Source organism: Ptychodera flava, chromosome 15 (assembly GCF_041260155.1).
Source record: "Ptychodera flava strain L36383 chromosome 15, AS_Pfla_20210202, whole genome shotgun sequence".
Classification (NCBI taxonomy): domain Eukaryota; kingdom Metazoa; phylum Hemichordata; class Enteropneusta; family Ptychoderidae; genus Ptychodera; species Ptychodera flava.
The window spans coordinates 29,645,614-29,759,070 of record NC_091942.1 but is presented as its reverse complement, the minus strand read 5'-3'; the positions used below and the strand labels follow the sequence as shown (position 1 = coordinate 29,759,070).

Here is a 113,457-nt window from a genome sequence, read left to right as displayed (position 1 = left end):
CTTTGTCCAGCACCAAATCTGCATGGTATTAATCCTTGATGTGATTTTGAAAGAGGATGGTTCGAGAACAAGTTTTTAAGTTTCAAATTTGAGGCGCATATTCCGACTATAGGAACTATGGATGTAACAAAGCTATGTGACGTGTTGCTGTGGATGTTTTAAGGTAGTATGCACCTTGAAATTGACAGACGTGACATGAAATGATTGTTTTGGTATCTGTTGTTGAGCATTAACCTTGTAAGCCCAGGCTTCTCATATTCCCAAGAGATGACATCTTTGCCCCTCCTAACCTCCTAAATTATAACCCTGAATTTTTTCCTGCAGAAAAATATGTTACGTGCAGAGAAAACGAACAAAAGGTGAACTCAGCAGTTTCCGTTTAAACAAAATTTATTACGAAAACAAAACTAATTGCTAAGTCAGGGATAGAGTACAAGCTTTAAAATTGTACAGACTACTTATCTCAGCTGGGACGGCAAAGCTCCAGTCTCAGAGTTGTAACAGTCAGTCGGATGAATGAACAGTCCTTCGGCTTGCAGGCTTGTAGTTGCACAAAGTCCACAGTATAAATCCAGCGTTGGCAGTGAAGGTCTTGAAAAGTCTTGAGAATGACTACTGCTGGAGTTTAGTAACACACAAGAGACACGATCCCAAAGTCTGACTGGAAGCTGAGCACGTCCCTTTTATAAAGGCATATAAGAACAATCTAGAACTTTTATTGACATCTAATTACTGTTCTAAAATTATCTCCCTTACACAACTAATCAACTTTCCAGAACATTCCAAACATGACTAATTGAATTCAAGGTTGTGAGGTCATTGAGGGTAGTGACCTTGAGAATGTTCTAGACTAATTGAACTCAGGTCATGATGAGTGTGGGGGGAAATGACCTACATAACACACCCCCTCTTCAAAAAAAAGAAAATTTTTCAAAGAAAAATCTTTCTTTTACAAATGTAATCTTGAAAAGATTTAAGTACTCAAAATTTTTTTACTCTAAAGTAAAATTTTTTGAAAGTGAACAACAATAAACTCTAAATACGAGAGAGACAGTCTGCAATTAAATTGTCTCTGCCTTTGATATGTCTAATGTCAAGATTAAACTCCTGTAACATAAACTCCATCTTAGCAATCTCTGATTTTTGCCTTTAAATTTCTGCAGAAAAACAAGAGGGTTGTGATCAATATAAACCACTATTGGCTGATTTGAAGAAGTAACATAAACTTCAAAATGCTGTAAAGCTAATATCAAAGATAAACACTCTTTTTCAATTGTAGAGTAGTTTCTCTGGGATTTGTTAAATTTGCGTGAAAAATAGCAAACAGGATGATCTACACCATGACTATCCTCTTGCAATAAAACAGCACCAGCAGCCGTATCACTAGCATCCACAGCTAATTTGAATGGCAAAGTGAAATCTGGTGCAGACAACACTGGAGCACTTTGAAGTATGGCTTTAAGTGTATCAAATGCCTGTTGGCATTGCTCTGACCAAACAAACTTTACTTTCTTTTTAAGTAAGTTAGTCAAAGGCTCAGTAATTGTGGAGAAATTTGGACAGAATTTTCTGTAGTAACCAGCCATACCGAGAAAGCGCATCAGTTGTCGTTTGCAGTTTGGTATGGGAAAACTTGAAATGGCACTGATTTTAGCATCAACAGGTTTTACCTCACCCTGTCCTACAGTATGTCCGAGGTAAGTTACCCTTGCCCAACCAAACTCAGATTTGGCAAGGTTGACAGTCAACATTGCTTTACTCAGTCTCTCAAAGAACTTCCGCATGAGCTTGATGTGTTCCTCCCAGGTGTCACTATACAGGACGACGTCGTCAACGTAAGCTGCACATCCGTCTAGCCCGGATATGACGTCGTTGATCATCCGTTGGAACGTTGCCGGAGAGTTCTTCATTCCGAATGGCATCACCTTGTACTGGAACAATCCGTCTGGTGTAACAAAGGCGGATATTTCACGAGCACGATCCGTCAGAGGGACTTGCCAAAATCCCTTCAGTAGGTCAAATTTCGTCACGTACTTGGCTTTTCCCACTCGGTCGACGCAGTCATCAATCCTCGGGATTGGGAAAGTGTCTGTCTTTGTTAAAGTGTTGACCTTCCTAAAGTCCGTGCACATACGATAACTGTGATCTGATTTGGGAACAAGTATGCACGGCGAACTCCAGTTACTTTTACTGGGTTCAATAAAGTCATTGTCCAGCAGGTATTTGACTTCTTCCTGGAGATATTTTGCTTTTGTTGGATTCAGTCTGTATGGATGTTGTTTTACAGGCTTACTGTCCCCAACATCAACGTCGTGATAGATGACGTTTGTCCTCGTTGGAACATCTTGAAACAGGTGTTTATATTCATGGAGCAGTTCTTTCACCTGTTGTTGTTGTTCTGGCTGGAGTGTGCCAACTTTGTAGACTCCAGCTTCTCCAGGATTTCTGAGTTCTGAAGCTTGACCGAGCCCAGCTTTGAGTTTAGAGTATTTTCACTCAAGTCAGTTTCAGTATCACTATCTCATAATGGTTTGAACTGACTGCACTGACAGGCTGAGTTATAGTAGGATTATCCCTATCCAAATATGGCTTAAGCATATTTATGTGACATAGCTGTTTTTGTTTTCGCCTGTCAGGTGTTATTATGATGTAATTTAAATCACTCAATTTCTTATCAATTAGGTATGGCCCAAAGTAACGAGCATGGAGTGGTTTGCCAGGAACCGGAAGTAGAACAAGAACTTTTTGACCTGGTTCAAACTTCCGTTTTGAGGTGTTTTTATCATATTTGGTTTTCATTGACTGCTGAGATGACTCAAGATTTTCTCTGGCTAATTCACATGCTTTAGAGAGCTTTGTACGAAAATCTGAGACATATTGCAAAATATTCAGACAATCATCATCGTCTGATAGGAATTTCTCTTTAACGAGCTTAAGTGGGCCACGGACTGTATGTCCAAATACAAGCTCAAATGGGCTAAAACCAAGAGACTCCTGAATTGACTCTCTAACAGCAAAGAGCAAAAAATGAATTCCTTCATCCCACTGTTTCTCTGTGTCAAAACAGTAGGTCCTAATCATGTTTTTCAAAGTTTGATGAAATCGCTCAAGAGCACCCTGACTTTCTGGATGATAGGCGGATGACCTATACTGTTTAATGCCTAGCTGATCCATTACTTGTTGAAAAATACCAGACATAAAGTTGGAGCCTTGATCGGACTGGACACATTTAGGGAGGCCAAATAAAGTGAAAAATTTGACTAAAGCTCTCACTATAGTCTTTGTCTTTATATTTCTCAGTGGTATGGCTTCTGGGAACCGAGTTGATGTACACATAATTGTCAACATGTACTCATTTCCTGATCTTGTTTTTGGTAGGGGCCCAACACAGTCTATTAGTATCCTACTAAATGGTTCTTGAAATGCAGGAATTGGCTGTAAAGGGGCCTTTGGAATGGTTTGATTCGGCTTTCCTACCATTTGACATGTGTGACAAGTTTTACAGAAATGTGCTACATCCTGCCTGAGATTAGGCCAATAAAAGTGACTGAGAATTTTATGATAAGTTTTCCTGACTCCTAAGTGACCAGCCCAGGGAGTTTCATGGGCCAGGCGCAATATTTCAGCACGGTAGGGCTTTGGAACCACAATTTGATGTTTTATAGCCCAATCGTCATCAACCAAAACATCTGGAGGTCTCCATTTACGCATGAGAATACCAGATTTTGTATAATAGGAAACAGAGCTATCTGAAGTTTTACCTTCATCATCTACCCTGTCAAACAAAGACAAAATATCTGGGTCTTTGTGTTGTTCTGCAATGAGATTTGATCTAGAAAATGTCTGACTTTGGTCAGCAGAAGTTTTACTGGAAGTTTCAAATCCACGAGGGATAACGGAATGATCCGTGTCAAACACCTGACTGAGAAAGGTGTCATTTAAGTCAACATCTGTGACATTATTTTTGAGAGTATTTTGATTCTCGGAAGTTTTCTTTGACATGCTCGAGTAATGGCACATGAAGGAAATAAATCGGGTATCTCTTGTTCAATTGGCTCTGGATCCTGATCTAAACTAGGATTATCAGTCACAAGTGGATTAGTAATGACCTTGTCCCCAGCAAGGTCGTTTCCAAGAAGAAGGTGAATCCCTTCAAAAGGCAAAAAAGGCCTAATACCTAAAGCACAGGTCCAGAAACAAAGTCCGAAGACAAATAGACATTATGGAGAGGAACAGGAATGTAGTCATTACAATCTACCCCCTTAATAAGAACTTTAGAACCTGAAAATGATTTTCAGAAAACGGCAGGGTATCTGCCAACAAAAGAGACTGGGAAGCCCCGGTATCTCTTAAAATTTTGACAGGGGTAGCGGAAGAGAAATCACTAGAAAGTGATATAAAACCATTATGAATAAATGGTTCGAAAATACCCATAATGCTATCTTGAGAAGAATTGACCTTGACCTCATTAATTGGGGATGAGAGGGGTTTAACCTCAGAAAATGTGTTGCACACATTATTAGACTCTAATTGAGTTGATGAAGTAATAAAGCGGTGGGCTTAGATCCACTTTGACCACTTTGACCTTCACGTTTTCTTTTCAATTTGAAACACTCTGACATTAAATGGCCGTCTTTCTTACAATAATTACAAGAAAGTGTACCAAACTGTTTTTCAGAAGGAGATTGAGACTTGGGATCTGATGATGTGGGAGTGTACTTGAACTCTGTGAACTGTTGTCATTTGATTTTCTACTGTCCTTTGAAAAATTCTTGGATGAAAAGGAGGAGTTAAATTTACCTGCATTGTTTCTGTAGGAAAAGGACTGGGATGGTTTGCTGGGAAATGAAGATTTGTGGGTCAATGAATAATCATCGGCCAAACGTGCAGCAACCTCCAATGTATCTGCCTTTTGTTCATTGATAAACGTCTTGATGTCACTCCGGATGCACCTTTTAAATTCCTCAATCAAAACAAGTTGTCGTAATTTGTCATAATTCTGACTGACCTTTTCAGAAGAACACCAACGATCAAACAGTTGTTCTTTTGTTCGAGCAAATTCAACATAAGTTTGATCCTTCACCTTCTCACAATCCCTAAATTTCTGACGGTAAGCTTCAGGCACCAACTCATAGCCCTTGAGAATTAATTCCTTCACAGAATCATAATTTGAAGCCTGCTCTACTGACAACTGAATGTAAATTTCTCTGGCTTTACCCACCAAAGCACTCTGCAAAAGCATAGACCAGGACTCCTTAGGCCAATTCAGACTCTGAGCAATTTTCTCAAAATGGAGAAAATATTTGTCAACATCCTTTTCTTGGAAAGGGGGAACTAACCTGAAATGCTTAGTGATGTCAAACTTGTCTGAAGGGAAGAATTTTCCTGACTGTCCAAGCTCTAAACGTTTTATTTCTACCTGTAATCGCTGTTCTTCTAATCGCAATTCCTTTTTCTCTCTGTCTTTCTTCCATTTCTAATCTTTCCTGCCTTTCTTTTTCTTTCTGTCTTTCTTCCATTTGCAATTCTTTTTCTTTCATTTCCTTTTCTAATTCCAATTTCTTAAGCTCCAAATCTGCCTGTATTTCTAATTCTAATTTTTTGAGTTCGAAGGAAGACTCAGGCTCATAATCTTTTAAGGCAGACTCCTCAAAATGGCCAGAATTAACTAGATGTTTGGCAATACGGTACTGTATTTCCCTCTTGCGCATAGACCTTTTAACTTCTACTTTAAGGAAATTTGCCAGTGCTATGAGGTTGTCTTTTCTGAGGGAATTAAATGTGTCCTGACCAAGGTCATCCATAAATTCGTCTGGCTTGAATTCCGCCATGATTGAATTTCGCTGAGTTCACAGTGTAAAGTAGTTTTGAAAAGGTAGGCAAAATGTTGTCAAACGGCTCAAAATATTCGTATCCCGGACAAGCCCCCAATTTTGTTACGTGCAGAGAAAACGAACAAAAGGGTGAACTCAGCAGTTTCCGTTTAAACAAAATTTATTACGAAAACAAAACTAATTGCTAAGTCAGGGATAGAGTACAAGCTTTAAAATTGTACAGACTACTTATCTCAGCTGGGACGGCAAAGCTCCAGTCTCAGAGTTGTAACAGTCAGTCGGATGAATGAACAGTCCTTCGGCTTGCAGGCTTGTAGTTGCACAAAGTCCACAGTATAAATCCAGCGTTGGCAGTGAAGGTCTTGAAAAGTCTTGAGAATGACTACTGCTGGAGTTTAGTAACACACAAGAGACACGATCCCAAAAGTCTGACTGGAAGCTGAGCACGTCCCTTTTATAAAGGCATATAAGAACAATCTAGAACTTTTATTGACATGCTAATTACTGTTCTAAAATTATCTCCCTTACACAACTAATCAACTTTCCAGAACATTCCAAACATGACTAATTGAATTCAAGGTTGTGAGGTCATTGAGGGTAGTGACCTTGAGAATGTTCTAGACTAATTGAACTCAGGTCATGATGAGTGTGGGGGGAAATGACCTACATAACAAATATCGCTCAAACAATAGACAATACAGTAAAATGTTTTCATTATCAAATTATGAAAGGCAAATTTGTGCTTTATGTACTTCCTGACAAAAAAACAACAAAATATACTCTGAACAAATCCCGTTACCTGTAGGTTGCTACTATACAAATGTCTGTATCTTTCAAACAGCCCATTTGCAATATTTTGTTGTACATTTGAACATTTAAACAATTTTTAAAAGAAGATCATAGCTGGCACCCAGTTTCTTATAAATGATTCACACAGTCACCCGTTTATTACTTTACAATCATGACATGACACCAAAATGAGTCCAGTATATTTCTCTTCCTCTATACCTAGAAACGACACTATTTAGTATCTGTCTCGGTATTTTAGGACTACAGGTATGGCAAAGGTGGGAACCGGAAATAGTGTTGGTCTATCAGAGTGTAAATTCCGCGCCGGCGTCGGCGGAGGAAATATTTGAGATGGGGGCTACGCAGAATGTAGGTGTACGTCGCCGTCCGTAATCTGACAGTACCGAATTTTGGCTGCGTGAACTGTATATCCATTTTCTGCATCTGTACATGCATGCATGAGCAATGAGCGTGAACAGTGCGTGTCGCTGCGCATGGCATTGTGCCACAGGTTCATCCGTGGCTGACCAATGTGACACTGATACCCAGCGAGGTGCAGTATAGATCGAGAGAGTTTCATGCGGGAGTAGGTGCTGAACGCTTGACTTGAGCTTTGTGGATGCCTGCCCACTTTCAGACGTCGACAGGATCAGCAGAAACGGATATTTCGGAAAGTCGTGACTGAAGGGCATTGTTTGCAGTCATCTGCACAATAAAACAGGAAATGTATCACATATTGTGAGAGTAGGAGCTTTAATTTGTACCAGTTCCGCCATGAGCCAGCTTTGCTTAAAAGTAGACCGTTTTCCTGAACGAATGAATGACTAAAGACATTAACATTTTATTTTAAACTTGAAAAGAGCGAAGTATGCATGCTTAAAGGGGACTTGCACCGTGCACCCAGTGAAAATGTACCGGACATTACCCGAGTGGGCCGTAAAAACAAAAGTCAGGCAGTAACTGACAAAATGCTTGATGGCGCGCTTTCATCTAATGTCAATGACCTAGCAGCTATCACCTCGGGATCGCGAGGCTGTCATTTAGCTCAAGCACCCGTGGCTTGACTTCAAAACCCCTGGAGGTGATGAGAATGATATCATGAGTTAGGGTGAAATGTGCAGTCCTTAAGATAATTGTACATGTAATGTTTTAGTAATGTTGAGTGTAATATACAATAAAAATTTAAATTAACCTGACCTTATCATTAGGCCTATATCCATCTACCCACTCTTATGCGTGTGTGTGTGTGTGAATACATATGTGTGTGTGTATATATATATATATATATATATATATATATATATATATATATATATATATATATATATATAATATATATATATATATACATACATACAATCTGATGACTTATAGAACTGGGTTGTTCAAAGTCCGTCTTGCTTCCAATCCCGAGTAGCAATAAAATAGCGACGTTTCGGTGCGACTAGCGAACCTTCATCAAGCTATATATACAAACGATATATATATATATATATATATATATATATATATATATATATATATATATATATATATATATATATAATATATATATATTTATATCGTCTGTCATGTTCTCTTTTGCATACATGTATTACTTTTTTAATCATCTACTATGGATTCATTAATGTTAGGATTTTCTAGTGAAGCTTGTCTTCAAAATTCAAGTTTCCCTGGCAGAACTTTTCGGGTTTTCAGGTGATTGCAAAATGTCTCGTCAAACCACATTTCGGAAACAAAATGGCATATTTCATCACGTAATTTGAAACATAGCTATACTTCTGATTTTGATATTGACTGCATGACACTGACGCACCTTCCATCTTCTTCATTTTTTCCGCGGATGTACCTGGCCTTGGCGGTAATAGATGGACTGCCTCCATGATCTAGCCGCACACCTGTGACTTGGTCGATACACTTGGTCGATACAAAGAATCAAGTACCTTAGGATTAATTGTCGGGAACTTTTCATTGTACTTTAGTTTCGATAACTAACTTACTACCTAGAAAAAGTGCAAAATCGGCAAATTTATGGCTGTATTTACTCGTTGACGAACACATACTATACCCAGTGGTGCTTAAAGTAGGTCGGGATGGGGGCACCGGAAATACATTCTTGTTATTGTATTTATGCATTTGCCGTCAGAGTGTCAGTTCTGGCAGAGTGTGCGTGCTGTTCTGGCTTTCATTTTACATTTTATTATATTTTATTTATTGCTTCATTTAAAACAAACATCTTCATTTTCAGCTGTTTGTATTTACTCTATGTAATAATTATGTATTCGTAAACAAGCAAACAGAGAACATCGGAAAGTGAGTTCCAGGTGCTCCCGGTCTGTACTACATTCCAAAATGTGCACTCATGTTGGTAGACCTGTACAAAACCTGTTCAAGCAAAGTTATGTCAGGTGCACGGTGTTGCACACACCTGTGGGCGTTTATAGATGCAGACTTGTATCAATAAAACTACACCGTATAGTAAGCTTGTCTTTAGACACACTAGCTCCCTCGTGTTTACAATTATATTTCAAATCCCAGCCCTTCAATTTCTGTAGGTCCCTTCTCTGTCGGTTCACTCCGAACACCACGCCCATCCAAGGAACATAACAACTAAAATGCATGGCTTCATCAACATAATTCATGGCTCGACCTATCCGATAAATTGAAACGTCTCGCCGATCGGATAATGGCGCGTGGCGGTGTTAAATAATTAATGTGACTTTCAGACCAACTCTATCATGATCTGGTCTGCAATGGTAAGCTTACTAATGGAGGGGTTTTCTGTCCCAGTAACCCGTTTTTAAATCTGTTTACAAACAGTATTAATGTCAATAAATAATTCACACATAATCCATCTTTCCTACGAACCCAAGGATCCTTTTTTAAACAAGAGGCGGTTTTGGTTTTAACCATATATGGGTGTCGAGTATTCCCGCGGGGTTTTGTTTTGGGCATTAGCCTTTGAATGGTCCTAATTTTGTCCACCAACACGAGTTTATCGTAAGACTGGGGAATGACTCAGTATGAGTCATCACTGAATGCATTACCGGTACTGTCAGCATGCTGAATGAGTCGAATGGAATCAACTACGACTTCGACCTTTGACCCCTGACGTTCTTACGATAAGGTCGTTCATGTGATACCACCTAGGCTATATCAAACAGGTGCTACTGGAAGTCAGGCACTGTAGTATTACCCAGACAGTGCAACGGAGCGATAGGGATGCCGCCAATAGCGCTGATCATTAGATTTGTGACGTGCGGTAAACGATAAAAGCAGCGACAAGCAATTCTGCACACCAGCCACTTAAGACTAGACAATCTTTCACTCTTATATTACTGTTTTTATTTATTTAATTTTTATTTATTTATTTATTGTATTTGTTCACAGGGGACCCAGAACTCTGGTGGTTGTTGTTGTTTGTATCATATCGTTGTTTGGAGAAAGTTGCATCGGGTCAAATAATGATAGCGTCCTTGTAGTATTTCTTATGACATCTACATTACGTTGGAAACAACAACAACAACACAATATTTATGTTCGTTGAATTTGGCATGGAGGTAGGAAGCACAGGCGCTCCTTAGCTGGGTCTTCTGCTAAGTAGATCGATTTTCGGATCGATCAATTGATCCCGTAGTCGATATGCCAGCCACTGCAACCTAAATCGGGCATATCGACTACGCGATCAATAGATCGATCCGAAAATCGATCTACTTAGCAGACGACCCAGCTTAGGAACGCCTGAGGTAGGAAGAGATTGGTAAGCAACAACAACAACACGACGTAACATAAACAACAATACAAACAACAACAACAAGACTTCTGGATCCCCTGTGATTAGTTCGGCACTATCAATACCAAAATTTTCAAATTTAATTGGTCGCTTCCCTTCAGAATTCACAGTTCGCCATATGTGTACAACAGTTTCTTCACAACTGCTAGGAGGTTGTACTTAGGTTCATTGCAACGGAATTCAATCGTTCAGAGATGGTAGGTGATAGCGAAGATATTTAACGATGACAAATATGGCTGCAAAGTCACCATTAATTTACGATCGAAGAAACCAAACAGATTTCAAAATAATTCAAATACCTGGTATTTTGCATCTACAGTGTGTAACTGATGACCTACATCATTGCCCTCCAATGTTAAAGCAGAATATATGACTTCCTTAGCAACAAAGCCTGTTTTGAATGGGTACTTTCCTTGACTAGATCTATTAATTACACATTTCAAATCATCTAAAAAGTGGGATACATATTTGAAATGAAAGGAAACACAGGACGTGTGACAACTTTTGGTAACGCTTTCTAGCACCGAATACGTTATGAACTTCGTATCATAAGCATACATCATGCGTTCAGCGCATGTATGTCATGAGACTACCGTGTATGATCAGACACATGACCAACTTGCACATACAGTGAGTATGCAGAAAGGTTCGTGGAGTGACCGTGATTTAGATCATGAAGCCGATAACACAAAATGCATTTTAATTTCATCAATTGATACAGTGATTTCTCTGTAACCTGCATTCGCGTACCTCCATACCACATTGATTGACCCAAACGCATCGGTCTGAACAGATCGACTCGAAAACGCGTACGGCATGTTTTTTTGGAAGTGCGCCTTTACAGTTCTAGGTGTGTGGCGCGAAGTTAAAATGACGTCACCAGAATTGTTTCCAGTATGATGTCATTCGGAAGACAAGCTTGTACTTCAGTGAGCATGATTAACAGCGGTCTGGCCCTCTTTATCAATGTGGTTTTTGCGGTCCGGGAAACGTCAGAGCTTTACTTTAGATTCATGATGTTGGAAGAAAGATTTCCTAGTTCAGAGGAGTTAGAAATGCATCACATGGACTCATGCTTTGTATTACACCATTTGTTTTATCAGTTTTGAATGCGAGGGGGTATATCGGACAGTACAGTTTACACGGTGGTTAGCTTTCATCGCATTTCGAAAATCAAAGCAATATGTTCGTTCGTTTCCCGACGATCATGTATGTAATTCTTTTTGCACCAAAAAGCTCGAGAAACCATATTGCTTGATTCTATTGCACGGCAGCATATATTTTTATGGTCGAAATAAAAAAAACTCATGCAAAGTCTTTGCATGTTTAATAACTTTTGATGTGTTTTCCAATATTGGTGTTAAAATACAGCTTCCTGTTCTACTCCTAAAAGCAAGTTTGCAATGTTTGGCATTCAGTTTTTCAACCCAGACTGTGTGATGTCAAATGAATTTGTCAACAATTTTTATCTGGACTGGAATTCATTCATAAATTATTGACACGGAATATTTTACATACTGCATTGTGTTAGCAGGGTAAAAACTGTGTATTTCACCATACTTTAGGGAAAAGAATAAGAATGTATATTTTGTTTAATAGTACCAAAAGTAACAGTCATTGTCGCTTGAAATGAAATAGTCTGGTACACTAGGATCTCAGCTTGCACACATACAGATAGTTACACGTTACAAGTACACTACGTACGTATTGTGTCTTGAAGAAGAAACGCGATTCAGATGACCTAATTTCTTCGTAGAATGGTTCAGATACAGAGATGACGCAGGAGTTGCGTCGTGCATATCTCTAGTAGTGCATTTATTGCCAGGTACCGACACGGGCGTGAAACATATCTCATTGACATCTGGTTGTTTCCATCCAACATCGAAATGTACATTTGCAAGGAGATACACAGTACCTATCGGTGACAGAATCTATTAGATATCTCGCTCCTGACGAAGGCACAAGAGAATACAATCCGACAATTACGTGACATTACATTGACAGATGTCTGGGCTTGCAGGGTGTGGTCCCTACCCCTGTCAAGGGCACTTCTCACGATAACAAGCACCACGTCACTCTATGATCTATGTAATTGCAAGCAATCCCCATTCAAAGCACGTGTATTCTTTCAAGAAAAGAATAAAACTCGCATGCACCGTCTCGCTTTGTTAACATTTCCCATGTAATATGTATACCTGGAATCGGCCACGTCACAAGTGTGGGTGCCAATGCCATGTGACTTATGACTCACTTTTGTCAGGGTCGTTAAAACTTGCACCCGAGACCCGGATTGATTTGCAGCCAACGCCCAGTCTGACAGTGGTTAATACAAAGCCCCCAGAGTACAAAGAAAACTTGATAATGAAAGAGATAGTTTGGCTTACTAACTTTTAAATAATGTATGATCCTGTGAATGCTGCTGGAAATATAAATTTTATATTTCCCATATTCTCCATGTGAGGTATCGGATGCCGGTCGATACCGCAAAAAGTACAAATAAAGCCATCTGTCAAACTCGACAGAAAGTGTACTGGATCAAGAAAATAGATATTCGAATTCCGATCCAAGGGAACCTTTCAAAATCAGGGTATGTGTATATTCGGTGTTTCGGTGTAAATGAACACGTTCTGTCATCGGTACCTGCACCACGTACTATACGATGATGCAAGCTGACAGGAATCCAATCGAAACAGAGGGGTCGATCGGGTTATCAAAGTCGATCAACGCTGATATTCACCTGGCCTGATTTTATGATCATATTTCAAGTGTGACCTCATCACATGCGAATTCATCACGTGAAGTTTTTCTTTAAGTTGATGAAGGATTTATATTCTGTGAATATTCAAGAATTAGAGGCCATGAAATTTAAATCTTTTTAACCTGTACGCCGAAAATGAATGACTTTGTAACTTTTCTTTTGTTAATTTAAAGGTGTGCTTACTTTTTTCAACAAAAATATCGCTGAAGATAGCAAGCGTCCGGATATCAACCTTGAACATCATGAATGGCTATCTCCAAAGATCTGAATTTATAACTACATTCTTAAAAAAGCGTAATTAAAATTAATGGTTTGAACAAGAAGTGTTCTTCAAAGAATATTAACTTTTGAATCAATGATCGTAAAATTGAAAAACGGTGTTTTCAGAAACGTACAAACCTGTAAAACACACATTTAAAGATAATTTTCGATTTCCGTTAATATAGTACTCTTTGCCATGCAGTTGGCAGTTTCCTTTCATTATGGCAAAAGGTTTAATTGTGTCAAGGGGAATACAGATTTTTATCATGAGATGAATATTGGAACACACCATGGGCACGGATTTCATACTTGATCCAGGATGACTGCATCGCTTGTGTTTCACTTCACGCCAAAATCCTGTTATACGAGACATAATTTGTGACAGCAACGGCCCAACCTCGCCAGTGAATGTGGGGAAGTGCCCTCTGTCGGCCACCTTGCTATGCGTATAGAAAATTAGACGCGTGTTCAGCAACGGAAAGACTGTGACGAGAACAAGCTCAAAGATTCATCGTTAGGCGTGACACTGACACTTAAATACACCCTCCTCACTGAGGTCCATTTAAGTCTCTCTGTACAAGGCAATTTCGCGCCATGTTTGTCCGTCTAACACAATGTAGTTCATCTTCTTTTCAGGTCAGAAAGCACAGTTTGGCGATAGTATGGTTGGAAGGTCCGGACGTCGGAATAAATCGAGAAAGATTCAAGACGAATGGTCCTGCAATAGCAAATATTAAACTCAACAAATTTTATGAAATATGATTTACTTTCATTGTTAAAATACATTTCGTGACGGAAATGTAACGGGATGATAATTGAAAGTAATAATCGAAAGTTAATAGGAATAAACTGGGAATGTATGATTTGCTAGACGGAGTAGCACTAGTGTTTTGACGAAATTGCTTGGTATAAAGTGGTACATTTCGACGGTTGTAGGACGATGTGATGCTAACAAAGTAGTTTTGTTCAGAATTAAAAGTGCCCCGGGAAGAGAAGCATGGAATAAAAACGCTTTTTGACACAAAAACTACCTCACCTCAAATCGAGACTGGAAAGGAGACCAACAATAAAGGAACAACACTGAGTCTTAAATAAAAGAACAAAATATCATCTTGTTATTATTTCGGGAAATGAAAACAGAGAAATATAAGGGGAAGGTCTTTCTTTTTGTTTTTTATTGTAAATCATATTGCATGGTGAAGAATAGGAAATACAGAATGTGGGAATATACATAAACGTTACAGTATTGTGGTTTCACCGTGCTATGGCCATGTAGAGAACTCTCTCTTTGGTTTAAGCTTCATCATACTTTGACATGGCTCTAATTTTGTGTCCCTGACCTCGACACCCAATTCTCTTTGCTTCTCCTTTTCCTAAGCCCGGGTACCTACTAGTATGCTTGTGCAAGGCTTCATTCACAATTACTGGGGGGGGGGGGGTGGGGGGCTGGAGGAATTCGGAGAGGGAGTTGAAAGTTCTTGGGTAGAAGGAGGAGATTTGAGCTGTTTGCACTTAGCATGGGACGGGGTGGGATCTGAAAATAGTGTTGTTCCCTATCTATTTACATTTTCAGATTTCACAGTTTTGTCATTCTCGCGAGCCAGAGCAATAATTTCCGCTCCGCTGACCTACGCAAAAATCATGTAACGGGTAGCGCTGAGCTGTTGCCGTAAAGAGGCGCGTAGTTTACGACGATGAGTTTTGTAGGTAATTCAATAAAAAATGAATGAATAATATTTTAATGTCACCCAACGGCTCGAATGTTAATAATGATCAAAACAAATTCTGGAATCATTTCATAGCATTTCATGACTTTTATTTTGGAAAAAATCTAAATAGTGTAAACGCTATTGAATTTTCATAAGAAAAACATCAAGTAGACCTTGTAACGGAACAGATGCTGCGACTGTTGATAATTATTTTGCAATTTTTCTGTTACAGTAAATGTATCAACAACAGTTTCTTGCTATCTTCCTAAAGCATGCTAGCTGAAAGGCATAATGTTCAATTTGTCAACAAAATCTGTATATGTATACACTATTGTTAATGATAGAGTCCAGACTGACAGTCATTTATCAATGACACAAATGCACAGTACACATGAACAGGATGTATTCTTAACTATGCAAGCTGAACACTGATATTTCAATATGATAGAGTGTAAAATGAGAGATTTGAGTTGATACACAGAACAAAAATTCCGATAAAAAAGATATCAATTTTAGATTGATAGCTTTGGCCTGATAAATGCATAGCCATATAATAGTTTGGGAATTGAACATGTTTGATCATATAGAGGGGTGGGATTTGAAATGTTTTTGAGGATATCGAGGGGGATCTAAGACAAATTAAGATTTCAATCACGTTTCCTCCGGCGTCCCCCCCCCCTCAGTATTTGTGAATGCAGCCTATTTCGCCATTTCCTTTACCCTACTGACCTTACATTCTGCAGCGAGTATGGTGGTATGACGGTGTTCAAAATACTTTTTTTTCCTGCGGGGAAAAAGACTTTTATGTGAAAATGTAAAGTTTTGTTAGAAAGTGAGCCTGAGTGGCAATTTCGTGAAGAATAAAGTAAATATGTTCGGTTGGGAGCCTGTACAACTTAAAAGTTAACGTTTTCAGAGGTGTGTATCAATCACCTTCACAGTCAGTGCTCCATCAACCAGGGACATTCTTTGCCATAAAAAGTCACATTTCGTGATCATCATGTGTTTGCAAAAGGACTGCTTTATCTTGAAGGCTTGTTCAGTGCGAAAAAAGTAACTCTACCCATGGATATTGCAATTGATGGACAGATCCAGTGTCTGGCAGAGCCAGGCTCTCTCATCAACTGAAGACCAAAAATAAATAAAAATCGTCGCCTGTCTGAAAGACTTGTTCAAACCTGTCAATTTTACGTACGTGACGGTGTCAACAAGGTTCAAGCGTTTTCTATATTAATTTTATCACACCAGGGAAATTTAAGTCGGGTATTCAAGTAGATAAACAGCTTTATCTTCACAAGTTGTTAGGAAATTTAAGCGGGAATTGCTAACAATCCTTTCTGTGCATGTGTGGCAAACTTTCCGACTCTAAAAATCGTGTGCAATCATTCCGAGTTTAGTGTCACCGCCTTGATTTCATGTTATGCAATTACCATTACTTTTTAGACGATTTATCTCTTTATTTTTGATAACAGCACGGCGACCTCCGATTTATATCCCGCGCATAATGCCTGTATTTCGAATAAATAATAAAAATCAATTTCAAAAGTACCAAAACGTGCGTATTTGAATGCTAAATAACATTTATGTGGTACAAAATGATATATGTACGATCACTTTGTCGGCGTTCCAGTGGCCAATTAGGCATGCAAAGCCTGAGAAAATGACACTGATATCATAGTTACCCAATCTGAATATTACTGATAAAATAATTTGGTATTTCATCAGGGATGAGCTTCCGGGCCGACGCACTATTTGGAAAAATCATTGAACGGGTGCGATTCGCACTGGACAAAACCCACTACGGCTTGCAAAATGGTAATATATTTTTATGTAAAGGGAAGAATATTCATATTTTATAATTATGATATTAATTTCATCTTCCCTGGACTCTGCCTTAGCCTGTGGCAAAACTAGTGAACACACAAATATGGGTGTGCAAAAGTGTACGTATTAGACTTAGTTAGGGGGTCTTACCCAAAATCACGAGACAGCTATCTACACATGCGCACAAAAAAATTTTTGACGTCACAAAATTCTCTTTTCAGGGGTATTCCCAATGTTGATCTACCTCGATTGTGCCTCCGATTGATTTCTTTTCATCGCAAAATATAGATATCGGTTGAAGCAAAAAATAGACGGAAGGACGATCGCAAGAAGCTCCTGATACCGTGTCTTCAGTGAATAGGTTTCAAGAGCATTGTGACGCAACGTCGCTGTGGAGAAGAGAGTTTTCCTTGCGGGAGAGAGGTCCCCTTGTCACAATGGCTACACCGCCGCAAACAGGTACGACTTACGATGAGCCAGGTAAAACTTGTTTCACTGAACTAATGCGTGTCAGGTAGATTATGTATTCGTAAGCTTTCCCTTTGTAATCCTTGTCACTGGAACCATTTATCCGATCGTGTAGACAACACACGGAGTGTCATGTTTGTGATGGGGTATGTACGTCATGTTAGAAAGAACTTGGTTTGCAATTTTTATTTAGGATCAAGCAGTGTGTCATCTTCGGTGTTCTGACTCAAAAATGGCAGTGCGATTTCGTAGCTGATGGTCGTTTAGACGGAAATCCTTCCGCTGTCGATCGCCGGTTCTGCGACGACAAGGCCGTGTGGCTCTTGCATAGTCATATCTGCGTAGCTTGGGTACCATATTGGACATCATTGACACACTGACAGTAGCGCAGCTGAAGCTATGCGATTGACATCGACCATAATAAAACACATACACGCAAGAAAACTGCATCCAATCGTCACCGCGTCAACAACTCGGGCAGCTTAGTTCGTTTGTTTAATTTTAATGCGCAGAAAACATCTCAAGATCCGCCTTGTTTTGATAGCAGTAGCTCGCGTTATGCCACCCACGGGCACAGCAATGGGTCAACCTGCAAAACGGCAGTGAATGTGTGCCACAGTGAGGCTAGCCTGCTGCATGTGCCTGCCAAGTGAGGGTCACCTTGTCTGAAATAGATTATGTCATCGCGTCGAGTTGTCGCTCACTATATTTTGCCATCGCCGTCATCAATGACTCATAACATATGCATTTTCCATGTGTACGTTTTTACCTGCTTATGTGCATAATCCAATCATTAGCCTACCATCCAAGAAAAGCAATGATGTCATGTTTTCCCTCGATTGCCTACAAATATGGGTGGGGCAGTTTGTTTACAAACAAGAATTAATCCATCAAGGAGAGATGTCATCAAGTTTATTCAAGAAAGAAAAAGAATCATCCTGAACAATGGAAACTAGAGAAACATGCATCCAGTGTATGGATGTGGGTTTTTTTGTGTACTAACTACTTTGATTTTTGGAAAGAAATGAGGTATTGCAAGTAGCTTTCTGAACATCACATCTTCATGAGCTGCAGAATGTTTGCCAGCGTATAGCTGATCCCTATCCCAGGTCACTCCTATCAGTAATCACAGTTCCTCTGCAAAGCATGGTGATTGCACATTCTGCTGGGTATCTGGGTATTGAAAATAAACTCCGATGAATAATTTTGTTTGTATGAAGTGCTCATGGTAACATCATCATGGTCGCATTGTTTTTACCCATCATAAAGTCACAAAACAGTGAAAACTGCATCTCAAAAATGCTGTCTCCCAGCATACTAGCTTTCACAAACAGGTTTTACATGCATGGGTTGTCAGGGATTGATTTACAGCCATGTATTTGAAAAATGTGGTCTTCCGGTGGTCACTTCCTGTGGTGCCCTTTTGTTATAGAAACCATTTTATGGCCGCAGTGTGGGCTGAGTGACAGCAAGTTCAATTAACAAAGGGAAGTTTACACCATGTGTTGCTTAGCATTGACAAACAGGCCCCAGGAAGGATAACAGGCTTTGATGGCCGGGCCACTTGTTGGGCATTGTAAATCCTACAGATTACTTAGCACTTGTGTACAACTGCACTTCCTGTATTAGTCATAGTGCTTCACAAGGAAGATTTAATAAACCCAGAAAAAGTGTGAAGCCATGCATATCCAGGACAAGTGGAAAGGGGTCACAAGGTCGCAGGAGCAGTGGATGCTATTTTCAACTAAATTTAGTGAGCCTGTTATCACCAGCATTGTACAGTATTAATTAGATTCATAAGCAGAAAAGGAGATGCTTTTGTCATGATAAGAACAGTGTATAAGTGTTTTGTAGCAGTGCTGAGGAGCTACTAGCAGTTTTGAGGAGTTAGTCATTCATCTGGTAATCTTGCTGCCACTTTTGATGTAGTACATTCTGTTCACTTATGGGTGAATCCCACCATTAAAGATTGCATAATGATGAAGTAATGGAACTTGCTCATGGGTGTTGAACACTGATAGAATTTTCGGCATGTGAAAAAATTGTATGGCTTCTCTCAAAGATAGTGTAGTGCCTGCAGGTACTTGTCATTTATTTAATTGTGCAAAAAACAAAAAAAAACCTATGGATGAAGACATTGTGTCTTTACAGATCTCACTGTTGTTGGCTGAGGTTAACCAATGTATAGTTGTTTGACAGATGTCATGGTAGGTAATCAAAGGTGGAATATGGTGTAATGAAACTGGTATGCAGAGTCAGGTTGCTCATAAACTAAGTTAGTATTTACACAACTAACACTCAGCAGTGAATTCAGATTTGTGGTAAATCTGAGAGGATAACTGGGGTCAAGCTGAATCCAAATGTTGTCACAGTTCTATCATCCATGTAGAAAGAGAACTCACAAGTTGTTGCAAAACGTTCGGAAAAGAGGTAGACAAGCTGTACAAAATTTATGCTATTCTAACACTGATGTTATGATGAACACAGTCATGTGTCACAAGCTCTGACAGCAAGATGAAGTAGTAAATATGTGTGAGATTTCCCTGCATTTCCACCAGTTGCTTCCAGTGTTGTGTGCACAATGCCATATTGAGTGAAAAAACCTGATTGTGATCACTACACATGCAAAACCTGCTGTCCTGAAATTCATCAACCCTTTAGTATGCTGTGCAGCTATATTCAATCTGCCAACTGTTTAGAGAAGCAAACATATGTGTATTGTGACCTGCAGTCATTTCTTATACCATACTGACTTAAAAAGCATTCACATCTATGCTGTTCACTCAGATCTTAAAATACACACCCTGAAAATTCAGAAATTTATCTGATTGTGCACCTCCAATAAAATGTATATTAACTCTGAAGTATGGATCAGGGAATGGTTAACCATTTTGTCTGACGCCTTGAAGGTAAACAGTCTGCTTGGTAAGCTGCTAAGTACCAGTAAAGTGTGCAAGCTGTCATTTTTGTGGAGTGCATTTCCCCTTCATGTCAACTTATCTAATATACTGCAGGCTGAAATCCAGTGAGAGTCTACTACTGCTACTACTACTACACCTGTTGTTTTAAGATGCACTTGCTCTAATGGTTGGTGGGATGGAAACTTCATTTGTTTATGCTCTCTGCCTTACATCTTATCACCCAGATATATTTTGTGTCCCGCACCACGGTTTTATGTTAGAGTTCAGGGCATGCAATGTCAAACTATATTGGTTTCCTCTAACTTCAAATTTACCTGGATGTCCTCTACAAATCTGAGCATTGATTTATCGTCAATAATATGTCAATATGTAATGAAATGTGCCCCTTTGAAATGTATAGTAGAACTGTCAAACAGGTGCACAGCGACTAGATTCATTTCTAAAGTAAAACAATGTGCTGGTGATATTGTTAGTGACAGACAATAACAGCATATTGTTGTTATAATGCTGCAGTATGTTTAATAGCATGCTTTTGTTTGGTCAACTTATGTTCTTTGGCAGAGTATCAAGCCATACATCTGTGTTCAAAATTACAGCGCATCAATTTCAGATTTAAATCATTTACCCAAGTAAACATTCATAACTGATTTAGTTTGGTGTACAACAGTCGTTTCAGTTATTTTGTAGGATGTGTGCTAAGGCAGTGAAACCATCATGTTCACATCATTACATGTTAATATTTAACCTGTTGACTACTGCAGGGAATTCATCAACCGGCTTCAAGGGAATCTTTACATTTCTTCGAAAATGAGACAAAATCGAGACACGCTGTTCCGTGTCATGTATCTATTATCATCAGAGAATGATACCTCTAATGTAATTACCCAGACAAAAGTAAAGGTCAAAGTGTTATCTGTTTTGATGCTGTACATATGGACATGTATGTATACGATATCATGTGCTGCATGATATATGGCAGAGTAAAAGTAATAATATGTTTTACTGTATATCAAATCAAGATCAATATGTTAAACATTACACTACTTTTGACTTATGCAAAAGACACTGTCATTTTCATGTGTCTTGTCCTTTGCAGGCAAAAGACGCAACCTGAAGTTGAACTTTGACTCAGTGAAGTTTACTGCCAAGTCACCAACAGAATGTTTCACCGCAGGTCGCCCAACACAGATGTAAGTGGCAAGTTCATATACAGTCTCTTCAAATGGAACTACCAATGGTAGTTTTATCGTTTCCACTACTCTGAGTTTTAGCGTTTTGGTGATTGACGATGCATCAGTTGTGTAGCAATAGTCAAAAAGTTAAACAGATGGAAAAACAAGAAAGAGTTGTAGTTCTGTGATGAATCTTTCCTTCTTTCTATATAATAATGCTCCAAGGAAGACAATGAAAATACCAATAATGTAGACTGTAGTTTTGGACCATGCTATAAATGTACTACCACACGTATTGTAATCTGCAATTTTTTAACCCAGCTGAATGGAATCAATGGCATCACAATGAATCGGAGAAGTTCAAGTTCATAGCTTGTGTAACTTTGATACTTCAAAACTAAACATCCATGTTCAAACTATTGATTGGCATTGAACAGATGATATGTCAAAGCTGCTCAAACTTATTGCAAGGTAGTCTGAGGTAATAATTTATCCAAAATGGAACGTACTTCATGATAAATGCAGTGTGAAATTTTCAAATGTTTCCCCAGGGAGAAGGATTCATCTATTCAACACGTCCTTAGTGTCTGGTTCAGCTTCTCACTATCATAATAATTTATTTTTCCTTTTCTTTCATGAAAACAGCGAAAGACTGAGATCCCACAGTTTAGAGTCAACTGGCAAGCTAAACATTTCACCAGAAGAGGTAGGTGGATTTTTGTCACACAAACTGATGTGACAAAAGAAATGTTATACATTATTCAGAAAACTCAGTGAGGTGGAAAGTTTCTCTATCAGCTGTGAGTCAGAAAATAGAATAGTGAAGAGGTCATTGAACTTATTTTCTATGTAAGTATAATGTGAAGCGGTCTAGTCGCAAACATGATCAAAGTCTGCATATTATGATAGTTCAATTCTGGTGGTATTTAGGTATTTAAGTCACTTGAAAATAGTTGATCTATTAAGTTTGGCCCTTTTTAAAATAATGTTTCAAACAAGGTATTACAGCGAACCTAATCGCTCTAAACATTTGTAAAGGAGTGCCCAATGAGTTCAACTTTTGCACTTCATCATCATAGTGCTTTTATCAGCTCTTCATTATCAGCTGAACACTAAACTAGTTTCACTTTGAGTCGGATCAGGTCATCGTAAAAGTCAGTCCAACTTAGTATTGTTATCATTGCTCAGGCGTTAAGTCATTTTTGTCGTAATAATAGGATAATTTCAACCTGGCTGATGACTGTCGGCGGTGTGACCTTTGTCCGACAATTGAGGTCAAGATACCAACTATGGCTTACCACATGTGTGGTAAATTTTTAGTGTGAAAATTTCACAGATTTTTTTATAAAGGGCAAACATTTTGATATCTAATCAACTTTTAAAAAAGAGACTCTCAGCTTGAAATGTCGTGAAGTACCACTGTAAGTACATGTAGTGCAAAGACTTCCTAGATAATGGCGGTCAAACTATTTGATAAATTCAATTTTGTGAGAATTTTCTCTCTTCAAAATGTATTTTCTGTCATGTTTTCATATCCAAATGTAAAATTTATTTGACGAGTTGTTGAAATAGAGCATTTATGCTGGTAAATTTCAGTCAAGTTTTTCCAATAATTTTACAAAGTTGACAATTCATCATCAGTATATCATTCTCAAATGATGCTTTGTTTGACCAAAGATCCTCGTTTTTCTGGAGGGTCTATGGTTTGACAGCTGTGCAATCATTCTTATGAAATTAATTTCAATCTCAATATTTCTTCAGTCAGCAAGAAGACAAATTAACCATATTATCAGGTCATTAGATAAATTTAGAAGTTCTATTGCTTCCATCTTCATGAACTTTAAACAAATTAGCTCTTCAGCAAAATTTAATTCGTGATACCGTTTTCATGGTTGATTTGAAATACCACTAACAATATGTGCTCATTTTACTGTAAAAATTTTTATTTGTTTCAGAGTTTTTGCTCTCATTAGATTACAACATTGAATATTTATAATATCTTGTAAGTTTCTTTATCACAGTGAATGTACTCTGTTCAAATAACCCATAGTGAGTCTGGTGCAACACTTAGGTCTTACAGAAATATTGTAGAGCGACTTTGTAATCATACAACAATGTTAAACTCATCATTTCTTCCCAAATCTTTTCAATGATTTCCTGGTTAAGGAATGTTCCAGAATTTTATTACTATTTTCTGTGGGTAAATGTATGTGATATTTTACATGTGATGTACTGCTTAAGTAAATCACGACATTTTCTTGAAAATTGCTAGTTCCTGTTCAAACCATAAATCATAGGAGACCTGTGCTGTTGACAGAGTACAAAGACTGGTGTAGGTCCTGTCCCTGGAGATAACCTTGTTTGACGTCATTACAAGGATGTGATTTGATTCATGCATTGTCACTGCTTTGATCAGTTTATTATCAAATTCACAGGGGACCAATTAGACAGAATCACTTTGCAGACTTTTAGATTATTGATGGAAAAGAAGTTTTACCACAAAATCATGTAAAGGTCAGACCCATTTTATGCAAGCAGTATATATTTCAAAAACGTTTCTAGTTAAAGAATTTCCTGTCAGTGTGGAATACAAGAGCACCAGTCTGTCTTGGAGAGGGTTTCATGGATAAGCCATATAGCTGACTATGTGGGTCAGTCGCTTATATTTTTGACCCATTTTCCAATATACTGGTACGCATGTACCAAGGCTAACTTTGTCAGTGGCAAATAATGGATTAGATCACAGCGTAATGGCAGCTGGAAAATTGAAAAATGTCTGTCTCTCACACATCAAATTTATTTACTGTCTTAACTAATCAGAAAGGCACCAAGGGAGTGATTATAAATTCATCAGAATGATATTAAAAATAAGATAAAACCAGCTTTCCCCAATTTTCTAGATTATACGTTAACCCTACCACAAATAACATTAGGGCTGCACCAAACCGGTATTTGTTGAAGGGTTCAAACAGGTTCAGTATGTCAGAGTACAGAACATTTTATGGCCTTTTGAGAGTCTGCTATTGAAAAAACACTCAATTATGTGACTATGAATTTCTGTATGCCTTGGAAACATGCAGTGGTGGCTTTTATGGAGAGATATACAATATACGCATATTTGGTATGCAATGGTAGTTCACCCTCTCATTGTGTGCATACTCAGCAGTCACTTTCTGTCCAGAATTGTCAGATGCTGCAGTAGTGTAAAACATTCATGACATACTGTCACTACAAGTGAGAATCTCAAACTGACTATCAAGTGTATAAAATCTGTGACATAGATTACATGTCTTTACCAATGGGCTTACTCACTCCTTTGTTTGGAAGGCAGGTGTTGTTTTAAGAGGCTATGAAATGAATGTATTAATTCCATTCTGTGTGTAATGTTTTTATTTAATGGCCGTAAAAGAGGTAACAAAAATGAACCTTACTAATACCGCACAGTCACTTTGTGACGTATTTGTCTTACTGTATAATAATAATAATAATAATAATAATAATAATAACAAGGCAGTATTGCTGAAGGCAATGAGTACTTGGGCCGTGATAGAGTAATTTTGAGGACAATATATACTACTATTCAAATATGGTCTTGAATTTCCTCCTGTCAATTAGGCATTTGATTAACTGGTTATTAAACGAAGCAATGGCATGACAACGGCAAAATATGTCTAGCAACTTTTGTGGAGTTTGAGGCAGGGGTTCTTTATTTATAGTGAAAATTGCTTAAACTCCTTAAATATTCAAATTACAGCAAATTTCTTTTGTTCTCGATGGTAGATGTCTAATATTTAGATGGGCATATTTAGATTTCTACCCTATAGTTATTCCTATATACCAAAAATCGGACATCCAGCTCTATTGGCTTGCTCAGAATTAGATATGCGCATAATTAATGAGGTACAATATGTGGTGTCATAAGGTGTCCCATCATACCAAATATGAAGGGTGTAGCACTTGTGGTTACTGAGTTGTGGACAAATATATCTATTTGAGGTCAAAGGTCATTGAGGTCACGTGACATTTGTCAAAATAATTGTATTGCTAAGTTATTCCTATATACCAAAAATCAGACCTCTAGCTCTATTGGCTCGCTCGCTTGAAAACAATCTCATAAACCTGGCCATATGGGCAACTGTGTATGGGCACTGGATACTGACTTCCCGGAGAAGGCGAGCTGTCACGTTCAAGCTCAGGATTATTTGTCGATCAAATTTCAGTAAATTTACCTTACCTAGATGAAATTTTGTCTATAGGCTGAAATTTCGCCGAATTTTGACGAAATTGCATCGATTTTTCAGGTTCATATCCGACATTTTTGAGTTTTGAGTGCAGACAGAAATAAGTTTTGAGGCAACATGGCTGCGACCCCATGTTGACCCCGGTATCTGCTAAAGTGCGGGTTGCGGGCTGCGGGCTGGGTTTTAGAATTATGGCTAGATTTCTAATATATGTAATATGGCATATAGTATATAAGAAATAAAACCTTTAGAATGTGTCTATTATCAATAATGATGATCAGGTCTATCGTACAGTATCCCTTTTCCTGCGAAGTCCATATTTCACCATCAGGTCAAGATGGTTAAAACCCGGGGTTAAAATTAATGAAACACTACTATATGGTGTATTTTAACGTAATACTGTATATTTGAAGGCTGTTGAAAACATCAATGCTGTAAACTTGATTTTTTGGACTAAAGATGCTATAACAGACCAAACCAAATGGGTGAAAATACGTCATGTTTCTGAAAAAATCAAAATCTGCTAAACTAAAAGCGGCGATTCGAGGACCAATTTATTTATTCCGAGCTGCCTGGCCATTACAAATAATTAGGGATCTGAATCACTTTTCTTTCTTGCCATGGATGTGAGTGAGAAATATACGTAATACCAGACTGACAAAAAAAAATCGCGCCTCGGAAATGTCGCCACTTATCGCGGAATGAAATTGTTACATTTCTAGTATCAGGCCATAGGAAGTAAATTCTCTGTAATGCATCCATTCACAATTCGGTTCCAGGGCAACTCATACAGAAAATTAAACAATGCCTAGTTAAATGCAATGCATAAGGAAAGATTTGACTTAAAAAAGCGTAGAAGTGATGTGTATTGTAAATGCCGTGTATTTTTCATGAAATCTTTAAAAAGAAAAAGACGTACAACAAAGGACTTAGTTTACTTTGCCGTTTCGGTTCAAGCGAGGTCGCGACCTCAGAGAACGACATTCTGCTAACATTTTACGCGAGAATTTCAGTGGGAAAAACACGCCGGTGCGTTGCCTTATTTTCAGGAATCGATCTAATAGGAATATTTTTGGATGAGTTTGTGTTCTGCAGCTCTCAATAATTTGTCTCCTAATATCATGAACGTATGACTTGCACCTGCAGTATGATAGTCGCTCCATGCCGGTATGCCCCCTTCAAGCATTTGATCCAGCGTGACTTTGAAAAGTTTCCTAGGACTATAATCGTGTTCACCACAACGATTTTGAAAATTGTGCCTTTATCGGCGGTTGAACTAATCTGAAGTGTGAGAAGGGCGAAAATGATATAAAAAAACACACATTTTTTCATGCCCGCAACCCGCAACCCGCAAAATAGCGCATCCGGTTGACCCTGCCTAGCCCTGCGTACGATGCTATGTGCTACAGCTAACACGCATCGTACGCAGGGCTACCGAGAGAGTTGCCGACATCGACGGTTATTTACGAGAAGTGAATAAAAGACTGTCATTTTTGGAAGCGATCGAGTAGCTGAGGTAGGCTGGGATACGACTTGGGCCCAAGAACGCTGAATTTCGGCAGTAATTTGGCTTTTTACGTGAAGTCCCAAAATGGATTTGAAGTCACCGACCCTACGTACGGGTCTTTGCAGGACTGTGGTGCGGGGCGATTAGCTGTAGCGGAACACACAGCATCGTACGCAGGGCTAGTTGACCCCAAGTGAAAATGTGTTCGCGATCAAATCTTCCTATATTTTTTTCAGAATTTTCGACAAAATCATTGCTTCTTAAATCTTTTGTAAAATATAAATACTAAAATAAAAATGCGATGTGCCATGTCTCCAGATTTCTAAAAACATCGTTCGTTGACCGTTCGACGGAATACTCATTTTGCAAACTTGTGACGCAGTTGAAATTCAATACTGACCGCCAAGCAATCTTAATGAGACGAGATCATTCTAGACCCCGCTTCTAGACATCCTCCAAATAATCCAACCATTCGCGTTAGAGTTCAGCTCGCTTAGAGTATCATAACATTCTTCGGCCTTCGTTTAGATCGACCCTAATCTCTCCCATTTAGGAAATAAATACACAAGCTACCTCGACAAAACTTCGTGCACCATCCAGGACCAAACGCACTACAAATCTGTCTTGACGTCATCATCTCCTTACATGGTAATCGGCATACCGTATTTTTAGCAAAGGAGACACAGAATACGTCGGAGTATTCAGTTTCAAAACGTATTACATTGTGTGATGTTGTCAAAAAAAGGTAATGTTACTGCAGTGGTATAAATTACAAAACACAAAAGTTCAAATCAGTTTATTTTGGACTGGCTTTACCCAACATTTCATATTGTTTCTTATGCCAGATTTGACCACGTACTTACTGGCGACCCCTTTACATGCAAATTTTGTGTCAAATGGTGTGTTCTCCTGGAAAAACAAACGTACGATTTCTATATGAAGGAGGCGAAATTTGCCCTCAAAACTCGAAACCACCCCTTTATGGGGTGTACCTAGCTATTTTGAACGAGCTTCTCGAATCTGCAGCTCTATTTCGAAATGATGGTCTGGTTTTCTCAGCTCAAGGATAAGTGTTCTCCATCGCTGTGGGCATTACTATTCTCAACTGGGGGTACAGTTTCCAGTCGTAATGTTTTTCATTGTGTCCGGGATATAAAACCTTTCCTTTTCAAACTTTCACTGTGATTAACACTAGTCCACATCTTGTCAGTGATTAAACATGTTTCAAGTTTAAATGTTAAATTCTGGTCTCGAGCCCTCCTGTTCGACCAAACTGAAATTACCCCTCCCACTTTGGCTCGTCCAGTGGGTGTAGCAAGGGTCGTGCCATCGCTTAGGAAACGGAGGGTGCATTAATTGTTGCATTTCGATGCACATTTTGATTATATTCAGAAGATTTTGTGGCAAAAACTCAGATAGAGAAGCATTTATATTCACATCTCACTTATTCATGACTGGCTGAGAGCAGCACTTCCATTAAGTTAGCATCATTACGCCATTTATTATGCCAAGAAAGATGAAGCCAAGACATTTTGCCCTCCCTGGTCTCAGCAAGAAATGGTTATACCTTACAGAGTTTTTTCCCACGGAATGAAAACAAATGTACTTGGGCTGAGGCCCAAGTACAATAATAATAACCTTTATTACCCTTAATCATGTTAATATTATAATTCAATAATGAATGTACATCTGAGTTGTGCTGTGATAAAGGGTAAACAGAAACGGAAAATAGCAAATGCTAGTCTAGTCCGTTCCCAAAGCCATTTGATGTTAAAGCAAGAAAAAGAAGAAGAAAAAAAACTGATATAAATCAAGGGTAGTGTAACACGAAAGTAGCTGGACTGCAAAGTAACCTAATTGTAACAAAGTAACTAAGTGAATAAAAGAACAACTACATAAATAAATATATAACTAAATAGATACATTACGAGTAAGTAGAAATACATAAAAAAGAAAACCATAAAAAAACGTATATAAAATATATATATTTAAATATGATATACATATATGTAAAGTTGAATACAACTCTTCATCACTTAAAACACTAATCGTGTAAGAGTAGACTTGAAAGTGCTAAGTAACAAACTAAGTGAATAAGAACAACTACATAAATAAATAAATAAATATATAACTAAATAAATACATTACGAGTAAGTAGAAAATATGTAAAATAAAACAAAAAAACAAAATGTATAGAGAAATATATATATGTATATATGATATACATATTTGTAAAGTTGAATATAACTCTTCATCATGTAAAACACTAACCGTGTATGAGGAGACTTGAAAGGGAGTGTCTGAACGAACTTCTACTAGTTTTTGATTTAATTTGTTTAGGTACCAGAATATGTACTGAGCGTCTCACTCCTAACAGTAGCAGTGTACATTGAGATTGCCAGACTGCTCTTTGAAACACTTCACAGTTCAAGCAAGTTTGACTGTAATTCTGTTTTGTAATTCATTTTCAGACATATGAATTCACAGCGGATGATCTCGAAGACTGTGGTGAGATAGGACGTGGTGCCTTCGGTACAGTCAACAAAATGTACCATTCAAAGAGTGGACAGGTCATGGCAGTCAAGGTAGATAGCACTTACTTTGTACACATGATTGACATGACAGGTACTTGCCAATTATGCTGTGATTTTAGGATACCCTCAAGAAACAGACCTGGGATACCAGGCTTGCTTTGCTTGTACACCAAGACAAATGCTTACAGAGCAGTGAAATTCAGGTGCTAATCTGCCCTTGAGACCTACTTTGCAACTCAAATCCTCGCACCTAAGTATCGCTGAACTGAAGTCCAGCATTTTCCAGCAACCATGCTTTCAATGCTAAAAGTTCTGAATTATAATTTTCACAGCGAATCAGATCCACAGTGGATGAAAAAGAACAGAAGCAACTGTTGATGGATCTGGATGTAGTTGTCCGAAGCAGTGACTGTCAGTATATTGTACGTTTCTATGGTGCTCTATTCAAGGAGGTAAGCTGGTGTCGTGAAGTATTTCTCTCCAGTTACAATTTGTTTATCTGTTCAGTTTGTGATGCAGATATTTTTTACTCTGATTGAGGTCCAAAGGGGTCCATGTTAACAATGTACTAGTTGTAAGACATTTCTGTGTGTGAACATGTGGTTATGGCTTAATCCGAAAGATTTGGGATTGAAGGAATAGGATGGGTATGTTTTTTCAGTTTTTCATGAAAAGAAAGACATCTTGCTGACAATATTTTGCAGATTGTAATTTATAATAGGTCATGTTTAGAGATGGTTCTTTGGTAGTGTGCAACTTAACTTTAGAAGTGTAGTTGATCCTTGAAAATATCTGCAGAAACAGCCCATTTTGTGACACGAAAATTGAAAATCTCCCCAGACTGTTTTGAATACTTTATTTGTAATCCTTGGCTTCTTGTCCATCAGAAGTTTTTGCAGTATCACTAGAATATGATATTTTCCTGTAGGGTGATTGTTGGATTTGCATGGAACTCATGGCGACCTCATTTGATAAATTCTACAAATTTGTATACGCACAAGATGAGACAATTCCAGAAGACCTGCTGGGCAAAGTTACAGTAGCGGTAAGTACGGACATTGATATTTCATAAAGGTGCGTTTGTACAACTCAAGCTTTAAGCTTTTAAGACAATTATGACAAGACATCAGATATTTAAAGAAGTGGGTCACACGAATCCATATTGCAAATCAATATTATCCTAGGGGTATATTCCTACAGACTTTATACAAGGCTCCCTAGCACAAGAAGGCTTTATACAAGACTCCCTAGCACAAGAAGATCACTACTCTAGGAAAGGCATGGTGTAGTATTGATGAGATACACTAAGAGATACTGCAGTGTTCTGCAGCCACAAAAGACTGTTCAGACAAAGATGAAACACACAGCTATGGTATCACTGTCTGAAAGGGACATGGTGATATCTTTTATGCTGACTCTTACATTCTTTTTTTTATTCCCGACAGACTGTTCATGCACTCAATTACCTCAAAGAATCACTTAAAATCATCCACAGAGGTTAGTACTATCTGATCATTGTCTTTACATCTTTCATAGGACAGCTCTTTTTTTGCAGTATTCATGACTAATCTCAAAGATTTCTGTTGAAAAGAAAGCTTTTTTATTTGAACCTTTTGGTGCATTTTCAGTTGATTTGAAATCAATATTCAGAAACACTGTTTGTGATCAATGTATTCTTTGCAGTTTCATCAAATGAATAAGTGTGTTTCAGAAACAAGAGTGTATTATAAATCGAGACAACTCAATAATAGAATCTGAATGAAGTTAAATTTCTTTTCTGTCACATTGCCACAGTGATGCATATCTACTTGAGAAAATGTGGTTGCTAGGAAACAAAGTAACTGTTTGTGCTCACATGACTGTGTTTGTTTCCAATTTCAGATGTGAAACCATCAAATATACTTTTAGATCGCAAAGGCAATATCAAATTATGTGATTTCGGTATCAGTGGTCAGCTAGTTGACTCGATAGCGAAGACCAGGGACGCTGGTTGCAGACCATACATGGCAGTAAGTAGAGTGTTTTCCATTGGCCAACTCAGCAAAGAGCGCCCTCTCTGACTGAATCATGTCACTTAAATGAACACAAATTCAGAATTCGCTGCCAAAATTGCAAAACCTGGACAGCGATGTGGTTTTTCCTATTTTTCTGTGCAATATGCATCTACTAGAAAATATACCCATCAGATTTTGATGATAATTCATTCTACATTTACAGCTTTTCATGTTAATGTTCAGGATTATCGACAACGGGATTTTTAGAGGCGGGCCACCCCTCTGCTTTGCCAATAATCACTTCATATATTAATAACCATCCAAAAGAATACAACTTTACAAAAAGAATATGCAAATTATCAGTGGCCGTCCCCACTGTTTTTTTTGTGTAGTTGAGCACACTGATGTTTGTGAGACATTAACGCAAACCTCAATAACCTTCATTCCATTCCTGTACCTGTAAATACAGATTTACAGTTTGAATAGTGTGATACTACAATCATGGTTGATTTCATCAGAGTCCGTCATCGTACATTTACCGTTGAATAGAAACTCACAAGGGACTTCCCTCCCGTCAAATTGAATTAAAATGTTCTCGCCATGCCCTGGGGCTGACAATAATTAAATTGATTTGGGAAGGTTAAAAGTGAAATTCGTTCATTCTCTTGAAGTGGTAGTTCTGAAATGTTGTAAGTTGAAGAAATGCCCCAGGCTGTATCAGAGATGTCCAGCTTTTTCCTCAAGACTTCATGTCATGGTTGGAAGTGTTTAATTGCTTTAATTGGATACTTCCATCCATCAGCGCGTGATGCTATAACATCTGCGTATATTCAAAAAGAATTCTCTTGCCAGAAGGAACGCAAAATTGACTGTAAGCCTTTGGAAAAACCAAAGTTTTCACAACCTCAAGGAATTCAACATGAATTTGCATTCATGTACATGAAACCATGACACAACTGAACAAACATTGACAGGATTTCATAGTGATCATCCTGGAAAAAATTATTGATGTCTTTAGTTTGGCCTGTGTATATTCCTTGTGACACTGTAATGACCCTAACACTGTAACCTTGACATTAGAAATGGAACAAGAATTCAAAGCAAGAATGAATGTCAACAAAGAAAAAGTCCAGTGAAACAGGTAGCATTTTGACAGTATTAATTTAAATAAAAAATATTATGAATGCATGGTAATGATATATATTACAGTCTTTGTCAAAAGAATGGCTGACAGTAGTTTGTCAAAATTCAAAACCTGAGTATGATTACATCGTTTCACACATTAGACATCATCAATATTGACTGGTGAATTTCTATCTTTTTGCAGCCTGAAAGGATAGACCTGACAGCGACAAGGCATGGATATGATGTAAGATCAGATGTGTGGAGTCTAGGTATTACACTGGTAAGTGCTGTCATGGGTAACAGGGAAACCGTGAATAACTATTGCTGTATAAGCAAACATATTGATCCAAGTGTTTGCTGTAAATGATCAGAAGATTACTGAGATAGTTCTGTCCTTGGTTTTCTGTTGAAAGTGGTCTTTGGGTGAATAAAGTTGCAGAAGGATAAATATGATAAAAAATAAGTTGGCAATTTTTTAGTTTTAATAGAAGGCGAAGTATAGATATGTGTTTTCAGAACATCTGGTGATGTGTAGTGATTGTAATATCACAGTTTTTGTCATCCATCCTACCATCAGCATTACAAGCAGGATCAATTTCACATGATGTCAGATTAATCTAATTATTATGTAAAAATGGCTCTCCAACATTTTTGACAACAAATTTTTCAGTAGAGTTAAAAATTATCCTGTAGTAGTTCCAATAATTTGATGAAAATCACAAAAACCTCAAGCCAGGGACTCCAACCATGATCTGCAGCAGTGAATAATACAACATTTCTGCAAAATGCTGCAAATGAAATCCATATTTGCATTGTTCAAATAGGTAAAAATTGTGTCTGTGACATGGAAGTTGTCTGTTATTTTCAGTAACTAGAATGAAAATAGATAACTCATGGCTTTTATATCATTGACATTTGATCTCCAATCTATCTTGCAGATAGAACTAGCCACTGGTAAATTCCCCTATAGGAAATGGAACAGCGTCTTTGATCAGCTTACAGAAGTTGTCAAAGGAGATGCCCCACGGCTTATCAATGATGATAGGCAGTTTTCTCCAGAATTTAGCAATTTTGTCAATAGTTGGTAAGTTCCCTTGCTATCTTAGCTACATTCACTCTTTTGTAATCGAAGAAGGTTTACAAATTAGCAATGCTTTGCAAATCTTAGTTGTGGAATGTATGCAAATTGGTTACTATCATAATTCATTGAAAGATGCGTATGATAACATCGCTACACGATTTAGCTTATTTCAGCTTTGCTGAGGCAGTGTATGTCGTGCACTGTAGATGAGGCTTTCTAAACCAACAAATTCCACATCAGGAATCTGTTTAAACTGCTCTTCTGCAAAATACGAATGATACCATACTGTGAAACATATGCAGAAAGTAATGTTTTATAATGCAGAATCTCATATTATCCCTTTCAGTGCCAAAGTCAAGTTTTGTTGTCTGTATAAGATATGACACAGACAATTTTTTTTTTAGATCCAGACAATATTCTTCAATTATTCCGAAATTTTTGTCAAAAACTGTAGCAAATGAATAGTAATGTCAATTTGGTCCCAAATTATCAAAATATGACAGAAAAATTCATGAAAATGGGTAAGATGTTGCGGTAGAATTTTTGTGGGATAAATGAAAGCATTCAACGGGTTACTGATAGGAATGTCTGAAGTTGTCAGCAATTTCCAGACATTTTCTAGTCGCCAAGACCAGCATGTAATGCCTCCACACCAAAGGTGCATCTAATCTGTTGTCTATCTCCGACACCAATTTCAATAGACACTGATTTATGATAATTAAGTTCACATGTTAATCCCACATTTTCATCAATATTGATAGTATTTTTAAATTATTCTCCCCTCCATTATTTCTTTATCACTTCAGTCTTACGAAAGACGAAACAATGAGGCCGAAATACAAGGAGCTGTTGGTAAGACATGTCATGCTTCTTTCTCTATTTACATCATTCAAGTGCTACTTAATGCACAGAATAGACAAGAGCTGTAATCTTACTTTTCTGTGGATTTTTTTTTGGAAGTTTTCTGGAGCCTGATAAAAATTTCCACGTTCCGAAGCCAACAACTGTAGTTTGTATTCTCCCATGTCAGTCAGATGTATTTTTTCTCTCAGACAAATTTTCCGATCATCCTTGCCTGAACAAGAGAAGTGTAACAAATAACAGTATTTTATTATAGTCAGTTTGATTTGCCAGAATGCATTTACTCTCAAAACTCATAAAAACATTGGTCTGTGAATGAGAAATGAGATGAAAGCATGTAAATGCAATCGGATGTATACCAAGGAATGTATGATGAAGTTTCTTAACCTTTTCATCAGCACATAGTGGTACAATGGTACATTTTCTACCGACAAGTTTGCCCTCAGTAGAGGGGCATAGGTGAAATGATGAAATACTCATTTAGGTTTTGAATTTTGTAAATTTTATGGCTTGCGGCAGATTTGATTGTCCACATTCCTGTATTGTGAAGTGTTGATGTTTGAGTCAAAGTGCAGTCCACTCCCATATGTGAGAAACTCCATGTACCAAAGATTGATTGACATACAGTGACATGCAAACTCTCACGTCTTTTCTCACAGAAACACCCATTCATCAAGAGATATGAAGAGACAGAAGTAGACGTTGCCACACCATTTTGTGAGGTCTTAGACAGAATGCCTCAAAGTCCTCAGTTTGACTGAGGTTTCGTCAATTGAACTGTATATATATATATTTTAAATTTTGATGCACAGGGACTGCCCCTTATCACAAGTCATGTAGCATGAGACCAAATTCACCCTTCTCCCTTGGCATTCTGTCTTCCCCTTTCTGCCTTTACACAAGGCATTTGAATAGCGCCCTCTAGTAGTGTTGATACAAAATTACAGTTGTGGCTTGTCATCTTCATATTTGCTAATGTTAATTTTTGAATAATTCGTTCTGTTTTAAAAGATGTAAATTTTGTCTGCAACCTTTGTATTTCTATTCATTGCACATGTTGCAAGTTTAGCATCCAGTTTTGTTTCCAGGGCATACTGACTCCGTGATAATATCACAGATGTCATCAACTCGTTGTTTACAAACAATGCTTGTCTTAAGAACTGCATAGCCATTAAATACATTCATAAGATTCAACATTTTTTAAAAGGTGCTGCAAAAAAAAATTTCCAGAAAAAAAATTAATTTGCATTGCCAAAAATCCTCTGAAGAGTTCAAATCTTCAGTATGCCAGAACCAGTAGGACTGGCACAGACCATTGCATTTTCTTCAGAATTAGTTATCACAGAAAATTGTAAGTTTGTGCATACAAAATCAATTTTAATATTCGCCAATTCTGTCATGCTTTACATGCAGTGATGGAGGGCAGTCTCTGTATAAGAAGTTCAAGTGGCTGTATACTCAGTATTTCCCCACAACTCCCTTCTGTAACTTCCAACATAAGCCTAGCATTTTGAGGTGCTACACCCATGTAAAATGCCACAAATAGCCAGAAAGCCATGACGTGTGTGTTATATTTGATTAAAATATCAATTTCACTCTACCTGTGGTGCAACATTGGTAGAAAAAAATGCCTTCACACTTTGTTTTAAAGTTTATTAAAAACATCAGAAGCACCACCGTTTTATAAGAGTAGCTGAATAGTGTAAACTGGTTGGCTTGTTTTATTTAGAATCCTTCTCTCCCTTGGCCCCCACGATAGTTTGGTTTAAGCCTATTACATACATCAGTGTGGCCATAGAGAAACTGTGGTAAAGAGATTTTAGCACCCGCCCTTCCCAGATGTTCCCAGGAAGAGGGCCCCTTCTTACAGTATTACCATATATTTTTGTTCATTACCCCTGTTGAAATACTGAATACATGCCATTAAGTAGTTGTGAGTGAGTGAAGCAAGGTATGTTAGTCAAGAAAATGTGAGTTTTTTGCATGAAGATTATTTAACTGCGCTTTGCAGGTGATTTTTTCAGTGTTTTGAATTGAGAAGATATATGCAAGTTTCAAACAAATGAGAACCATATGGTGGTGTACTGATATACTGTTGTAAAAAATCAGGGTTTTGTTGCACCAATAGCTGCCTTCCTGTTTCAAAATCTATGTTACTGTGTTTGATCTCAACAAGTAGCATAGGACCACTCACCCACTGCTGTGTGTGAGGAGAGCTGTTCATGAAAACAAGAATTGATTGTCCAAGACAGGTTTGACTGAAAACCTTCTCATCTGATACTGAGAAGGGAAGGGAATTCACACTCTATAAACATTTCATATGTAGTGTAAGTATCAAACTGGACAGTAGTGCAGAGCAGTGCCACCTAGTGGTCAGTGTTTGAAACCTGCCCGTATATCTTTTACACATGATGATAGTATGTATAGACAGTATGTATAGAAGGCATTGTTGCAAATACTTGTAGAAAAAGCTGAAGAATGAATTAAAGTAGTACTACTGCTGTGCAGTTTGTCAGATTTACCGTTAAGTCAACTATTTTTGTTTTCTCCTCTGTGAGAGGTTTTGTCAGGTCAAAATGTCCCTGAACATTGGTGTCCATAAAAAAGAGTGAAATTTTAGTGATTGAATCGTTGATTATTTTTGAATATTCATGTTTCTACAGATGCAGACGATCACTTTTGAAAATGATATTATAGGCCAAGTCTCCTTCTAAACCGCCATTGTAACTGTAGACTAAACAAAATATCCAGCACAGGACAAAGCATGTCAATTTCATATCCCACAATGCTTAATTTTCGGCAAAGCTTCCCCCTCAAGAAAGTAACCCTGTCCTTTTTAATATTTTCAATCATATTAGAATGTAATTGTTATGTTTTTGCCCCCAAAATTTTAAAAACGCAGATTAGAGTCTAGATGTTTTATTTCAAATATCAAAAGAACAGATTCTCAGGTGAAAGGTCATTTCTGCCCCCGAGTGTCTACAGTTCTTTCAAAAACAGGTCGACAACCATTCTGTTATGAAGTGAATATATGTCAAAGAGTTCCAGAAAATCATTATGCAATGTACATATATGTATACAATACACAAGTAATTGTATGTCTGTATAAGTTCGGATAGATTCTTTTAAACTGTACTCTCTTCATCATACAAATCTCTGAATTGTGGAAATTTGCTCCGGATATTATCCTTTGTGCATGTGTATGTAGGCGGGCAGTTTATAGGTTTGCTGATGTCAGCCAAGATGCGAGTCTCTTTGTCCCATTATGGGAATTTAGCAGGACAGTCAACATTATGCTAAATATACCCAGAGAAGTTAAGCCGAAGTGTGTTGCTTGGAGCTGCAGGGATTTTAGCGTCTAAGTCACCAGTAGGCCGATGTAAACATTTCTAGGTGCTGGCAGTTTCTCTATCAGGGCACGATCCCTCTATCACAGGGTTACAGTCAGTGAGAGAAGTTTATCATTTCATTGACTGGACATGTGTGTGTACACATGTCATAGATTAAATTGACAATGCCAAAGTAGTCAGCTAATATCTCTACATTGTGTTAGTAAGACCTGTTTCACAATTCAGGTAATGTGGAATGTTTACAGTGTAATCTTTGGTGATCTCCAGTTGCTCTACATCAGTCTTTTGAAATGTGATGATTCGGTGCAAAGATATTTGAGTAAACACGGCAATACAGGCATTCTTTTACTACAGTTCAACCGAGTTAAGGTAGAACACGCCTCGGGGACAGATAGTCGACTCAAATTTCTGCAATTCGTTTCTGATCTACCACATGTGGGGACTCATTTTAAAGCTCTTGGAGAAACAGAAACTTTCACAATCTTAGTTTTTCAAAAATCCAAAATTTAATTTTTCTCCCATAGAGTTTACACAGGAATGGTAGCCATTTTGAAATTAAAAATATCGAAAAATGTTGGGTAATTTGTTTTGCTAGTTCCAAACTTTGCACAGTGACCCCCGATTTTTATTGTTGATTTAGTAAGAGAATGGTTGAAATTTTAATTCAGGAAAGTTTGAGCAAAAGTTTAAGTCTTTCACTTTCAAGCCACATACTACCTTAAGAGCAACCTCTCTGTCTTTCTACTAGATTACTAGATTTGTACATGATGCAGTTGTGTGGTCTCTAGAACATCTCCCAATTTTATAGATTTCTCAATCACAGTGTAAAATCCCAATTCAGAACAGATTTGTATGATGGACATGGTACAAATCTCATTGAGTAATTCCGTCTTTGTAAAAAAAGAAAATAAAAAAAAAAAGAGTCAAAGCATGATTGTGGAAATTTATCTGGCAAAGCTCACATCATAAAAGCTATTGGATCCAAAGCTTTCCTTCCCTTATTCATCTGTCTTCATTCAACTATTCCATTTAGAAAACTTTTGTTGTTATTCCACAGCTGTAAATAATGGGTGCTGGGATCATCGCGGCCAAGCAGTGTATAGTTAAAATTTGTGAATATATATATACGTGTGTGAATGTCAGCAGATGTGATTTTTTTTCGATTACTTTGCACATTTTGGTGTTTCTATTTCTGTGCACTGTATCTGTCATTGTATATTTTCTCACACATCTTATTCTAACATGTGCTTGTCTTCAAATATCGTGGAATGGTTTGCTCCACAGTATGGCAACAGTGAATTCATGAGGTAAAGACATCACGCCTTTTGATACATTTGCCCATGAAGTGATAGAAGTCCTCCAAATGTATCATATTTTCCATAGTGACCCCTTTCACCAATGGTAAAACCCTATAGTGTTCTCTACATGACTTGGACTAGAGTGTGGTAGTATGGGATGGAAGGAGTCACAAATCTTACGAGAGTCCTTTAAAAAACTGAAAAACAAGTCATTGAAGCTTTCCAGCTTGATATGTACTGTATTCGCTGCCATTTTTCATGTCAAAACGTTTATGTTGTCAACATAAAGAATAGTGAATGTGAGGGTGTTTGCAAAAGTTACTGTCAGGGATTTTATCGAGCGAAACTGGAATTTTTCTTTAATTCAGAGGTTGAAAGAATATTTGGGTGCACTTTTGAAATTTTTTTCATGTTGAAACTGACAAGGGTATGTATGCACCTGTGCTGTAGTGTATGATTTCAGCACGCAAATCGCAGCCAACATTCTATATGAAAGAATGTATTTGAGGATTTATCGTTGAAGTAAACAAAGTTTTCTGTGACACTGAAGGTGTAATGAAGAGTGGCATGCACAGGTGCTGTATCATGAAATGAATGAGGCTCACTGTTTATTTGCTGACATCGGTCAGAAAGTATAATTGATGTGTCAAACGGAAGTAAACATTCAAGTTTGCACGGTATGTCAGTTTGTTACTTATAGTCTCACATACCATTTTCAGGTAAACTATTTCCAAGTGATCCTCCAATATAAGCAGACAACATAACATTAACAGTGTGCTCTCAAAGCCGATGTTTGTTGTCTTTGATGCGATTTATGAATTATGGTAGATATATCAGTGAAGGGTTGACACAAAGAAAGTAAAATACCATCTCAAAGAATGGAGAAATATTGTTAAAGCAGGCTTATGGCAGATTCATGTATTTCCAAGTTACCTCCATTGCCTTTATTCTTGATTTCGTTATCTTCCCTTGACCATAGAGTTCATAGACATTGTCAGCTGGTAGTCTTTCAAAGAAAGCTAAATCACAATTGGTTACCATTTTAGTCATCATTTCATATTGTAGTATCTTGGCCAATCAGGAAGCAGATTGCATCTATCATCAGCAAAATCTGTCAAATTAGTTTCATCTTCAAAAAATGGTGTTCTCTATGTCAATATTTGAAGTAGTGTGAATCTTTCATATTTTTTTCAGTCTTTCTCATATTTAATATTTAATTATCAAACAATCATACATTGTAATCAAGTTTTCATTCTTTGGGTTTTGTCCGACCATTACTTTGTAAAATTGTCATCAGGAGTTTGCAAGAAAAGTGTTTTTTTTTCACAAACCAACTCTTCACATGTAAAAAAGATAAGAAATTGAACTTTGAAAATAAAATTTCTTCCCACAATAACACTTTCTTCACTGTGTATGTGAAGTTTAGACAAGTATGTGTCTGTAGGCATCCATATCCAATTAACCAGCATACAGATCAGCACAAGCACATCATTTAACACACACACTTATATATATATATATATATATCAATCAAATTTATTTCACCAGAAAGAAAAAATAACTACAACACAAAAACAAATGTCAAAGTATACCTCGTTACAATGTTTCTGGTGAGGACCATGGAAATAGTCCATAGAGACTAATCTAGTCCATGGCCCCAATCTCAAAGGAAAAAGTATAACAAAGCAATCATACGTACGTATATGAGACAAGACGGGTGTCAGCAAATGAGTGGTAATTGTAATAAAAAAAATAAAGTGTCAATCAGCAACAACAAATATATAATATAACACTAAAATAAAATTGACACTAGAGTTTGTAAAATTAATTTAATAAATGAGAATGCAATTCGGTTTTGAATAACTTCTGGATTCTAGTTTCTTTAATGAAAGTGGTAAAAGAGTTCAATGTTTGGTAACTGCATACGTCATGTTATGTTGAATAATTCTAAGTCTTGTATGTGGGGCTCGAATATTATTGTCGGTAATTGAACGTGTTAGATAATCATGAGAGACAAGGTCAAAATAACGATCAATTCTATGGGGTAAATTGTTATGCTTTAAGTCAAAAATAAACATACATGAGTAATATTTACTTAACTTATATATATATATATATATATATATATATATATATATATATATATATATATATATATATATATATATATATATTATATATATATATATATATATATATATATATATATATACACATACACACGCGATATGAATGATTGTAGAAATAAAACTATGAAACTATTTGATTAATGTATGTATTTATGCATGCATACAGTAATGAGAAATATTTTACCTTAACCACTAAATCATTTTCAGACAATGCAATGATGAGAGCAAATGGTGCACACGAAACCGTAATTAAACTCAGGCAAGTGAACATAGCTAACCATCTCTGTAGATCAAACACTGCAAAGCAGAAAGGTAAACCCAGTCTTCAGAACAACAAGGGACTATGATGTTTCTGTTTATAGCGTATCGCCGTGTCAAACTATATACTGCCCTCAACGGTCAGTATACGTGTAATCAAATGATGTATGAGGAGCTGATATTTGAGTTGTCTTACTCGGCCAAGGGTATTCCTTTCATTGTAGCAGCCGCTTTACCCACTTCTCTTCAGTTAAATCATTTACTCTCTTATTAATTTTACTGTCGTAATATTTTCATATATTTTCATACTCAACGCCATTCTAGCCATCTGCCTTTACTATTCAGACATTGAAGAAGACCTCTATACGTTCAAATTGCTGCATGTATGCAAGGCTCCGATGTTTGCAACAGAGGTTACTTTAGCTCTGCACAAATATAATTATTTGCTTAATTTGTCTCATATCCTTCCTCTTCTTAAAAGTAATATGAATTATTGCATAGTAAGGTAACTGAACACTGCAAGCCTAGATTTTGATATAATCTCATATAGGTGTATATATATATATATATATATATATATATATATATATATATATATATATATATATATATATATTCTGTTTCGTCTGCCATTTATGTGCAATCATGCCCAGTAGCCACAAATGACGTTAGCTGTGGCACAGATCTTCTATTTTAATGATCTGAAAAGAGCGCGTCCTGCAGGCATAAATTGCTTTTTTATATGCATAGGCCTATACTGTAATCGTAGTTTCGAAAAGATCAAAAACCAGTAAACATCACATGGTCTCGCATTTAGATTTCATTTACATATTTGACTTTGAATTATAGCTTAAATGTGTTGATTAACACACTGGGTTTTACATGTTTCACTTCGCGATTGTATTCTTCGAAATGTAAACATCCATACTTTTCTCACGGTCATATCTATTCTGTGAGTAATTACAGGTCCCCTCGAAATCTAAAGCGAATCTGAATCAAAATATGACTTTGCCCTTCCGAGTCCAAATTGGTGAGTGTTCGCAGGCTTAAAGATCTTTCTACATCGACAGTCTGTACCGGAAATACATTGATTGCTCGTAAGAACAGTTTTCTACTCGTTTACATGATTGTTGGTCTTTCTGTTTAAGGATTTACACCAATTAAAATTATGGCTCGTACAATACAAAGTGATGATTTCCATGGCGAATGTGATGTTTTTATCGAGCCACAAAGGAGGCCTTAATTTTGATATCTAACAATGATCACTGATTTTGACAGGTATATTTTATCATTCTGGCAAATCTTGAGAAGGGTCACTGAGAAATTCGAGGGTCTTATGGCTCCTCGGAGGGAGAGGGCACTCCAATTGAAAGTGTTACCATAGAAATATTTCAACCAATGGCAACGAACGCACAACTTAGATTCTACCGACTAACTTTCCGAGTGGCAACTCAAATATGGCCGCCATAACGTAAGTGTAAAGGCCTGAATTTAATCAAGCAAATTAATTCATGATTAATTAGGATTGAAATAGTGACAATTTCAGAGAAAAGCAATTAAAAAACAAACCTAAAAACCCGAAGATACTCCCGAATAATTAACGACACAAGACTATATCGTGTTCAGAAAGGATTGCATAGTAAATTACATTGACTTTGTGCCATCCTAATTCATTACCATTCACGTAGTACTAGCCCTGCGTACGATGCTGTGTGTTCCAGGCGTAATTATTATGAGGCCGTATAACTCCAAGAACAGACAGCATCGTGAACAGGGCTTGGCTAAGGGACTGGTCAGTTTCTTCGGCCTGGGGGGCCGGTGGATTATTTTTTGCCGACGTGAAAAAGTGGCTGACCCCCCTATTCCAAATTTTGAAAACAGGGTGACCCCCCCTATTCCAAATTTTGAAAACAGGGTGACCCCCCGCACGCGACAACTGTAATATGTAATAATATAATACTGTAATATATATATATATATATATATATATATATTATATATATATATATATATATATTATATATATATATATATATATATATATATATATATATATATATATATATCAGGGCTCGAAATTAGCGGTAGTCCCGCGTCCACAGACTACCAACTTTTCCCTGGGGCTACCAAAACCCATGAAATGGTAGCCCACACGGACTACCAAAGCCCGGGACATGAAATTACTTAGTGGACGACATGTTGATCGCTGTGAGATGACCGATGCTCATACAGTCAACCCAGCTAGACATAAAAAGGCCATACTATGACTTTATTATGCAAATTTAGAGGCGACAGTGCAGTCGACTTTTTTGCGACAAACTTTCAATAAAATATCATTATCTGAACTGATGTACCAGGATAACAGGCTCGGGAAATGATGGCCAATGAAAATTCATTTTCATAGTTATTTAATCACAATGCAACAATCACAATTAAACACAAAATTATTCAAACTGCAAAGAAAAAGCTGTCGGGCCATCCACAAATTACGCTTTCCGAAATGTACAAGATCATCCCATGATAGTCTACTATCGTGGAGAAATATATACAAAATTGCCTTTTCATAAAAATAAATGACTACAGACTACTTTGCAGACTTGGGGCCGTATTCGGGCCTGGTTTTCGCCTTGCTCTGTCTTTGGAAGCTTGTACATGTAGAGGTGGGCCAAGTGTCTCTCAAGGTGGGCCTGTGCGGGCATTGAACTCTATTCATTCGGCCTGAGTTCTAGTGACCATGGATCTAAAGGCTTGGACTCTACCACTGCGCCACGATGGTTCAGCCCACCCCCACCCTTGATCATTCACAATTTAACAAATTTTGACAAATTAATGCTTACCAACAATACGGTATGATGATGATTTATCGCAATTCAAGTTGAACACATTGAGCCTTAGAGAAATTGTTGCACAAAATGTAATGTATTATTGCTTTCATGAATATATCAGGCGCCTTCGCAACTGTTGGTGTCGGTACTGCAAGACAGTAGCCGCCGTTTTGATCTTCAATGGTAAACATTACAGCAATAGATTGTATTCCTAAATTCGATCAGTGGTACATAGTATCAGCTTTCGAACACTAGAAATCTAAGCAAAGACCATCTTGCTTGTATTCCCATGCATGTTTGGGTAGAGTAACCGTGCTCCGTGCAAAAACTGAATCACAACACTGTGGCCCAAAACAAAGTTACCCAGAAAATTATTCACTGTGAAAACATATGTACACAGGAGAACAAAAGGTGCAGGAGGTGTGAAACACAACAAAGGAAGTGTTAAAATGAGCACAACAACGACAACAAGTGAAACTGCCAACCAGAAAATACAGTAATCTCGTCGCTTGTACCTCTATATCTTTGTAGTTTGCAAGAAAGATAAATATAAATCCTTGTATAGACTAGATTCTTAGTTCTTAAATTTTCATATCGTTGGTAAATTCAGTTTCTTGTCTTTCCATCCGACCAGTGCCGAAGAGCTATCTCTCATCATACAGTCAAACAAGCTGTCTTGATCCCCTTCCCACAGCCTTGCTGAAGAAATGCTTGAATAATTTAATTCTGTACACAAACCATTAATCGCTCCCTACAGTCTTGAAAAGTACCTTTATTACGTTATTCAAGTAAGCAATAGCCTAAAAAGCTATCGTATGAGATTTGTCATTTTTCATAAAATAATGGCAAACACTGTCACTCCTCACTTTCAAGTTGCTACTGGAAACTTTGTAATCTAAACATAGAAAGTTTCACAGTATAGAGACTGCTCTACTTAAAGTTACTTAAAAGTTCAAGAAAAGTCGTTGTCATTACGAACATCAAAATTTGCATATAAGCTCTGCGTATGTGTGAGTAACTCGTGAAACTTTGAGGCGTCACCGTTGTCCACTGCACATGGTATACCATTCTCCTAAGGCTATGATCTGCAGGTATTGATGTCAAATGACTAGAAAATTCACTTCCTGGATAGAATCATGCAAAATAAATCGTTCATTGTCTAGATATAAATAAAAATATCCTTTACAAAAAGAAACCTCTTCATTCATGCATGGGCTACCTGGCCTTGTCGCTGGGCTACCAACTTCAAAAAATGGTAGCCCAATCGGACTACCAGGGAAAAAAGTTAATTTCGAGCCCTGTATATATATATATATATATATATATATATATATATATATATATATATATATATATATATATATATTATTTTACATACATTTCTATTCTAGTCATTCTGTGTTTTAATGAAATTGTTGGCATGTCAGTTGTAAGATAGGAATTTCAAAGTGTCAATCTTAAAGTTTGAATACAGTACATTTTGAATGAACTGTGAATGTATTTCACACTTTCTATGCTTAACCAGATGTCCTGAACTGTTGTACAGAAATGGATGTCAATCATTAATATCAAACAGGAAAAAGCAGTAAATCAAAAACTTTGATGGGTGTTAAGACTTGCCAGCCATCCAATTAAATCTCCTGAGGAACCATAGAGAGGCATTTTAGCCAAATCTGATGTGTGCAGAGTCTGAGATGACCTTTTCTTGTAACATTGATAATTGTGCATGTTGCTTTCTCATACTGAATTCTCATAGAGAGAACAGAAAATATCAGGAATTTGTCATGCTTTTCATATGAAATGCAGATTTCATAATAGTACACTTTCACTTAGCATATATCTCTGATTTATTAAAGTATGGCCCCGAAGGGCGCGGAGAAAAATATGAAACATCCTGATATCTCTGATATATATGTCTTGTATATTAAAGTCATGCACAGGAAGGGTGTGCTGAAAAATTTCTGATATATTAAAGTAATGGGCTTGAAGAGCACGCTGAAAATATATCTCTGATATATGTATGCCTGACATGTTAAAGTTGGGCGTGCTGAAAAATAAGTCTGATTATTAAAGTTACGCGCCGAAGGGCGCGCCGAAAAATGCAACTGGATGAAATTTGTGGCTGACACGATGCATTTTAGGCAATGATGAGCCTGTGTCGAAATTCAAAAACACACTGACCCCCCCTATTGGGCATTTCAAAAACATGGTGACCCCCCCCCCATCACCAAAGTCAAAAACAGGGTGACCCCCCCCCATGAATCCACCGCGGCCCCCCAGGCCGAAGAAACTGACCAGTCCCTAACATATAAATAAAAGTGACTCATTTCTATTTCCCATCGAGATTATTTACAAAATTGTTGAAAGTATCAATCATTTCGAAAATAAATAACAGCAGTGTCAATTTCTGCCGGCTTATTGGGATTTTTTCCCGAAAAACTTCACATAGTGTGACAACCCCTGAAATACATCATATGAAGCTTCAGATGTGAATAACCAATCAGAAGTATTCCTTCCAGGTCACTACTGGTTATTGTCTGGTGAGTGGTGACGAGGTATGGAATCCTTCGAAAAACTCGCTTTTTCGTGGTTTTAAGGGTGAGATTCGGGGCATCTGTGAAGTATGGTTATTTTGCCGTTCAACAACCCGATTCATTTGACTGATGCATGGATTTTTAAGCGCGAAACTGTCAGTTGAAATTTGTTTGCGAACATTCATGGCTGCAACACTTCGTTGGCGTCGCCAAGCGATGATTATAGAGCCTGTGTACACATGTGTACGGGCGGGAGCAGGCTGCATCTATGCGGGTCATCAAAAGGTCAACCCCGCCACGGACAAGGTGTCGACCTTTTGATGACCTGCAGACAGCTACGTTTTCATGGCTATACGGGTACAAGGCCAAGCGCCGGGAGGGGAGGTTGCTCTGGGAAGGGTATGCACATATGTCGCCTTTGTCGCCTGTACGAAATGTTGATGAAGTGTCGACTTCGACCCCTGTTTTGACTCGGGCACAACTTTTGAACCTAATTAAGCATTTGCTCTATCATTTTGTAGACCTCCGACCCAAAGATTTGCTCAAACATGTAGACTTTTGACCGCAAATGATCATGAACGGAAAATTGTAGAGTTTATGTAAGTTGTAACTGTTCTTGCTCTCATATTCGGGATGAAAGCCCCCTCCCGGGTAAGTACTCCCTGCTCGCTAAAACGCTGAATGCTCTGAGCTCTGTTGAACTGAAAAGCTAAAACGTTAAACGGAACCTTATTTTCAAGTTGCTTGCGAAAAGTTCGAAGATTGTGAGTACACGTATATGTCACATCAAAATCCGAAAACAGGCAAACGTTTCACTGGCCCATGATTTTTATTTCCTAGCTTTCAATACGCCTTCTCGGTGAAAAAAGCACACGAATAAGCCATGACAATTTTCTTGAAATTGCTTTAATAACTGTTCTTTTGCACAATATGTAGTCGCAAAATTTTATCTGTTCCATTAACAAACCATTGAAACCTATAGTGTTCGCCGTTCACTTTTTGTCATGATGAAGTCACGTGTCCAATCCTGCTGAAGTGACCTTGAGCATTAAATACAGAGGAGTTAGTTGGCTGTTTCCGTGGTGGTTCTAATCGTACAATCTACTGTTTCTATGCCAGACATCAATAAGGGAGTAAAGTTTACTTGCTATCGAGATGGACGGGAAAGTGGCTATAATTACCGGCGGCGCTGAAGGGATCGGCCGGGCCCTGGCTGAGAGATTTCTCGACGAACATGCAACGGTATGTAAAAACCTGAAGTCTGAGAGCCTAAAGTTCTGTAGAGTCCCGGAGAAAGTTTTTTGGGCTTCCCCTGATTTGCAGTCTATGTAAACGGTCCCTTAGGAACAACGTCTCAGGGGAGTATTAACAGACAAACCCAAGAACAGATTAACAGGTTAAAACGCAACATTGAGAAACACTACATACATCAAGTTTGGAATTCTACCATACAAAAGGTCAAATGGTCGCCGTACATCACAAAAACAGATTTGAAGTATTTTATTGTATACAGTTCATTCAAGCTTACAGAGTAGAAACATAAGTGAAGTTGACGAAAATAATTTGGCGTATGTCTAACATCAAGGAGTATATCAATACCGTTTTAATACTCAGGTCACTTGACTCCTTAGGTATGAACAGTCGCAGCTTCCTCAGTCCGTAACACATCATTTTATTTACTGGTTTCACCATCTGCTCTTGTTGACAAGTACACTGTTGCTTATGGCATTTACATTGCAGGGAGTTGCCATACTTGATGTCAATGAACCAAAAGGGCGAGAGGCAGAGAACCAACTGAAGACAAAATACAAAAATGGCGATGTGAGAGTGCTCTTCGTTCTCTGTGACGTGTCGTGTAAAGAAAGCCTTGAAAGTAAGAGTTAGGCACGATAGTCAATGTCTCAATTGTTTGCATTTCTAAGGCATGTAACAGCATTTTATTCGTGTACTTACTTACTGATAGTTTGTCAAAAATGTCATGCAGTACATCACGTGACCTTTGAAAACACTTGACAAAAATTTAAGTGTAAATTCACTATCCTTCGATTGTTTTAATTTACTGTCATATTCAATGTCATTCTATTCATCTGCTTTTAACTGTTTAGACATTGAGCTTGAAGAAGACCTGCATATATTATTGTAAAAACTGCGCGGATGCTTGCAATGCAGAGATAACTTTAGCCCTGGAAAATGAGCATATAATATGCCAGGAATATCGAACGTCGCGCGCTCCATAGGATTTTATTACACCTCACTCATTCAGCGTGCACTGCCATTGGTTAAAACACGACTCACGTGACATGTAAAAGTATACACATATTGACTGGCCATGAGGGCAACAGCATACGTCTGTACCCCGAGGGACTGTGAGTCACCCCCAAAAACAGACAGGCCCGAGGGGTTAAAGACGTATGGTGTTGCCCTAATGGCCAGTCAATATGTGTTTTGTAACACACCTCATCCGTAGTCATACATAAGAACGTACCATACACAAAAGTTGTCGCATGTAATTGTAAGCTATATGATGTAATATGTTGGAGTGGTTCAGCAAGAAAAAGTTTTTGCCGACAGGGTCGCAATACTTCTGCAAAACGTTCAATGCACCTTTGATTATCGTCTTCGTTCGTTTCGAGTCCTTGTTTGAAACCAGAGCATTCAGTTCTTCTTCAGAAAGTAGGATAAACCGAGAAATTTCTCGACTATCGTTTCGCTCGTCCGCAGACGGCATCTTTGTTTACATTCCAGTTCGCGCATGCGCCAATGTTTTTTTGACGTCAGCGGGCATCATTTTTCGGAACTGATGCCTGGCAGGCAACAGTTCCGACAAATGATGCCTGATGACGTCATTTACGTGGATCAGCACAAAAAGAACGCATCCCACGTGACTGTCAATTGGCGAATTAGAACACAGACTGCGGATGAGGTGTGTTACCACAGGGAACTTAGTAATCTTGTTGTTGTTGTTGTTGTTGTTGTTGTTGTTGTTGATGGTGATGATGATGACGATAATAAAAAATATTAAAAAACAATGTCTCATTCCTTGCTGTTGTCTGTCGATGTTGTAGATAATTGTAAAAGAAAACTGTAATCGTGATCAAAAAACGACGTAGGTCGCCCAACGTCACTCCCGTCCTATTATACAACCTTAGTAATCTTGTTGTTGTTGTTGTTGTTGTTGTTGTTGTTGTTGTTGTTGATGGTGATGATGATGACGATAATAAAAAATATTAAAAAACAATGTCTCATTCCTTGCTGTTGTCTGTCGATGTTGTAGATAATTGTAAAAGAAAACTGTAATCGTGATCAAAAAACGACGTAGGTCGCCCAACGTCACTCCCGTCCTATTATACAACCTTAGTAATCTTGTTGTTGTTGTTGTTGTTGTTGTTGTTGTTGTTGTTGTTGTTGATGGTGATGATGATGACGATAATAAAAAATATTAAAAAACAATGTCTCATTCCTTGCTGTTGTCTGTCGATGTTGTAGATAATTGTAAAAGAAAACTGTAATCGTGATCAAAAAACGACGTAGGTCGCCCAACGTCACTCCCGTCCTATTATACAACCAAGGGTGGAATCGAGATGCCCCTGATCAAGGCTCATCAGCCACCTTCAAGGCCCAGAAAAAACACCCCATTCACGAGCGATCGATTGAAATGTGCTATCATAGGCACTGAAATTTATCTCACTGACCTAATTTGGGCTTCACTTGAACTACCGACCTGCAAAAGAGTGGAAAAACGGCGATTTCCAAGTCGTACCCGGTCAAAATCGATCACATTTGAACTTCCCGGTCGATGGTGATGGGCTGGGCATTTAAATTGACCAATTGGGGGCCCTGTAAAGGTTGCTTCGGCCAGCTGCCATTACTAATACATGAGGAGGCTTGTCCCAACGCAAAATTTCACTACAGTTTAAACTTCGCCGTCTCAACTTCATTCAATTTCCATTCTTGTAGAATAATACTTATATGGATACCAATGACAAATCAACCCGTCATTTACTGTAAACTATCACCTGGAATACTCATTCACAACGACAATGTACACTCGCTCAAGTACGAGCCCGGATGTTGATTACGCTTGTACCTTGTAACGGGGGAAAGTCAAATACCCGGAAGTGTACGCTCTAACTATCGACAGTATATCCTGACGTAAAATGGCAGATTTCCTGACAAAGAGTTGGAAAGTCTCCGTTTATCTGCATGACTATGAAGGTTTTTCTACTTTTTCGCGTACTTTTGAACGTTACACGTACGCGTACGAGCAGGGAGCATTGAATCATAACAATCGGCTGGCCGAAGCAGCCTTTACAGTGCCCCCAATTGGTCAATTTAAATGCCCAGTGATGACAGACCCATCACCATCGACCGGGAAGTTCAAATGTGATCGATTTTGACCGGGTACGACTTGGAAATTGCCGTTTTTCCACTCTTTTGCAGGTCGGTAGTTCAAGTGAAGCCAAAATTAGGTCAGTGAGATAAATTTCAGTGCCTATGATAGCACATTTCAATCGATCGCTCGTGAATGGGGTGTTTTTTCTGGGCCTTGAAGGTGGCTGATGAGCCTTGATCAGGGGCATCTCGATTCCACCCTTGGTTGTATAATAGGACGGGAGTGACGTTGGGCGACCTACGTCGTTTTTTGATCACGATTACAGTTTTCTTTTACAATTATCTACAACATCGACAGACAACAGCAAGGAATGAGACATTGTTTTTTAATATTTTTTATTATCGTCATCATCATCATCACCACCATCAACAACAACAACAATAACAACAACAACAACAACAACAATAACAACAAGATTACTAAGTTCCCTGTGGTGTTACAAAACGTAATGATGCCCTCTGCGAATGTGATGATGCCCTCTGCGAACTTGATGATGCCCTCTGCATTTGATATTACATGGATGACGTCATTTTACTTACTGCGCATCCTTTCTGCGCAAAACAAATTGTCGTTCGCTTGTTGTACTTTGCAGTTGGCAACTTATGGCTGCGAAACGTCATGCAGAGCTGTCACCGGCACAGTTAGACGATATTTTGATGCAAGTAAACAGCAAACGAACGAAAATGGCAACAAGGAATGCAATTTCTGTGTTCAGCGACTATGCAAGCAACAAATTTGGATACGCCACCGAGGAGATCGGCAAACTTTAGCGGCAACCCTAGACTCGGCACTGACGACATTTTACGCTGAGGTCCGGACTCAGAAGGTGAACTGTACTCGAAGAAGTCTTTGTTTGTTTGCATGTTTGCTTGTTCGGTGTAATAAAAATAATAACACATGAGAGCGAGGGCAATATCACGATTTATTGCCTGCCCAAGGGATGGTGGTCATGATCGAAATACTGATGATGCCCTCGCCTACGGCTCGGGCATCATCAGTATTTCGATCATGACCACCAGCCCGAGCCTACGGCTCGGGCATCATCAGTATTTCGATCATGACCACCAGCCCGAGGGCAGGCAAAAAATCGTGATATTGCCCTCGCTCTCATGTGTTATTATTTAACTATGTAACTTGTTGATGACGTCGCGGGCCGCATATTCATCATTTGACTGAAAGGGAACCGGAACTATTTTCCACTTGATAACTTGGGAATTTAAAAGCGAAAAATTTGCATATTTTACATTTGTAATTCTGTTTTGACAACATTATGCGAAACAATTATGCGAAAAAATCGATAAACCCAATGACAGTGATTTAAATATATCAATGCGCCGTTCGATCCTGAAAATACATCATTCTATTTTTTCAACAGATTTACGTCTAACAGGGAACTAAAGGATATAATTATCATTTGTACGTAGATCCAAAAATTTTGAGAGAAAATTATGTAAGGGAGGCTTGTAATAAAAACATAACCAAAACAAGGGACTATGTACCCTCGGGGTAGGAGACTATTTGCCCGACGTCACCTACCTTCGGGCATATAGTCCCATGTTTGGGCTATAATGTATATTACCGAAAATCGATTTTGTATTTTTCATATTTAAAGTTTGTGTCAACCGTGCCCTGATTTGTGTCCTTTGTAGTTTGACCAAGATTAATTTTGTCTACATGCTTACAATCATTGATGTATGACGTCATATTTCTTGATGATATGAATATCTACATTGACATAGGGCATGGATTGTTACACTTTTGCAACTGATGAATAACGTTACCATTAAATGTCTGCTTTGGATCAATTTATTAGGTGCCTTTCAAGAAGTGAAGAGAAAGTTTGGTGATTTTCACGTGGTTTGCAATAATGCTGGTATTGCGGACGAAATTGATTTTGAATCGACAGTTGACGTTAATATAGTGAGTGAATGTGACTTTAGATCGTTGTTCTAGATCTGCAAAATTTACACGTTGCATTCGAACATTTCAAAATATGAGTCTTTCCCGTGAAGAAAACGATTCTAGCTGCGATTTCATGAAACTCTACCCGAGAGGGATCCTGAACCAAAGTTATAAAGTTTTGAGTTAAGGGGCGAGGGCGAAAAAGCGCCACCAATCGTCGTCGCCAGTGTCAGTGGAACCTTTGACACCTGTAGCAACTATAATCAGATAATGGAAGGACGACAACATAATGAATTAACTTGTCTAGCTTTATGTCCATAAGGACAAACTTATAAATACTACTCATTCTATCATTCTTGACGTAAACGACTTACATTGCACATGCTATATCTCCCGGTCATAGAAAGGTGTAATTCGGGGAACATACCTGGCTGTCAAGTACATGGGAACTGAGAACGGCGGATCCGGTGGGGTGGTGATCAACACTGCATCAGCCGCTGGTAAGGCTTCTACATGTTTTCCGCTTCTCCACGTTGACCAAACTTTGGCATTTTGTGGAGAGACAGTGATTTCTTGCGCAATCGCACGAGCGAGAACTAGAACGATCACCATTGTCGTTCTTCTCATATTTTATGTACAATATGTCAAAACTTTAACGTCTACTAGTTAAGTCGTATTCAAGTAAGCGAACCTAAATAAATTATACGGTTTTTTTTTAATATTTGGAGCAGGATTCACAATAGATCCAAAGTTTGCTGTTTACGCTGCGACCAAAAAAGCAATAATTGGTTTTACAAGAAACGTTGCTGTAAGTATAAAACAGTTTCATATGAAGTGCATCGGGGTACCCATATAAACTGTTCGCGAAAAAAAGTATTCACATGTACGGGTATATTATGTACAGTTCGAAGTACAAGGCACATACTCATATTTTTCCGTAAAATCACAGGCGACCCAAGTATTACTGAGTTTTTCACATTGTTTTCTCTATCATTTTCTCTTCTTTCTTCATGCTCTGAATGATCGAAATAAATAAAATAAATGGTTTATATAACCTAACCTAACCTCACCTGTGACTCTTTATTTATTTTACACTCCATTACAAGGACGTATATCTCTCATACACACATGCTGTAATTAATTAGTCAACACAACTAATTATGCTAATCCGTGGACTTATCAGAGGTTGGTCAACATCGGAAAGATAGTGATGTTAATGAAAAATCATTCCTATCTTTCGCGATGTTGACCAACCCGTAAAATCCCTGATAAGTCCACGGATTAGCATAATAGTTGTGTTGACTAATTAATTACAGCATGTGTGTATGAGAGATATACGTCCTTGTAATGGAGTGTAAAATAAATAAAGAGTCACAGGTTAGGTTAGGTTAGGTTATATAAACCATTTATTTTATTTATTCCGATCATTCAGAGCATGAAGAAAGAAGAGAAAATGATAGAGAAAACAATGTGAAAAACTCAGTAATACTTGGGTCGCCTGTGGTAAAATCAGGGGTCAAGGGTCTCTCTTTTGAGCAAAATTGGGCGTCAAAATTACTTTTTCTACAAAATAATTCGTAATAAACGTGCTGGAGGCAAAACCAAGGGGCTAAAAGTCCTCATTTTCTCAACATTTCTTTTGGCCAAAATCTACACAAGGGGGTACGGGTGTCAATTAAAACAGCGGTACATTTGTGTTACCCCTTTCCATGGCAATGGAAAGGGAGGGGGCCTTTAGGGAGCGTTCAGTTATTATGGCCGGGGGTGGGCCGGCAAATTCTTCCTGCGCATCAGTCAAAATAAGTGAACCCCCTTACCCATTGCACCAAAAAATTGATGACCTCCCTTTTAAGATGACAAAAATTTAATGACCCCCCCCCCCCCACACACACACACACACACATTGCTTGAGTAAAGTTGCACATACAAACACCTGGGGGCGCGAGAGAATAAAAAAAAGATTCTCAGATTTTTTCAAATTGCACTCCTTAACAAGCCCATAAGGTGTTAATGTTCAAACTTCCTCTTATGACTTTCTATAATTTTGAAATTACCCCTCAAAGGAATTGGACAGAAATTACAGGTGGATCGCAATATTTGCGCAAGCATGTGTTTACAAACTTGTGATATTTGGATTTTATTGATAATCAGCTGATAATGTTGATTCACTATACATGGTAGTGTATGAGAAAACTTATGTACTACTTTTTCAATACAAACTATATCTATGCATTTATAGATATTTGATAATTGACATAAATGTATTTAATTGGAATAGGGTTGTTACAAATTAATGATACCAGTATGTGGACAAAAAATTTGACGTTAGGATTTCACCAAAACTGTTCATTTATTATAGATGGGAGTCTATGATAAAATTGTGAATATTTTTTTCCAATGAAAAACTTGCTATACTTGAGCATATACAGACGTTGAATAATTAACATAATTGTACTTGATTAGAATATGATGGTTAAAGGTGCATATTATGTGTAAAAGAAATCTAATTTTGGAATTTCACTGAAAATGTTCATCAACTATACATGGGAGTCTACGAGGAAACTATGAATAATTTTTCCCGATACAAAAATAGATGAAACTGTGTATTTATGTACTCTCGATTATTAATATTAATGTACTTGATTAGACTAGGGTGGTTACAAATGGATATGTGTGCAACAATTTGGATTTTAGAATTTCACCGAAATGTTCATTCACTGTTCATGCATGCAGTCTATGCAGAGACTATGAATAATATTTTTCCAATACAAAACTATCTAAATCTGTGTATTTATAGACATTTGATAATTCATTTTAAAGTAATTAGTTAGACTAGGATAGTTAAAGATTGATATGTGTGCAAGAAATTGGATAATGGTATGAATATTTTTTTTTACAATGCTAAACTAAATTAATTTGTGCTTTTAAAGGTGTTTGATAATTTATACAAATGTACTTGATTCAAATAGGGTATTTAAAAGTTCAGATGTTGACAACAATTATGATATTGGAATTTCACCTAAAAGTATTATTTAATTTTTCATGGTACTAGTAGCCTATAGGTAACTGTTAAATAATTTCCCTGACAAAACTTGCTATATCTCTAATATGTAAGTAATAGGAATTCTTCATTACCCTCAGTGAGCTCGATTTACAATAAGACAAGCCTCGGAGTTGCCAAGTCAAGATATTCATGTGACAGATAATTATACTTTTGTTCAGATTTACAATTAAATGACTTCAGAGAATGAAATCATGCAGCGAATCATTTTTATCTCCCAGAATATTTCTGAACAGTGAAACTACTTTTTGACGGGATTGATACTTATGGAAACAAAGTGACCCCCCCCCCCTCTTAGCCGTTTGAAAAAAACATGACCCCCCCCCTTTGCAGTTTTCAAATTTGAGGTGACCCCCCTGGATTTTGCCGGCCCACCCCCGGTCGTAATAACTGAACGCTCCCTTAGCTTGCGCGTTCACCATACCGCCGTCGTCACTTTTTGTCGTCTGCGTAACTGCCTTGGTAGAGTACGCGTGCTATGTATCCGTCTCGAGATCTCATCAGCAATGTTAACGTTTTGTCCCATAGACCCTGAATGTACATTCTTCTTATACAATTTCTACAATAGAAATAACTCCAACCAACTCCAAATAGCACTAACTTAGCGCCTCATGCTATGTGCCGCGCATTGTGCCCAAGGTTCGTGTATACCAACCTGTCACGGGGAATATTGCTTTTAATGACTAGTATTTATTAGAGCTATAGGGTGTGGCCTCGGGAAATAGCCGATGTGTTTCTGGTAAAGCACGGTCCCATGGGGTAAAAAAGGAGCGCTATAGCCCTCATAGGCGTTCAATATCCAAACTCAAGCTTAGTGAGTTTCGCTTATTGGCCAATGTTTGATTTACAGAGGCTGTGTGATCCCGCATATTCAACGTCGCCTACATCAGCTCAATTATCAAGAGAAACGATTATACCGTTAGAATACCTCTTTTATCCCGTACCACATTCGAATCATATAACTTTGAAAAGATGTTCCTAAGTTTAAATAAAAAAATCAGCTAAATTTAGGGACGGACTGTTCGATCTTTTGAAGGGGTGATCAGGTTTCCGACATGAATTTATTTCGCGTTCTAAAATTTGAAAAAAAAAATTTTGATTTTACATGGCATTAAAGCACACACCCTTCCCATGTCCGCTTTTGTGCCGATCTTATCTGAATATTTGTTTCTTGAAGAGGCACAAAACACATTGTATAATCCATATACAAAACACAGTCGACATTTATTTCTCTGCGGATATTGTTCCATAGAAAAGAGAGATTACAGTAACATGTGACTTATTCGAATCCAACAGGCCCATAGAATGTTCATCAGAAACAACGTCAACGTAGCAGCGGTGTGTCCTGGAATAGTCACTACTCCATTAATACAGAAAAGCAAATTGACATTTCCCAAACAGGAGAGGCCTGAAGGAATAATTGGAAGGGCGCGTGGATTATTCAATCAAATACCGTAAGTACACCTTTACAACCGTAGAAACCAACAAACTTGTACGTTTTTGGAACAATCTTCGGGAAAAGAAAGCTGTATAGGGAACGATAGAAATTATGAGATATGATTTCTATGAGATTGAATCTTACGAACTACACAAAAAGAAGAGGAAAATATGGATGTTCTCACGTATACATCTCGATACATCATGTAGAAATACGTCGTACCCTTGGAATTTATCCAGCTGACGTTGCTTTATGGCAAATTTTAACCTTCAAATATCGACGGACTTGATAAAGAGTGAAGCATTGTCATTTCCTTTCAGTGCAGGTTTCCAAACATTCCTTTACAATACAACTTGTGTATCATTTACAAGATGTCTTACACCACAAACGCTGTGATATATGACGTCACAAACACTGTGATAGCTGACGTCACATAATTTGTGTATCGTTTACAGGATATCTTACGTCACAAACGCTGTGATGAGACTGATAGAAAATTCCGTGAAGATGAACGGTGCTATAGTTGCTGTGATTGCTACAGACCCGATGAAGATCATCAGCCTGCCCAGCAATTTGTGACTGTGTTCCAATGGATGAAATGATATCAAGCTATCGGAAAATACAAAGATCTTATAAAGTTAGCAGAAAAATGTATTTTACGTCCTTCTCGTCCATCATCATAGGGAGGGAGCTTTTTCTTGATTGTAACACTGGGTGAATACCTTCGACATGAACAACGAGTAGATGCGCTCTGATGCCTTCCAACATGTTCGTATTCACTTACATTATATGTTTTACTGATTGATGCTACTCTTCGCCATTTGCTTTTGCCGGAGAAACTGTATTCCTTGCATGCTTGAAATTAACACAAGATACTCATGTTGAAAATAAATATCGTGCTGTTATAATGAAACGGAACCACACATGTCTACGTCTAATGTAAGGTCACAATGTTCTGAAATATTATGTCTTTATCCATACTGTTCTGAAAGAATGTGAAAGATCATTCATTCAAAATTTTCTTTTAAATTCACAGAACTTTTATGATTTGAAGAAATATCTTGATTCACATTGTAATATGTTTCCAACTATTCTGCTTTTTGCCATTATTCTTCTGAAAAAATGCAAATTGTTATTCTTCGCAGTATTTCTGTTACAAAGCCACGAAAATTTATGGCGATGTGGGACGATGGTGTAGAGCATCTTTTCAAGGGGTTATTTGAAAAGTGGTCAAAACGGACAAAACAAGAGTAGAGTAGTCTGAAAACATGTAGCCATGATCCTTCTGCACAAATATTCACAGGACATTTATGCCAACACATTCTTTTTACTAATTAATTGACACGAAATGTTTCGATGTGGCATAGTCGGTCATGTGTAGACCTGTGATAAGACATTACACAATTCTAGCATGGTTATTACACATACCATATAACACTCTCTTGGTCAAATAGATTATACTTTGTCTAAGTGTTATTGGGTACAAGACCCATAATTTTGGTTCTCGTACGCCTGTGATACAGAAGAAAAAACTTTATGTGTGTGTTGTCTCAATAGCACTGGCTTTAGCATTTTCAGCTACACCATTTCTGAATCATATGGTAGACAAGTAATTCTTTGGTATTAGTGTACGTACAATAAGAAATGTTCGTAAGGCGTTCAACAGTTTTTTGTCAATAATTCCGTAAAGTTTTCATGTATTGTCTTGTTGACCGAGGGCGCTGTTGTAAAAGAAACTTATGACGGCACCGGTGCCGATAATTATTCGAAATGGAATATAACGAAATTACGTCCCACCTTTCCACATAACATATTTCTCTCTCCCTCCTGCGCTGATAAGCGTTGTTGGCTGACATTAAGAATTTGAAAACTCTTTTCCCGATGACAGTGGCCGCTTAGACAAGTACACCTTGGCAGGCCTCGCTTTCACATCAAGAATGCGGGAAGATGTCAGGTACAATGTTCAGCTCGCTTGTAAACTCGTAAAACATGTCACGTGGTTCAGGGAAGGCAGCCTGTATGGGAAGGTTAAGACAGCATATATATATATATATATATATATATATATATATATATATATATATATATATATATATATATATATATATATATATATATATATGAGAATGTTTCTTGGGATAAATATCTGACTTCTATCTACAACTGTTCTTGAGCTTATTGCATGTAATATAAGTTTTCACATTTCATGGTACATAACGATCCTGAATTCGACGCTGTATCTTTCATGGATCATGTATCACCAATACCTGATGGATCTGATGGCTCAGCGGAGAGGGGCACTCCAATTGGAAGTGCTACCGTACAAAGATTTTTTTCAAAGAATGGCGCACAACTTAGATTTTAACAGCTAAATTTTCGAGTTGCGCACAAAATATTGCTACCGTAATATAAGGCTTTATAAGCGTATAAGCGCCTGAATTTAATCAACCAAATGAATCCATAATTAAGGATTGAAATAGTGACATTTTCAGAGACAAAAAATTAAAAAACAAATCTAAACATCCGAAGATGTCCCTGTATAATTAGAGTAAACAAGACTAATCGTGTGTTCATAAAGGATTGCAAAGTAAATATCATTGACTTGGTGCCGTTTTAATTCATTATCATTCATAGTAAGTGATGAGACCGTGATCCGACAACACCGCCAAATGCTATGCTATCTCTGGGATAACATATAAATAGAATTTTATTCCGATCGAGATTATTGACAAAGTTGTTAAAAGACTCGATCATTTTGAAAATAAATCACAGCAGCGTCGATTTCTGTCAGTTATTGGGATTGTTTCCGACTTTCCCTAAGTGTTTTTTTTTTAAATTCATATAGTGTGACACCCCCTGAAATACATGATGTAAAGTTTCAGAAGTGGTAACCAATCAGAAGTATTCCTTCCAGGTCACCACTGGTTGTTGTCTGATGAGTAGTGAGTTTGCTGGGAACTCTTTGAAAAACTCGATTTTTGTGGTTTTAACGGTGAGATGCTAGTTATTGGTGTAACCAATGGCGAAGTATGTTTACAAATGTATTTGGCCGTTGATCAACTATTTAGTTGGCTGCTGCGTGGATTTTTGAGCTCGAAACTGTCGGTTAAAATTTGTTGGTGAGTATTCATGGCCGCCACACTTAGTTGTTTTAACGTAGTGGCTTTACGAAGCGACGATGGAAGCGCCTGTGTACACATGTGTACCCTGTAAGCTGAGGAAACGCAGCTGTCTCTTATCTGGCGGAGTAAGCTGCATCTATGCGGGTCATCTAAGGTCAACCCCGCCACGGACAAGGGGTTGACCTTTTGATGACCAGCATAAGACGCAGCCAAATACCCTGCCACAGACAGCTGGTTTTCACAGCTCGTACCGGGTACAAGGCCAAGTGCCGGGAGGGAGGTTGGGGTGCTCTGGGAAGGGTATGCACATATATACCGCGATCATAACCCCCTTTGTCGCCTGGGACATATTATCTTGACAAAATGCCGACTTCGATCCCTGTTTTGACTCGGGCACATTTTTGACCCCAATTAAGCATTTGATGTATCACTTTGTAGACTTGATCCAAAGATTTGCTCAAACACGGTCCCTGGCCGTGGCTCAAACAAGTAGATATGTAGACTTTTAACCGCAAATGAACGGAAAATTTTAGAGTTTATGTAAGTTGTATCTGTTCTTACTCTCCTAGTCAGGATGAAAGCCTCTCCCTCCCGGGTAAGTACTCGCTGCCCGCGAAAACGCTGAATGCTCTGAGTTCTTTGGACCTTTATAGCTAACTCTACCTCAAATCAAATATATGACACGGAACATTATTTTCAAGTGGCATGCGAAAAGCTGAAAGATTGTATGTACACGTTTATGTCACATAAATATGAAACAGGGATTGATGATTTTTATTTCCTAGCTTTCAATACACCTCAGTGTAAAAGCACGCGTATGACTAAACCATGACAAGTGTTTGAATGGGGTTATAAATGTTCTTTTGCACAATTTAGTTGCAAAATGTTACCCCTTCCATTACCAAACCATTGAAGCCTTATGTAATAGTGTTCCCCGTTCACTTTTGTGTTGTGATGAAGTCACGTGTCCAATCCTGCTGAAGTGGCCGTGAACATTAAATGCAGACGAGTTAGTTGGCTGTTTCCGTGGTGGTTCTAATCGTACAATCGACTATTTCTATGTCGGACATGAATAAGGAAGCAAAGTCTCCTTGATATCGAGATGGACGGGAAAGTGGCTATAATTACCGGCGGCGCTGAAGGGATCGGCCGGGCTCTGGCTGAGAGATTTCTCGACGAACATGCTACGGTATGTAAAAACCTGAAGTCTGAGAGTTGAAAGTTCTTTTGAGTCCCGGAGAAAGTTTTTTTGGTTTCCCCTGATTTGCAGGCTACGTAAACGGTCCCTTAGGAACAACGTCTCAGGGGATTATTAACAGACAAACCTAAGAACAGATTAACAGGTTAAAACGCAACATTGAGAAACACTATATACATACCTCAAGTTTGGAATTCTACCATACAAAAGGTCAAATGGTCGCCGTACATAACAAAAACAGATTTGAAGTATTTTACTGTATACAGTTCATTCAAGCTTACAGAGTAGAAACATTAGTGAAGTTGACGAAAATAATTTGGCGCATATCTAACATCAAGGAGTATATCAATACCGTTTTAATACTCAGGTCACTTGACTCTTTAGGTTTGAACAGTCACTGCTTCCCCAGTCCGTAACACATTATTTTATTTACTGGTTTCACCAGCTTCTCTTGTTGAAAAGTACACTGTTTTTATGGCGTTTACATTCAATTTTTGCAGGGAGTTGCTATACTTGATGTCAATGAACCAAAAGGGCGAGAGACAGAGAACCAACTGAAGACAAAATACAAAAATGGCGACGCCAGAGTGCTCTTCGTTCTCTGTGACGTGTCGTGTAAAGAAAGCCTTGAAAGTAAGAGTTAGCCACGATAGTCAATGTCACAATTGTTTGCATTTCTAAAGCATGTAACAGCATTTTATTCGTGTACTTATTTACCGGTCGTATTTCAAAAATGTACAGTACACCACGTGACTATTGAAAAACAACAAAAATTTAAGTGTAAATTCACTATCCTTCGATTGTTAGTCACCACGGACGAAGTCCGGGGGGACTTATAGATTGGGTCATGTCCATCCGTCCGTGCGTCTGTCCGTGCGTCCGTTCGTTCAAGCAGATATCTCAGACATGCCCTCGTCAATTTCTTTCAAACTTTGCACAAGGATAGTACCCTACCCCATACAGATGCACGTCGATTTGTTTCACAATGCGATCAAATTTGGCCGTTTTAAAGGACTTTTTAGTTTACATCTCCATAGACTCCCATGTATAAGGCCAAGAAAAATAAAAATTTAGTTTCTCATCGTATTCATATTGCAAAAAGGATGCAGTGACACAGTTTTTAGTCCCCACGGATGAAGTCCAGGGGGCTTATAGATTGGGCCATGTCCGTCCGTTCGTCCATCCGTTCGTCCATCCGTTCACGCAGGTATCTCAGATATTTTGACAAAATGTCACGTGACCCCGGTGACCTTTGACCTCAAATATACATATTTGTCCATAACTCAGTAACCACAAGTGGTACACCCTTCATATATGGTATGATGGGACACCTTATGACGCCACATATTGTACCTCATTAATTATGTGCATATCTAGTTTTGAGCGAGCCAATAGAGCTAGAGGGCTGATTTTTGGTATATATGGATAATTTAGCAATACAATTTTTTTGACAAAATGTCACGTGACCTTGGTGACCTTTGACCTGAAACATACATATTTGTCCATAACTCAGTAACCACAAGTGGTACACCCTTCATATTTGGTATGATAGGAGACCTTATGACGCCACATACTGTACCTCATTAATTATGCGCATATCTTATTCTGAGCAAGCCAATAGAGCTGGATGTCTGATTTTTGGTTTATAGGGATAACTATAGGATAGAAATTTTTTGACAAAATGTCATGTGACCTCGATAACCTTTTACCTAAAATATACGTTTATGTCAATAAATAAGTAACCACAAGTGCTATGTCCTGTATATTTAGTAGGATGGGAGACCTTATGACAACACAAGCTTTACCTCATTAATTATGCACATATCTAATTCTGGGCAAGCGAATAGAGCTAGAGGTCTGATTTTTGGCATATAGGGATTAATTAGCAATGCATTTTTTTTCAAAATGTCACGTGACCTCGATGACCTTTGACCTTGATTATACATATGTATGCATAACTCAGTAACCGCAAAATCTATACCCTCCAATTTTGATAGGATATTAGACCTTAAGATGTCACATCTTGTACATCATTTATTATGCGCATATGTATTTCTTGGCTGGCCAATACTGCTAGAGGTCTGATCTTTTTTCCCGATTTAGAACCATAACTTAGACATGCCTCATGTGTTTCAAATTGGGAACAACGACATAGACCCGAGATCTCAACATATACACTCCAGTGATACTTCTTAATGACCACATTTCCCTGCCCCATCAAGACTAATACTCCTATTACAAGTGGGGACTATGTCATTGTCAATGACTTGTTTTCACCCAGTGTCATATTCAATGTCATTCTATTCATCTGCTTTTAACTGTTTAGACATTGACCTTGAAGAAGACCTGCATATATTACTGTAAGACTCCGATATTTGTAATGAAAAGATTACTTTAGCCCTTCAAAATGAGCTTATTACATGCCTCGAATATCGAACGTCCCGCGCTCCATAGGATTAAATGGTAACTCGTTGATGACGTCGCGGGCCGCATAGTCATCATTTGACTGAAATGGAACCGGAACTATTTTCAACTTGACAACTTTGGGATTTAAAAGCGATAAAATTACATATTTTACAGTGGAAATACTGTTTTGACAAAATTATGCGAAAAAAAACTCGATAAACCGAATGACAGGATCAATGCGTCGCTTGATCCTGAAAATACATCATTCTTCGTATAAAAGGGAAATAAAGTATATAATTATCATTTGGATGTAGATCCAAAAATTTTGAGAGAAAATTATGTAAGGGAGGCACGTTATAACCAAAACAAGGAACTATGTACCCTCGGGGCAGGAGACGATTTGCCCGACGTCACCTCGGGCACATAGTCCCATGTTTGGGCTATTATATATATTACCGAAAATCGATTTTGTATTCTTCGTATTTAAAGTTTGTGTCAACCATGCCCTGATTTGTGTACTTTGTAATTTGACCAAGATCTTTTTTTTTGCTACATTCTTACATTCATTGATGTACAACATGTCATATTTCTGGATGATAATAATATTGCGATTGGAACTAATTTGGAAGTAATGGATCTTCATCCAAATTTCTCAAAAGTGTTAGGTGCCCTATAACTAAATGTTCAATATTACAAATTACTCATAAAAACAAGTGTGTAACTTAAAAAGGAAAGCAGATGAGCTTACAATTGCAGATTAAACTGACATTACTACACCATCCAATTATCCAAAATTAGAATCGTGTTATTGCCATTAAATGATTGACATAAGGCTTGGATTGTTACAGTTTTCCATCTGATGACTAACGTTACCATTAAATATCTGCTTTGCTTCAATTGTTTAGATGCCTTTCAAGAAGTGAAGAGAAAGTTTGGTGATTTTCACGTGGTTTGCAACAATGCTGGTATTGTGGACGAAATCGATTTTGAATCGACAGTTGACGTTAATATAGTGAGTGAATGTGACTTTAGATCGTTGTTCTAGATCTGCAAAATTTATGTTGTTTTCGAACATTTTAAAATATGAGTCTTTCCCGCCGAGAAAACGATTCTACAATTTCATATAACTCTACCCGAGAGGGATACTGAACCAAAGTTAGAGTTTTGAGTTCAAGGGGAGAGGGCGAAAAAGCGCCACCAATCGTCGTCGCCTGTCTGAATACAATCCTTGGACACAACTATAATCAGATAAAGGATGGACGACAGCATAAGCTTAATGAATTCGCGGCTTGTCTATAGCTTTATGCGTATAAGGGCAAACTTACAATTACTACTCATTCTATCATTCTTGACGTAAACAACTTACATGTATTTTGCACATGCTACAATATCTCCCGGTCATAGAAAGGTGTAATTCGGGGAACATACCTGGCTGTCAAGTACATGGGAACTGAGAACGGCGGATCTGGTGGGGTGGTGATCAACACTGCATCAGCGGTCGGTAAGGCTTCTCCATGTTGTCCAATTTACTACAATGACCAACGGTCCAAGAACCTTGCTATTTTCTAGAGAGACAGTAATTTCTCGCGCAATCGCACGGGCGAGAACTAGAACGATCACTATCTTTCTCCTCACATTTTATGCACCATATGTCAAAACGTTGTCAAATCATATCCAAGTTAGCTACCCCGTATAGATGATATCGGTTTTTTTATATATTTGATGCAGGATTCGGTGTAGATCCAAAGTTTGCTGTTTACGTTGCGACCAAACAAGCAGTCATTGGTTTTACAAGGAACGTTGCTGTAAGTATAAAACAGTTTCACATGAAGTAAATCGGGGTAACCGCCAAAACTGTTCGCGAAAAAAGCGTTCACAAGGAGCGTCTTGTTAGACAGACATTCTTTTTGCCCGTTTCAGCTGGCGGGGTTTTTTTCTTTCACTGAATGGGCAATCTACCCTGATTTGGGAACGGGTATAGTATTTACAGAGCACAAACTCAACATTTTCGTAAAATCAGGAGTCAAGGGTCTACGTTTTGAGCTAAAGTAGGGCGTCAAAATTACTTTTCCTACAGATTGATTAGTAATAATGGTGCTGGAGGCAAAACCAGGGGGTCAAAATTCTTCATTTTCTCAACGTTGTTTTGGCCAAAGTCTACACAAATGGGGGGGGGGGGGGTCAATTAAAATCGCGGTACATGTGTGTATACCCTTTCTATGGAGGGCGGGCCGCTTACACTTCGCCATACCGCCGTTGTCACTTTTTGTCGTCCGCGTCACTGCCATGGTATAGTATGCATGCTATGTATCCGTCTCGAGATCTCATCAGCATTTTTTGTCCCAGACGCTGACTTTGCATTGCACTTCTCGTCTTTGGGTGGTAAAATTTCTTAACAATCTGATAGCAATAACCTCCACCAGCTCCAAATATAGAGCTAACTTAGGCGCTCTTGCTATGCGACGCTAATTGTACTCACAGTTCGTGTATACCAACCTGTCGCGGGGAATATTGCTTTTAATGACTGGCACCTATAGGGTGTGGCCTCGGAAAATGGCCGATGTGTTGCTGGTAAAGCACGGTCCCACGAGGTAAAAAAGGAGTGCTATAGTCCTCATAGGTGTTCAATATCCAGACTCAAGCTCCTTGAGTTCCGGTTATTGGCTATTGTTCAATAAATGTTTAATATACAGAGGCTGTGTAATTCAACGTCGCCTATCAACTCAATAATCAAGAGAAGCGATTTTGTTGGCTATTGTTCAATAAATGTTTAATATACAGAGGCTGTGTAATTCAACGTCGCCTATCAACTCAATAATCAAGAGAAGCGATTTTATGCCTTTATTATACCTCTTTTATCCCGCACCACATTTGAATCATAACACTTTTAAAAAGTTTCTAAGTTTAAATTTTAAAAAATCAGCCCTACTTTATGGATTGTCTATTAGATCTTGGGAAGGGGTGACCAGGTTTCCGACATGATTTTTTTTCCTGTTCGATAATACGAAAATGTTTTATTTCAGATTTTGCATGGCATTAACCCTTTCACCCCCAGTTCCCTGTATACAGGTCCAAAATTTTACCGTAGAAAACAATGGATTTGGGACTAACCATGGTGGTGAAAGGGTTAATGCATACAGCCTCCCAATTTCCACTTTTTTGCTGATCTTATCTAAATATTTGTTTCTGGGAGCAGCAGAGCTACGAACAATGTCGACATTTTATTTCCCAGCGGATATTTTCCCATTTTTGACCAACCCCTCTCAAACTTATGGTCCTTCCCTTTCATCTCTAGAGTCATAGAAGAGCGAGATTACGGTAACATGTGACTTATTCAAATCCAACCACAGGGGCACAAAAGTGGCAATTGAAGAATAAAGAATACTGCTTTGAAACATTGGTTTCTGTACGAGCCTTTTTCCGCGTTCTCTTCTTTCTTGCCCTATGTTTCCTTGCTGTGTGCATTGAGTCCTTGCGGTTTGGTGTTAGCATAATGTATGCAGTATGTAATGCCCCCACTCTTGGTGACCATTTGACACGCTATAACAATGCCTTATAGCCCTATAAGCTTAGTACGGCAACAGTATATGGAGGTCATGGCAGAAATCGAAAAGTTAATCAAGAGAGGGCGCACAGCGCACTACTGCATATATTATGCTAACACCGAACCGTCTGGACTCAATGCACAAGGCAGGAAACAAAGAAGCAAACAAGGAAAAAAAGGCTCGTATACAAAAACAAGGTTTAAAAGCAGTATTCTTTATTCTTTCTCATGTTTCGATTGCCACTTATGTGCCCCCATGATCCAACAGGCCCATAGAATGTTCATCAGAAACAACGTCCACGTCGCCGCGGTGTGTCCAGGAGTTGTCAAAACTGCATTGTTACAGAAAAGCAGAGTAAACTTTCCCCTGAAGGAGAGGTCTCATGGAATAATTGGAAGGGCACGTGGATTATACAATGAAATACCGTGAGTATAACCGTGGAAACCGACAAACTTGCACATTTTTGGATCAATCTTCGAGAAGAGGAAGCTGTGTAGGGAACGATACAAATTATGAGATATGACATTATGAGATATGATTTCTATGAGGTAAAAATCTTAGGAAATACAAAATAAGAAGGGGAAAATATGGGTGTTCCCTCATATACATCTCCACAAATGTTGTAGAAATACGTCGTACCCTTGGAATTTATCCAGCTGACGTTGCTTTATGGCAAATATTAACCTTCAAATAACGACGGACTTGATAAAGAGTGAAGCATTGTCATTTTGTTTCAGAGATTTCCAAACATACCTTTACAAATGATTTTCAGATGTGTAGGAAAAACAAGTATGTTGCTGGCCTAGCAATGAAGATGCACAATAAAAAGTACTCCAAAAAACTATTAAGTCAGCGTTTTTAATACGTTCCTATGTGAAGACACAAATACTTTTAGCAACGATGGTGACACCACGTTTTTGAAAATTGTTGAAATGGTACCTTGAACCAAGACTTATTCACAAATCCAAATACAACTTGTGTACCATTTTACGTCATATACAGCTTGTGTATCATTTACAAGATATCTTACACCACAAACACTGTGATATATGACGTCACAAACACTGTGTATCTGACGCCACATGTGATATCTGATGTCACAAACACTGTGATATGTTACACCACAAACACTGACATCTGACGTCACATACAATTTGTGTATCATTTACAAGATATCTTACACCACAAACACTGTGATATATGACGTCACAAACACTGTGTATCTGACGCCACATGTGATATCTGATGTCACAAACACTGTGATATATTACACCACAAACACTGACATCTGACGTCACATACAATTTGTGTATCATTTACAAGATATCTTACACCACAAACACTGTGATATATGACGTCACAAACACTGTGTATCTGACGCCACATGTGATATCTGATGTCACAAACACTGTGATATGTTACACCACAAACACTGACATCTAACGTCACATACAATTTGTGTATCATTTACAAGATATCTTACACCACAAACACTGTGATATATGACGTCACAAACACTGTGATAGCTGACGTCACATAATTTGTGTCACATTTACAGGATATCTTACGTCACAAACGCTGTGATGAGACTGATAGAAAATTCCGAGAAGATGAGCGGTGCTATAGTTGCTGTGATTGCTAAAGACCGGATGAAGATCATCAGCCCGCCCAGCAATTTGTGAAAAAGAGCTCCGTCAACTGTATTCCACCGGATGAGAAAATACAAAGCTATCGGAAAATACAAAGATCTGATAAAGTTAGCAGAAAAATGCATTTTACCTCCATCTCGTCCATCATCATAGGAGGGAGCTTTTTCTTGATTGTAACACTGGGTGAATACCGTCCACATGAACCACGAGTAGATGCGCTCTGTCTTCCATCATGTTCGTATTCACTTACATTATATGTTTTACTGATTGATGCTACATTAACGACATTGCCTTCGCCATTTGCTTTTGCCAGAGAAACTGTGTTCCATATATACATGCTTGAAATTTTAACGCGAGATACTTACGATGTAAATAGATATCGTATTGTTATAATATAACGGAACTACAGATGTCTTACGTAAGGCTACAGTGTTCTCAAATATTATGTCTTTACCCTTACTGTTCTTAAAGAATGTTAAAGATCATTAATTTTGAATTTCGTTTATAAATTCACAGAATTTTGATTACTAAAAGAAATATATCGATTCACGTTGTAATGTATTCCCAAATATTCTGCTTTTGCCGTTATTCTTCTGAAAGAATGCAAATTGTTATTCATTACAATTTTTCTGTTACAAATCCATGAAAATTTATGGCGATTTGGAACGATGGTGTAAAGCATCTCTCTCTCTCTCTCTCTCTCTCTCTCTCTCTCTCTCTCTCTCTCTCTCTCTCTCTCTCTCTCTCTCAAACACACACATACATACATACGTACATATATACAAACACAAATATTACAAGCTTTCAATTCTCACATCTTTTTAAGATTCGACCTTATTGAGTGGTGACATTAAGAGCCAACTATAATATGCAAATATTTTAATAGCGTACAACATTTGAATTTTTCTTACATTGGTGATGTGTTCGTTTCATCAAAGCAATTTCTCTAATAGCTATAGTAAGTAGGCGACTGTTCATACGATCTCGATCGTCGAATTCTAGACCATTGTCAAAGACAGATTTTTAAGTTTTATGAAATGTTATTTTGAAAGTGCTGACAGGCATTGTTTGCTGACAGTAAGAATTTGAAAGCTTGTTTTCCAATGACAGTGGCCGCTTAGACAAGTATACCCTGGCATGCCTCGCCTTCACATCGAGGGTAGGGGAAGGTGTCCGGAACTATGTTCACCTCGGAAGTAAATTCGTAAAGCGTGCCACGTGGTCCAGGGAAGGCAGCCTATATGAGAAGGTCCAGACAAATTATAAATATATATATATATATATATATATATATTATATATATATATATATATATATATATATATATATATATATATATATAATATATATATATATATATATATATATATATATATATATATATATAATTAAGGGTAACTCATTCGAAGGTTTCTGACTTCTGAAGGTTTCTGATATTTGACTGTTATATCTGTTCTTGAGCTTATTTATTTAAGTTTTCAAATTTATGGTATAATAACGACCCTGAGATTGTCTCTTTCATGGATTATGTAATACATTTTACATTGTATCAAGATCTTATTAACTATTCTAAATAAAAAGGGAAAAAGTCAAAGCGGGTTGTAAATGCAGGAAACCCTTTCTATCAAATTATTTTTCTTACCTGAATAAAAACAGCGGACCACCCGGTCGCTGGTTTCGAAATTTCTGCCAAGTACTCGTAGTCATTCTGTTAGAGAGCCAGAGAAAGTACATATTTTTGGTCTACATTTAAGATGCTACACTAATAAAATGATTTGTAGAGGTAACTTTCCACAGAAAGTATTCATTTCTAAAGTAAAGGGAGTTGTTCTTCATATTGATAATAGTAAAGACATGCAGAATTACGAACATTGCACAACGGATCCTTTCTTGGTAGAAAGAGGACCCATCTACGAATATATTTTGAACTATGCACAATACTATCCAATGCAGAAAATTTTTTTCCCAATATTGAAATGAAACACAGAACAAACTGTCAGAATATGTGAAAAATGGTCCAACGTTTACAGGCTGAAAACTTTTTTTCAAAAACGAACCGTCACCCAGAAGTTAGACTGACTGAGCAATCGAACGGATTGTCTTGTCTAAGCTAAAAATTATTCGTAGATGCCGGAAAATGTTAGACTTTTTCAATTATTGTGACACATACCCGGAAAATGTTAGACTTTTTCAATTATTGTGACACATACCCGGTTTTTACATTTATGATTTGTGACCTTTAGTTTCATAGGAGAAAGCCATTGCTATGATCATATCATAGCCATATGCGTTTACACGTTGTTTTATCCTTTGATATTTCATACTTTATTTATGACATGTACGTCGACTTCTTATTTTCAATGGACTTTATTGCTGCTGCTTGATAGCTTTGGTTAATTCCAATATTTGGAAACAAAATAAAGTAAAATAAAATGAAATAAACAGTGAGTAAATAAGTATATAATTCTGAGTGGTTGCCTTACCAGTCTCCTAACACTGGTTGGATACCACATCACAACCTGTGGCACTGGTGACGGGTAACCCGATGGCAGTGATAGAAGGCGGAAGTCTCTCCTACCGTTAAAGGGAAGGAAAATGTCGTATGTTTATCGAACATCCTTTCATATAATTAATCCGTGTGATGTCAAAGAGAGAGAGAGAGAGAGAGAGAGAGAGAGAGAGAGAGAGAGAGAGAGAGAGAGAGAGAGAGAGAGAGAGAGAGAGAGAGAGACCCACCGAGTAGCTGTCCCGGGTCAATTAAAGTTTTGGCTTTCCGGGTGACATTTTACAGTTACCAGCTCGATGGATTGCTCGAAATAATTAATTTCCGATTTTTTTTGCTGCGATCGGAGGCGGGTTTCACAAAGTACACAGAAGGCGAGACATTATGTAATCAGAGCAGGTAATGCCCAAAGTTACTAGTTGCTCGGATGTTTGTCGACATTTTCCACTAATGCCCTATATACACTTGAGGCAGGCGAACAGATGGGCACGTGGACAAACATCAATGACGACAGGCAGAAATACATGGTGTACACTAGGGATGGGAGTGCCAAGGCAAAGAATTTTAAAGGATTCTAAGTATTGTATGGGGAATAAGATAAGAGAATGGATTAGATAAAAGCTTTTTTGTGATAATTCTTACGGAAGCTGGAGGACTATGTCCTTTTTCAAGCAGGGCGAGAACTTTGTGTTTAAATTGACCAAGAGATTTTATGTGTTGGCTTTCATTTGAGACTTGGTTGTTGTCAGTCTGTTTTGTAGGTTCTACTAAGGGGTCAATTAAGTTGTCCACTCTTCGTTGTACTTAGTAACGCTCATCGTCTCTAAAGGTCCTCACCGCCTTAAGTCGCAAACCCTGGCTAATCATCACGGCATTTACTTAAATCTTTTTGTAAGTAATGTCATGAATGTTTCTCCTACTTTTGCAAACGTTAATTGTAATATTCCGATTTCTCTGATATGCTTTATGCAAATGTTACAGGACGACGTCGATATTTAACGGATCCACGTCCTTTTTAAAAGTATTTTCTTTGTCCTCTGTTTAGGAAACTCTCGTTCATCTATTTTACGTTTTCAACATTATGATTTTACTGAGTCATTTATCGCTTAGAGTTCTATAAAAGGAAAACTAATAGAAAACAATTTAACGCTATAAATACTATTATGTACTTTCGTCAACGGCAGATAAGCCAGCAAAGCAGTATTTTTTTTATTTTCTACTCTTTATTTAATCAAAATTTGTCAATGATGACTCAGTAAAACCAAATTGAGCAATGATATTGATAAACTAAATCAAAGTGTAAATACAACCAGTCAAGTTCACCTACCTGGTAGCAATGGGTCCGCTCGCTACAAACGCATTGATGGAAACAGGGGGAGTATCTGTAATTAAGGTTATGCTTCCTCCGCTAGCGGTCTACAGAGGAAGGAAAATCGTCGGCAAAGGTTAACTTATCAAAAATACCAAACAGACAAAAAGACATAATTATTGTATATTTAGAAATGCAAATTGCGCGTAATATTAACCTTAAGATATACGCGGCTCGAAATTTAAAACCTACAATTTTGCTAAAACGTTTCTAAATGAATTTTCCAAGCATTTTCTCGACTAAATAAGCATAAAAATGCATTTTTTTTGTATTAGAGAAGAAAAATAAATATGAGATTTATCGATCATTGAAATTCAAAATGTCCGCCATCCCTCTATCAGGAAAATAATTTTTTGATTATCACAAAACTAAGACTCTAAAAACATAACTCACTTCAAGAGCTTCAAAATGAATCCAATAAGCGGTATACCTGAACTGAGTCTGAATATCGGATTCCAAGGCGCATTCTACCGTGATGAGGGCAAAAATTGTACAAGCCTTATAGTGTTCCTTGGCAATAATGAGCTTTGATTTTTGCAAATGTACTTACCTGGTTTCTGGTCCAAGATATCGTTGGACGGGTGTGGCACTGAGTGCGAAGCGAAGACAAGTGCTTTGTTACAAAATGATTTCAGGTTTAATTAATATGGACACAAGAAAAAGGCAACATCTAGCTGCTGTTGAAGAAACTGCAAAATGAATACGTTTAATTTTCACAAAAGCATTAAGCATGCGCGCCGTTGCAAATGTTTTAACAACATGTCTCTTGTCGCTAGCGAGAAAGCCGTTAATATAAGCATTGCTTGCTCTAGTTACTTTGGTCCTTGCGCTTTTCCACGGTGTAGATGTTGTCTCTCTGCGATTTCAATATTTCTTCTACCACATTAGCGGTAAAATTTCAACTTGATAACTTTACGGTACACATCCATAAGTGACATCCATAAATTCAGTTTATATGCATATACACTTACTTCTAAGACGCTGAGGAAAAACGACTGCAGACCATGAAAAGTATTTTCGCGTTGTCCCAGCATACTGTGTTCAGCATTTGGCAGTAATCTGTCAAGAAATATGTACAGATATTCTCAAATGTACAATAGCCATAACCCTTTCGAACATTTTCATTATCTTTGTTCCATGAAACTAGTACATTTTCTCACTCTTCTACCTACAGCGTGTTGTAATGCAAACTATTAGCCTTGCAAATACACACACTGTACAAAATATGGAAAGTCGTTTCGCGACAGGCTCGCTCTCGTAAGTTTTGAGTCGATCTTTATCGTCGATGACGTCGATCTTGACAACTGCTGCAGCAGTTGTCAAGATTGTTGTCATTTAAGACAGAGTGCGCCTCGGGGACAGATATTTGGACCCTCGAACTTTTAAAACTCTTTTCTGATGTTTAACTTACGGGGGTTCATTTTAAATCTCTTGGCGTGAGAAGACTTTTCACCGTCTTAGTTTTTCCATAGAGAAAGATAGATTGTCTATATGTTTCTCTGTGGTTTTTCCAATATCGAAAATTTTATTTTTCTCCTTAGAGTTAACACAGGGATGGCGGCCATTTTGAATTTCAAATATTGGTAAATCTCTGGTAATTTGTTTCTCCAGTACCAAAATTTGCACTGTGACCCCCCGATTTTTATTCTTGATCTTGAAAGAGAATGGATGAAAGATTCCTCAATGAAAAGTTTGAGTAAAAGTGTGTCATTTACTTTCGAGGCGCATACTACCTTAATACTACACATTAACTGTATCAGTCGGTGAATACTCGTCGGGGACAGTTTTTTGTAAAGTACTTAATATATGATTACGATGGTCTACTGCTAGTTCAGACTTGTGTTAAACTCTGTTAGGCAAATTATGCTTTCACCGTGTGGACTTCATCATTTTTTTCACGTGTAGTTAACAAATAGAATGGCGACCATTTCGGCTTTTGCGTAAAGTTAAGGTAATTTGTCGCACACGTTTTCATGACGTCCCGAGATTCTTATTCTTCATTACGAAAGGGCGTCTATGGTTGAAGGTTCCGTTTTGAGGCTCACAATACCTTAACATTGGAGTACTGCTTACCTAAGATACGTCTCGCCCTTCATGCCTTCAAAGTAGTAATGAGAATCGTCCGGTAGGAAAAACGGATCCCCGGATGAAGTGATGACGTATTTGGGCATGGTCAGTCTGTCACGGTAAGCTGTGATAGGAAGCAAGTTAAAAGAAAGGTCAGTTATGCACTAGTTAAACAATATTATAAACAAAAAATAGGGGAAAAATGCTGTATGGTCATTAGGTGCAGTATACCTATGATAGGCAACTCCAGTGTGTGCGAAAAACCTTGACATCATGCAATGGCCTACACAGTTGATCACAAACAATTTATTTTCTTTCATAATCAAATATGACTTTTATTCGTTCTATCTCTTTTCACTGTTAAAACTGTTCGCGTTGTTCATTTGCATTCTGATATGCACAAATACACACTTTTGCAAACTGCTGAAGCGAATACTTCATCTTTAAATTCAAAACTTCTTGTGACGCTGTTTGCATATCATGAAGGAAAAGTCAACCAATCAAAAACAAAACCAAAAGGAAAATTTGCCCCGTGGCACAAAAACGCAATGTCCATCTCTCGCATCTTACCGTACGGATCAATGATACTGGATAAATTCGCCACAACAGGATGTTCGATGTCTCGCATGATGTACTCCTTATGGTATGGATAAAACGGGAATGGCCATCCACCGAGAGATTGGTAAAAATGATGGAAATTCTAGGCAAATAAAATGGGAATAGGAAAAATTCGGAAAGGCACGTAAGTTATTTTTCTCTGATACTATAGCACATGAATTTTTTTTCTATTGCAGCGATAATTAATCATTCTTTATCTATGTCCTGACCAGTGGCCACCCACTCCAGAGTACGAATTGCAATGCTTGGGTGATAATTAGTTTTACGACAAACGCACTTTGGGCTATAACCCCTTCCTTTAGGCCTAATGCCTATTGTTTGAAGATAGACAGCTTAGTTGAGGAACGGAAAATTTGGGGGGTTTTTTGTTATGAGTAATAGACATACATGTATGACATGACAGCCAAATCCAAATAAAGTCGTGTTACTCTCGGAATTTAAAAGCGGGGATAAACTTTATCTGTTGCTGAAAGGAAGCCGAAATGACACAGCGCTGAATATTGCGTTGGAATATATCTTTCGATGCAAGAAGGCTGATGTTTCACTGAGTAGCTAATTTTACTCTAACTTATCATGAGCATCATATTATAATTCCTGATATGATTCCATTGTGTTGGCAAACTATCCCTAGATTTCAGGAAGGGCTAATTTAAACTTTCGAAGAGTTTTCCATCATTGGCTGTTGATTATAGGAAATGAGGATTCTATATCTGAATTAAAACATTTTCGGAGACCTACAATTTCTTCTTGATAAGAAGAATGTTAAATACTAAGTATATGTACTTGAGGTAGAATGCGCCTCGGGGACTGATATTGGGACTATCTAACTTTTACAATTCTTTTCTGATATACCACATGTGGGAGATCACTTTAATGCTCTTGGTGTGAGAAAACTTGTCACCGTCTTAGTTTTTTCGAAAATTGATTTTTTTTTATTTTTCTCCGTGGGGTTAACACAGGGATGTCGGCCATTTTGAATGTCAAGTATCGGTAAATCTTGATTAATTTGTTTCTGTAGTATCAATATTTGCACGGTGACCCCTGTTTTTATTCTTGATTTTGAAAGACAATGGTTGTAAGATTCCTTGAGAAAAGTTTGAGCAAAAGTTTAAGTCTTTCACTTTCGAGGCGCATACCACCTTAATAGAACTAAAAAAGCACATTTTTTCCTTTAATTGTTTGATTGATTGATTGATTGATTGATTGCTTGATTGATTGATTGACTCGTAGAGAAAATGACAACTAATCCTTTTGTTTTGGTGATTTATCTTTGAACTGTTCTCCTTACAAACTTATCAAGTGATATCATAAATTATTATAGTCTTCTAAATTATCAGCTATGATGTTCAAAACAATTAGATGTAGGTCGGCGCGTGTGGCTAAGACTGGTCATGTGATGTTGTCATAAATAACTCACCTCAATCATATTCAGGCAATCTAAGACGAGGGGACCAACGGCTATTACACGGCTGTCAACAGCGGCAGTCAACCATGCTGTCCAACCTCTCTGCAAGATGGCGGGAATATTGGTAAAATATATGCACACCGCAGAAAAATAACCTTAAACGTTGTCAGCATTGATACAAATTTGGGCGGGAAAAATGTATTTTCCATAATGACTTCATTGCTGCTGTAGGAAGCAAATTTATGACAAAGGACAATAATATGTATTTTGAAATAAAAATTTATTCATCGATCCTTAAGTGTATCGTGAAAATAAAAGGCATTACCTTTGAGGCCCCAGACACCATGAATTTATCAATGTTCGCGACTGGTACTTTCTCGTTAACAAAGCTGGCTACCGCATCCATGGCTCGGACAGCCGACTAGAAAAAACAACAACCAAAAACAGAACAAAGAATAAAACCGACTTTATCTCACCTGTTATAGTAAAATAAAAAAAAATTTATAGTCTTTTTTTAAGAAAATGGGAATGGTCAAATGGCAAAGAAAAACTAAGATAAGTATATTAGATGCATTACTTTTGTCATAGGTAACTGAGCTATCCACTCTGTGTCGTTTGGATTGTCGATGTAGTGCCGCCACGTAAAGGCGATGATGTCATCCTCGCGTCTAGATTCGTTATTCGGATCACTCTGCAATGTAAATTGACAAGCATTTGTGTTTTTAGTTTGATTCCGTGGCGCAGGGACCTTGACTGTAAATATTCATCGGTCATTAATCTGGACCATCACATGGAAGATTTGCAAATGGTAGAGAGAATTCGCAAAAATTTAACTCTTCGTACTAGCACCGTGTATGCAAAGACGACTTACAAATACAGATTCGACATGATATACCAGGTTGTATTAGAAAGTGTTTAATTCTTAATTTAAACCGAAGTATATTTATTAATTACATTAATGAACCGGGACATAACATATTAGGGCTTGTGTGCAAGAAAACTTGGCAAAAATCATTTTGGTTTTCAATGAATTTAGAAGCTAGAGAAGTGTGAAAATGTGATACACTCTCTGCCATCCCTGTTCAAAAGAAAAATACTTTAACTGACGCTAAAAAAGTTCGCCCATGGACAAGTAAGTGAGGGCGCTACCTACCGGAAATACCAATGGTTGGTTGGGCACATGAAACAGAGTAGCGCCGATACTGCGAAAGAAAGAATTAGAATGATCAGTTGCAAATCATCATATCATACAGAGAGTTAACAGTGATGTCACCTGATTTCACTTGGGATTTGCGTGAATTTTTCAGAACAATTTGATACATTGATTCAAAATTTTAAAAGCTGATTTCATAAACATGATAACTGTATATTACGATGCAAACAGGATGACTATCACAATTATGAATATTTAAAATAGACTAGCAGATACATTGCGGGCACTTAGATGTAACCATCAAATCTACACACAATGTACTAACTGAATGTACCATCAATCTGTCTAATTATTACGTCATCTATAGACCCATCCATCTCTACATTTATCTCACTTGTCTGTTTATCCATTGATATGCATATTAGATATTCATGCATCAGATAACACAGTACCATGACAAACTTTGATGCTGTAAAATATTCGGTCACATTTGCACCCCACAAAAATTTCAGTGTGGCTGACTCAATAGTTCTGAACAGACTTTGCTTATATCTTAATCCTTCCCACAATTCAATTGTGCATCGATGGGCACCCTAAACGTGCTTCTTACACAAGTCCTACTTCTGCGCAGCCGCAGCTCACCAATCAAGAAACCCTCTTGCCTAAGCACCCCAACGCGTCCAATACTCACGTCCCAGTGGAAGCTGCCAGTTCCGATGACGTCAAAATATCTTCGGTGTTTGGAGAGGGAAGGCTGTGTTCAAGATGTAAAACATCTTTAGATAAGATTCATAAAATGTCGTATATTTCTCGTCAAAACAAAATATAACATCTCCCATCGGTTGTTAAGAAAGGATATATGACTTCCACAGAAAAAAGCTCATCCAGTTTCCTGAACGTAGCGAAATGACAAACGTTTAGAAATTTAATAAGTAACACGTTTTTGACATATTTAAAAGAGAAAGTGCGGAGTCATGTCTAGAAAGGCCATAGACATCAAATGACACATGTAGGAGAGCCGTAAAAGCGAAAGACAGACAGAGGTTTTGATAATCAACGAGATACAGGGATGAACTGGTTGGGAGAAATAAACGTCAGATGTCAGAAAGACACACAGACATGAATGCAGAGACATAGAGGGAGGAAAATTCGTGTAAAAGCCAAACATTACAATAAACATGAAGTCTAGATTAGAATTCTCTCAGAGCTTTAGAACACATGTACACAGGTTACTAAATTAAATTTTACCATTCCAGAGTTGACTGGAAGACTTTCTAGGCTGCAACTCGAAAACTTTTGACATCATTATCAAAATAGGTGACTTAAAGTAAACATCAAGTTATATCTAAAATAAATAAGAGAATTTGATAAAGTTACAGTAAACAGTTGCGTCAATTTTATTTGAGAACTCCTAAGTTGCTGATATGGTGTTTGACTGCATCTGAAAACGAGTATTTTTATGTTTAGAGACAACACTGCAGGAATGGAATTGCATAATTGTTGCCAATAAATGATTCACTCGTCAATAAACTGCACTGACGTCTGGTCAAATTTTCTGCAACCATTTATAAGATTAGAAAGATATTTCGTGAAGCTTATTCTGTTCTTGATTGTTCATATGAAGGAACTTGTTAATCTTTGCGAATCATTGAACAGCCTTGTTGAAGTGACTTACTTTGTGTTTGTGGTGTCCTTTCCAGTGATGTACAGGAAAGCAGCGTCACGGTGTGTCAGATGATGTGGGATTGTGATGGAGAGATAGTGCCACCAAATCGAGCCGTCGACGTCATTATCTTGGTTTAGAGACACCCAGGCAAAAAATAAAGATTGACAATGATGAAACGTACGACAATGACAAACAAAAACGCTTTGTGACCAAGGAATGCCTGGTGATAAAGGTAACATTTGATATTTAAAAAATTCAGACAGTTTCTCGAAACTTAAACCATAAATTGTATATTCGTAAATGGAAAGCATTATGAAATGAGACAAAACAATTCTGAACTAGTTATAACATCGTCGCTTTAATCTCTATTAGTAAGATTTCATTTTACGATATGGCAATAAAAAATTGTTACCTTTAAATACGTACCCCAGAACTGCCGATCATAATCTGTTCTGTTCAAATGAGCCGTTATGGAGGGGAGGTCACCAGGTTGCCCAGTGTATGGAAGGTGACTTGACTTACCTGTTAGCCATTTCTGTGAAGTCATTCTCACCATATACACTGTGTACTTTTCCTTGACAACATGCTTGTAGTCAAGCTCCTCATAGCTGTAGTGAGGGTCGTATGTGTTCACATAGTCATCCAGCGGCGTGGCGTTGACGGTGGCTAGAAACGCCGCTAAAATGAAGAGCGCACTTCGAGACGCCATGGCGAGCTAAGGTGAGACTGCCTGGTTCTGCAACAATACTCCTTAAGTTGACGCTTGCGTACTCGGGGTTGTTTGACACTCTGTGTTTGCTTTCTTGTCAAGCAATAAACCGACGCAATCATGTCCACACCACGAGAATTTATTTTGAACTTTTGGACCCACTCACGAGCAGAGGATAGATCAAGTTTAAAGTTCTAGCCTGACATATTTGCATTATTTGATGTGCCGCATATATTCCAAGCAAAGAACGGTTGTTTAGTGAGTCCATAACTCGAACCAGATTTACAGCAATATCGCATATACGTCCTGGAGACTAAATTACCCGGCATACCAACGGAGTGTTTGCTGTTCATGTACAAAGGACTTTTGATGGATTGTTCAAATTTCTTGATCGTAAATTAGAATGGGACAGTGAAAATTTTCTTATGCTAGAGGAAGGAGTACCGTAGGTAGCGGTGAAGGGAAACGTCGGAATTTTTTTATTAATGGTTTTAAACTGTCGCTATCGGCAGTCCAAACTAAACGCATATATTTATTTGTGTCTTCTGACGTTGCCTATATAGAAGGAAGGGGTTTATGCTTGTCAGGATTAAGTAACAACGGTGAATAGAAACGGCTTTCACTCGTACTTTATCGACCAAAGTCCGCAAAGTCGGCGATGTGAGAGAACTGTCGACTATCGCAACACCTGTTTCTTGATGCAACGGCGATCATACCTGCAAAGGATCTATTGTATTTTTAAGGATGTTGTATCAGTTTACCCGTTGCGTGATCCTGCTGTTACAACTTATTAGTTTAATAATATTCTACACAATTACACACTTGCATCAGCTCCAAAGGGACACTACACTTACTTTGATCAAAACTAGTCCACATCGAACTATTACCTTTGACCCCAACCGTAGGAAAGGTTTCAGTTATGATATTTTCATCAACATGTAGACGTGTAAGTCTGGTTAAATATACTCAGTATTAAGATCAATATATAAATATCAACAATAACTTTTTTCAAGATTTATGGCCACAACGCGTACGCGGAATCTAAATATAAGAATTACCTAAGAGGCTGTGATAAATAAGCGATATCTCTGATATAGACACGGAATAACAGTGCAATAAATCACATTTTTAAAAGTTTGGTAAGGCGAATTTCTCACCATCTTAACGACTTTACCGAAGTGAATACAGTACACATAACATTCTGTAGTTAGCCAAGACAACTGTATCGCAATGCTATGTCAGATTAACTGACGCTGTTTGTACATTTGTCCATGTGTCGTTGTTCTTTGTGCACAACATGGCCTCGTATTTACAAATGTCACGAGACAATCTTCTCCGATTATTGTAAGTTATTTTATTGTCTCGTAAATCTGTAATATATATTAGTTTGCTTTACAGTAAGGCTACTTAACTCGCTTAAAGTTCGAAAGTCGACCTGTGAACTACTTCTGCTCGCTTTCTCGTGTTTCTGAAGTAGTTGTTCAAGCGCCTTTCGCGGTCAAAATAAGTCACATATTTGATGTCAGCGGGGGTTGCTAGGATACTCATGACGTCAGAAAATAAGGATTCCTGAACAGAAAACGTTACTGTCGTTTATTGCCTTGGAGGTGTTGAAAGTGATTCAGTGACTCAAAGGAATGTGATGAACAGTGCCATCGTAGCTGATACAAAAATGCCATACATGTATGAAGTCAAATTCATCGTTTGAAAAACGTATGAGTATAACTATAATAATTGTGGAAAGTTGTAGAGTGGTACGTTATCTGTGTGTCCATTACACAGCAGAAGACTATGGTGAATGAAACTAACCAATCACGTCGCTTTGAAATTCTACATCTTGACTAGTTCAGACCAGGGTTCCTTGGCACTCGTCGCCATGACAATCAGGATACGGGAAGGTGTCAGGAACTATGTTGACCTCGGAAGTGAATTCGTACAAAGTGTCACGTGGTCCAGGAAAGGCAGCCTGCAAAGGTCAGGAACATTCCGAATATTAAAATAGATATGCATTCTCCAAAAATCATCATTTTTAATGCCGTCTTAGTCGGCCGCACTATGTGATGAACGTCTTGTGTCAATAAACCTATATTTAGTACATGTGCCATTCTTATCAGAACAGGTCAGGTAAGGGCACACAGTCTTTCTTTTCTAGAGTCGCTTAAGTTTGCTTCGCATCTGTCTTCAGCTATATTCTGTCTGTCTGTCTTTTCCAAACGCCCTCTCATAAACATTACATTTCATCCCATTCGCCCTTTGTGTGGTAACAAATAAAGTTTATAACATTTCGTGAAAACAAATGTGTTGTGTATTGGAATACATTTTCAGAATATCGGTTATGCAAACCAACTTTTCAAGTTTGTCACCCCTACAATTGAATTTTACCTGTATGAATACAGCGGACCATCCTACGTCTGGTTTCGAGATTTCTACTCTGAACTCGTAATCAGTCTGCGAAAAGCAAAAAAAAAAAAAAATACATCCATCGTGAATGAAAACAATCCATGCTCCGAGACAGTTATCTTGCAAAAGACATGAGCGTCATTGTTTACCGCATGTACAGGTGACATTAGTCACTGACAGTAACTTTGCGGTAGTTTCATCCGAACTTGATCTTGTGATTAGAAGAAGCTGGTTCTGCCATTTTCAGGGGTTCTTTGTTCGTTCTTAAATTTTGAAAAGTGTACATGAAAAGCATCTCTCAGACTCATATTTCTATTGGTACAATGAAGTGTACATTATAATCGTCATACCACTCTGCTAACTCCCATTGGATACCACATGACTCTCTGCGGTTTTGGTTCCGGCGAACCCGGTGTCTTAGCGATTTGGAGACGAAAATCCCTCCTGTATGGTCAAAATACAACAGAGTATTATTCCCTACTATGTTATTGGTATCTACATATCAACGGGCAATGGTTTGCATACATGTTGTATTATTTACTGTCATCTATAACCATAATAAAATTGCGATTTTGCTTCAAATTCTGCCCCACCATAACCCCCTATTAATGTTTGTTGGCCTTTTCCATGGACATTAACCCATTGGACACGTACCCTAACTCTCAGTGGTGGAGTGACTGTGCATAACACTATAAACGCTGACCCCAAAACCGGTGGGTCGTTAATATCGGGGTACTAATAAATGGATAAGGGTTGAATGTCCTGATGCCATGGTGATAATCTTAGGTAAACAATTCAAATGACACCATACCTTTGATCGGACAGAGTGGTAGACACAAATGCACTGATGTAGGCAGGTGCAGTGTCAGTGTAAAACGTTATGCTGCCACCATCGGCAGTCTGGAAGAAAAAAAAACATTTCCACAAATTTCACATTTTGAAAGTACAAGTGAATCTTCAGTTACTTTTGATACTGCATGCGTTTGTAATTATCAGTACGTCTCATATCATCATATTTCAGTACTCCATGTTCGGCACGCTGCTCCTACACTTCAATGCAATATACCGAATATAATTATCGATGTTTAAAAGTAAACACACTTACCTGATTACGGATCCATGATAATTTGGGGCGAGGGTGGTCCTACATGTGAAAAAGATAGACTTTGTGGTAAAATTTGGCGTGCTCTGGTGTTTTTGCACGTGAACAAAAAGGAGTCGCTACTATTGATACACTCTACCCAAACTTAATTCGACTTACAAAAGCATATAGCACTAGACTGAGGCCAGAAACTTTTATTAGTCCAAGACGAGTTAATTCTACCACGCAAATTCAATATCCAACCATATCTTTGCATTTCGAGAATTGGTGGTTGAGACGAAGAGCCTATATCCATGGCCGTCAGATCCAATTCATTTCAATCAAAGGTAAAAATGATGATGACGTGTTTACCTCCAAGACACTAAGATAAAACGCCTGCAGACCATGAAATATGTTTTCACGGTGACCCCTCATGCTGTGTTCAGCATTTGGCAGTAATCTGTTGAAGACATATTGTAGAAATTTATTAGTTACTTCTGTCATATCTAGCTATCATAATATCTTATGTTGATACCGATTCTATGTGTTTGCCTCCCTTCACGAAATTTCGATCCAAGCGTCCTGTTTGTACCATTTTTGTTTAGATAAAAGCTGCCAGCCGTAAGGGTCACATTATAAATTTGTGTTACTTTAATGCTAGATTTACATCACTACTTTGACAACACGATTCGCAAATATCAATAAAAATCTTGAGCAATGAGAAAAGACTGCTTGTCCCTAGATAGGTATTAAGTGGTCCAAACTGATATGGCTGTGAATATTGAAAACAATTGAATTCAACATCTTGTCTATTCTGTCTTGATTTATTTCCTCAAGATCTGGTGTCCTGGAGAAACAAACCGAGCGACTGATAGATGTACAGTGCAAGATTCTTGGTGCATGAATATTTCTGCAGCGAAAGGGAATTATTACATCTTCATTTGCTAACCTACAAGACACCTACGAATAATAACTGAATGCTAATATGTCTCTCTTGGGGATAAGATGCTCAAGGCGATCACCGTTAAATTTCTATCTTCATAATGTAACTTTTACCTGAGATAAGTTTCTCCTTTCATATCGTTGTAATAATAATAAGAATCGTCCGGTAGGAACAGTGGATCTCCAGTGGATGTGATGACGTATTTGGGCATCGTCAATCTGTCACGGTAAGCTGTAAGTTTCGAGGTAATATCTTTTGTTTTGTTTTCAGCTTCCATAAAATAATCTCGCACTTTCTGACGACTGATCGACTCACTATAAGAACGATAGCTCTCAAGCATTAGGCACCCAGAAAGGGCAGAGGATGTCAATTTTAAAGCGTTATGAAGTACATGGACAGTTGTCCGTAAATTTCTACAACCAACTGAATATTTCTGTCTTGTCTGATCGACGTCTCGATAGTAATTTTTCAAGATTTCAACAACTTACACGAAGTCTCTCGGGATAATATGTACAGATGTACGAGTGAAAACTACTGACAGTCGACTAAGTCACATAGATGTATAACTCGTCCTACCGTACGGATCGACAATATCTGCCAATTTCTGCGTATTCGGCTTGTCGATGTCTCTCATAATGCCCTCACTGTAATACGGGTAAAACGACCAGGTCCATCCTCCCAGTGAACGATAATGGTGATGAAAGTTCTGAGAACGCGATACGATAAAGAAAATTGGCTAATGACAAAATGAGACAGCAGGCAGATCTAATTATGTGTTGTGACAATTGTTCGTTGCCTTTCTTTGACACACCGTGAGGCGAGAGTTTGTTGGAAAGCAACAACTTTTAAAGAAAAATGAGCATATCTCAAAAATTTTACATCAAAAAGGCCAAACCTCCGAATAAATATCAAATTATATCGAAACATTGTAAATCAGGCCAATAAATTTAGACATAAATTAACAGTTTGTAAGGCTATTGGTAAAATGTAGTCTTTTCAAAGTAAATTTTCTGATCAATGAAAGATATCTTAGCATGTGTCCATAAGTACAAACGTACGACTTCAGCGCTAAGTATCAATAAACAAAAAATAATGTTCTTCTGTAATGTGGTGATTGTGACTTGAGATGCTATTCTACCTTTAACATATTGGCACAGTCCAGCACGATAGGAGCAATGGCTATTACGCGTTTGTCCACGGCACCAGTTGTCCATGTTGTCCAGCCTCTCTGTCAGTAGACGGTAGTGTGGTAGGAAGAAGAAACAGGTCATTAATAATCCAATTTACGCTTGGTTTATGGATTAGCAACGTGAGCTTAAGTTCTTTCTCTAAAATATAAAGTTGCAGAATGTGTCTCGATATTTGAAAATCTACAAATCGACCCTGGAGGGGGACTTTCAATGTCAAATTTACAGAAAGCGTTAATTGAACAGAAATTAGTCAGTTTTATGAAAAAATACTGATTAACGAAATGAAACTTACCTTGGATTCTCCAGCAACCATGAACCTTTTTACATGCGCAGTGCGTTCCTTTTTGCGGACAAAGTCGGAAATGGTATCCATAGCTCGTACAGCTGCCTATAACAACATGTGTGACATTACAAAAGTGTCAATATACTGTACGCTTTCTTGACAAATCGTAAGAAACAATTGAACCAACTGAAAAGAAGAGCTTAGTATTACCTTGGTCATCGGTAACCTGGCCAACCATTCTGGTTTAGTAGGATCGTCTATGTAATGTCTCCAGGTGAAGGCAATCACGGAGTCTTCTTTTCGTGATTCGTTCTTAGGGTCGCTCTACGATCGATTATAAAAATTTAAATTCATGCAACTATTTACCGTATCCCCTTATTTAGTTTGACAAACGACGAAAACCCTTAATGTGATCAATGACTTATATTGAAAAAAATGCATCATTGTTCGGTGAGTCAGAGAACATGGAGGTAGTAGAGTAAAACGCGTTCGCAAGTCCCGTTCGTGCTAATGGAGTAGTTAGTAAGGCAAACAGCGGCAAAACACATGGTCCCTTTGATCTCCACCTAGTTGTGACTCCTTCTCTACTACCTCCATGGTGAGAGCGACACACTAGGCCCCATCATATATACAGGACAGGAATTGACGACATACGTAGTGGACAATTCTAAACTGACGCTGCATATTCTCCTTTAATAATTTAAGAAAACGTGAAAATCATTGGTAAAAAGATACTAAAAAGATGTTTACACTGATGGTTTTGAGGATAAACAATAAAATTTGCTAAATATATATTTTGATTTTTTTGTAGTTCACATTTCAATTATCACAAAGAATGCTCAGAATAAATTAATGAAATAAAATTATTGTATAAAAGTCTACATACCCAATACTGCATTGGTTGATTCGGAATATTGAATAAAACCGCACCAATGCTGAGATACAGAAAAGATGATGTTTTTATTCATTTATAAAAAGACTGTTATGACAACGGGTGTGTTTACTGTATAATGGTACCATTTACAGCTCAATTCTGTAGGGACAAGAATTTATTTGCGAGCGTAACGCACTACGATGCATATCATTTACAAGGCTGTGACGTAGAATTTCTACATTCTTAAGGGGCAAGGACAAAAAATGTCTTGATTTTGTAGAATAATAATTACCCTTTGCTGTAGGCCATCAATTCATGTATTGATTCGCCAATATAAAGTACGTTTAATTATGATTGCGTATGTTCGCTCAATATATCTTTTACTGTTTTAGGCCTACTTCGAGGTCTTAATGCTGACATATTTGTCAATCCATATTTTCAAGAATGGATTTATTTCTCAGCATATTTTCCACCTGCCCGTTAGAAGATCTATCATATGTCAGAAGACAAGGAGTCTATCAGAAGACCATTTTTATTTCCCAATACGATGAGTCAATTGTTTGGAAAAGTCATCTAGAGAAATGTACTTACCTTCCTGTACTGACTGCGAGTTCAGAGGTCGTCATGATGTCTTCAGTGTGCGGAGAGGGAAGGCTTCAACGAAGATGAACAAAATGTAATAATTTGCGATAAAAGCAGCCGATCGATTTACAAATATTTAATGCCTTTGTCGGTCAAAAGAACTAAATGATAACTGTGTTCGTGTAACTGACATATATTTTGGAATTGGTCAATCATAAGGTAGGAAAGTAACTTTTGAATCAACACGATTTGAACTAATTTTGGATAATTGGATACTGATGTAATGTCGGTTTGATATGCAAATTTAAGCTCATCTGCCTTTCTTTTTAAGTTATACACTTGTTTTTATGAGTAATTTTGTAATATTGCAACATTCAGCTATAGGGCATCTAGCACTTGAGAGAAATTTGAACAATATGAAGATCTAATTATCCCAAATCAGTTCCAATCGTAATTCATGTGCTTCCTTACAAAAGAATATATGAATTTACAGTTTGAAGAGAGTAATGACTTATTCAAAAATTCCTCCCAAATCACATTATAAACTTACTCTTGTAACGAAGCAAGTTAACTTCGGGATCGCGTTGCAATTCGTTTATCGCCTCTTTACGAAAGCATGCGAATTACAGTTTGCAAGGTATTTGAAGCCAAAGACTTATTCAAAATTCTTTCCCAATGACACTATAAACTTACTCTGTTTTGTCGTTATCACCGTTAGATATGTACATGAATGCGGCATCTCGATGAATTAGACGATGTGGTATCGTGATGGATAGACAGTGCCACCATATTGAACGATTGACGTCGTCATCTTGGTTGAAGGAGACAGAAAAGATAATCAGAACAAGTTTTCCTTATCTTTGGAATTAGTGAAGACTCTTATTTTCTAAACGTTATTCCGATGTAAGCAGGATTATCTTGGAAGTTTTTGCATTGAATTGAAAAGATACCAACATAAAGTTGAGTCCGTTGCTCTCGGCAATATGATCTACGAGCCATTCTACAGTAGACGCGTACATGGAGGCCAATATTTCGTTCACTGTGTTTCGAGGACGCCAAATAGAGTTGCCTATTTTGAATTCCTTCGTTTGTTTGTAACTGTGCCATACATCACGTGAATAGACCCTTGAGTGAGCTCCATGGTATATGGCACGGCAGAATGTACGAAGAACGTCCTCATACCTGTAAGCCATTTCTGTGACGTCATATTCACCATGTACACCGTGTATTTGCCTTTGACAACGTGCTTGTAGTCGAGTTCTTCATATTTGTAGTGATGGTCGGGCGCGTTGACGTAGTCATCCAATGGCGTGGCGGTGACGACGACAAAAAGAGTTGCCAACAGAAACACGCGTACGACTGCGCTTTGACGCACCATCGTTTGTGGACTTCAGTAGAAGCGCTGTGTTTGACACTATCCCTGAAATAAGCGTTACGCACAGACAGAGCAAAGTATCTGAAGGACAACAGCGCAAACTGTCTTAAACCATCACAACAGAAGAATGTACAAATTAAAGTGCACCACATGACAATAAGGTGATTTTAAATGTGGTGTAAAGTACCATTCTTATCTAACTGTACTCTGGAATTCACTATGAGGATCAAATTCCCTACAAGAGTTGGTGAATCAGTAGTATGAGAGACTATTCGGCAAATGGGTGACTTACACAGTCTTTGTACAAGATGGCGATACTGTCGGCCGAAGAGGACTTACAGACTACAAGTCTTATGTTTGTTATTATTGTGCTTACGTATCGCTTTATCCCGTAGTATACTTACTATATCGAAGAGATATATCAGTTTAGCATTTTTCGTCTCAAAGGATCACATGACTACAATAAGCATCGATATATGTGTGAGATGAAATCCAGTGCAGTGTTTGCAAGAACATCCTTGTCTATAAGACTGTTGGAAAGTTATATGTTGATTGGTCCATTATATGTAAAAACTTTCATTTTTTGACCAAATTGTACATTTGCTTACAAGTGTGTAAAACCTACAACCAAAAGTATTGCATCTTCCAACGAACAGCCAGTCCGTCGTGCTCTTGCCTCTGCTATTTTCGTTATTTCTCTTCTCAGAGAAGACAGAGAGAGAGAGACGCAGTATTTAAACTGAATCCTACACAACAAACCAAACCAGTATATATACGGGATGTGCGATTCATACCAGGCTGCCCAATGCATTTTATACCCATCCTTGACAATCAGTTTATCAGAGGGTTTAAAGAACGACATTGAAATCGTTGGAGAAGGTATACAACGTATCAAATCGTCCTGAGAACGACGCCTGTCGTGAAATTAAAGTATGTTGTCAGTCACTTTCACATGTAATAGCATAGTTAAGTTGAACCTTTATGCTTTATTTTCGTCGACTTTTAAAAAAAGTGCATATACTGCATACAATGACAGCATATTCCATTCAAACTTTGCTCAATTAGGTTCTTTGTTCTGCTTGTCATTTCAGAAATCTACACCACTTGTGTTTTATAAATGTGACAGTATGGTCATCTTCAGCCACATCGGTATACATCGATTTCCGTAAACTATGCAAAGTAAACAATAAACTCGACCAGACATCTTTAATCTTTCTGAATCTTCGCTTCTGAACCCTCTTGCACAAAAATGTCAGCGACAGTACTCACGCTCATACAAATTCCATTTGAGTCTTTTACCGACTGAACATGTATGTCTATTTGAATATGTGGACTGTCATTCGTTGCTAAAGTCTGTCGACCGATCAAAGATCACATGACGGTCAGCTGTGGAGTAAAGTGCCGTTCTTATCTACCTGTAGCCCGGCATTATTTGTTTAGAGTCAAATCGATGTCATTGTACACTCAAATGTCGCATGCAAGCCAAGTTGTGCAAGAGTTATTGAAATGCTGGTTGAAAAGTTTTAATTTGCCGTCGATATAAATTAAGTTTGTTCACGTTCTTCTGCACGGACGAACGAATTGGTACTAGGATACAAAGTTTGCACCGGACTTCATTTAAATCACATGAGAACGTCCATTCCGATCAAATTTGTTATATTTTAAGTTCGAAACAAACAGCTTTAGTTGTCTATCAATCTATCAGTTGAAATTTTCGTGATTATGAACATTCCCCACAGGACTAAGAATCATCAACCAAGTTAAATTAACTATAGCACCATGGAGGCGCTGTCACGATTATTGCATAATTTTCAGGGTTGCAGGTATGATTGAACGGTAATGCACGCCTTTTTCACTCACACAATCACAAACAAACATCCTAGCCAGTGTACACTGTTTGCAACAGATATAATTTGTACAAAATTTATTAATTTGAATCGTCAGGCACCGTCCATCCTTTGATTTGAAATTTGAGAAATCCTTTGAAATGATATTTAACGATAAATAACAGTGATCTGCGTTCCTCTTGATCTTTACACTGAAATTTGCCAAATCACTGACAATGTTCTTTACTTACATGATTCGGTCACGTGAACTGTACTGACAGAATGATGATTGACGGGTGTGGTTTTGCGCATGAGCATTTCATGATATTTATATCAAACGAACCCGGAGAACTTAACTAATTCAAAAAACCTTTGCAGCCCTTTTTGCATCCACATTATTTGTGGGTTCTGCATGAGGTATACCGTTGAACATGAATCTGACCGAGTCAAATGCTGAAATGGTCTGAATCACTGGTCGATTATGATAAATATGCAAAGGTTTGCAAAACCTATTTTTTAAACTCCAATGAAATCGAGTACTTTCCTTTATGTCCTTATGAGCATTGCTCCAACCTGACATTCTATGGCTGAACACTTGTCAAAAGAGAGCTCAAAAGAAAGCACAAATCTGAAATATTCAAGATGCAATTTATGAGCACACAGTACTAACTCGTATTATGGTGGTTTGTGTTTATTTCAATAAGAAACCCGAATAGAAGGTTCTATTCTTACAATACGACAAAAGAAACATCGTTGTTGCAGATTTAACCCTTTGAACCGGCTCGGAAAAAAATGTCCGTGTGATATTATAGGTCACCAGGGGGGTCGGTTGCAGAGTTAAAATATTGCATGTTGGTAGTTTGACGCCAAGCTTGGTATAGAAATTTGACAAAAGACGGTTGGAAAGTTTTGGCCATTGGCGCTGTACATACTGCAACATAAACGTTTTTAATAACACCATATCAGGCATCCCCTTGGCTACATATTTTGGCATAGGAGCGGCTATGAATCGATCACATTGTATAAGTAGACTGAGAAATGCGATTCGGTCGAAGCACAAATATCATTCCAATCACTATCGTACCAAAAGTGCTGAATCAAGTACAACATTAAAGTAATTCTGGAGTACTGAGACTGGTAACTTTATATATATATATATATATATATATATATATATATATATATATATATATATATATATATATATATAGTTAATATACATTCTCATCACGTAGTTACATCTGTAATGTACCTGTGTAAACAATGGTTGCATGTTGACTATAAGTACTGTCTTTTATCATTAAAAAAGAAATTGTATATTCTTCTCTAGTTTACCATAAGCATGTTCAGGGTTGAAAATTGAAACCTATTCTGATTTTTCAATCTCTATGTTCAGTTACAGGATATCTAGAGGTGAACTTCAGAGGGCTGATGAGCGTTAAACTAAAGTTCCGTAGCAGCCCTCCCCGTGGCATTCTGGGAATGGAAATACATCCGGTACGATGTTCACTTCTGTAGTGATCTCCAATGTCGTATCCGCTGGCCCACGGAAACTAGCCTAAAAACAAACGTGAGAAAAAAAGTTAAATAATCTAACACACCTTTTCCTTTGAGGAAGATGCAAAAGTCGCCAAAGGCAAAGAGTTGTCGGCGTGGGTTTTTACCATCTTACGAGAACATTTCAAAGTTGAATGGGAAACAATAGATATTGTATCACGTTGTCTTTTGCTGCTTACCTGAATGAAGAAAGCGATCCATCCTGTCTTTGGTTTTGGGAATTCACACTTGTATTCTGTGTCACTCTGTAACATAGAATGCGATAAAATTATGCTCTGCCCGTGTCCGCAAGACATACCCTCACGAATTGAAAGAACTTCAACAAGCTGATACGTGTCATTTGTAAAGTGGCGTTCCTCGGCTTATGGATATGAGGGGATCGTATGAGTGTTACTGGTTCACTTTTCTAGAGTAAAGCAGACTTTGAGTCGTCCCCGTTGCTGTTCAGTAATCAAGGTGCTTACAATCGACAACTTGGTGTCAGCTTCAGTTACTGAAGGCATTACGATCCCGGGCCGGTACCTCAACTCAGAGACCGTAAAGGAAGGCACGTAACATTACCACTTTTATGATATATATATTCCACTGTACACGTAATGGTATCAGCATTAATTATGCATTGTGTCATTATGCCGAGTAGGACGTCTGTTTTTGTAATTTCCAACTCTCTGGAACACCTTGTCATTTTAGGGACTTTCTGACGTCCCTGTATGACATTTTACCCATTGTACCTACCAATTTATGTACTTCATACGTTAACCACATGACTGGATGAACCATTGGCTGACCGGTTGTAGGATCCGCAATTAGGAGTCGAAAGTCTCGTCTGCAAGACAAACAGTACATTATACTAAAGTTAAACTAGTGTTGCATTATAGACATTAGACGCCGTTACTGCTTATGGGTTCATTAACGCAATATAGAAACAAATGTCGGTCGATCGGATCGCTCGGTATCGGAAGGTTGCAAATATTTTCAAGTTATCATGATTGAAGAAGAAGAAGCAGGAGAATTCGGTTCTCGCTTCATCAACGCAGCTAGATGATCAGATTGTCCTTACACGCGTTGTGAACGACAGGTTGTTAATTTGAAGGTTTCACTAAATTCACTACTGCGCAGGCGCAGAGCATCCTACCTTTTGCCGTCCATCGTCTTGGCTCTGTAGCACTTCACTGACACCGGGGGAGTATCGGTATTCATTGTAATGCTACCTTGGGTAGCAGTCTGTAAAAGAACAAAGAAAATCGACGACAATAATATTATCAGGCTGTGGGATTGAGAACAGTGTTAACCAAAGACCAGCATAAGCTGTAAATTTACGAACACTGCCATGCAAATTTTTCAGCGGTATCTCCTCAACTTGATGCACATACTTAGGTGTGTGCTATATCATAAAGTAAGGTCAAAAAATATGAGATCAGACAATTATATGTAAATGTTTGTAAAGGTCGAGAAAGAGGACTTAGCTCCGATTCAATCTTATTTTGAAAAGATATTATACACACCTCGCTTCTTACCCACGTCATCTTTGGCAGTTTTTTGTTCTGTCGAAATTTAAAAGATAAAAAGTATATCTATTAGGTCGAACATTTTGTATGGATGAAGATATGCGTGTAGATGACAATAGGCTTCCAATATATAGAGAAGAATTTAATGTAAACCCTTTTAATTCTATGGCAGCCAGTCTGGCGAATGTTCAAGGCGTCTTTCCAATTTTACACGGTGACTAATCTTGCATAAGTTACTCTTCAAACTCGTATTTTTGTTCGCCAGGTACTGCCATGTTACAGCATAGAACGGTAAAAAGTATTTCTTATCACTACTTTGCTGCAGCCATTTATGTAAATTGTGTAAATTACTGAGAGCGACTCATTTGCAATGTTGAGTATCAATATAATATTTGATCATGCATCATACAATACCAAAATGTATAATTGGACCATACCTGTACAACACTAAGGAAGAAAGATCTCAGATTGAGCAATGTAGTGGCATAATGAAGAATCAACGAATGTTCAGCGTTTGGAGTAATTCTACAATAAATGAATGAAATAACCAAATAATAAAATATATGGAGAGATGGATGGATAAATAAAAAAACAACTATATATGATATTGATATCAAATTCACATTCACTTAATTTCGAAAAGTTCTTAGAAATTCTTGCCGCTGAATCTAGTTTTTTTTTCACATTTGCGTTTAATCTATTAAACAAACACAATGCTTAAAGTATACAATATTTTGGTATTTTTGTTGGTGTTTACATCTAACATGGCATTTTATCACCTGAGATAGCTTGGTCCTAGAAGTTGGTCGTAGTAGTAATGCGAGTCGTCAGGCAAGAAGAATTCATCGCCACCGGTTGATATGATCATCTTCGGCATCGTCAGACGATCTTTGTAAGCTGCCATTAATATTACGATTTGAGAATATTACAAGACATGTATTTACAGGTCTCTGTATGTGTACGACCGCTTCTGTATCAAGTCTCGCTCTATGTGAGATTCTATATGAGTCATCAGACACATCTTTGATGAAAGTTTTTGTGTAAATAATTTTGTCATTCTTCAACGGTTTATTTTACATACTCTACTACGGGAATTGATATTGATTATGCAAATGCAGCTCTCTTCATATTACTGCATAACAAAGCTCTCCGTTCTAAGCAATAGAGCGGCAATTGGCATATTGGAAATGACATTACTACAGTAACACCGATTTTCTTATCTTCTGGATTGACATTTACTAACCTAGTGGGTCGACTATGTCCGCCATTTTCTGCGTATTTGGATTGTCAAGAAGTTTAGTGATATCCTCTTCGTAGTAGTCGCTGAATGCAAACGTCCAGCCGCCGTACGCCCGATAGTGATGGTGCAAATTCTGTGTTGGTAAAACGTGGCAGTTTGTGAGATGTGTTTATGAAAATTATAAGAAAGCATTAGCGAAGTATTATACTTGAAATTTCCCGATTGCTAATAATGATCAAATGATCATTTCTTCTAAATGAATGAAGTTTCATCTGAACGATATACATAGATACATACATACATACATACATAGATACATACATACATAGATACATACATACATACATACATACATAGATAGATACATAGATAGATAGATAGATACATACATACATACATACATACATACATACATACATACATACATACATACATACATACATACATACATACATACATACATACATACATACATACATACATACATACATACATACATACATACATACATACATACATACATACATACATACATACATACATATATTACTTACTTACCAATCTATCCAATCTATCTACCAAACCTGACATCCATCACGCTTACTACCGCCATTACATCAAAATCTCGCCTATACTGCCGTTCCAACACTCACCTTGACCAAGTTGAGTTCATCCATAACTATCGGCGCAGCAGCAATAACACGTTTATCAACTGCTGCAGTTGTCCACGTTGTCCAACCTCTCTGCAAATCAAAGTCAACGATTTGATCTGTACTATAATATTGACTAATTGCATGAAAAGATTAAAACAAACAATATTCACATTGAAGAATGGCTATCCTTTATGTTAATCAGACATAAAAGCATACATTTGCTTTATTGATAGGAAGAATTCAGCAATAATATAAATATTAGATCTTACCTTGGATGCCCCAGCAATCATAAATTTTGTGACGTTTGTCTGAGGAGCCTTTTTGTGGCCTACGTCGGCGATGGTATCCATGGCACGGACAGAGGCCTGAAAAAAGAATGATATGATTCTAGTGAAAAATCCCTCCCCACAGTTTGTTTTTGCACAATTTTTACAATTTAAAAACACTCCTTTTAGTGTCCTTTATAAGAATAAAGGCATTGTCCTTGAGCCTTCCACACAGACGTCCTAATCAGAAAAGCATTTGCCTGTTTACTTTTATTCATGGTTTTCATGACACTCAATCACCACATCGAAGCAAACACCACATAGGATAATACAAAAGAGATTCGATACCTTGTTGAAGTTACCAACCCATCATGTAGAATCCAAAGGTTGTACAGTGCTATGTCATTAAATTTTGCATACCGACGTACCTTTGTCATGGGCATGCGCAGAAGCCAATCAGGTTTGGTCGGGTCATCGATGAAATGCCTCCAAGTGTATGCAATGATCCCATCCTCTGTGCGACTTTTGTTCTTTGGATCTCCCTGTGAACGGATTACATTACATGGGTTAGTAATACCAGGCAGAAAACTGGAACACTATGAAAGTTAATCCGTCAGGGACATGAGTTGTGCGTCGCAGACGTTTCATTGATGTTTCTGGCACAGTCACTTGTGGTTTGCTCACAGGGAACTCAGGCTGCTTGTTTGTTTGTTTGTTTGTTTGTTTATGCGTTTGTTTATTTGTTTTGTACAATTATTGCCATATACAATAAAGAACACAGAGTTGTATTTGTGTTCATTTTTGTAAATAATGAATGGTGTTTGTTTGTTTGTTTGTTTCTTTGTCTTCAAGTATAGTTGATTATTGATACTGTGCTTTAAAAACTTTTAATACAATCCCACATAAGAACAGCATACCCCTCTTTTGCCATAAAGAATAACCACTCATGTGTGTCTATCATTCTCTCTAACGAAATACTCTTCCTCTCAATTTTGAGCTACAGACTTGGTTCAACAATAACTGTAAGCATAAAGAAAATCACTGAAAATATATTATAGAGAGGACAACGAATATATGTGACCACTCACCCAAAATCTGATGTGTTCGTTTGGAATTTGCTTCAAGCAAGCGCCAATACTGAAATTCAAAAGTGAAAAAATAAACCGGATTACGAAGTATTCCGACTACGGAAACGAAAATTAGAGTTAATTTAGACGACTACTGTCAACAGATCACCTCACGCTTATTGTTAATTTTATGTTTAAAATGAAATGATATCGATCACGACGTGATGGAAAATTATTGCTCGTTAAAGTGTACATGATCATTCTGGTAAAACATCTACATGACGGTGACTGGGAAGAAACTACGATGACGAAAAGGCTCACCTGCCGGTTCCCACTGCAAATAATGACGTCATCAAAATCTCTTCGTCCTTCAGAGGATCTGGAGGGCTGCATTGTGAAAAATTTAACAAAAACGTAGACTTTGGCACAAGTAAAACTTCATTTAAGAATATTTTGTGAATGGATATCTCTCTGAGTTTTTGTTCTAGTTGATTTTGTGGCGCTTCAAGAATTTTCATCCATGGTTTTTTTTACATGTTTTCATGACATGAGCGAACACATGTACAGTTCTCGAAGTGTTTGGCAATGGACTGTTTTCATAATTAGATACAACTTATGAGAAATCTACATATACGTTCTTTTCAGCATCAAAGATAAGCAACGATTGGTGGTGATAATTCTTTAATATGCAGAATATGACAAAAATATCTCTTCACTTTTAGTTCAAAATACATAACGTATTCATTTGTAAAACTTTTAATTTCTGACACGTACCTGTCCGAGTTGCTGCCGCCGGTAATGTACATAAAAGCTGTATCCAAGATTTTAAGGTTGTGTGGTATTGTGATGGCCATGTAATGGAACCAAATAGATCTATCGACATCATTTTCTAAAAATTAAAAGATTCAGAGTTAAATACAATTTAACTATAAAATAACTACGAATATCTCCCCAAAAGTTCACGATTTTGGTCTGAATTTATTTTCTTTTTGATTCGGAATACATGAAAAAAATATGGACGAAAGTGTGTTTTTGTTTCGATCCAGTTGGGAGGATCGGTATTCCAGCTTTTCGTCATCTGATTATCACAAGGTCCCTGAAAACAGTAATTTATTTAATGACTGCAGTTGCCTGCTTTTATTTTTACATTTGTATGCTTTGTCCAGCCGTTGACAGCACAGTTGAATTTTACAAACTAATCACGCAATCTTCGCGTCGCTCACAACCGCAACTGTTATCAATGAATGAACCTGACCTTTGAAGTCTTTGGTACAGTGCGTACGTTCCACCAAGTTAATGTACAAACTTCAACGAGGAACGGCAAGACATGCTGGTCAACCTACTTTTTGTTGATGCTAATATTGTTGGTTTCCACAAACATTGAACCTGAATTTCAGAATTTAGAGATCACTGCCTTTATTTGCATGGACATGAGAAATGCGCAACAAAGTAACAGTTTTGCAAAGCGTTGAGTTTCAAAACAAATAAACGAGACTAATCGAACAGGTTCACTACGTCACAGACACACCCCCTCTGAGAGATGTCTATTTTCCTGCACTGTAGACAGACAATTAATTTACTGAAATAAAACTATATTGGCATTGGAAAACCAGTTCGACGAGTTTGTAGTCTGTGTAATTTGCTTCAACTCCCAACAAAGATAATATTTCTCGAGCAGAAAACTGGTGGATGCCGATATGGCGAACGTCAGATCTTAAGCCGAACTGGCCTGTTGCATTGCTGCATATCGAAGTCTATGCTTGCTTTGGGGCGGTGAGGACACTCCCCCTTAAAACCTTATCACGTGAGATCAAAATTCGACAGTTGCCGACATCGCTTGCTTCCATCAAAATACATTTGTTTCAAAACCTATATCAGGTTAAAACAGCCGTACGCCGGTTGTGTCAGCAGAGAAAGCGAAAGTTACATGTCATAATATTTCCTGTCATTGAATATATTGTCTGATCAATCTTTACTGTAACATAAATATGCTGATGAAGACCAATAAACGACTTACATAATCACGCAGGTCATAAATTCATCGTGCTTACCTGTCAGCCATTTTTGTGACGTCATATTTACAATGTACACGGTATATTCATTTTCGAGTACTTTTTTCTCACTGAGTATTTCATACTTGTAGTGTGGGTCTGGTCGATTCACGTAGTCATCCAATGGCGTAGACAGGACACACGTCAGTGCGCATGCGATAGCAGCACAGATCGCGAACGCTGGCTTCCACATGACTCGGTTTTGTGGTACCAATTGTGCTGTTTCTGGAGCTCGATTTCGAGCCTGGTGCCTTGATCGAGTTTCCCGAATGCTTCACCGTCTCCTCTTGACGGTCCGGGCGACGCTGCAAGCTCGGCGGTCAGGTGACGGTTTGGCTGTCACACCGTCAAACCAAAGTTCGATTTATATCGGGATGACACTTAGACAAATATGACCTGCTTGCTCCAAATCGACCCAACGTTGGCTCCAAAGTTCAATGAAGGAACTCGCAGCACTGGATCAAGGATTCACGACCTTCGGATTAAGTCCAGTGGTCACAGCAATGGCTGTAATGGAAATATGACCTACAGACTTTCGCATGTTTAACACGTCCCGATTTAGCACTGCAGAGAAGTACATTCGCAGAATTCGTGACAGGCCGCTATAATCAAAATCTGACAGGATCTGTCATAAACACGGAAATGTTAAGTTGATTACTCTGGACCAACTCAACACTTCCGCGTTTGTTTGTTTTGGTGTTTTTTTTGAAGTCACGTGACTATGTCTAGTATGACTTCCTCAAAACCCCAACTGACTCACGATTTTAAAAGAGGATACAGGAACGATTATTTGCCCAGCTTCATGGACTTAAATGACCGACTACTCGTGTACAGTGAGTACAGAGAAGGGTTAAAGGTCAACAAAGAAATACAATAGCCACGTAGAGTGGCTGCAGCCTCTGGTCCAGAGTCGCGGTGTATTCTGACCAACTTGAGTACGACAGAACCCCGCCCAACTATTGTATATCGACTCTCTAGTCCTGCATTCGATTATCTTGATATTTTAACCTGACGGGTTAAAATAGTTACCCTGTTTGAATCTAGGGAATTGCTTTTTTGTTGTTGTTGTCATTCTTTTGTAACGGAGTTGTTTTCTCTGCGTTGCTCTCTTTGTTTGTTGGCGAGTTTGGTTATTGACAATATAATCACGAACATCAATAGATGTTGCAGTCTGCCAGTTAGTTTGTCCCTTCGCAGATTAAAGAGAATTGTGACATAGGAGTGCAAAATTTTGTTGACAACCGATACGATTGAGCTGCTGGTTGAACTTTATTATTTTTGTTTATTTATCTGTTCATTTTAGATTACCGTTTGTCCCGAGCCTAGGGCTCACAGTCGAGATAATTGTTGGAGATTCAAGTCCGCTTCATTCTGCTGCTGAGGCTATGTTCATTGGGGCGCAAAAATAGGATCTGCGGCGTAGTGTTCACACTCATCAACGAATGTGTGGGCGCCCTCTTGGTACTTGCTTATTTCTCCTACTTCGCAACCCTTGCACCCTGTGACACCACGATAAAGCCCCGATTTGATTTTTTGAAACTCAAGTGACCCCGTAACTCTGTACTGGCTTGACGCCCCCGGTATTCACAGTCTTTTGTGAACGGATACTACAGGACAAGCAAGTTTCTCTACAGCAGTTCACATGCTGAGAGTTTTTGCATCTATACTCATGCAGTTCACTTTTTTGTTCTCAGGATAATTTTCGACTGTAGGGTCGAAGGAGGGTTTCTAGCTACGAAGCAACTGGAGATTCATGATATACTTAGGAAGATTTTTAAAATCACTTTTATTCATTTTATATAACCGACATTAACAAAGATTTACTGTACGAGAATCGGTTCTAAGTGCAATGTTTTACATCAAATTACTGACTTAACGATAGCCGTGAAAATAATGAGTTACCAATAATCACTTTATTTCAGGTTTGTCAAAAAAAGGTTAAGTTACGACAAAAGCGACGTACTCCTGCGTTGTGATCTGTTGAAAAACAAAAAAAAAATCCAAAAACACTTGACTCTGTATGTGATCTAATACAGTAAAAAGAGCTATATTGTAAACCTCTATTACATGTAAACGATGGAATTTTATTGCGGCTAATGAATTTTAGCAAGCTTAACATGAGAAAGTTAATTCTTCCTAGCTTTAAACTAGACTTCCATAACAACCCTTTCCTTGGCAATCGGGGAAAGGAAATACGTCGGGAATGATGTTGACCTCGGTTGTAAATTCAAGCACCGTGTCCTTGACTCCCGGAAATGTTGCCTGGAAAGAAAGATAGCAGAAACTTTGTAATTTCTAGGTTAAAAGTAGGTTAAAAATGGGTTATGCAAAAGAACATTTAGAGAAACCAGCTGTCTGAAAATGTTTATTCTCAATGTGGGTGTTATTTTCAATATCATTGTCAAATAATTTATTTTGAAGGGCATGACATTGACTAAACTCGTCTCTACAGAGTTTGATAGTTTAACCCATTCTTCTCTCGGCCAGTTTTACAAGCACGATGTGTTCAACAATGCTGAGCGGATATCTGTCCCACTCTTGACGGTGAAGTTATTGATCAATAACAATGCATTATTCGATGAGTACCAGTAGTGGCTTTGCAAGAGGGCGAGCTAGGGTTGTAAAGAGTCAGCAATGCCAAAATGAAAAAAAGAAGATTACCAGGATGTAGAAACCGATCCAACCCTTGTCAGGTTTGTCAAACTCAACGTGATAGACGCCCTCACTCTGTAGATAGCGGAAGACAGAAAAGACAGTGTTTTAATTCATATAGAATGTCTATGGTGAATTACACAATCAGAAGCAACCATTGGGCCCATTTAGACACTCCAGTATCACTATAATCTTGACCACGTACACTTTGTTGCAATAAAATACCTCGCATTTACTGATCACCGAAGACTGATTGTATATCACGGTTCATTATTTTACGAACACAAGGCAAATAAGACAGATTCATTACGTGCATGGAAAAACACTTTCTAATTTCTCTTTCCCTCTATATTCCGAAAATCCGGAAAGCTTTCAAAATGAAAGAGAACGTACATTTGATTTTGCTGCGTTGGTGCACTTTGACTTTTGCCTCAATATTTATAATTTCTATTGATTCATAACTCACTGGATTTTGTACAGAGAACGGTAACCATGGTATCGCCTGTGGTCCAGGTTGGCCAGTCGTTGTATCGATTCCCACCAACCGGAAGTCCCTCCTAGAGAGTACAGAGCATGCAGAAAGTCATGAAATGATTTCATATGAATTCTTAATGGCTGACTAAGGAATAATATATAGTTGATTACAAGAAATTTCACTTCAACAGTCACGTCAATAATTTGATACTTTAGATATGACCAATATTGTGTATTTATGTCAAGACAAACAATACAGGGCGAAGCATAAAACTTTGCATATGAAGATAACATGCTGGTCCTACCTTCTGTCGCCCAAAGTCTTGGCTCTGTAACACGTCACTGTCAAGGGCTTGGTGTCTGTGTACATAGTTATGCTGCCAGTCGTGTCCGTCTTTAAAGAACAGATATGTACATTCAACAGTTAACGGTTTTGACCATGTAGCTATGGACGAGCTTTCATGACAAGGTTATTTTTGGTGACAAGATATTAGCTTTACAGCGTTAAAGTATTGAAAAGATGTTAGCTTAGCCGAGGACAGAAGTTTCGTTGGATAAGAATTTTGTAAGCATGTGTTCAAAGTGTTTTCTGATAGAAATGTGCTTCTCCTTTGTCGAAATTATCGGAATTACTGTTCGCTAACCTGTGAATGTGTCTTATCTATCAATTCTTGATCACTTAAATTTAAGGAAATTCAAACCTCTTTACGTTCCCATGTCATCTTCGGCAGCTTCATTTTCTACAATGTAAGTACAGATATGGAAGTTAGACATGTTCAAATGATATTTTAGTAAAAAGTGCCTAGAAAAACAAGAATTTCTTTGGTTGCTGTAGGCAGTGTGTAAATATAACTTGGTTTTCAGTTTAAACTCGACTACAAAATCTTCTCTATACAGGACAGAAGGATAGCTTCATGAATAATATGGAACCGTGTCGTGACTGTTTTTAGTTTTCATCAGCAACATATAAACGTGTGACATTCTCTCTTCACAATGTTGACAGCGAAGATGCCGCCAGAGTGCAAATGATAGGTTGCACATTGTTATATATCACAAGTTCTGTACAACCCCCATCATGAAATGGCTGAAGTACGCAAATGTAAGGTTGCAAAACCCGCCCTGGGATCTGTAACTCACGTTGTAGATAGCTAAGAAGAATCCTCTCATAGCGAAGAGATCATCGACGTAATGCCCGGTTTGGCTGTGTTCCGAGTTTGGCGTTATCCTGCAGTTTGTGAAGAAATAACAGTATTACTCATGTACTCACCCAGTGTTGCAGTATTTACCATGTATTGTAAAACGTCAACAAGACTGACATACCTTTTAGAGGTTCCAAAAATCTAACTACAGGTCCATTCTTGCATGTACAGCACATGTTCATAACATTGCGGCTTGTTATTCAGAAATCCGACTTTACTCTGTCTGTTTCAATTATACTATGTGAAAATACACAGGGTTTATGTTCAAATTTGTTACATTTTGTTGAAGGAGAGATTGTGGTTTTATGAACCAATCTGGTTAGTTGCAGTTATTTCAGTATGTTTCTGAGCTGTCACTTACTTAAGATATGTTGGTCCCTTCATATCGTTGTAATAATAGTGAGAATCGTCTGGCAGGAAGAATTCATCTCCGGATGCGGTGACGACGAGCTTTGGCATGGTGAGTCTATCCCTGTAAGCTGTGAAGAAAACAGAGATAATGAGACAGTAGCTATAATTCTTGGTGTAAAATCAATGCCATTTTACCGTCGGGCAGAAAAATATTACGCCATCCTTCTTCTGAAATATAGAGTTTTGTCTTGCATGGATGTCGGTCGGGGTTCTAAGAAGACGGCATTTTAACAACTTTTCAAAGTATGTTGAAAGGTACTTTTTTATGATAACAAGGCATATCGGCGATTACAGAGCTATGAACAACAGATGTTGTTGGAAAACACAGGAACGACCAGGATGACAAAGAGGTCAGTTGGTTAACAAGAAGAAACAATGCGAAAAACGTCAGGCTTTTAAAAACAAAGTGTCAGTTACTTCAATGTTGAGCAGCAGTTGAAACACTTCGTTCGAACCACCTGTTGATTTCTAGAAACCATTTCCGTCGTCTGCATGTTCATCTGATTGACACCTGAAGCGCACGTATCTCAAAAGCCCGAAAGACAGCCATAGCATAATTACTAAACATATCGTTGAGTTCCGTGTGTCAGATAGACTTTAAACGGTCTTGGAACCATGACTTCCGTGAAAATGCGAAATCTTTGGGGCAGAAATAATATTGGTGAGCAAGGAAGGTCGTTCTCATGGTAACCGAGGTCAGAGTGTAGGTACGGTGTGTATATTGTTTCGACGTTCTGAACTATGTGAAATTGTGTTTCTCAGTGATAACAAGGCACACTTGAAGCTGGGCAAATCTCACCGTATGGGTCGACAATGTCGGCTAATTGCTGTGTTATTGGATTGTCAAGATGCAGAGTAACGTCTTCTTCGTAATAATCTTCGAAGGCGAACGTCCAGCCTCCAAGTGAACGGTAGTGATGATGCAGATTCTGTAGTCAGCGCAAAGGAAGAATATAAATGGAGAATGCTCTATTTATTCAAACAATTATCCTCGGCCGAATGCGCATACCTAAATATTTCATCTTTGTGCTGGGTAACATCTCACTCAAGCTGTACTCTGATGTTTCAAATCATTGATAGTAACTTTTCCGCAAAGAACGTTATTTAACAAAGTAATTATTCACTGACGTTATATATAACCTTTTCTGACACTCCTCCTCGGTCAATTCTTTCACTTTATTCATTCATCAATCAAACTATTAATCATTTTTGTTGACATATACACATGCTCGTTGCTCTGTTGGTTAAGTCAAAATGAAAACAATAAACGAAAACGAAAGTGTTGAATATATGTTCATATTATATAAATGCCACTGTCGTGTTTTAGCAATATCTCTGTACCTTGACAAAATTCAAACAATCCAGCACTATTGGCGCAATTCCAAAGACTCTCTTATCAACGGCGGCTGTTGTCCAAGTCGTCCATCCACGCTGCAAGAATCAGAGGGAAAGGAGTTTACATTATTCCAAAAGAATTACAACCATATCGTGTTCTACAATCACAATCTTAAAGATACCTATCTGCGTATGTAGGTATTGAGGCACACCGGCAGGGACACTTCGACATAAGTACTGATAGTCACTGTTATGTCATAAAAAAACTTAACCGCTTACATAAAAGCGGACATATGTGAAGATATTGTCTGGATAAAAATTTAGACGTCTTACCTTTGAACCGCCAGCAATCATGTACTTTTGAAGATCAGTCTCGGGGCGGACTTTCTTGGCAAAGTCAGTGATTGTGTCCATGGCACGAACCACTGCCTGTTGTGAGAAGATCGGATAAAGTGTGGATTGAAAGGAATGGAAGACAACCAGCGTTGAAGATTTTACTGTATGCACAAAACTTGCAGCTTAAAATTCGAAAGTAGCTATGAAACCGGGCAGGAAGCTATGAAAGCTCACTATTATTTAGTTGACTAATCACTTGCCTTTTATTCTCCAGTAACTGGTGATTTGTGTGACCAAATACATAACTGTTGCACGTTGGGCATCTTAGGAAACTTCGCAAGGAAGGTCTATATTCAAACTTAATAATCACGTGACCAAGCACTGCGTGCGTGCAAGGAGGACAAAAAAGCTGGCATTGTCTAATAACGACCATATTACCTTTGTCATTGGAAGCCGGAGAAGATACTCAGGCTGTGATGGATCGTCGATGAAATGTTTCCAAGTGTATGCTATGATTCCATCCTCAGAACGAGATTTCTTCTTGGGATCTTCCTGCAATGAAATAATGTCTGTTTGTTAGGCTTCCTCTAAATATCACATTACGTCACTACTTTTATTGTACTAATTCCATTTAAAGAATTAAGCTTTAGAGTGTTATTTTTAATCTTAAATCAGAAGTTGAATATAAGTGCATTTTCTTTGTCTGCCGCCCTAGTGTTTGTCAAATTGACAAGTCTTTTCTGTTACTTACGTAGAAGGTGATGCGCTGGTTTGGTATTTGACGGAGACATGCGCCGATGCTGTAAAAGAGCAAATGAAGTGATCTTGAACGTGAAAATTTACGACGCACAGCGGTGCGGCGAGATCTTTCTTTGTATATGCAATGATATTAGTTGATGCAATTCGCAATCTGTCAGCCGAGTAACTTCACGTCACCGGATAAATGCCAAATTTAAAGAGTGGTAGTTCAAGAAGCACATGTTATAACATGGTGCTGTGCAGACAACATCACAGTTAAAAGTGCTGTACCTTCCAGTACAGGTAAAACAAGTTAATGACGCTATCAATGCGATATTGACCATGAATGAGACAAATATATTGATGTGTTATGATACAGACATTTAAACAGATATAGTCGTTGTGACAATTAGTGTACAGTCCATGTAAACAAAAATGCAACACAAATTAAGATTAGTCGCTTGTATCCTGAGGTAGCTTGGAATAATATCGTTAACGTCCTTGATTAGTTTTGTTTTGCTTTGTTTAAACTAATCTTGGTACTTCTTTGCTTGTAACACGTATGGCAGCGCATTGCAACCCATCTGCCGGTACCATACCTTCCAGTGCCCACAGCAAACATTGAACTCATCAGAACATCCTTATCAGAAGTCGGATCTGGAGGACTGGAAAGATACAAGGGTATTTTTTTTAATCCAATGTCCAAGAAATTGTTACTGAGATTATTTGTAAATTACACACGTTTAAGTCTTGGGTGGTATTATTGGTTGAATTTGTTGACAAATAAACTTGTATCAAATAATTATTTTCTTCATTTCGACAGGTTTTCTTTGACAGTGAAAAAGGAGGTATGCGCAAACATTATCGCAGCAGTTGGAATGGTCCAGTATTTAAATGTTAGGTTACTGCAAATCAAAAAGCACCGTCGTCTTGTGTCAAAGCTTCACTGACAACCTTCACAAAGCCGTGCTATGTGTCGCATTATGACTTACACAGTGCCAGGACCATTGCTACCTCCAGTGACGTAAATAAATGACGCATCGGTGATGGTGAGACGATCAGGAATTGTTACGAAGAGAAAGTGGTACCAGATGGAACGATCGACAATGCTCTCTGTTGGATACATCGACAGGTGGTCAAAAATACATGTCGTAAAATAAGGTCGAAGAACTACTAGCTAGACTAACATACTTTCAAACTAAATAAATCTGTTTAATTCTCTTCACGGAAGTTTGCAAACTAATTATACTATGACATGTATGTTTCCCATGATTGTGCTATCATTGTCGACTATCATTATTATTCTTGAAATTGAGCTTCGTGACTTTGAAAGATAAAGGTCACCAGTTGTGCATCATGGGATATTTTGGACATTACCCCGGAGGTCATCAAAGTAAACAACCCCTGTACGCAGACGACAATTCACTGTCTTGCACAGATAAATTTCAACTGTTCAATTGGAAATAATATTAAACTGCGTGCATTTTGCTTACACATATATAATAAAAACATACGCTGAAACGTTGTAAAATCATGACATTTGCATGCTAACTTTACAATTCCTTAATATTCGCAAAAAATCAGCTCTATTTGATGCCTGCATATGGAACAATCCTGCTTTTAAACGATTCTGTTATATTACTTCTGATTCCAAATTTCTACAGGAAAGATTCCCCACAAATTGTGACCAAGGCCAACCAAGATGCAATAACTTTCTCAATCTCGGTGGCAATTACTTCTTACCTACCATTTAGCCATTTCTGTGACGTCATATTAAGTACATACACCGTGTAACTATCTGGTATACGGACTGTATAGTCGGTAAGGATTGTGTATTCATAGTGAGGATCGTACTTCTTGACGTAGTCATCGAGAGGCGTTGCGAGGACCAAGGCGGTCGCCGAGCAAAGGATCACCAACGCCGCTAAAACTTTCATCATTGCTCCGTAGTATACCTGTACGTCTGTTGAGACGGACAACTCCCCCTAAACTGAGTTGGTTATCAACCAGGTCTAAGTTTGATCAGCAACTTATTTTATCCAAGTCAGTACATGTACTCAACGTTAGGTCATGACCTGTAAGGTGGGTCATCCTCTATCTGATGGACATAGGCGTAGAAGCGGTCAACAAGGCAGGGGCATCGCACTTATTTCGGGATGGCTGGACTAGAGGCCGATCAACGTCCACCAATTATTATTCTGTCTTCTATTTCAGTCTAAGTAAATGTAGTTTGTGATTATTGTTCATACATACATACATACATACATACATACATACATACATACATACATACATACATACATACATACATACATACATACATACATACATACATACATACATACATACATGTATGACAGGCATGATCGTATGCCATTGAAATACTGCTGTTCAATAAAAAAGAGGCCATGTGCTACAGAGCTTTGAAATTAATCATTACATTCTAAAACAATAATTTTTGCAAAATACATGAAATCAGTCACGCTCTAACTCATCTGTTGCTATCAGTACTATTTTTCATATGCATTCATTCGGTAAAGGTACTTCTATCAGTTTGACATTAGAGCATTTGCAGGCAGCCACGGATCATATTGTGTCAGCTGAACTGGGAGTTTGAAATGATGGACATTTTTTTAAAATCTCTATACTGCGACAGTTGTTACTATGTTGTCATATAATGTTTCTTTGGTCAAACTATCAGTCACTTTCCGAAATCAACATCTCCTTTACAACTTTGGATAAAATCGTAACTAAATATGACAGTCACTGAAACCAGTGTCACAACAAGCGCTGATATGTCTAGCGACAATTATGAGGGCGCTATTTATCTTGTTTGAGTTCTGGGAGGAGCTGGGAAAATGCGCGGTGGAAATCAGCCGCTAAAACTGTGTGGTGTACGGTATACCGGTATTTTTTCTTCAAGTCCTTGTTTGTGATGTCGAAGCAGCTGTCAGGTATGAAACAGTTTGACACGAACAGAATTCGTCGGTTGTTTAGTCAGAACAAACACTGATCTCGACTTTGTGAATTACAAGGTACGTTCTATGAGTTCAGAATGCGCTTTTAATGTTAATTAAAAGACTGCGATGGCTTTTATTTTGATTGTTATTCCAAATTTTGTGTTACTTTACGGATTGTACGCGTATTTAATTACTTTCTTGAGTACCCTCTTATGACCTTCTTAAACTTCTAAAAACCACTCGCGATTCTTGAAGTACATTTGCGAAGATATTATTCGACTATATATTTCCCGTCACTCTACCTGCACATCAAAATATAGGTGTCCTGTTCAGGAGTTCGTTCGTCGTGGTTTGCGATGTTTACACTAAATGCGTGTATGTACAGATACCGTGCATAATATTTTAATGGTATCCTTAAAATCCAAGCACTCACTCTCCGTGAGCGATAAGTCTCATGATCCGGGATAACTTCTCCTTAAGGATGATTCCAAGTGAATACTTTGAATGATGTTTTGAAATCGATGAAAACCCCGAAGGGTTAATCATACGTCTGCAACTTTCAGGACCCAGTGGTAGATTAAAGGTTGCCCTCCGAGAACATCGAAACTCAACTGAAGTGTGTCCCGGGGCGTATAAGAACCTCGCCTCGTCCAAGTGACTGCGAATCCTCTGTGATGAATCACAGCTTTATTTAATCATACGAAACACAATGAGTAAGTTTAATCACCATGTACAACAACCATTCATTCACCTCGAGAGACCTTGAGGTCATGTTTGCGGGATTATCCATGACCCGAATAACCATACGTGAAACGTCATCGCTGGGTTGATTCCCCAGGAGATCACAGGTTTGAGTTGAATGCAGTAAATAAGTGTACAGAAAACGCCAACTGAGTGATGCAAGGGCCAATAGCAGTAACTTGTGATTTTTTTCACTATTTTTGTTTTTTATGTTGAATCGGAAGTTTTTGCTACTCCCAAAAGCATGTTCAGTCACTTGTAATTTAGCTCGACAACAACGCCTCTATACGTTCGTGCAGAATGCACCGTTGAATTGCCGTTTACATTCTAAAAAGAATCCGGACCAAAATTTACTTGTCAACGATCGTATACAGGTTGAGTTGAAAAGATAAGTACAATGTTTCAATCTATGAGTTGAACAAGAAAAGTAGTTTAAATTAAAAACAAAAATAGTAAAAAACTCATCTAAGGGGGCATTCTTTTTTTACGGGGAGGGGCAAATCGATAGAAATCAGGGGAGGTTAACTTTTACAAAACTGTTTTTTTGGGGGGGGGACTAATTTTTCAATCAATAGTTGGAGCGGGTCAAATTTTACGAAGGTTTTGTAAGGAGTTATGGCAAAATAACTACATAATTGACCGAAAAAAAATGTATATAACCGAATACGAACATGGCTTTATTCTGTCTGAACAGGTGGCAACAAGTGTAGAAAAGAGTACTTTTGTTCACAAAATATAGAATTTTCAAGTTGACTGAGAGAAATAAGTGTCATGCCATGTTCACGATATAACTGTTATAACACAGCGAATACTGGGAAATTTTGAAAATATTGTGTTACATGAAGTGTTTGCAAAGATGTTTGGACTTAAAGTTGTAATGACATACATTTAAACAAGAAATGTTGATACACTATTAATGGTAGTCTATGAGGAAACTGTGAATATTTTTTCCGGTACAAAACTATTGAATCTGTGTATTTATAGACGCTTGATTATTGATATTAATGTACTTGATTGGACTAGGGCGATTACAGGTGCATGTGTGTGCAAGAATTTCACAAAAATGTTGATTCACTATAAGCTTACATTGAAGTCTATGAGGACACTATGAATAATTTTTTTCACAATTCAAAACTAGCTAAATCTGTGCTTTTTTAAATGTTTGGCAATTGATATAAATGTACATGATTAGGTTGGGGGTTTGAAGAGCAGATGTGAACAACAAATATGATATTGGATTTTCAACCAAGTGATTATTTGTAAAGTTCAAAAAGGATTCTTTGAAAGTTCAAAGGTCAAATGAGAAATTATATGTCAAGATATTCTTGATACGGAATGTGACATCTGGGGAGGGTCACTATTTTTATGCATGAAAATTGGGGAGGGTCAATCTTTTTCTTGCAAAAACTTTTAAAAGGTCACTATTTTTCACCGGGGGCTTAGAGTGCACAGGGTTAATGAATCAAATCAGATTATTTTTGTGGGGGTGTCACATTGATGAATAAGGGGGGATCAAATTTTAATAAGTTTAATTTTGAGGGGTCGCGTTTTGCATTTCATTTGTAGCTTAAATTCCACCGACCTCCCCTTTCCCTTAAAAAACGAAGGTTCCCTAAATGTAGCCTGAGTGCAGCTGCTGGCCTTTACATCATGTACAAATGTTCCGCTCCGCTCCTGCAAACGACTAGATCTTTTAGCTTAGTAAGCCACATCCACACACCCGCCACATGAAACCGCCTTCGTTTCCATCTAACGCAAGAGAGATGAGCAATATTTCACTAGCGGGCTGAAATAGCCGTTATAAACCACCTTTTTGATCTTACAGGGGCGTTGTCCCTGCTAAATGATGAGGATTCTCCTATACAGTGATGCCACGTGACTTTGAGGCGACAATCTCAAAATCGATGAAGATGATATGTGCGATTAACAGTCAGTAACTATCGATTCTCCACAGTCCATACCTTGAGACAGTGGCGCCACCGTGACTCTGAAGGAACAAAGCGGTTGTCTCAAGGAATTCTTAGAATCATCTTTCTATCATCTGAGAAGTGAATGATATTAGTCAGCATCTTGAAACACGCTGAAAGACCAGTCGACAAAATTACCTTCAGGCCTAGTTACACACAAAATAGATAAAGGAAGCAATGTGACACTCTTTTGGCTTGTGAATGAATGAAATACATGCAAGCAAAACAAGCGGCTCTGAGGAAGCAAAAGTCGATGAACAATTTACTTGTCGCTAATA

At 37.9% G+C, this 113,457-nt stretch overlaps 7 protein-coding genes across 10 annotated transcripts; 3 read left to right on the top strand and 4 right to left on the bottom strand.

Annotated features, from left to right (window-relative positions):
* The first annotated feature begins 17,149 nt into the window (after positions 1–17,149).
* LOC139151831 (dual specificity mitogen-activated protein kinase kinase 4-like) lies at positions 17,150–40,916 on the top strand. Of its 2 annotated transcripts, none has more exons than XM_070724834.1 (12): positions 17,150–17,427; positions 21,454–21,547; positions 22,175–22,235; positions 29,749–29,862; positions 30,144–30,263; positions 30,740–30,856; positions 31,257–31,308; positions 31,693–31,820; positions 33,133–33,210; positions 33,869–34,014; positions 34,818–34,863; positions 35,532–40,916. In XM_070724834.1, exons 1-12 carry the CDS (start codon positions 17,406–17,408, stop codon positions 35,631–35,633), a joined length of 1,080 nt encoding a protein of 359 aa, XP_070580935.1. In that variant the 5' UTR covers positions 17,150–17,405; the 3' UTR covers positions 35,634–40,916. The 2 variants fall into 2 exon arrangements, with proteins under 2 accessions (XP_070580935.1, XP_070580934.1); XM_070724833.1 differs by having other exon boundaries at positions 17,152–17,448.
* Positions 40,917–47,250: 6,334 nt separating this feature from the next.
* On the top strand, positions 47,251–70,749 carry LOC139151829 (15-hydroxyprostaglandin dehydrogenase [NAD(+)]-like). Of its 2 annotated transcripts, XM_070724830.1 has the most exons (8): positions 47,251–47,287; positions 48,386–48,508; positions 62,881–63,013; positions 65,692–65,798; positions 66,191–66,287; positions 66,515–66,591; positions 68,599–68,756; positions 69,890–70,749. In XM_070724830.1, the coding sequence occupies exons 2-8, from the start codon at positions 48,422–48,424 to the stop codon at positions 70,011–70,013; spliced, it is 783 nt and encodes a 260-aa protein (XP_070580931.1). In that variant the 5' UTR covers positions 47,251–47,287; positions 48,386–48,421; the 3' UTR covers positions 70,014–70,749. The 2 variants fall into 2 exon arrangements, with proteins under 2 accessions (XP_070580931.1, XP_070580930.1); XM_070724829.1 differs by lacking the exons at positions 47,251–47,287; positions 48,386–48,508 and adding an exon at positions 61,776–62,371.
* On the top strand, positions 48,742–59,296 carry LOC139151830 (15-hydroxyprostaglandin dehydrogenase [NAD(+)]-like). Of its 2 annotated transcripts, none has more exons than XM_070724831.1 (7): positions 48,742–49,139; positions 52,252–52,485; positions 53,473–53,579; positions 53,965–54,061; positions 54,293–54,369; positions 57,919–58,076; positions 58,516–59,296. In XM_070724831.1, exons 4-7 carry the CDS (start codon positions 54,004–54,006, stop codon positions 58,637–58,639), a joined length of 417 nt encoding a protein of 138 aa, XP_070580932.1. In that variant the 5' UTR covers positions 48,742–49,139; positions 52,252–52,485; positions 53,473–53,579; positions 53,965–54,003; the 3' UTR covers positions 58,640–59,296. The 2 variants fall into 2 exon arrangements, with proteins under 2 accessions (XP_070580932.1, XP_070580933.1); XM_070724832.1 differs by lacking the exon at positions 48,742–49,139 and adding an exon at positions 51,618–51,735.
* A 95-nt stretch (positions 70,750–70,844) lies between the features above and the next one.
* On the bottom strand, positions 70,845–81,507 carry LOC139151828 (autocrine proliferation repressor protein A-like). Its single transcript, XM_070724828.1, has 15 exons — positions 81,284–81,507; positions 80,771–80,888; positions 79,787–79,849; positions 79,096–79,144; positions 78,520–78,633; positions 78,268–78,363; positions 77,955–78,044; positions 76,490–76,619; positions 75,926–76,043; positions 74,824–74,911; positions 74,403–74,441; positions 73,811–73,899; positions 72,464–72,554; positions 71,623–71,688; positions 70,845–71,217 (listed from the first exon to the last, which is right to left on the bottom strand). The coding sequence occupies exons 1-15, from the start codon at positions 81,468–81,470 to the stop codon at positions 71,098–71,100; spliced, it is 1,458 nt and encodes a 485-aa protein (XP_070580929.1). The 5' UTR covers positions 81,471–81,507; the 3' UTR covers positions 70,845–71,097.
* Positions 81,508–81,588: 81 nt separating this feature from the next.
* LOC139151827 (autocrine proliferation repressor protein A-like) lies at positions 81,589–90,249 on the bottom strand. Its single transcript, XM_070724827.1, has 15 exons — positions 90,006–90,249; positions 89,517–89,634; positions 88,833–88,895; positions 88,254–88,302; positions 87,578–87,691; positions 87,377–87,472; positions 87,033–87,122; positions 86,471–86,600; positions 86,008–86,125; positions 85,324–85,411; positions 84,976–85,014; positions 84,682–84,770; positions 84,221–84,314; positions 83,853–83,918; positions 81,589–83,436 (listed from the first exon to the last, which is right to left on the bottom strand). Exons 1-15 carry the CDS (start codon positions 90,199–90,201, stop codon positions 83,317–83,319), a joined length of 1,470 nt encoding a protein of 489 aa, XP_070580928.1. The 5' UTR covers positions 90,202–90,249; the 3' UTR covers positions 81,589–83,316.
* A 2,441-nt stretch (positions 90,250–92,690) lies between these two features.
* On the bottom strand, positions 92,691–101,135 carry LOC139151826 (autocrine proliferation repressor protein A-like). The gene is made up of 15 exons (XM_070724826.1): positions 100,367–101,135; positions 99,090–99,204; positions 98,637–98,702; positions 98,337–98,385; positions 97,677–97,790; positions 97,252–97,347; positions 96,983–97,072; positions 96,333–96,462; positions 95,869–95,986; positions 95,527–95,614; positions 95,087–95,125; positions 94,717–94,805; positions 94,317–94,407; positions 93,761–93,826; positions 92,691–93,582 (listed from the first exon to the last, which is right to left on the bottom strand). Exons 1-15 carry the CDS (start codon positions 100,557–100,559, stop codon positions 93,463–93,465), a joined length of 1,464 nt encoding a protein of 487 aa, XP_070580927.1. The 5' UTR covers positions 100,560–101,135; the 3' UTR covers positions 92,691–93,462.
* Positions 101,136–102,125: 990 nt separating this feature from the next.
* LOC139152385 (autocrine proliferation repressor protein A-like) lies at positions 102,126–109,526 on the bottom strand. The gene is made up of 15 exons (XM_070725512.1): positions 109,259–109,526; positions 108,504–108,624; positions 108,111–108,176; positions 107,525–107,573; positions 107,212–107,325; positions 106,771–106,866; positions 106,444–106,533; positions 105,902–106,031; positions 105,053–105,170; positions 104,630–104,717; positions 104,194–104,232; positions 103,798–103,886; positions 103,485–103,575; positions 103,028–103,093; positions 102,126–102,628 (listed from the first exon to the last, which is right to left on the bottom strand). The coding sequence occupies exons 1-15, from the start codon at positions 109,449–109,451 to the stop codon at positions 102,509–102,511; spliced, it is 1,470 nt and encodes a 489-aa protein (XP_070581613.1). The 5' UTR covers positions 109,452–109,526; the 3' UTR covers positions 102,126–102,508.
* Between the last annotated feature and the right edge of the window lie 3,931 nt (positions 109,527–113,457).

Excerpts from the sequence above, each read along its gene's own strand:
- LOC139151826 (XM_070724826.1), bottom strand. The coding sequence starts at position 100,559 with ATGTGGAAGCCAGCGTTCGCGATCTGTGCTGCTATCGCATGCGCACTG. Across the intron at positions 95,987-96,332 it reads GGACATAGTCGACCCACTAG|CTTACAAAGATCGTCTGACG; the intron begins GTTAGTAAATGT and ends TATTAATGGCAG. Across the intron at positions 94,408-94,716 it reads AAGACGATGGACGGCAAAAG|ACGAGACTTTCGACTCCTAA; the intron begins GTAGGATGCTCT and ends TTTGTCTTGCAG.
- LOC139151829 (XM_070724830.1), top strand. The coding sequence starts at position 48,422 with ATGGACGGGAAAGTGGCTATAATTACCGGCGGCGCTGAAGGGATCGGC. Across the intron at positions 66,288-66,514 it reads CAACACTGCATCAGCGGTCG|GATTCGGTGTAGATCCAAAG; the intron begins GTAAGGCTTCTC and ends TATTTGATGCAG. Across the intron at positions 68,757-69,889 it reads GGATTATACAATGAAATACC|GATATCTTACGTCACAAACG; the intron begins GTGAGTATAACC and ends TCACATTTACAG.
- LOC139151828 (XM_070724828.1), bottom strand. The coding sequence starts at position 81,470 with ATGGCGTCTCGAAGTGCGCTCTTCATTTTAGCGGCGTTTCTAGCCACC. Across the intron at positions 79,145-79,786 it reads CTGGCAGCTTCCACTGGGAC|TATCGGCGCTACTCTGTTTC; the intron begins GTGAGTATTGGA and ends TTTCTTTCGCAG. Across the intron at positions 74,912-75,925 it reads AAGGGCGAGACGTATCTTAG|ATTACTGCCAAATGCTGAAC; the intron begins GTAAGCAGTACT and ends ATTTCTTGACAG.
- LOC139151830 (XM_070724831.1), top strand. The coding sequence starts at position 54,004 with ATGGGAACTGAGAACGGCGGATCCGGTGGGGTGGTGATCAACACTGCA. Across the intron at positions 54,370-57,918 it reads GTTTTACAAGAAACGTTGCT|GCCCATAGAATGTTCATCAG; the intron begins GTAAGTATAAAA and ends CGAATCCAACAG. Across the intron at positions 58,077-58,515 it reads GGATTATTCAATCAAATACC|GATATCTTACGTCACAAACG; the intron begins GTAAGTACACCT and ends TATCGTTTACAG.
- LOC139151831 (XM_070724833.1), top strand. The coding sequence starts at position 17,406 with ATGGCTACACCGCCGCAAACAGGTACGACTTACGATGAGCCAG. Across the intron at positions 17,449-21,453 it reads TACGACTTACGATGAGCCAG|GCAAAAGACGCAACCTGAAG; the intron begins GTAAAACTTGTT and ends TGTCCTTTGCAG. Across the intron at positions 31,821-33,132 it reads GTTGCAGACCATACATGGCA|CCTGAAAGGATAGACCTGAC; the intron begins GTAAGTAGAGTG and ends ATCTTTTTGCAG.
- LOC139151827 (XM_070724827.1), bottom strand. The coding sequence starts at position 90,201 with ATGGTGCGTCAAAGCGCAGTCGTACGCGTGTTTCTGTTGGCAACTCTT. Across the intron at positions 85,412-86,007 it reads AAAGGAGAAACTTATCTCAG|ATTACTGCCAAATGCTGAAC; the intron begins GTAAAAGTTACA and ends TGTCTTCAACAG. Across the intron at positions 83,919-84,220 it reads CAATGGGAGTTAGCAGAGTG|ACTGATTACGAGTTCAGAGT; the intron begins GTATGACGATTA and ends TGCTTTTCGCAG.
- LOC139152385 (XM_070725512.1), bottom strand. The coding sequence starts at position 109,451 with ATGATGAAAGTTTTAGCGGCGTTGGTGATCCTTTGCTCGGCGACCGCC. Across the intron at positions 107,326-107,524 it reads ACCAGCGCATCACCTTCTAC|GAAGATCCCAAGAAGAAATC; the intron begins GTAAGTAACAGA and ends ATTTCATTGCAG. Across the intron at positions 103,576-103,797 it reads AAGACTTTGGGCGACAGAAG|GAGGGACTTCCGGTTGGTGG; the intron begins GTAGGACCAGCA and ends TGTACTCTCTAG.